At 39.9% G+C, this 130,070-nt stretch overlaps 5 protein-coding genes across 6 annotated transcripts in view; 1 reads left to right on the top strand and 4 right to left on the bottom strand.

The window, feature by feature from the left end:
• Nucleotides 1-17,247, bottom strand: part of huwe1 (HECT, UBA and WWE domain containing E3 ubiquitin protein ligase 1) — a gene marked incomplete in the record, with an annotated part of 38,028 nt that extends 20,781 nt beyond the window's left edge. Inside the window, 24 exon segments of the mRNA XM_036137516.1 lie at nt 694-751; nt 873-1,093; nt 1,177-1,268; nt 1,367-1,544; nt 1,802-1,908; nt 2,087-2,167; nt 2,299-2,400; nt 2,498-2,605; nt 4,053-4,158; nt 4,248-4,388; nt 4,475-4,602; nt 5,276-5,426; nt 5,606-5,706; nt 5,785-5,953; nt 6,036-6,086; nt 6,186-6,263; nt 6,397-6,459; nt 6,555-6,707; nt 6,806-7,012; nt 7,487-7,585; nt 8,411-8,480; nt 8,640-8,688; nt 14,481-14,549; nt 17,172-17,247. Of these exon segments, the coding sequence (XP_035993409.1) occupies nt 694-751; nt 873-1,093; nt 1,177-1,268; nt 1,367-1,544; nt 1,802-1,908; nt 2,087-2,167; nt 2,299-2,400; nt 2,498-2,605; nt 4,053-4,158; nt 4,248-4,388; nt 4,475-4,602; nt 5,276-5,426; nt 5,606-5,706; nt 5,785-5,953; nt 6,036-6,086; nt 6,186-6,263; nt 6,397-6,459; nt 6,555-6,707; nt 6,806-7,012; nt 7,487-7,585; nt 8,411-8,455 (2,439 nt within the window).
• Nucleotides 17,248-21,061: 3,814 nt separating this feature from the next.
• Nucleotides 21,062-33,516, bottom strand: phf8 (PHD finger protein 8). Its single transcript, XM_012866493.3, has 22 exons — nt 33,221-33,516; nt 32,407-32,642; nt 32,139-32,224; nt 31,170-31,296; nt 30,901-31,061; nt 29,628-29,769; nt 29,349-29,535; nt 29,072-29,234; nt 28,769-28,856; nt 27,614-27,720; nt 27,423-27,514; nt 26,725-26,814; nt 26,354-26,635; nt 25,687-25,769; nt 25,422-25,591; nt 25,239-25,324; nt 24,307-24,428; nt 23,532-23,863; nt 23,341-23,436; nt 23,151-23,260; nt 22,701-23,061; nt 21,062-22,602 (listed from the first exon to the last, which is right to left on the bottom strand). The coding sequence occupies exons 2-22, from the start codon at nt 32,502-32,504 to the stop codon at nt 22,514-22,516; spliced, it is 3,072 nt and encodes a 1,023-aa protein (XP_012721947.2). The 5' UTR covers nt 32,505-32,642; nt 33,221-33,516; the 3' UTR covers nt 21,062-22,513.
• A 3,891-nt stretch (nt 33,517-37,407) lies between these two features.
• si:dkey-151g10.3 (serine/threonine-protein kinase WNK3) lies at nt 37,408-93,812 on the bottom strand. The gene is made up of 25 exons (XM_021318484.2): nt 93,238-93,812; nt 82,419-83,571; nt 60,878-61,050; nt 59,432-59,652; nt 57,996-58,153; nt 57,752-57,840; nt 57,446-57,665; nt 56,940-57,264; nt 56,177-56,289; nt 55,866-56,066; nt 52,104-55,373; nt 50,801-50,844; nt 50,471-50,606; nt 49,187-49,303; nt 48,994-49,095; nt 48,855-48,900; nt 48,599-48,754; nt 46,575-48,508; nt 46,157-46,403; nt 42,166-42,251; nt 41,735-42,075; nt 41,387-41,622; nt 41,227-41,298; nt 40,674-40,831; nt 37,408-39,286 (listed from the first exon to the last, which is right to left on the bottom strand). The coding sequence occupies exons 2-25, from the start codon at nt 83,112-83,114 to the stop codon at nt 38,756-38,758; spliced, it is 9,672 nt and encodes a 3,223-aa protein (XP_021174159.2). The 5' UTR covers nt 83,115-83,571; nt 93,238-93,812; the 3' UTR covers nt 37,408-38,755.
• A 1,095-nt stretch (nt 93,813-94,907) lies between these two features.
• fam3a (FAM3 metabolism regulating signaling molecule A) lies at nt 94,908-107,282 on the bottom strand. Of its 2 annotated transcripts, none has more exons than XM_036137494.1 (10): nt 107,014-107,282; nt 103,694-103,723; nt 103,501-103,608; nt 103,161-103,184; nt 102,954-103,080; nt 101,071-101,129; nt 100,923-100,973; nt 100,732-100,816; nt 99,925-100,051; nt 94,908-96,244 (listed from the first exon to the last, which is right to left on the bottom strand). In XM_036137494.1, the coding sequence occupies exons 2-10, from the start codon at nt 103,704-103,706 to the stop codon at nt 96,146-96,148; spliced, it is 693 nt and encodes a 230-aa protein (XP_035993387.1). In that variant the 5' UTR covers nt 103,707-103,723; nt 107,014-107,282; the 3' UTR covers nt 94,908-96,145. The 2 variants fall into 2 exon arrangements, with proteins under 2 accessions (XP_035993387.1, XP_035993392.1); XM_036137499.1 differs by having other exon boundaries at nt 107,018-107,282.
• A 171-nt stretch (nt 107,283-107,453) lies between these two features.
• Nucleotides 107,454-118,689, top strand: idh3g (isocitrate dehydrogenase (NAD(+)) 3 non-catalytic subunit gamma). Its single transcript, XM_012866501.3, has 13 exons — nt 107,454-107,590; nt 107,764-107,811; nt 108,110-108,121; nt 111,986-112,083; nt 112,173-112,288; nt 112,379-112,439; nt 112,561-112,693; nt 115,243-115,376; nt 115,458-115,560; nt 115,663-115,809; nt 115,937-116,031; nt 116,112-116,172; nt 118,393-118,689. The coding sequence occupies exons 1-13, from the start codon at nt 107,507-107,509 to the stop codon at nt 118,492-118,494; spliced, it is 1,194 nt and encodes a 397-aa protein (XP_012721955.1). The 5' UTR covers nt 107,454-107,506; the 3' UTR covers nt 118,495-118,689.
• The last annotated feature ends 11,381 nt before the right edge of the window (nt 118,690-130,070 follow it).

The raw sequence follows: 130,070 nt of genomic DNA, 5'->3' as shown, positions 1-130,070 counted from the left end.
GCTCATAAGATGGTGACGTCACGTGCGTACCGCACCAACAGTGCTCGGTCTGTGGCTGATGACGTGTCACGAGCACACGAGCCTGCTCAAGAACGCATATTGAGAAACGGCCATCGACAACGCAGCGCATAGGCTACCGGAAAAAAATATTCGACCTAGTACAACAGATTGCCCGCATTTTTACTGTAACGTGACACACAAATATTTAAGACCCATGCAAAATTAATTTAAGACAATTTAATACTTTTCAAGGCCTTATTTTGAGGAAAATTGATTTACGACTTTTTAAGACTTTTTAAGGACCCGCGGCCACCCTGGACAGTGTACTATTCACGGTATCCAGGAGAGTGTTATTAAAACTGTGTAATATAGGAATGTGGTACAGGGTCCATTTTGTGGCTTCGGCAGTTCCACAGTCTGAAGCATATGTGCAAATGTGTAAATGTGCAGTTATGCGAGTGTGGTGCAGTGTGTAATATCTAAATATTACGTTAGTTCAGCTTACCTGCTTGCCCTTGACAATTGCAACAATACCTCTTAAAATTGTCTTTCGAGCATTTTAATCAATTGAAAGGGTTGAATTGCCAAATAAAAAAAAGATTTATACGTGCCAGTTTAACCAATTTCAGCAACTGTTTAAGTTTTCTAGCAAAAATCAATGATGTAATATAGATTCAAAGAACAAACACCCACCACGTTAAGAATATAGTCCATCAGTGGAATGGGTATCCGTTCTTCAGTCCCAACAACCCTGTAAAAAAATATATAACGCACTTAACATTTCTGCCCAACAACATCCAGCAATAATAAATTAGGACGAACGTCTTTAATGGGTCATTTTGTTCTATTGTGTGATGAACTCAGAGTCATACAGTTCAAGTGGCACTGACTGTCTGTTGCTCTCTGGCTCCCCCTGCTGCTGGCTGAACGTGTGGAGGGCCTCTTCTTCCTCTTCATCTTCACTTGAAGCTTCTTCAGCGGCATGACTGGAGCGCGCAGGTGGCACTGCCACGGTACCGTCTGCTTTTTGGATAGACGGTTTCTGGCAGATGTACTCTGGGGCTCGACCCAAGTTGCAGATCTCCTCCAGCAACTGCAGCGGTATTTTAGCTTCAATAACTTTGCAGAATTTAAATTGGCGAAGCTTGGAAGATTTTAGATGAAATGCATATATACCTTAATAATGGCAGTAGTGGCATCTGTCTTTAAAGTGGGCTGGTGCCTCATGAGCTCATCCACAGCACTTCCCAAGTTAGATGCAGTGTCACCTAAAGCAAGAAAAATGAAATAAAACATGCAGCAGGTCATGTACTCAAACGTTTCCCAAAAGAGGAAGTGTGAGAAACGCCACAGGCCGGAAACTCACCCAAAGGGTCGGAGCTACGCCGCCGACGCATGGCAGGCAGGTAGTCGGGGGACAAAAGCACTTTGAAGAGGCGCTCAAAAGGCTGGCACTGAACAAAAGAGTGCAGACCTCTGGCGTTCAGGCAGAGAGCGCTGAACACGTTGGGCAGAGAACCCAGCACCTCACGGGTAGCAGGAACCTGAGTACGCACGATACATTTACCTTTAGTATTTTATCCATCTGTACATCCGGCAAAGGTTTATTTTGATGTTTTATGAGCAAATGTTAAATTATGCGGAATCCCCAAAGAGCAGTCTGTTTCCACCGGTTCGGTTTCTACTAATACCTACAGCAAATAAGCAGTCCAGTCAGCACGGTAATACTAACGGCTGCATAAAAATACATCAGAATCCATTGAGGGGAAAACATCCTTAGATATATGGGTTGGAAACTCACATCTTTGATCAGAAGGGCATGCAGCATGACGTCAGTGAGACCGTTATCCTGCAGGGAGGAGAGCAGGGAGGGCTCCTGGAACACAAAAACCGTCACCACCTCTGTCGCTAAGGGCACAGGGGAGGAAAAAAAAAAAAAAAAAGAGAAATTATGATTCAAGACAGCAACAAAACCATTACCATAGCAGAAAAAGTCCCAATTTAACATTTCCTTGCACATAAATGTAGATATGCGACACATCTGAATTCAAGTAAGCTCACAAAGGAAGGGCTACGGTGTACTTACCCAAGAGGAAGAGTGAGGGGCCATAGTATTCCGCGTTACTGATGATGTGTTTAAGTGAGGTAGGCAAGGACCCGTCCATTACTAAACCAACACACACACAAAAAAAGTGCGATTAGCAGCAGCCGCATGAAAGTTGAACTTTATAAAAACCTTCCTGAGAAGGCAAAGAAATAAATACGGCGCACCATCTTTGCATGAGGTCAATAACTTACCATGACGAATGCCATCAGAGAAGGCAGGATCCTGGATGGCTTTCTTTAAGAAATTTAGCATCGACTTCAACAGAGCAGCCCTCTGTGGGATACACTGCATGCCTACAGAAATGTGATCATTGTGGTCAAACTGTAGCCACAGCTGGGGGTGGGGGGGGGGGGGGGGGGGGGTTCTGCATTTTATGTGCATGTTGCGTACCTGTACGAGGCGTGTTAGAGGAACTGCTCTGCGCTCGCTGGTCAACCTCTGGCCTGGAACCAGAAGACGTTGATGGTCCGGGGCTACTCTCCATGGCAACTTCTGACACTGTGAGGATTAATCATGTCAAAAAATTAACCAGGGAGTGTTTTAATTTGGCAATGCTGACATATGCAATTTAATGCTTACAAACAATAACTTTGCAGGTTTAAAAAAATACAAAGGAAAACAATCATTGCATTAATAATAATTGGGGGTGGGTAGCCTCGTGAGACCATCCTGATCTCGCGAGCTTTCAAGGTTTCACTCGCAGATCAGTCTGGCTACTCTCCGTTAAAGAAAATTTGGAGCCGTTCACCAAACGAACGTCCAATCAGCGTTGGCTTTGAGGCGGGTTGAGGTGTGACGCAACGGGAAGCGCGACAGTTCAGTCTAAAGAACATGGCGGCTTCAGCCCATGAAACTAGCGTTAGCGTGGCTATCGAGCAAGTTTTATCGGAATTAGAGAATATTTATTTGCTGAGCTAACGAGCCTTTACCTGCAGCAGCAAGAGTAGCTTGGCTTGTGGTTGTGTTTTCGTCGTCGCTCGTAACAGAGCTACGACGAAGCATGTTGACGAGTACGTCATATGCTTCGTTGATCTGATTGGTTTATTTGGCCCGTCTATCACCAACATAGGCCAATCAGCTAACCAGTATTTTCGCCCCTTCCCAAAATTACTTCAACGGAAGGTTTCCAGATGGATATGCGAAGCAAATCTATCTGGCGGCGTCAGGTTAGGGGGGTGGGGGGGGGTGTTTACACTAAAAACTACCCAGCTTTTTGCATCTCTCAAAAACTACCATGAGGTTTTAGTCTGCATCAACACGTTCACATCTGCTGTTTGCTGCAGATCCGCAGGAGACGCATTGCTGTTAGTCATCCCCTTTTTAAGAAATGTGCCAATGGATTGAGAGATGGTGGCTAGGGTTCCTCGCCATCGCATTTCAGCGTAATGGACCGTTACAGAAAGTTGTCCAAGTTACGCTGAAATTAGACCGTTGAGCTAATTTTTAATGAACATAGAAAAGCCAGTAAAGCTCTTAAACGTGTGTCAGCGCAGCTATAAACCTCCAAAACAATGTAAGCTACCGCTAGCTGTAGTTAGCTTGACGAACGGCCTCCTTCGAGCCGCTGTACGCAACCCTCCGCTCTATGAACGCATCCAGGGAAGCAGCGGAACGACGTACCAACTTGCATCACTAACTTGATGCAAATCTGGGCAACTAAAACTAAAGATCCGAGTAAAAATTTTTTTTTTATAAAAACGAGCCAAGATTGAGCCTAGTTTTCCCAAGTTGCCAAACCATCTGAAGGACGGATATTTCTGTGGGTTCCATTCTATCTTTTGCTCATCCCTGACTCATCGTTTAACTTTAGCCTCTGTCAGATGAAGAGTCCTCTCTTCTTCTATTTACCCTAAAAGTCTCAGTTGCAGGTTTTTTCTAATATAATTCTGAGTTCAGGTTCTAATGTAAAAGTGCAAGTAGAGTAAGTCCATGTGTCCAGACTCACTCTCCATGTCTGTGTCCATGTCCTCAGACTCCACAGTCGAACTGGGCCTCTGGATCTTTGGCTTGATGACGAAAGGGCACTCTTTCCGTGACAAGTCCACCTCATGCTATGTGGGAACAGCAGCTTAGTGAGTAATGACAGAATGTAGGTGCAGCTGCAGCAGAACTAAAGAATAACTCCATCAGTATAACTCACCTCTAGTCTGCAAATGAAAATGGAAAGGCCGCTGTGGGACTGAAAGGCAGCCATGTCAAGATTGGTGATGAGGTCCACAACCCGCACTGCTCGTGTCACAAAGGTGATCTGGTCCTGTTCATCACCCAAGAACTTGATCACCTGGGACACAAAAAACAAAATTGGGAATCAATTTGCTACAAAGTACAAACTTTGCTTTGGGAACACCAGTTATGATCTGAACGTACCTTCAGAAGGGCTTCCATCATGCCACAGGAAACGAGGGCTTCCCCTCCAGCGTCGTAGCTAGCCAGGTGGTACAGGAATGAGAAGAGCGCTGTGGCAAACTGGTGCGGGTATGGTTCCATGGAGGGATCTGAGGAAACAAAATTTAAAACAATTCAGAGCCAAATGTCCATGTCAGCCGTTTGATTTACTAGAGTTTGTCATGGAGACAAAGTCACAGCACAACAAATTTATTTTTCGGTGCATCGTTTCTGTAAACTGACACATAATTATGAAAGGAATAAAATGAAACATCTTTTAAACTATTCAGGAATTATATTCATCTCTACAGTAAAAAAGCAGCAAATATAAAGGACCATAACATTTCTGTAATGCAGAATTTAAGAAGTAATGTTGAATTACAACATGGAATATTGTAGAATAAATTAATTTGCTGCTACTCTATCTGGTGATGAAACTCAGCAGATAGATCTTTTTCACTCAAATTGCTACTTTTTGTTTTACAAAAAATATCTGACAAAGAATAAAAAAGCTTAAATTTAATTCAATCCCTGAAACTGAAATGAATATTTTATATATTACATTTTAAAGAGATCCATTTTGACATTTAGGTTTTCTAGTACTGTGTGTAATATACAGTGTGCAAAGTGTGGATAATGAATTAGCATAAACGCAGCGTTATCAAAGGAGCAAACAAATGTACTTGTATGAATACAAATAGAAATGCATCTCCTTAAAAAATGTATTAGCCTGCAAGTTAAAGAAACAAAGAAGTGAAAATACCAGATTTAAGAGAACCTCACCAATCATTGCTTGTATACAGTTGCGCACCAACACCGGCAAGAAGCCGTGATAGGACGCTGTGCCGGTGCAGTCGATGATGTTTGAAAGCTTGGGTGTCCTCTCCAGGTGGACTATTGATGTTAAAGTGCGCAGAGATGCTGCTTTGATATCCTGAAAAAAAAAAAGAAATCCAATAATGCTTAAGAAAAAGAAATATAAGCGAAAAAATAAATTCATACACCAAGGAACATCGATTTATCTTAAAGCAATCTTGGTATCTCTTCCTGTTTTATGAATATAATGTCTGTGGATAAAGAAAAAAAAAAAAAAAACTAGCGGTACTTTCTTACCACAAGCTGTTTGTCTGTGATCTGCAAGACGTCCACCAGCTCCTCTATCAAGCCATTATACAGAATACTGTTGGCCGACTCTTGGAGCGCATTTGAATACACTGAAAACAAACAGAATTATAATAAGGGAAAAGTAGGAGAAAAATGCACATTTTCTAAGAAACGATGCTTCTACTCACCCAATATAGAAATGGCATGTAGTCGGGCCTGCACTGCTTGCAACCTCTTTTTGTGATTTGAGAAACCGTGGGCCAGACGAATGTGCGTGAACAGAAGGGTCTGCTTGTCTTTAGGGATGTTGTACATCACGGTCAGCGACTCCATGATTTCAGATGGACTTTCTGAAATCTAACCAGACATAGCATACCCCGTGTGAAGGCAAAGTCTCATATCATCGTTATTAACAGCATCAACTCTATTACAACAGTACCTTGTCAAGCTGCTCGATGTGAATATAGTGTAGTGTGTTACTACTTGTCTGCTGAAAAACAAATAATGCAGAACGATTAGGTAAACGCTAAGCTTTTATATTACTAAAATATCTGCGGGCTTAATATAGATATGACTGCTTGTCCTTTACCTTTCTGTCCACTTTGACCTCTGGGCCTGGTTCAGCGTAAAACTCAAAATGCAGTGTGGTGGCACTTGGAGGGTACTTCTGTTCATAAAGCGACAACCAGCCGGGGAATGAGAATAAACAGTAAAGTGTTAAAATAACAACAGAAGCAAACTAATTAAAGTAAATTATGGAAGTAGATAGTAACTGAACGCCAGTTTGGATAAATTCCTACCGTCATAACGAGATCCCTGCAGCATTCAGCCAGGCCAAAGCCATTTTCCTTCCCTCCCCAGCTCTGTAGAAAACAAAAGCAGACCAAATAATGCAATGTTTCCTCGAAAATGACAGCTAGACCAAGGGTGATGAGAAAAAGAGTAGCCTTCTGTTAACCTCAGCCAGGTGTTGTAGGCGAGCCAGGAGAGGTGTTCTTTTATCAGATCCAAGTCTTGTGATATAGTTGGAGCGTTTGCTGAACACATACAGTAGGTTCAGCACAGACAGGACCACTTGCATGTCGCATGACGCTAACAAGGTCGTTAAGTGCTGCGAAGAAGCGAGAGCGGAGACAACATAGGGAAGTTAGCATATGGGGCCACTTTTTCAAAACAAAACACAGTAACGGTCTAAATGTACCAGCCCACCTCTATGGAACTGTAGAGATGCCTAGAGAAGCTGTACTCGATGAGCAGAGCTGTGAAGTTGAGCACTGCCAAAAGCAAAGCTTTGAGCTGTCCATTGTCTGGACGGTCACACACGAGCAGCCATGACATATTCTCCACTGTCTGGCCTGCATCGCACAGAATGCCATCAAAGCGATCCAGCAGATCCACCCAATGATAGAGCTCACACTGTCGACCAAAACAAAACAAAAATGTTAAGCATCTCACAACATTGTCCCATACGGTCTTTGAATTGCTGACAGCTAGTTTGATTAAACTGGTTATCTGGTTACATATCTCTGGATATGAACCAAATCTGTTAGTCTGGTAAAGTGCCTTGAGATTCTATCTGTTTTGAATTGGCACAAAATAAATATCCTGAAACTTAACTGATTCAGAATTCTTAGAGAAATACTGGTAGATATAAAAAAACATTGTAAACAAGAATTTTTGAGGATGTTTTAATAACTAAAAAATGTCATATAAAAATATGTTAGTTCTTAAAATCTGAACAAAAAAAAAACAAGAACAAAAATATAAAGATCCAAAGATGCTGTGTGAATACAGCTGAAAATGTATTTTAAAAACGACATTGTCCAAAGGCCATATATGACAAAATATTCCAGAAAAGCACCTCAGGTCAACAGTTTTGTTGGAAAGTACCTTGCCAATGTTCCAAGTCTTGATTTGCTGCAGTTCAACCAGTAGCTGCTCATCATGACATGCTTTTAGCTTCTCTATAAGGATCCTACAGTCAGCTGGCTGTTGGTTCAGAATTGGCAAAAAAAAAGTAAAGTCAACTTAGAAGAGAACTAATGCGTCTGAATGCTTCATTGTTTTACATTTATGCACACTAAACACTTCTCTCTGCACTCTTTACAAGCAGAAAAACAATATCTAATGTTTATTGCTACAGCATACATTAACATATTTACAGTCAATAAAAGACTGATAAAAGCAGATCACATTTAGTAATAAATAAATATTAAAAGGTGCATTTTCAGCAAAGAACATGTCCCATCTATTACATTTGAGTGATATGTTAGGTTAGGGGTTCTCTTGCAAATGCAAACACATAATTCCCTAATATATTTCAGAACTATTTCAGGGACTTGACTAAATATGGATTATATAAATGATATAGCAATAAAATTAAATTTTTACTTTATTATAGCTAACAACTACAGAAGTGGATTTAACAAACAGAACTGTTCCTTAGAACAAAAACACACAATAGTTTTGCCCCAATGTAATGGCAGAAGTACAAAGTTATTGCTGGAAAAAATGCATTGTCATTACTTAAGCAACTGTTACTATGAATTATATAGCTAAGCATTATACTAAGAATAAAAATTCTAAAACCACTGGATGATTCATTATTTGTGCTTTTTATGAAATCTCATGATATTGCAATGGAAGAACTGAAAAGAAAAGTAGAGTTTGTAGTAAAAGCATTTACAAAACATAAGGCTAGCAATGAGCTAGACCACAAACGTTCACTTGAAGTTAACTGAGCATTTAAAAAAGTATGAATTCATGAGGTGACACATCAGGAGGACCCTCCTAGTTTACTGTATGCACACTCACAGCTTCTGTAGGCGTTTTCTTTAACTTGCTTCTGTCAACCTTCATCGTGGAGAATTTCCGTCCGCTGCTCCTTTGAAGAATTACTAAAGTACATCAAAATCAACAAGCGATGCAACGACAGTGTTATAGTATACAAACAAAGTAAATATTAGCATTCACACACCTAAAACAAAAGCATAGATGGGCTACTGAGCATCAACTACTGGAGGAAAACATTTAGCATACTTACAGAAATTATTTGGCAAAATCCAATTCAGAGCATGTTCCAGTCAGGTTACCTGTAAAGAACATTGTCCCTCACATCAGTAAAAAAAAATGATATAGAGACTGTTCATGACAATAAAAAGGCACAGCTTATATAATTTAAAAAAAGAAACTAATTTCCAGCACAGTGCATAATGCAGGCACCAAGAGAGGAAAAAAAAAAACAGACAATTAGCTCTCAATTATTTGTCTAAAGGACAGAGTAAACGATCAGATTAAGGTGTTTTTAACCATACATTTACCATCACAAGACTTAGTCAATCAATATGGAGGTTAGAATTGCACTATTCCCCCGTTTATTGAGATATCTGATCATCACAAAGCAGACCCAGGCAGGACATTAGCAGTTAGCTTGTAAGCATCATGCGACACAAAGTTAATCAAATTAAATTAGGCCCCATCCATCAAACCAACCCCATTTAAAGAAAGTTAAGAGTCGAGTGAGATGTCACCTAAACATAACACCAACTTCACTGCGTGCTTGACCATGATCAACACTTCGAAATTACGCTTTTCAAAGTTATAGCCTCCTGGCTAACAAGCTAACCTCACCATAGCATGCCGTTCTTCGCTCAATGTTAACTTGTCACTGTTGAATCGTACGATTTTAACAATCAATCAAAACAGACGTGGCTAGCCACCAACACATCTAACAGAACTACAAATGTGTAAAGAGAACAATTTAGCGACTAACTCGATCAATAACGTTTCTACGGATATGTTAACCACTAAAAGCTAACAGCTAGCTACCGGTAAAACTACCAAACGTTTTCCCATTTAAATACTAACGTATAAAACGTGAAAGTCCAACTAATCACAAAATAAGGCGCAGATGTAATAAGCAACCAACTCGTGAAATGCATCCAAACAGGATTCGATCAATTTTAACATTTTGTGCCAGAGCTGTCAAACAGGACCTCGCAGATTCACCAACCTCTCCTGGCCGGACTCTTCGCGAATACAGCTCGGGGATCGGCAGGCCGCGAAAGATTCCCACAGCACACACTTCTACGCTGTGCCCCGCTTCAGTACAAAAAAAAAAAAAAACAAGCGACAAGCAGCCCTCCGCGAACAGCGACGGCGCCGTGGCTGTGTATAAAATACCTGAAAAGGCTGGAAGTATTTTCGTCAGGAATCGGTTTATCCGATTTTCCCAGCCGCACAGTCGCAGCACGCGCTAGCTAGCAGGCTAGCCGCCGTTGGTTGAGCACCGAGCCCAAACGCAAAATAAGTCGCTGAATCATTGTCGGACGCTTCTAACGTGACGCTGCGGCTTTGATTTTCATTTGCGGTCGAGCAAACTGGCGGCCGACTAGCTAGACTGATAAAAAAGTATATTCACCCGTCCAATATGTTACTGTATCCGCGCCTGTTTCCATAGTTCACAGCCATTAGCTGTTGGCACTGTCATGACCGGGTAGTGTGCAAAAAGTGAATAACGGTGCAACTGCTGGGAGTGTGTAGCCGCTGTTTTTCCCCCCCAGCGCGTTAATATCGCCCAGCGACCCTCGAATGCATCTTAGCAACATATCATGCACCGTGCATTCATCAAACGACCGAAAAAGAAGAATAAATAAATATATATATATTTTAAAGCAGTGCCATTTTCATTTGTCCCAATAAGCTGCCCAAACGAGAACATCATGTCTCTATGTTCTGTGATGATGCATCTCATCTCACTGCTGATTAAAAATAGCTGAGAAAAATACCAGAAACACAATCAAGAGCAACTAAAATTGAACATTACATATACCTGAAACATATCCTACGCTCTGACAGCATGTCGATTAAAACAGAAACACATTCTCATGTTCCCCCCATAATTGGAAGTTTTTGGGACTGGATCAAGTCAGTACCGACGAAAACCCCGGTGGACAGCTGTTATTAATTTATCCATATTTATTTTAATCGGTGACGAACCATAACGGCTGCTCTAAAGTAGGAAGCAAGTGTGCGTTTTCCTTTACAACGTTCACCCAAATAAATCTAAATAAACACACGCTTTAATCTAACTTTTTAATAATTCTTAGATCACATGTGTTGGTTTACAAATTATGACAGCTACTAATGGCTAAAAGTAATGAGTAATTTATGTGCTAATTTTCATTGTATCTTGTGAAAAGCTGTGACCAAAAATCACCACAATAGCTTAATTCCACTTTGTTTTTGTTTTTTTAGATAACAAAAAACATTTAACAAAAAAATCTTTAATAGTGTACTTACTTCCCTCTTAGTTAGAATAAATATTGATTAGTTGACTTGTAAGATTTTCTTTTTTTCAGCCAAAAGATCAAATATTTTAACTGTAGAATAGAACATTTTCACCATTAGAAAGGGTGACATAAAACACCACTGTGAAACAGAGAAACGTCAGCAGGAATGACAAATTATATTCTCGATATGTTCACGTTACCGGACATTTCTTAAAGTTCCAACCCACAACAGCAATTAAAAAGTTGTTTTTTGTGAGGATGGCATATTCACCCATCCAGCCATTGGGATAAAACGGCTAACAGGGAGTAACAAAGCTACTGTTATCTCTCAAACCATGAATAATTCAAATGGAAGCATTCGGAACTGCAATTAATCATTATTGATGAGATTTCTTTTCTTTTTTTTTTTTAAAATAGATATTTTTTTCACACTTACTAGACAAGTCATCTGAAATGTAGATTTTATTTTTCCACAGCTAACTTAATTAAAATGAGACATAAATATATTAAGTTAAATCAAACATATCCCTCTGCTATGTTGCAAAGTAACTAAATCGAACAAAAACAGCCAGGATTACTCATCTAATTTAAGGAGGCATAGGTTGGGTAACATTATTAGGAAATTCAAAGGTTTAAAAAATTCATTAAACAGCTAAAATATCCAATTATACCGTTTCTACTGTGGACGCCAGATAAAGTGCCACTGTGACCACTGTTTTCTCCAGCTTTATGAAGCATGGTGCTGCACACTACCAGCTTAGCCAGCTGAAAGAAGGCTGCTACATTTTCCCTCATCCTTAAAGTCTGAACAATTCTGTGATTTGGAAAATATGCTAGTTGCGAACCACATGGTCAAAATTTAACAACATTGGTAAAAATATATCTAAAACTGTCAATGTGTCACATGCATTTTAGCAGCAGTGGGGATAACTGTTGTGTTTTTATTCGAAATAAAAGCAGCTGGATCGTGATGCCTTTTGTTTTAGGTTTTAAAAACATGTTAATATCATGAAGCTGCTATATTTTTAGAACCTGGCTCTCGCCGAGCTCCACACATCCATCTGGAATCGCTGCCATTGGGACCGATTTCATTACCAAATAAAATGGACGAGCCAATCAGGATCGCCGGGCAGGATTTTTGTAGATGTGACATATCAGAGAAGCGACTGTTTGAATTCAGACAACAATGGCGGCTCAAAGCGAGGAAGCAAGCAGTAACGTTGATGCTGCCATTTCATCTGTGTTGGCCAATCTACCGAATATTAATTCTTTAAAAGAACACCAGAGAGGGGCTTTGTTAGTGGAAACAATGTTTTCGCCCTTCTTCTGACCGGGTTTGGTAAGTGTTTCTAGCACGGCAGTAAAGATGATGGACAAGTGGTTTATCCAATCATATGCAAGGATTTTTGATAAGGCCCCTCGTTCTGAAATACATCTTCAATGGAGCGATCCCAGATAGATGTGTGGAGCTCTGCGGAACAAAATCCATCTGCCGAGAGTCAGGTTAATAAAAATTAACATTACTGCTGTTAGAACACCATTTTTGGCCCAGTTGTAATATTGCACCGGGGATTACTGCATGACACTGGGGCTGGTGAAAACATATTCTCCTTGGCTGTTGGTAAATATAACTTTGAATGCTGGGGAAACCCAAAGGAGATACCCTCTCATTAATAGATATTACTGAACAAATTAGTTACTGTAAAGGCTCTCACATCAAACTGTTATTTGTGACACTGAGCTTTGATATGCTGACCTGCTCCGAGCAGACAGTCACACGGACCCGCGGCGTCCCAGACCCTCTCTGCCACACCGACAGGTGTGCGGTGTGTTCCTGCTGGAGAGGAATTGGCTCTAGGTGCTTAACTAGCTCAGAAATGCTACTATCTGGCCCCCCGCTTTGTCCCACAGACCGAAAGTGTGGGAAACGTAGGAATTTGTCACAAGAAATGCAGTCAATAGGTGTGCTCAACTATGAATAGTAAAACGTCCGCAGACTGTCCGCGCGGCGCCCAGTATGCCAGAGTATGTGGGAGGCTTAAGACTTAAGGAATTATCCAGAATTGAATTATCATCAATCATCAATAGATGATGAATTATCATCATCTAGAGAGAAGTAGACTCAGTTTATTTGGGAAAACTTTCGTATCCCATCATAACACCAGAGAGCACACGGGTGTGCAATCATTGTTTCATATTTAGACAGCCGATTGACAAAATTTAGCCCAGAGCAGCAGTTTTACCTGTTATTATAAATAATGACACTGCATCTAAAAGACAGTTAGCAGCCAGTTTTGTCAACATGATTGTATTTGTCCTCCTTTCATGGTTTCTTTTTTTTGCTAGTCTTGTGCAGAGATGCAAGAGGCGAGAAGCTTTGTGGGCGTGTCTGTATTGAGCGTTTAGGAGGCTGCTGCCTCTATGACCACGGCCCGCACGCTCAGTCAGATTCTCATGCTGAGAGGCAGCAGTCCTAATCAATACCGTGTTATTAGATGCATTTCACAATATGGGCAACGCAGCCAGCTTTGCAGACTCTGAGAAAAGTTAGACTAAGTCTTAGGGAACAGGGCCAAATAATGATGTTCAAACGTCCCATTTATTTGATGAGGAAGGGGATGGCAGAGTAAAACCCAAACTATGTAAAGATGTCAAGATATTTTGAGGCAAAAAATAAATAAATACATTTCCAACATCCAATGCTGGGAACACAGGAATATAGAGAATAAATTGATAAATACATTTATGCAATGTTCAGTTATTTTCATGTGTCTTAGCGGTATTAGGGTCCGATGGTTGAATATTACAAAATTCAAGGTTTAACTTTCAAGAATGTTTTGATAATTCTAAAAATAAAATGTCATCAACATTGTGTGATATTTCCATCTCAGATATCAAGGAGACAAAAAAAAAACAAATACATTCAGAGATAGCTAAATGAAATTGACTTGGAATCTGTCTCTGATTGGTTGGACTTTATTGTCCTAGGAAGTTAAGACGACAGGTGTTATGAACTGGCGCTATTTAAATAAATCAGAATCAGCTTTATTCGTCACGTTGGTGCACACAAACAGGAAATTTAACATGGACTCCACTTTGCTCTCAATAAAGTTTAAATATAAAATTTATTTTAAAAAAGGTGAAATAAAAACAAAAGTTGTTTTTGGTAAATATGTATATATCATGTGTTTTTACAAAAGAAAAAAATATATGGTTAAATCAGTGCAAATATGAATGGTTTCAATCTGGTTACTCATGCTGTTAAGTGTTCACCAGAGAGATAGCATGGGGGGAAGAAAACAAATGTCTAAAAGCGCTGTATAGTGCCAGCCTGAAGATAAAAGTCTAAACAGTTTGTGTGCAGGATGTGTGGGGTCTGCAGAGATCTTAGCTGGTTTTTTCACCAAACGAAATCTAATTGAAATAAATCTTGCACGGTTCGTAGATATTTGCTACCACTATTCTCTCTAAGCTGTAGTTTGTCAATATTAAGTATAAGGAGAGGCACTTCTAACAAGGGCTCGTGTTTGTGGGGCATCAATTAAAAAACAAATGCAGTGTAACCAAGCACAGAAGATGTTGGAGGTACATACCAGAAAATGCTTTGACTGAACAGCATCACCATTCCTCCATTGGATTGCTTTTGAGTTCCTTTAAACAATCTGAAAATAAAATCATATACGTTACATTGTGCACTCAAAGCACAATGTGGTAACTATGTATTAGTTACAAAAAAATTTAAATAAGGCTGATGGAAAACCTCCCAGAAATGTTAGCAACAGTGCCACGGCTAACCGCACCCGAAGGTGTAGTTATGCCAACCGATGTTGCTGGGCAGCAGAGGTAAATTAACACCGCACTTATCTTTTCGCCGTTCGGGTTATATCATACCTGGGCACAGCTTGTTGCAACCGGTCAACTTGACTGTAAACGTTCTAAAACTCTAATTTGATCTAATTGGTTGAAGACAATCATGCATTCACAGGCTCACACCCAAGGGCAATTTGGATTGGCCGATCAACATAGCGTGCATTTTTTCAGCCTGTGGGAGGTACCCAGAGGGAACCTATGCGTGCACAAAAGAACGTCCTATTAAAAACCTCTGTCTAATTTCAACTGTCACAATGAATATTTTAAGTACTAAATGTATTAAATACATCCACGTTAAAGGAGGTGCCCAATATCTTGAGTATATACCCCCCTAACTAAATGAATGTTTATTCTGTAAGAGTTTAGCAACAAGAGTGAAAACAAGACAAATTAATGGATTTTCAATAAAGATGCATAATATATCGGCATTAACATTAGTATCGGCCGACATTAGTCTTTTTTTTTTTTTTTAACATAATCGGTATCGGTCCAACAAGTAAAACTGGGCCGATATTTCCACCCAGTGTTTTATTTCCATCTCGTTGCCCTTTGTGTCTGTGTTTCAAGAGGGGGAGGGGGTTGGTCATGCGGTTTTACATTCAGTCATGTGACAGCATGATGCATCGTAGCCAGGATTGTGGGGATTTTAAATGAAAGTGAGAAAATAAGCAGAGTATAAGTCTAGACTGTAACCCATATTCAAACGTATGGGTTAGCATAGTTTTCAGTCGGTATAAACTTTTACTAAATTTGACCATCACAGAAACGTAAATGCCTGTACACACAACAGCAATAATAATAATATCAGATCCTGATATCGGCCGAAATTTTCAGATCGGAGCATCCCTTGTTTTCAACAAGTCAAGTTCTTGGGGGCGACAGTGTTAACACGCGAGTTGCTGGTTCAGACGCCCACTCCCGACCTTTCCCAGTCATCGTGTCCCTGGACAAGAGACTCCACCGACTTTGCCTGCTGTCGGTGGTGCCGATTGTCTAGCAGCCCCACTCCTGTGAGTCTGACCCAGGGAAGCTGTGGCTGCAATGTGGCTCACCACCGCCAGCGTGTGAATGCAGTGTGGAGATTCACAGATTCAACTGGAGCCCTGGAAAGAGTAAACATCTACGCAGGAACATCTGGTAACTACTGCTCATCTGCGAAGTCTGCCTTTACCAACTCGAGCGAGATCTTCCAACTGGATGGACCAGTTGGATCCAGACAACGTGAGTCAACGAGGAATTCGACATGTTCAAGAACAACCCCCCCCCCCTGGCCAATAGACTCAGGAGGCAGCTGGCGAGGCCGATTTCCAATGTTGGACATTTTGAGTTAAGAGAGTTTCATGTTGGCAACCAGCTATAGAATTATCCCAACGGCCGTACAGCCACACCTAGCAAACACCAACATAAGCGAGACATTTAAAAAAATAAATAAATAAATAAATCACTGCAAACAATATGCTAAATCGTTTCAGCATCTTCTGGCATCACGTGCTTCATGCACTGCTGTCACGTGATTGGCTGATGAGCCGTTTCCGTCTGAAGCAGGTGAACAGGTGTAGCTAATGAGAGACTTGTGAATTACATGAATGGCTCTGGCTTATCGCGACTTGTTCCGTCAAACTCTAAGCCCCAATGTAAACAGACACACTACGGTTCCTCTTCCCGGTGTAAACATTAAAAAAAATAAATAAATAAACGTTGCACCATTTGTTATTAGCAATTGACGTCACATACTAAGTTAAGACAATTAAACCCTACACGAAAAAACAAAAAAAAACTGCAAAAGTCCAGGAAGAGATGTTGACCCTGAGCAGAATGGCCACGATTCATAGTTGCCCTGGTGACGTTTGCCGATATTAAGTCGAGTCATTTTCGCGTTGCTAGCTACGCAGTTTAAACTGGCGTTGGCGCTAACGTTAGCGGGGTTAATGGCTAGTTACGCGACGTTGCCCCGGCTTCATTCAGCGTCAAGGGGCTAACGTTAGCAAAGAGCGAAAAGTCCCAAGTTCCGGAACAGATACACGTTTTAACGTCTGTCACTTATACTGGAATTCCCAACGAGAGTTGATGCCAAACGATTGCGTGCTCGGGCCTCGACTTTCAGAGCGGCTCACATACCTTTACACGACAAAAACTTCTGTGTTGGTGCGGCGGGTAGGTTTGAGAGCTTCGGGAAGCTAACAGGTTAGCACCGAGAGCTGCGCACAATGCTCCATCCGTCCGTCAGATCATGGCGGTATACATAGCAATGGATGCATCCTTTACCCTTTAGCACAGGCTAGTTTCTGCATTTAGACCCGATGACGTGCGATTCGTAAACAATGGTTGCAACAGAGTCGGGGGGGTGATGTCTGCCTAGTCATAGCAGAAACCCATGTCGGCACTGGTAGTATGGTATAAGGCTTTTTGCTTACCTCGAATGCGTGTTACATCTACTTCTCCATCTTGCACTAGAATGTGGTAGGATAGTTTGGATCTCGCGAGAATACCTGCTGCTGGCGCTAACCCAGGGCACTCCCTTGTGATTGTTGCCAAAGTTGTTGTCAATCGTTTAATTTGAATGAAGAAACGTTATTGATTTACCACCATTGCTAGTTTCAGGCTCATGATGTGAGTTAAAACCGAAAGCAAAGTATATATATATATATATAAAAAAAAAATCCCCAAACGAAAGATGTAAATGTAAAAGCATATGGAACCTACCGAGAATAGGAAAGACACTTTTACGGGATTTTAATTTAAGTTCAGTATAGTTCAGAAATACTCTATCAATTTGAAAGGGAAAGTGAATGTCGCAGTATCTCCTACTATCTAAGTTTATTTTAAGAGTATCATAGCTGTGGGGAGGGATGTACAGCAGCAGCAGCCTGAAGACAGTTAAAAAACAACTGAAAACCGTTTTGTCTCATCAAGCTTTTATGTCTTGATTTCATTGTGCTTTTTATGTATATTTTTGTGTTTTTTTTTTACATATACCTTTTTGTTTTTATTTATAACTTAAATGTTATTTTCCTGTACAGTGATTTGTGACTTTTGTGTGTGTGAAAGGCGTTTTATGAATAAACCTTACTACCTTACTCGTAAAGGGGATGCTCATGGCTTACAGTGTTCTTCGTTTTATCTAACATCCTTCTTTGCAAAGTCTTCTCCAAAGCAGTCCTAAGAGCTCAGCCTTTTAGTTTGGTCAGCTTTTTAGGTCACTGGCTTTGATGCCGCTACCTCATCAACACCTTCCCTGCAAAAGCTTCTTCAAAAGGTACAGTTTACGCTGTCCCTTCTGGTATGCACCTTCAATGTTGCATCTTTAGTCCTCTTTGCATTCTAGGTGAACACATACGTAGATATTTAGATATACTCCTCCACCACCTTCTCTTCTTCTCCTATGATGGGGAAAAAAACAACATTTTGCATGTTCTAGTGTCTTCTGAAATCACCCGAGTCACCTTAGTGTTTCTGTGGATGACAGGGGTCTGCCTTGTTTAGGAAATCCGAGGTGCACCGATGAAGAAGCAATGGTGTGAGTACAGTTCTCTGTGACGCTCCTTTGCTGCTGACCACCTGGTTGGACCCATGGCACTTCAGTCTCACAAACGATCAGTTGGCCAGGTTGCTTTGGGATCCAGGAAGCACACACTGTGTCTTTTCGGACAAAGGATCTGGCTGGATTGTGTTAAATCCACCTAGAGAAATCAAAGAACATGATCCTCACAGTGTTGCCTGCTTTGTTTAGAAGACAGTTGGACGGCTGAAACGGCTGTATGACAGCATCTTCTGCTCCAGGGTGATAAGTAAACAGCAGGCGGTCCTGACATGTACTGATTCGTTTACGCAGGTAGGCCAACAGATCCTGTCTCAGACCTTCATAACGTAGGATGTCTGGGTTACTGGTTTATAGTCATTGAGGATTGATGGTAGAGCTTTTGATGCTATCGCAATGAGGCAAGATGTCCTCTAAAGGTGTTTAAGAGGTGCTGCAGAATCCCATATAGCTGTTCACTGAGGCTTTCAGGATTTGGGGGCCTGACATACAAGTATTCAGCACTGCAGACCCTCTTTGGACCTCTCCAGCTGCTTCTTCACCTGACTTTTAGAGACAGACAGGTAAGATCTACAATGTGTTTACTTGAGAATATAGAGTACTTTATCTTAACAAAATCCAAATCCTTTAAAGAGTGTTTTGGTTATTAGATTCTTGTCAGAAACCATCAATGAAAAGCAAAGCAAAGAAAAAAAAAACGGATAGATTTTGGTTTTAAAAGACACAATATTAAAATTGAAGCAGGGTTTTGTGGTAAAAAAAAATTAGGCTAAAGTTTAAATTTGTTTTGATTTTCCTTCAGTATTTAAAAAATAAAAACAAATAAGAATAAAAAAAATTGTCCATTTTCTCACATCCTGACTTTTCCCCACGGCGTTACTGTGTAATGGCATTGCTGTTGACAACGGAGGCCCAATGTGATGTTTTTTTAAGGCATTTTCTCAACCAAACTCAACACAATTTTTGATTTGTTTCTCTATGTTCCTGCTCATTTTTGTTTTATTTTGTTTTGTTTTTTGTGTTGGAAAAAAAAGAAATTGCTCAAAAATTAAAGGAACACTTTCAAAATACACCACGTCTCAATTTGAGGAGAAAAAAAGCTCATGCTGGATGTCCATGCTGATATGGAAGGGGTGGTGTGTTTGGAACAAAAGAGATACCACATCCTTCGCTGTAAATGAGAAACGATCAACCCACAGAGCATGAAGGGCTTCATCCAAAGTCACAGAGAAAGTGAAACTGAAAAACTGATTTGGTAGGCTGGTCCAATTCGCTGAAATGTCTTTGCAGGGGAGAATGGAGGCCAGTCAATTCCTTCATGTTCTTGCCACATGATGTTCTGGATTATGATGCACCAGGAGGAATCCAGGGCCTACTGCACAATGGGTCTAAGGACTTCATCCCAATATCTAGTAGCAGTCAAGGCACCATCATTTATCCTGTACAGGTCTGTGTGTCCCTCCATGGGGATGGCTCCCCAGACCAACTCGGATCCACCACCGAACCGATCATCCTGGACAACGTCAGCGTAACGTTCACCACAGCGTCTCCAGACCCTTTCACGTCTGTCACATCAGCTAAAAGAGAACCTGCTGTCATCTGTGAAAACAACAGGGAGTAGAGCTTCACGTTGTCGGGTAGCGACCACAGGGCCAGCTAGAGGACATCAGGCCCTCAGGCCACCTTCACGAAGTCTGTTTGTAATGGTTTGGTCAGAGAGGTTCATGCTAGTGGCCTGCTGGAGGTCCCTTTGGGGCTCTGGCAGTCCTCATCCTGTTTCTCCTTCCTCAAAGGTGTATTAACCGGTCCGTCTGATGCGTTAAGGATCTCTAACGGCCCTGGCCAGCTCTCCTTGAGTAACTGTCTCCTGGAATCTCCTCCATGCTCTTGACACTCTGCTGGGAGACACAGCAAACCTTCTGGCAGTGGCTCATATTGATGTGAAAGCCTGGTGGAGTTGGACCGCCCGTGCACCCTCTGTAGGGTTCAGGTATTGCCTCATGCTACCAGTAGTGACACTGACCCTGGTCAAATGCAAAACTAATGAACAGCTGTCAAAAAAAAAAACGAGGAAGGAAAAATGTGCCTTCTATCAGCGAAACCATTCCTGTATTTGTGGATTTGTGGAAAACGACAGCTTTGAGGCGGACAGAAAACAGCAGCACCTAGAGTCCCATGATGCCAGGGTTTCAGAAATAGGTGCCTGTCAGGGAGACTTTGTTCCTCTTTGACAGTAATGTGGCAAATTACTTGTACTTGTATGGCGCTTTAATTAGTCCGACGACCCCAAAGCGCTTTACAGCCTGAGGCAGACTGACAGAAGCGAGGCTGCCATACATTGGCTCCACCGGGCCCTCTGACCACAACCAGCAGGCAATTTGTGTGAAGTGTCTTGCCCAAGAACACAATGACTAACTCCCTAACTCCTGCACTACTGTCGCCTATATATAAATGTAGAATTAGAATATAAATATAGAATACATTTTTTGAACAAATTAACATTACTATTCCTCCATTTAACACAAAATAACATTTGTATTCCAACTGAATATTTTGAGATGAAGCTATGTTGTACCTACCTCAGATTATAAACCTGTGGTTCTTTGCAACTTCCTTTCTTTATATTCTTTTTTCGGAAACTCCATCTTTCAGTAGATAAGCGACACAAAGTATTGTGTTGCGGGGTATTGACCTGATACTCGCTAACAAAAAGTCAATCTTCAATTTATCCACAATTAATAAAAAATCACTTTCGTGGAAGAACACTTATGAGTAGATGTGTTTATTACAACAAAATATTGTGTATAGCAGAAAAATACCTAAATCCCCCTTTTTTCAAATATCAGGAAAACTGAAATTTACAGTAGGCTTAAATATAGTAAACAAAAACACTTTGATTTGCCAAGAGAAAATTAAACTTTTGTATTTAAGAAAAAAGAAAAGTATTCCTCAAATTGTGTTAAAATGAATTTTGATCTTTTCCGAGTCGTAGTAAAACGCTTAATGATAAACGAAAGACACACAGAACTCACAAAGGGAATATAAACAATATAAAACTAAATGGATGAAAATGATCAAAAGCGTCTATTTAAGCACAACTCTAACATTACACTAACAAGACAACATGAACATGACAGGCAATGCATACAAATATAAAAAAGAACTATCATGTTTCCCCAACAATGTATCATGTACAAGTTGTTAAGAAAAAATGTGAAAGTTTTTGGAACTACAAAAGAACTTAAATTACAACATATATTTACATATAATTCACACCCTGCACCTTCACAATATTTTTACTCTCCAGTCTACACCTCCAACTTCGTGTGACAAGTAGATTCTGTGAAAACGTCTCTACATCCGACCAAAGAAAGCTGCCAAAACTTGGTGCGCAAATTACGGCAACATGCAGGAAACTACTCTCCTTTTTTTTTTTTTTTTCATTTAGCTGTATAAATTACAAATAATACAAATATTTACAATGTCAAATTAAAATCTAAAAAAAAACAAAACTAAACTAAAATAAGAGTGGAATAAAAAAAAAGCAAAAACAGATATTTGACATGATCGTATCAGATCATCAAAAGAGTGACAAAAACATGCTACATTAAAACAGGCTAAGAAGTTACGAAGTTCTGCCTTGGTAAATAAATAAAAGTAAAATAAATAAAACTAAGTGACGTTTGTCATAGAATGGGGATGGGTGAGCTTTAGAAATTAATTGTGGGGGTTTAATACACCTGCGTGTTTTACAGAGTAGACTAGAAAACGAGGGCGTTGTTTACAAGGAAAACTGCGATAAAACAGCTAAACTCAACTCTACATCTACTGTTTAGACTCTTTCCCTTTTAAAAATCTTGCTGAAATGCAACCTGTAAATATAACTACGGTAACTTGCCTTCAAATTATTAGAAAAATGTCTTATTGTCAGTATCAAATGCGTGGCAATAAAAAGAATTGACCACATAAAGAGAGCTTCCAGCACATTACAGTGATTTAACTTCAGATGTGCCTCTGAAGAAGACCTCGACACAGATATGGGTGGGTGGGTCTGGGCAGAAAGTCGGTGAAGGGCAAGATATGAAGACAGTGAATCACAGGCGAAAACAGTTCAACAAAAAGTACAAAATATAGATAACCATCTCTAGTTTCTTCAGACCAACTTCAGAGGCCTAATCTTCATTCTTAATGTCACGAGCCACAAACAACAAACGTCTCTCACAAGAGAAGTTTTCCGTTGCGGTGAATTTTGAGGATTTTCCCAAGTCTCTGTTTTGCGGTTGCAAGACCTTTCTTCGGCCGTTTACCTACAGAAAAGCAACGAAAAAGGTAAATAGTGAAAATTAGACATTAGGAAGAAGTGGAAATCATAGGTGCGAATGAGGTCGCGCAGGTCTGTGTCTACCTTGGCCGATTCCTGTTATTCCTTGGCTGGCTAAACCTGCAGGAGACAAACCAGCATGAGAGCTGCTGTTCTGAGGCGACATGGAAGGTCGTCGGGAAGAGAGGAATACACCGGGGGCCATGGCCCCACTGCCCCTCGGCCCTCCAGGGCCAAAAGGTCCCGGTCCTGCTGTGTATTCATGGTCTAGCAGACTAGCGGAGAAGTAATCCATCCTCCTGTCCGGGCTGCCATCTGCTGCTGACTCTGGAGCAGGTGTTGGGGAGGGTGGGCTGGCCTCCGCCTGCACAGGGGGAGGACTGACCACGGGAGCGGGAGGACGCTGCTTTTTGGTGTACTTCCTTTTGGCGGGTTTCTGCTGCTCCTGAATCACAGCCGGAGAGAAACGGGTCTTTTTACCTGTTCCGATATTATCGGGACGGGCGCGTTCGCGGAGGGGACGGCTTTACTCACTTGTTGCGCCAACTTGGCAGCGGCTGCTGCGAGGCCGGTTTCTACGGAGGCAACCCTAGCCCCTTCCCTGGCGGGTCGATCTTGTTTGGGAAGGGTGGGTATCACCCTTGCTGTAAGCAGAAGCATCTCAGTACCCATTTACCATCGTCTGACTAGTACATCTGCCATTCTAAAAAAAAAAAAGAGGTACCTTTAGGGCTCCAGGGCGTGTCATCCCAGTTTTTCTTCCTTTTCATCTTCGTTTTGCTAATATGATCTTCCTCGTCAGACTCCAAGGAAGGGTAGACTTCAAGAGAATGAATATATCTTTAACGTTGACAAAAAGCAACAGTTTGATTAGCATTTATTGGCGCTGCAGAGACGACACGTTACGGTGCTCACCATAATCTGAATCCTTAAAACAGGTCCCCAGTGTTTCTTGCTCATCTGGACTGTCTTCGTCACTGATGTGCCGGGCCGGCCGTTTAATCGGCCTTTTACCGGGCCGCTGGATCACCGCTTTTTTCTCAGCGTTCGCAGCCTTCTTGACTCCTCCCGTCACCCACACCGTTCTGCCACCCTTTTCCTTGACGGCTGCCAATCCCTCTGTCAGGCCCCCAGAGATTGATAAGGGAGACGAAGAGGAGGAAGAGGAGGACGAGGAAGGAGGGTTGGCCATGGAGAGCATACCCTGGATGGCGTCCCGGGTGCTGGGGGAGGCTGGTGCTTCCTCACTAAACGATAAATAAGAAACAGCTCCAATTATAACCGTCGCTTTCGTAAATTTTCCAACCACAGTTTTTTCTTCCACCCAACTTTCTATTGCTATGCTTGGACTCAGGATTAGGAATGACCTTTTATGTTTTGCCCCCCATTCTTGAGACGCTCAGTGACTGTCTGCTGGACAACTGCCAAGTCAGCAAGTCTTCCCATGCTTGCTAAGACATTGAGGTTACATTTCTGTATTAAACATCTTCATATACAGTAATATTCTAGTATCGAAATGGAAAGCGATGTTAGAAACATAGCATACGCCATGAGTCACAGTCTGACGCCACCATTTCCTGCAGGAAAGTAGTAGTTAACGGCATCTAAATACAACAAAAGCTACCCAGATTCATGCTGCACACATCGGCTAAAGGTTTTAATAGACCCATCAATGCTCAAGTGAACAAACCTGAGTGCTGCAGAGTCTAAGCCTGCCACTTGCTTGCTGGCCTTCAGCAAGTCAAGGATTCCTCCTGCGCCACCTTTTACCCCGTGAGCTGCCAGCGCCTCTTCATCGGTCGTGTAGTCCTCCTGAAGGAACACAGAAAAGAGCTGAACGGCGGCGCTTCACCAGGAAAATAAAACGCCGTTAGCGTCAGGAGAAGTCCAGCTGGTTTCCTTTACAAAAAATCATTCAAACACTCTTTATTTGTGAAAAATAAATGATGTTGTATAACTGCCCAATACAATTTAGCCCAAATAATCCTAAAAAAAGCTGAGTTACGGGTATTTTATACAAATGAAGGTAAACCAAACATTAATAAAATCTTAGAAGCTTTAGTGTTAAAAAATGTCAAGAAAAATCTTTTCATCTTTTGGACATATTGTACATATAATTGTAACTATGTCCTGATTATGGCTATGACATTTGGATTGACTAAAAGATCGTCACATGTGGGCAATGGCCCACGAGTGCCATCGAGGTTGAAGTTTTGAAACTGTCATAGCAATCGTACAATTTAAAGTCCTTTTAAAAGAGATGCTAGAGAAAGTGGAAAAAAATGGGTTTTATTTTCCAAATATTTCGATCATAAAGCAACAGCTCTATCCTCCACTACACTTTTACCTCCCTTACTCAAAATAAAATGCAGCTGTATAAAAATAAGTCAATAGCAAAGTCAAATATTACATATAAAATTAATATAACAGTAATAATCAATGTTTTCTATTATTTCGGCAACAGGAGGACTGACTGCTCCTTTTCTGCTGGACATTTTTGGTTTCTTTTGTGTGTAATTAGTGCAAAACTGCAGTATATTTACTGAAGGTAAGGATATCACGAAAAGCTCCTGCCGGTCCATCTCTAATCACAACGGGTGTGTCCGTTCAAAGAAAACTCACCTCGATGTCAAAGTCTACCTCTCCTGGCTCCCTGATGCGATTAGGGTCAGAACAGGGTTTAGCTCTGGGCAGCTTCCTCGGTAAACCTGAACGAACATTTCTGCACTGTTTAGTTTACCTCTGCTAGGTACCTTTGGCATCACAAAACAGAACTTTCTTCTGTGCTCTCAATCAAATACTTGCCACTTAGTTTCTTTTTCTTGTTGGGTCCAGCAGGCTTGCGTCGAGGAGGGGGAGTCTCATCGATCTGCAACTCGTCCTCGGACTCCAGGTCAGAAAGACTGGAGCCCTCTGTGACGAGGTGTTTGTAGCTTCCAGCGCTTCCCGCCCCGTTACTGCCGCCATCTTTCTTACTGAGTCAGGAAACAAACAACAGGCATAATATGACCCCCATACGATTCAGAGAGTGGAAAGCTACCAAAGCCTAGAGGACAGTGTCAATGCTTACCCTTGGATTTTTCCATTTGTCAAGACAAGTTTAAGCTTGTTTTTATTGATCTTCCCTTCTAACTCCTCTAATGGCAGCTCCAGCTGTAAAAACAGAAATGTGGAACAACAGGAAAACATTTAGGGTGTATTCACACCAGGAAAGTCCTTTGGTCTGCTGGTTTGGTCCGACCAAAGGAAGACTTCCTTTTTTTTCGTTTGGTGAGGTTTGCTTTCACATTGTATTTTTTGTCAGTGAACTATAACTTGTAAACAAAGCCAGATGTGCAATGATCGTTGCTCCCATTGGACAGAAATTATTAGGGCGGGACGTAGCACAGATCCGAGTACCACGGAAAGTCATCTCTGTTTTACATATTTCTGCTGTTATTACAGCTAATAAATCTTTGAGAGTCAGGAGCGGCTCATTCAACACAGGTTTGGAGTCATTTTATGTCTAATTTTGGAACGGCCTCCTGCAAACTGAGAGAGTCCCAGAGCACGCTGGGAGCAGCAACAGACGCCGATAGGTATGATCTGAGTACTACGGTCACTGCTACGGTGGCTTGTTAGGTCCAAAGACACGTATGTTTTGTGCAGTTGGTTCGGATCGAAGCTGTTTCGTATTCCCACCAGAAGCAAACCTCACCCGTCATGTGAGACATGTTAAATGATTAAAAAGAAATCACCTTGTTCTTGTGTTTGGACTTCCCAGGTTGAAATTTCTTGAGCGTGTGTTTCGCATGGATCTCAATGAGCTCCATTTCTCCTGCTTCCGCCTTGAGCAGCCCTTTCTGCATCTTCTTTTTGGTTCCAGTGGGCCCAAACCCCCCCAACACCTCCTTAGGCTTGGGCCCTTTCTTTTTTCCGGGGGGGCGCCCCGAGTTCTGAGCGGCGCTCAGCGGCGCTTTGGAGAGCGGCGCACCGGGAAACGGAGGACCTGTGCGACCGATGTTTTGCTGAAAAATATCCTAACAAAACAAAAGCACGGTTTATTACTAAGGCTGAAAAAAATTTGTGAATTAATTAAAAAATTTATTAATAAATTAAAAGAAATCACCTCAACCAGACGAATCTCTTTTGCCAGGTCTTTTATTAATGTCTGAATGTTGATGGTCTCTGGGATCTCCATTTCATGATCTGCTAAGGCCTGAGTGCAGAAGGTCATTATTAATCATCTTTTACAATATTTAATCAAGAACAATTCAATTCAATTTCATAAACTATGAGCGAGTCTTTGACATAAAAGACAGATATGTGGATAAAAACTGTAAAGCCATAGATGGCAAAAAAATATTACATTATGAAGCAAAACTACAGCACATTTTACGTTGTCATGGACTAATAACTGATGTCTTATTTCTACACCAAACAAGTAAATTAAGCAGATTAAATCATTCTAAAGTATGTTTGTTACTCACAGGCTGTAAGGCTGATTTAGACCCATTTTTAATTAACGGAGGCATTCAATTAAGACTGGTGTTCATGTTCTTTTCTACTCACTTTAAGAATTAAGCAGTAATTTTCAAACCAGGACAAACTTGTCTACATATTGTTATTCAACGCTGCCTTGAACAGAAATATTCAGTGAGAATAGTTTTAATTACTTTTATGCCATAGTTAACATAAACAATGCATCAGGAAATAGTTTAACAGCTATTCTCCATTTAAACACAGCAATTAAAGCTGTTTAGAAAAGAAATACCAAATTACAGAAGTAGAGATATACACTTCAGAAAGCAAAAACCATGATAGTACCTCTTTGCGAGTCCAGGTGCGGAAAGCATTGTTCAGGGCCTTTGCTCCGTGAACAAGGTAACTGGCGGGGTGTCTGCGATTCTCTCTCAACCCTGTTGGGAACAGACACGGCGTTTAACGCTTCACGTCACGCCGCTAAAGAAGTCCACATTAAAACTCAAAGCGGTTGAATCTGTTCCGACATCACTCACCTCTAAAGATATCGAGAAGGTGCTTGCCCACATACCAACACACGGTCTCAAAGTTGGGGAACTTGAACAGGTCGGCTGTGCTTAATCTCTTCTCTATTTCATACGCCCTAAAATGACCCCAAAGCACAAGTTGGACATTAGCGGTTATTGCAGTAATTCATCTGTGTAGATGATCAGCCGGTGGTTTCTTTGTAAAGCCAAAGTTGTTTAAAGGTTTCTAACATGCTGCGTGTGTGTGTGTGTGTGTGTTGGCACAGCAGAGAAATACAATTTGGATTTCTGGGAAGTTAGGTGAGGCTTTAGATCTCCTAAAGATTGCCGATGACTTGGTTGATGATTAAACTGGTGCTTAAAACTAGAGTCCAGCAGGAGAAAAACAAAAGAAAACAACATCCTGATTTGACCTCATTCCTGTTTAATACGTCAAAAAAAAACTCAATCCGGTGTGGTTTAAGGTAGGTATTAACATGTTCAGGATGTTAGCTGACACACACAAAAGCTTCAATCAGACTATTATTCAACTTGTTTAACTGTGTTGGGTTTGCAGGCGGCCTTGCTCACACTGAATTTAAAAAAAAAATTATTAAATTTCTTAAAAAAAAAAAAAAACGCCATGCCGGCATTTAACAAACAGAAATATCGTTCGGTTATCCGAACAGACCTAAAAGAAGAAAGGTTTAGTCTGAGTTTCAGGCATTGAAAATAAAAAGTTAGATGTTTTTTTATGCAGTGTATGTATATAGCTGGTTTTAAGTGCAACTGCTGGTATTATACCCATTTAGGCATGATATTGGGAAAAGCTGTGATAATATTAGCCTCTGTCCTACTTGTTTTGGCAATGAAACATCTTAGCTGTAGTTTCTCATTAACTTTACCACCTCGAAACATTCTGAAACATTTCATGGTGCATTAAACAACAAATGTCACCAATCATTAGGGGCATTGAGAGCCTGAATGCCGGGTGTTTAAATAATAATAAACATCTATTGCACTGCATGCGAGTCTTTGCGATTTGAATATTGCGATCAATGATGATGCATTTGCGATATATTGTGCAGCACTAGTTAGAAAGTAATAATCACTATCAAAATACTTCATTAAAAAATAAATACAATTATTTTCTATAATAATGAATAGAGCCATTGGAGAACTGACCGCAGCTGCATGTCAATGTTGAGACTGTGCAGAAAGTTTCCTCCGAACGCCAGGCAGTCCACGGGAGTCAGCACAGCATGAATCCATCCTGGGAAACAGATAACATTAATGTTAATTAAAATAAAGGTATCACATATTAACTCACATACATCTGTAAATTGGTCACCTATGATTTGTTTGTATGCAAGTTACTGACAATTAAATACATAAACAGTTGCAGAAATTTGCCACATTGAATATCAAATATTTAAAAGCACCGCAAAAAAAAGCCTTTTCTGATACATCAGAAGTTTCCAATAATACCTGTGGGTATGAACAGTGTGTTTCCTTGCTTGACAGAACACTTGTAACACATGTCAACCTGATCCCCAAAGAACATCTCGTTCTGGTTGGACGAGGAACTCCAGCGCTCGAAAAGCGCCAGGTTGGCTGGGGTGGGAGAAATTAGATAGAAGATTTTCTCGCCCTGAGAAAGCATCGAAAGACAAGTTTTAAAAAAATAGCGTTGATATAATTAGAACTGTCAAACAAATGGGTTAAACTTCCCAAACACGACGTAAAAAAAAAAATGTCCTCCCACCCTAAGTACGTGGTACCATACTGAAGTGCCACCGAAGTCGATATGAAAGTCTGTGTAGCTGTCCTTTACTCCCATCAGGCAGTACTTCTGCACATTTGGCCGCTCAAAAACAGACTCTTCAGGCCAGAGGTTTTCCACCCACGAAAGTTTTCTCACAATCTTGGGAGTCTCAACCAAATTTGAGAGCCTGTAACAATAAAAAAAATAACATTTAAATTAAAGAGTAGCTAATAGAAGCAGATCCTCTACTGATTTTATTTGTCATTTTCTTTCTGGTACCTCGTTTCAGAGAACTCCAGGCTGATCACATTGAGCACTCTGTCTCTGTTAGGGCTGTTGTAGTATTCGACAAAATCTCCCAGCCGCATCTTCAGGTCGCATTGGCGAGACACATCAATGACATCAATCTCTTTATCTGCGCCTGCAATTCAGCAGGTTTTTTAGAAAATGTAGAAAAGTAACACCAAACAGGAACAAAAATACAATGTCGATAACCAAGGCTAAAATTATACTGATTTATTCAGAATGTGAAACAAACTGTAGTTTCATTTCCCAAAAACAACTAAAAAAAAATGCAGTTTTATCTCTTTAGAGTCTAACTACTGTAATAATCTTCTGCCTAGTCTAAATCGGAACGGGCTTAGTCAAAAACTCCACCGTGTGACTTCTGACTCGCTCCAAATGAAGAATTCGTAGAAAAACAGTTTTAAAGTCACCGCTGCAGTTATTAGTTTTAGAGTGGGAAGCACTGCCTTTATGTTTACAGTGTTTGAATGCTTTCAGTAAGAAAAAAAATTACTTTTATGTCTGTTTTGTATTTCCATTTTATATATTGTAACTTGTATCAAAGGGGCTTTATTAAAAACTTACTCTACATTTATTTACATTTTGCTTTCAACGAGCCAGATTTTGTAGTATTGTGTAAGACGTTTTGAGCAGATCTATGACCTTTCGCCACATTTCAGTCACATCCTTTTAGCCCCAGCTTGACTGCAATGCATCTCATGTCATTTATTTAAAAAATGTTAGCAACATCAGGGACAAAAAAACAACTAAAAGATAATTTAAGAGATAAACTTCAAAACAACAGAAACTACATCTTAAAAGGCAACTTTTAAAGCAACAGGAAAGAAAAATTATTTCATGAAAGATCTGTCGTAGGATCTGTGATATGAGGCATTCACATATTTACTTCTTTCGAGCTCAAGTTGTTAATGCAAAACCAATGTTTTGGGACTTCAGATCTATAGAATAGGAAATATTTATTTAGGAAAATAAAAGGAATAAAAAGAAAAAAAATACATTTTCTGTGTAACGGTGAAATAACAAAGGGTTTATGTCTACACATGGTCAAAGAAGTGGAAAATAGAGTAATGTACACTGGGCAAATTAAATAAAGGAAAAAAAAAGCCTGAAGAACTGTTGTTCAGGGTTGCCATGCCAAATGACAACAACATATGAACCATTTGAGAGCGTTTTGTGTAAAAGTCTAGACATTTAAGAATACAGTGCTATGTACCTAACTAGAGTAGGTAATTTAGCAAAAATGTACCAATGTAGTGCTCCACGTCACTGACACAGAACGAGGACGGAGGAAGAGTCATGCCTAGGCCATCCCGCCTCAGCACCATGACGGGAACGCTGAAAGAGTGCTCTTCCAGAAAGTCAACCGTCAGCTGAGCCCCAGACGGCTTCAGCAAGATCTCATCAGCGCTGCATGCACAACAAAGCACAAGAAAACAGAAAAGTTTTACAAACATATTAATACGTGACAATTATCTGTCAACAGATAAACACACAAATATCAGACAAGGGTCTTACTTTGGGAACGTTCGGCTACGAAGCTCCCTGACAAACTGTGAACTCCCCGTCTTTACAGGCCTGCTGGGATCTCTTCCTACGCCTGTATTTCCATCTGTCTGCTTACTGCCTCCACGCCGTTTGCGCACTGAGAAAAGAACGTAGTAAATAGCAATAAACAGTCAGTGTACACTGGACCCCAGAGATGTATGCGTAAGTTTATGCAAGGGGTGATTTGAGATTCTCAGGGTAAATGTAACCTTGACTAAAAATACCCCAGTCAAACATTAATAATCACGGAAATTCTTGATCTCAGTGATTTAATCTAAAACAGAAAAGCAACAACTATTCCTACTGCTACTAAATTTATCTGCTGGTATACAACATTTACTTATTGCTGTTTTAATTCAGATGCATAGATTTAAGCAAAAACAGAATAACACGCAGTGACTGACGTGTAGTTTAGGGGTGGCTCACCCGTCACCCATCGTTAAGATAGTATTAAAAGCCCTCCTCCCCATTGCAGTGTGTATTTTTTAAAAACTGAATGTCTTTCCTTTTAGCGAGGGAAAAGTCTTAAACCTTTCTTTTTCAGCCAGACGCAGCAGCAGCGTGTAGCAACAAGTGGGGGATGAACATTGCTGCATTTGCATTAAAACACTTGAAATCAAGGAGAAAATTTTAAGCAGTTTTACAATCATAACTTTATTACACCTTAGTAAACCTTGATACTGGTAACTTCCCTATGTCTACAAAGAACAAAGGAAGATTGTTGCACCTTGTTCGCAAGGTGGATAAATCCAGTTACATGAATACAAATCCACTCAAGCACCTTTCTAGAGTCCCTCGTTTCTGCTCAATATACAGCGTGTATATATATATATATATATATATATATATATATATATATATATATATATATATATATATATATATATATATATATATATATATATATATGTGTGTGTGTGAAATACAAGAGAAACTTACTGACAGAAGGCCCATGGGTGACCTGACAGTTTGGGCAGTGGTACTGGTCAATCTCCGCTGCCTTGTCCTCTTCGACGCCCACACAGCTTCACAGAAAACATTACACAAATGGCAAAGAAAGTTGAATGGCTACTTTCATTATGAGCAGTTAAGAGTTCTTAGACATGCCTTAATACAGAAGTTATAAAACATGTGTAAACGCACCGTGAAACAACCCATTGTAAACTTTGAAACTTGTGATAACATATATGGGACAGATAACGCATACCTTCCATGAAACCAGTCTTGACAGATGTCACATTCGATCATGAAGCGTGTCACATCGTAGGGCAGCCGACACAAGCAATACACTGGCACTGACGCCATATTACGTCTGTGTAAAGAGCTATTTAATGTCAAATATTGTTCAAATAGTTGGAGCTATAAAGGGGTGGTTATTTATGTAGCTGTGTCACTTCATTTCCAGATCTCTGTTACTGACAGCCCTGTTTAGCCGGGAATAACCTGTTAAAACAAAAAGAAGAAAAAAAGGGCGGAAAAGAATTGTTAATGGTCGCTCCTGGGATATGCATAAATACAGATATGGTGCAAGCTACTTTGCGAGAAGGTTGAAGTAATGAAATAATGCACATTAGTTTAAGCTAGCTTAACTCCGAAACGTGTTTACATTTTTTCCCCAATCGCATGGCACGGCTTTTTAACAGTATAAAACTATTTTACAGAATGTAATTATAAATAATAGAATAACTGTCACTTATGTCGTTTACAGAATTTAATACGAGTCAGTTCGCTGACGAGAAGGCGTTAAAACGTGCAAAAATAACCAAACCCGTTGTCAGTAAGGGTAGCTAACTGTTTGTAAACACAGTGCAGTTCCGACTTGAGAAGCAAGTATGCTAACGCTAGTTCTACAAGAAAAAAGGATAAGCCACAATAGTTGTAATGGTGCAAACATTCAAAAAACAGTTAATTTTAACTCTCATTTGTAAAACGCGCGTTTCTTGAAGCTAATCAGACCATTTGGCTAGCGCAACCCAAACCTTGTCCGCTGGCTAAGCTTCCTCTATGCGCCCGCGACTCACCATACAGCAGCTCTGCAGCTGGGCCAGGCTCTGGAGAACGGCCGTGATCTCTACGCGACTCCGGGGCCAGCCGCGGCCTTATTATGCAACGTCAGTTATTCACACTTTTCTGCGATACATTTTTTGTTTAACAACTGAACAAAGCACAAAAATATTGATCGAGTCCAGAAGTTAGCATCGGACCAAAAACCTAAGAGCTGAAGTGACCAAAATGATAAAAATAAGAAGAAAACGACAGCGTCTTTAACTGCCTCAACGCCATTTCAAAGCGGATAACGTCAAACCGTTTTTCGTCGTTGTCAGCGCGTGAGGTAACAATAAAGTTGGGAACACTCAAATGATTGTGGCATAAAAAAATAAAATAATGAACCTAACCCACGGTGGTGTTTATATATATATATATATATATATATATATATATATATATATATATATATATATATATACCACAATTATTGTAAACAAATATAACATGTAGGTATAACTAATCTACGGTATATAATGATTAATCAAATTTGCACAGTATTCCACATTCCACATTATTATTTATACTGTGAATTACACAGTACTCACACCATAACAGCTTAATGTTGTGCTTATATCTATCTATCTATCTATCTATCTATCTATCTATCTATCTATCTATCTATCTATCTAAAAAAAAAATAAAAAAATATATATATATATATATATATATATATATATATATATTCTGTGGCGGCTGGTGAAAAAAAATCTTGGTGGAGCTGGCCAATAGATTTCCCTGCCTAACCCAGTACATGCATTTAAATTAAAAGTCGGAAAATTACTACGATTCCACAATAAGCATTTAATTAATAAAAAAAAAAAAATTGTTCACAAAGGATTATTTTGGTGTTTTTGTCTTATTAATTCTTTTCACAGACTCATGCCAGAGGGTTTGCATACATTGTACATGTACGTATATTATTACGAAACGAACATTTACATCTTGACTTAAATATATATCCTAATTTTTCATTTATATAATTTATATAATGATTTAAGTAGAACAATGCAAAATTAAGTTGTATTTACCAGAGATGAAGTGTAGACTGCAAATTCTGTCGTGGTATGATGGCTCCCACAGTCGACTGGGATTGTCTGCCTGCATCCTTTTCATTGAAATTATCCATTTCTTTCTTCTTTCTTCATCCTTCGGTAAACGAAAGAAACGTACATCCGACGATTTGGAATGCCTCTGTGTGCAACCAGGAGCACAACAAGTCGTAGGCATTGTTTAGATTCCAAAAATAAACTAAAAGCACGCTCTAATTCACCCGTTTTATCATGGTGATAGGCGAAAACAGTATAATAATTTTATACTACTACTACTACTACTACTACTACTACTAATAATAATAATAATAATATAATTTTATAATATAATTTATAATAAATATTAATTATATATAAACAGTACTATAAACAGTACTGTTTTTGCCTACCACCGTGACCCGGATGTAGCTCGTGACGTCACGTGTAAACTGGTCTATACACCTATCACTGTGTAGCAAGGGCAAAGATTCCAGTAGCCCCAAAGCCATTCATTTTGGCGATGCTGATTGGCCAAATATTTATAAATTTTCCCTAGCATTTACTAGAATCAGAACATGTGGTTGGTCTGGAGGGTTGATAAAGCAACAAGTCTTAATGTACTGTGGTGCTAAGCCCTTCACTAAACTTACAGAAGTATTTTAAAGTCTATTCTCTGTGCTACAGGGAGCCAGTGTAATGACTTTAGAACTGGGGTAATGTGCTCTATCTTCCTGGTTTTAGTGAGAACAAGGAACCAGAAATGCACAGCTGTAAGCATTCATTTCTTTCTGGGTTATATAAAGAATACTGACCTGTTTGCTGTCTTCCTTGGTCTGTTTGATGCTGTTCATCCAGTAAAATTTCCTAGCAAAGCTTTGAGGCCTTTATATTTTTTACAGTCAGAATTTTCTTCAGTTTTGACAAAAGAAAGAGCTGAAACAAAAACAATCTTGCAACCTGCATCATTGTGCTTAAGTTTAAATTTACATTGGGCTTAAAAAGGTGTGTGTGTGTGTGGCCTTTATGGCAAGAATGATGCATTGTGAATCCATATTTACCTCACATTTGAAGTAAAGACATAGGGAAACAAAAAGAGGTTTTGTAATATTTATTTTGATTAGTTATAAAACATAAATAAAATCAACAACTGAATTAGTTACAATTTACAGAGGCTGAATTATCAGCAACATATTGGTATTTCTTCTGACTTTTCTTTTCTCACCAATATACTTTTACCAGTCGTTCTTGGTCATGACATTTTGGGATTCCAAAGGTTGTTGCATCACTTAGTGTATTATAACAGACATGGAGGACATCAGGAAAGCTTGCGTCGATTAGTTTAGTCAGCATTATTGATCAGTAGTGAAGTAAAATGTCAGAAATGGCCAATTTTTTTCTACAAATATCAGGAAATCCCCGTTGTGATATCTTACAAGGGGCTATATATCAGGATAGGGAGGCCCCATGACACCGAGGTGAAAAGTAGGGTTTTCTCATTTTTAATAACTTTGGCTTTATAATGATGAGCATACATTTATTTATTTAGTTTTTTTTTTTTACAGTTTGTACATTCCCCTTTCAAAATACAAAAATAATCTTTATCTTTCGGATAACAATTTGGTTACACTCAAAAAAGACAAAGTAGGCTTCATCATCATGACCAAAATAATCTTGTTAGACACGTTAGTCTTAGACATCACAGCACAGTGTCTCACCTTCACTAATAATGCACTACATCTTTGTAAAAATTTAGGAAGTCTCAAAAAGCTAAAAATACAAGAAACCTTTGAATTTATACTCTATAGTATGCAGCTTCTCAACCACACCCTTTAGTATCAACTATTCCTACGTAACCATTTGTGTTTGATTTCTCTATCTGACAAATTTCAGTACCTTGTGCAATCTCATGTTTTCCAAACCTTACAACCTCTCTATAACCAGTAAAACAGAAATATGGTTTGGCTACAGTGTGAGCTAATTATATTAACACCTAACCATTAATACTCAGACATGCTTATGGATAAGTGTGATATTAAATCAACAAACGGTTTGGTAATGTATCAGCTGTTTATATAATAATCTGCATGTAGCCGCTTGTATATTTGAAGTGGGTTAAACAATTTTTTTGGGTTCTATGGGTTTCATTTGTCAATTGCCCACATTTGCATTTCTGATTGGCTCAGAGATTAAGGACAAAAACGAAATGGTTCACTGCTTAAATGCGGAATGGCAAACAAAATATGGTGCCTGGTGCCTTCATAAAGTATTCCTATCCCATTTTCTCACATTACAACCACAATTTTTTTTTTTTTTTTTACGTTTTTTGTTATAGACCAACACAAAGGAGTGCAAAAATTATTTTTTAGTATGTTCTTTTTCATAAAAATCTGAAAAGCGTGCCACAAATTTGTAATAAGCCTCCATTACTGTAACCTTGCTTGGAAGCTGGTTACAGTACTGGGGCCCATGCCCCAGTAGAAATGGTCCTGGCCCCTGTTGTGGCCCCTGTACTAAAGACATAACATTAAATACGCTTCTTCTAATTATTTGCAATGGCAAAGAAACCATAACTGATTGGTCACTTTGACCAATTTTATTTTTTACCTATACAGTTTTACTCCAAGAAGGATTTAAGATGTTTCATGTTTAGCTTTAGCCATATTGAGCTGGGGTTTTCAACTGCTAGATCAGGGGTCTGAAACCTGCAGTTCCAGAGCCACAAGTGGCTCACTTAATATTATTACACTGTTAAATATTGCCATTTTATTGTTTCTTTTTTGTTTGTTTGTTCTGTGCCCCTGTGAAAAAACACTGGCCCCACCTGGAAAATTTGGTCTAGAACCGCCACTGGTTCTATGAAATATTGATTCAGGCCAATGAATTTCTATGACTGCCCCACTTTTTTAGATTTTTTTGTGAAAAAACATTTCAAAAAGAACCTTCCCTCCTCTTTACAACTATGCACTTGTTTGCGTTGGTCTATCCGCCCAAAAAAAACACGTAAAATACGGCGATGTTTGTGGCTGTGGTGGGGAAAAGGTTCAAAGGGTATAAACACTTTTACAAGGCGCCGTAACAACTCAATGGAACTCAGGTTTTCACAACCATATTCAACATCAAACTTACAACCATTAAGACCTAATGTTTTTATTACTTTTTGCTACTCGAGGAGGCAAGCCTAGAACACAGGCAGAGTAAACATTTCCACACAGTGAGTGAGTAGAGTGACATCGGAGAGGCTGCTTTCAAGGAAAGAAAAAGGGGAGGACTAAGCCTCTCACCAATTACTTTCCTCAAACAGGCATAAACACTCACGCACCCACAATATAGCTTTTATCAAAGGCAACGCTGAAACGACTTATTCTCAGTACGGTTTACGCAGTTTTTAATAAATTTGACCTTTTCTTTTTTTTCCATCTACTTTTTCAGCATAACCTCAGTAAAACTTTATACGGAGAGCTCAGAATATCTCCTTGACACCATGTTAAGCTTCTCAGTCTCCAAACTACTCAGAGATCATGAGTGTACTGCAGGTGGAGGCAGTTTCTCCTCAAATGTAATCCCAATTAGTTGAGAGGTCATGCAGTATGGAGTGGAAAGTTTTCAGGGGTTCACTGAACACTGTTTCAATGAATCAACCTATAACACAATTCTGGACTGTTACTATTACACAGACAAAATGATTCAAAGGACATGCCGTACCAAACCACAACATTACATACGTGTTAGATTGCATCATGGGAGATGAGAATGGCCGCGCAGGTTGACCAAGCTTAATTGTGTAATTGGCTGTATAATTTCTCTTCATCATGTATTGTGCTGCAAACCAAGTAAAAAAAAAAAAAAAAAAAAAAATCATATAACAACGTATCTATGGATCTGGCAATAACCACTGTAGCTCTACAAAAAATGTTTTATGCTTTTCAGACAAATTGATTGATACAACACATGCTGATCAACTTAGATGACCGTTACTAATTGCACTTTTAAACGTGATAGTTCTTTCACTGTCAGCGCTCGCTAACTGAGCCAAAAATACTGCCGGAGTAAAATGATTTGTCCTTGTCGCCTCTGCTTTGAGAGGTTCCGGGTCCAGCAGAGTTGGTTTGCAAATAAGAAGAAGAGATTTTTTTTTTTTCTGTATCCAAGGACATCAAGTGATATGTTTTCAAATATTTAACAAACACTGGAGCCACACGCATAGAAAAACACCCATACGTTAAAGACGTTATACATCAATATCCAATCATTCATAAATCCAGCGGCTAAGTTTTATATTAACCTGTTATTTTTCCTTTCACATTTTCTTTCTTTCTTTCTTATCCAGCGCCATGCTGGACTACATGTATTCACTTCACTCACGGGTTCCCCACACATATAACACTTAATTATCACGCCAAGTGAATCTGTTTTGCGTTCCGACTCACTGGGTATCACCACGTCAAGGTACTTCGAATGTATCTCTCAATTCTCTTGGTTTCACTTTTGTCCCAAAGGAAGAGTAGAGGTGGGGGTTGCTGGGTGAATTTTGGCACTGGAAGGTAAAGCAGCAGTTGAGCAACACGAGGAACAGGTAGCACAGGAGCAAAACACACCGCCGCTAACTGCGGTGCTGTCAGCGGGTTCTGCGGGTCCATCGCCATGCAGCAGAGATGTGGCTGTGGACACCGGTAACGTGGGGACTTGGGAAGGCAGCAGAGGTTGGCTTTGAGGTGTCGGTTGGGGCATCAAGATGGCGGGTTGCGTCTGTGGCTGTATGGAGGCTTGCATCCGAGGCTGTGGCATTTGCTGGCACAAAGGGGATTGCTGATAGGTCATCTGCTGAAGGGGGGGAGGCTGATGGAGATGTAAACTCTGGTGCATCTGCGGTACTTGAGCCATGTGTGATTGTGGGGATGGAGGAACTTGCGACGGCAGGGTGGTCAGGGTTCCTCCACCTGGGTAAAGACAGGGAGCTAAGGGTGCCTGGGGGTTCAGTTGGGCTGCTGGAAACCAACCTGGTTGAACCACCTGTAATAATTAGATCAATGAATACTGAGAGCGCTTTTTTCTGTTTGTTTCAGGTTAACAAAAAGCATTTATATCCATTTAAATATGACACATTTTGTCACATTGCAAGCAGAAACATCAATGACATTTATTGTGGCTTTTTGTAACAGGTAGTGCATAACTGTGAAGTGGAGGGAAAACGGCTTCAACGTTAAGACTGTAGAAATCTACATTTGAAAAAAAAAAAGTGCTGAATCTGGATCCATGGCCTTTTAGTCTAAATAAACATCAGTGCCACCAACTGTCTTCAGAAGTGACCCAACTAGTGAATAGTTTGGCTATATGTGTAATTTAGCCTCAGTTTAAATACAGCCGTTCTTTGACTGGGAGAATGACTGCATTTATGCAACGCTTTTCCAGCTGTACTGACCACTCAAAACGCTTTACACTAGAGCCACATTCTCCCAATAGCGCTCACTAATGCGCGCATTCATACAGTTGACAGCTGATGCTCAGATAGATTGGCAACTTGGGGTTAGGCGCCTTGCCCAGGGGCACATCAACATGTGACAGGAGGAAGCTGGAATCAAACCAACCATCTACGACTCCACTTACTGAATTTGTGGAGAAGTTTCAGGCAGGACAAGGTTGTTCAACAGTATCTCAGCTTTTTCCACCTCATAGAGCACTGTTGAATTGTTTATCCAGAAATGATGTATGGGACGACGGCGGCCCTACTAAGACATGGCCATCCACCTGAACTGACAGACCGGTCAAGGAGAGCATTAATCATAGAGCCAGACAAGTCGGCCATGGTAACTCTGCTCGGGCTAAAAAGATTCATAGCTCAGAAGAAAGAATCTGTCAGCAGGATACGCAATGGTTGTACACTCCAAAGATATACCGTTTCTGGAATAGTGTACTTAAGAAAGCCATATTAAGTCCTGTTAAAAGTTTGCTACAAGCCATATTGATGTGTAAGCAAGCATGTGGAAGAAAAGTGCTGTGGTCAAATGAGATAAAGACCCTTTTGTTGTCAGAATGATGCCATAGGGGACATCCCCTAAAAGAGCCGCAGCTGTAATTTGAAAAGGTGGGTTAAAAACTATTCACAAAAGAAGCTTCAGCACATACGCCTGGCAATTTTTTTAGAGGTTTGTTTGTAAATAATTCTCAAAACCATGTTTCAGTTTCCATCCACATCACAATTATGCATTACATTGCATTGATTCATCCAAATAAAATGTGCAGAAATACGTGGTTTGAAAAGTCCAGACAGTTTAAATACTTCTGCAAGCTACTGCAAAACATTTCAAGAATAACTACATTTTCTAAAACAAAATCTTATTTTAAATATTTCCAAACATGCTTTGCTCTGTTTTATGTCTCTTATTGTGTTCAGTCATACCTCTGCGGACTGACTCCAGCCTCCCTGCACCTGCTGAATCTGCTTGATTTGATTCAGTGAAGGCTTGACCGGAGCAGGACCCAATGTCTCCTTAGTCAAATTGTCAACAAGCTTGTGCAGTTCATCTGTGAATGTGCTTTTCCTCGATGGGCTGTGATCTGTGGAGGGATGAAACGATTAATGATTCAATTTACAGACATAATTTATGTAAAGGGTTGCTTTACATTTTATGTTTTTTTTAATTTTTTTATTTCATGGATGGATTAATATATTAAAAGACACATGGATGGATGAACAGATGTATGAATTGATGGATTGATAAATGAAAGGACAAACTCATGAATGGATGAATGAATTATGAATGGATGGATAAATAAACAGATGAACAGATAAAGAGGTGAAGTGTGATGGGAGGATATATCTTTTAAACATTAAGGCAGGTCAATAAATACAACTTTCTTTACAAAGTTCATTTCCTTTTTCCATTGTTAATGAAAAATATCAGAATCTGTTTTCTGGAAAATCTTAATGAATCACAAAAATTTGAACCTACCTTTTCTATCAGGCACTGCAGGGTGGAGCCTACCCTGTTCACCCCCTGAAAACCTACTTGACTGCTGAACCCCTGGAACAGACAACCAAGCCTTTAGATACACTGAGAACAACAGTACACTTTGCAAACATTGGGCAAATGTGGCTCACAATTGTCTAACCAGAGTGCGGAACTCCATTGTTGTCCATGTGAGAGTGAGGCCGGGACCGAAACTTAGCTTTGGCCAGCCTGGGCCTGCGTGGGGAAAGGACAGGCGGCGCAGCCGGAAGCGGAGGAGTTCGACACAGAGAGGCAGGTAAACTTTGTCTTTGGTCTTTGATAGAACGAAGCTGTCTGTAGAGCTCTTGAAGTTCTCTGTTCTGCTGGGCTTGAAGCGAAACAACCTCTTTGATGTGCCTACAGAGACAAGGATGTTCAAAAATACTAAGACAAAAATATGCTAATGCATTTAATGCAGAGTAAGACCATTCTGTTAAACAACTAACAAGAGTCTCTGCTTCTGACTTACTTTTCTCTGAGCCTCTGTAGTTCTCTTCTTAGCCCTTCATCCTCCAGCTCACTCGCATCATCGTCATCATCACTGCTGCCAAGTGGGGAGTGGCTGTGGCCAAAACCCCGAGACGGGTGGCTCTTTGATGGGGTCATCTTCCCATCTTCTTTATCCCATTCCTTTGTCTGGGTTTTCCTCCTATCTCGTCCCACATTAGGGGACACCTGCGAGCTGTCGGTCTGTCTGTCCTCTTTCTTTGTCACGGTCTGTATTACAGAGAAACGTCCCACTTTCCTATGAGTGCTACCATGACCCGACGGCAGATCCTTTTGAGGAGAGGTCTGTGGAACTGGATTCACCTAATAACAAAACGTTGTGAGTTATTTGGTGCCTGCATAGCTTTCAGACTAAAAAGAGTAGAAGCTAAGGTCAGGATGCACGACTCCTACCTGAAATCGTTCTTTGCACAACTGAGGTGAACTTAATGGTGTCTCCTTCTTATCACCTTCAAGGGCCTGACTGCACGAATGTTCCTCTGATAAAGAGACAGGGGTGAAAAACAAAAAAGGAGAGGCAAAGAAACACAGACAAAGACGCAGAAACACATAAATAAAAAGTGATGAACAGGCCAAATAAACGCAGAAAAATAAAAATCACAATGAGACACACAAACGCAGATTAGAAACATGAACAAAAAGGTTTGAGTTAGCAACTTGCAAACATTGCAGATTTTCATCTTGTGGTATCTGTATGTGTTGTGGATCTTATTTAATAAGTTATGAAAATCAGCCTGAGCAACAAAACTAAGCCTCTGTGGATGTAAATGGATTTAAATTAAAAAAAAACCTGGGCTGGCTAAGATGAGTGGAAAAATGAAAAAATCTTAAATTTAAGACAAAACTGTTGCCAAAGCGTTGGAAAAATCTGAATGTGAAGAACAAACCTTCAGATTCATATATGTTCTTCTCTTACAATCATGCACAAACATTTTGAACAGGGCCCAGATTTGCGGTGTCCTGTAAAAGTATTCTGATACCATGAACTTGTTCGCATTACAACTAAAAACTTCCAATATATTTTATTGGCATTTTATGTGATAAACCAATGCAAATTAATGGATAACTGTGAAACTAAGGGAAAAAGTCACAAGCTTTTCAAAATGTTTTACAAATAAAAATTAAAAAATGTCTACAAGCTTTGCACGTTTAGAGAAAAAAAATGCCAAATGTGACTTCTTATAACCATTTTTTAACAATGGCTTGGTTTATTCCAATAAAATACAAAGAAGATAATTGTTGTAATGTGATTAAATGTAAAAAAGTTTAACAAGTATCAAGATTTTTGATACTTTTTAGATGTGTATGGCATTACAGCAAATATGTAAACATAGGTAATCATCACATAATTAAGCTGAATATTAAAATGGTTAAATACACCAACCAGCAAAAAGTTACAGTAATTAAAATATCATAAAACAAAGCGCTTCTTAAGTTTGTCACAAGTGTTACTTACAGATAATGGTCCGTTATTAGTCACTGGTGTGGAACATAACAAAGGTGCTCATGCATGTGCTCTTGTAGCAGAGGTTTTAAGCTACTACTAAACAAGCAACACATAAACATGCAAGATGGATGGAGTTTGTTAACAACATGCTGCAGCTTAGAAACATTAAAAAGGCTACAGGAACAATAACTGTCAGACCCCAGATAAAGTACACAATCTGTAACACTGTTTCTAAAAAAAATATAGGATACTGTGTAAAATGTAAATTAAAACAAAACGAACAACTCTGAAAACCATTAAACCCTGTGTTTTATGTTTTATTTTGAAAAGGAGAGAAAGACATGAGTAAAAAGCTGACACTAAAAATATCAGTATTTAAATTTCCACTGGTTTTCTGGTTTCTTTGTCTTAGAATTACATTAATTTAGCATAAGAGAGGTCTGGATGCTGGTAGGTCGGTTTAGCATCATGTTTCCTTTACGACGGAGCTAAGCTGATGGAGTAAGTCTATTTACGGTTTGGATAAGTATTGTCATTTTTTAAATTGAAAAGCCATAATCAGAATAGAAAATTATAATGTTCCAAAACCTGTAGGTATCATCTTTTCAAAAACAAGTATGCATTTACAGACACCTGGTGACTAGCTGCTGAAAGGTTTTTCTGCTCTGTGCTGAAAACAAAGTGTATCATGAAAAAAAACTGTACTTCACCCTAAAAAATGGATTTCAGAATCGTTCTGGAGCTCATTTAGTTTTTCTAGCATTGCTTGTTTTATATTGAAGTTCTGAAAGAGGGTCGTAACCATGATTAGTTTTAAACCATCTCCAGCATGAATTTAAAGCTGACTTTGGGTTACACGAATTAAAGGGGCAATGAGTAACACGGACACCTAGTGTTACGGATCGGTCCGTTGTTGCTGTGAAACTCCACAGAATAAGTGTATAATGTTAAATTGTGTTCTATTTCTGGTCCGCTTCTCTTACTGGCTTTTATGTTAGCAGGCTGCTGCTCTTTCGCCAAAATAAAATACCAAATGCTGTGCTTTGTTTTGTGAACCCTGGAAACTCTCATATGATTGGCCTTGGAATCAGGAAGGAAACCCGAGCTACACTCTAGGTTTGAAAGGAACCAAACGTGACTAAGACATTGTTGATGGAGAGGACAAATTGTTCATAGGGAACGATACTTCCATCCCAGGTGACACAAGAAAAGGATTTAGGTTGATTTTACAGTCAATATCTTACTTTTTTCTCCTTTAACTAAGTGCAAGACACTGAAGTTGAGCCAAGTTCCAAAATCTGCATCCTTTTCTGTTGCAACTTAATGTAATTGGTTCAACACAATGTGTTTTCCCCTCTTCTTTTTTATTCTTTTTCTGCTTGTAATGTCCAACCATAGATCTAATCAAATTCTGTCAAAAGTACATACTCTCAAAACCACCAAATTCTGTTTTAATTACATTTTACATCCCAACCTTCTTTAGATCCAGGGTTTAACGCACAAAATACTGTAATAGTTGCATATTCCACAAACCTAAACTGTAGTCTCACTAATCAATGCTACAAGCCCATAAAGAAAGTGCACATGGGTTCTGAAATAAAAACACACATTAAGTGACTTGTAAAAGTATTCAAACTTTTTATTAACGTTTTTTTTATAAACTAATGTAAAGTAGTTTGTATTTAAGTGGTGAAAGGAAAAGGATATATGGTTTTCTAAAGTCTTTACAGAAACTGAAAAATATTGTGTGCCTTCTTTTTTTTAAGTGGATATTTTGTATGGCTTTAGATCTGGAAGTCTTCTGGTGTATCTCTACTGCTTTTGAAGGAGACAGACACTGTTAGCTAATAGCTCAACCATTGTTAGATGGAGAGCTTCTGTGAACATAATTTTTCAGGTGTTAGTACAGGATTTCAATAGCATCTAGATCGGGACATCACATGTGAATATGCTTTGACCAAAACCATTCTATTCTACCTCTGGCTGTATGTTTATAGTTGTTTTCCAGCAGCCTCTAATAGGGTTTGTTCCAGGATTGGCTTGTACTTAGCACTGCCCTACTACAATGACCCTGCAGAAAAAAAGCATTCCCACATCACGATCCTGCCTCACTGTGCGTTACTGTGGAAGTTGTGTTTTCAGAGTGATGCACACGGTTATTTTTCCACCATATCATTGCACACCACACATTCCAGATTTTGCTTTGTAAAAAACCCCCTAAAACCTCAGTATATCCTCTTCCATTTCAGTAACTCACTACTTTACATTGGCCTTTCACATTAAATCCCAATCAAATACATTAAAGTTTGTTGTTGTAATGACACAAAATGGAGAGGAGGTATGAATACTTTTCCGAGGTGCTGTAAGTTTAGCTGCTTAGCATCTTATCTGTGTAAGGACATGATGCGCTGTCTAGACTGAGTCAGAAGGTGAGGTGGATGCTGCTGGGAGTGCCTGGGGACTTGGGGCAATGAAGCAGGATGTCATGTGAAAAGACAAGTCCTGGGCGCAAGTCACAGCTGGGCTTTGCTCCACAGCTCATCTGCACTTGGAGCGTATTAGGCTTCCGATGCCAACCTCCTCCTAAAAACTGTGCCACCCTTCTCTACACTCCACTGTTCTGGCCTCAGAGTGCTCCATGCAAAAAGAAAGATTTTGAAGAAAAATAAAATGTAGTGAAAATTATTTGAACATAAAAAAAAAAAATGCAAACTATAATGTATGCAGTGATGTCAACACTGACATTAGATGGGGACTATATACAAAAAAGGGGAAAGACAAATTTACTTTTACACAAACATATGTTACCATAAATTTTAATTAATCCTCAGGGGTTAAAACAAATGTTTATGCTAAATTAAAATTAGTATTACATGTTAGCTCTAACAACCCATTCTCTCTTTTTTTGTGCTCTTTCGCTCCCTAAAAGGACGCTACCTTGTGGGACTCTGGGCTTCTTGAACAAGCTGGCGGAGTGGCGCAGTTTGCATGCCCAGTTTTTGAATTTTCGAGTCCAGGATTTCTTGCTAACCGGATTTCTGATACTAGGACATGTCAGGTTTAGGCCAAAATATCCACCTCCTGCATTGTGCTGCTGCTGTCCGTGCTGGAGGGAGATCGGTTGCTGATTGAGAGGCCATGATGGATCTCCGACGACACTGGTGTCAGAGTGTGGCTGTGCAGCCTAGAACAGTTAGGACAATTAAGACTGGCAGCATGAATGGGTGACATAAAGAGTGGAGAGATACTTAAACATGTAAATATTACAAGTAATCACAGACACTTAAAGGGGAGTCACATTTACACAATAAATTATGATCAACTCATTTAATAGTTATTTTTTGGGTTTACTTACAGGTACGGTTGGTTCTCCTGATACTAATGAGTGCTGGGATCCAGCAGCTCCATCCTGAATGGCAGGAAGGAGACAGGTGGGCTTGGTGGATGAGGCAGAAGCTGAGGGGAGAGAGGGGACAGGTTGCTCCTCTACTGGGCCAGACAGAACAGGGTCTCCCGCTTCCAAAGAAGCTTCATATCTTCCACCCATTTCTGGGTCAGGAGAGGTAGAGGAGGAACGGGTGGTGGTAGAGGAGGTAGTTGAGGATGGGGTGTGGGAGGAGGTGTCTGAGGAAGTGGCAGGTGGGTAAAAGGACAAGCGCTGGTGTCCCTGAGGCTCAGATGATTCGTCGCCTCCGCCTGACATGGGGGCAGCTGATGCTGGAACAGAGGCAACACCGGCTGGCGACGCCCCGCCGCTGTACTCCTGATACAGCAGGTTTCTCAGCTTTTCGTCCAAAGTCTTAATACGGTTATCGACAAATTCAATTTTTGGTGGACCTTCGCTGTCCGACTCAGCAACGGAGGACGGCTGACCAGGCGATGGCGTCATCGCGATGGAAAGGCTGGGCAGGTGGGCTTCAGCTGAGGCAAGATGAAGAGGCGGCAAGGAGGAGTCAGACGAAGGGTGAAAGGGGGCAGAAAAGCTTCCTGTGTCCTCTGTGACACTCTTCTCTCCTATAGACACCTCTGATTCTGACACTTGCAAAGAAGACTGCTTCTGACTCGCGAGCTGCGGCTGCTTCTGAGATGCCTCCGCGGTTTTAAGCCCCTCATATTGCTGCTCGGAGTGCTGAAGCAGTGTCTGCGGCTGAACAGGCCCAGCAGCCACGTGGCTTGGTTGTGTAATCTGATGTTGGGGTACAGGGGTAACATTTAGCTGCGCCTGCTGCTGGAGAAATTGTTGACTTATGGATACGGGCATCATTTGGCCTTGAGCTGGAACGCCCACAAACAGCTGATGCTGCTGTTGCTGCAGTGGAGGTTGCATTATTTGCTGCTGCTGTATCATCTGTTGCATGGTCACCTGTTGATGCTGTGGCTCCTGCTGTTGTGGGACTACAGGAGCCTGAGGTGCCAAAACCTGCTGTGGTAGCTGGTGAAACAGAGACTCCTGAAGCAACTGCGGGGCATACTGCAACGGTTGCTGTTGTGGTGGCTGGGGTTGCTGTAGGGGCAATGGTTGCAGAATCTGAAGTGCCTGCACAGCTGGTTGAGGCAACTCTGTTTGGCCTGATGGAGGCAACACAGAGCCCTCAGGAGCCTGTGGTTGAACAGCCATTTGTCTCTGCAGCAGTTGCGGTTCCTGCTGCAGCGGTTGTTCTCTCTGCTGCAAACTTTGATCTTGGTTGCCTTGGTACTGCGAAAGCTGTTGTTTTGGTGTCAGCTGCTGTGTCTGTTGTTCAAACTGCATCGGCAACAGCTCTGGATGTGTTGTTGCTGGTAGCTGAGACAGCAGTGGGACCGGAGCGGACATTTGGGAGAACACCTGCTGCTCCTCAACGAGAAGTTGACTTGCCGCAACCGGAGGAGCGGAATGGAAAGAGGCTGGAGACTTTTCGACTGCCGGTGGCCTTGATGCAGTGCCCAGTGTATCTTCTATGCTCCGACCTACAGTGGAGCAAACGCTGGTCACTGCAGGAGTTAGGTTACTGGAAACCATGGCGGTGGTTGAGGCAGACACAACAGAAGGAGAAGCTGGCAGAATTGGGATGTTAGCAACAGTTGGTATTGCTGTAGTTAAAAGAGAATTGGGAATCTGGTCAGCTGAAGCAGAAATGGGCGGGGCAGAGGCGGAGACGGTTTCAGAGGCTATGGTCTCAGCTGTAGTAGTGGAGTGGGTCATAGAGTCAGGGGCTGAGACAGCTGAGGCTGATGAAGCAGAAGAAAGGGTGTTGTGGGGGGAGGAAACCTTTTCAGCAAAGGAGTCAGGAGTTTGGGATAGATATTTTTCTGCAGCCAGAGGAAAACACACGTTTAGTTTCTGTTCCTCTCTCAGCCACGTTAATAAACCACAATAACACTTACCTAATTCGTTCTCACCTTCATCTTTCTGAGGAGACTGGGGAATTTTTGCCTCAGCAGTTGGCGGTGGTGTGACAGCGCCCTGGCTAGACATGGAGTCTCTATGACGAATGGTCTGGTTGATAAAGAAGCGCCAGCGTCCCACTGGAGATGACTGAGGGACCGAGTCCACAACTAAACCAAAAAAATATATTTTCTAGTTATAAGAACTCCGTTTTTTCTTCTTTCTATCTGTCACTTAGAACATAAAGGGAATATATATCAACAAACTTACCAGAGCTAGAGGGAGTGCTCACTTGTAACTGGTCAGTTGATCCAGTCTGGCAGAGGAAACAAAACATAGAAACATTTTTATTACTCATTCAAGACTGGTAAACAGCAGTGGCCAAGGTGTCGGTTCTACATCAACGTACCTGTGTATGTGTCTGAAGGATTTCTTGGGCTTTTTTCACAATTGATCTTAGTTCCTCCACAAATTTCTCTTTCTCCGAATCCAGGACAAAGTCCTCCTCTACCTAAATGGACAACCAGACAGCAGTTACAAAATCTGTGTATAGGTGTTTAACTATGAGTTTTTAACATTACCAAAGTACTCAGAGTTTTTACCATGTAATCTGCAATATCCTCAGGAGCATCTCCTTCAATATCAAATTTGAATGTCACCATCTTATTGCTATGGGTCTCTAGCTGACATTCAACCAAGTTGTCTCCCTTCCCGGACACCTGTGAATGTTATAAGAGACAAATCATAATATACTGGGAATACAAAAACTTTACATAGTGCTATGAAAATCATATTTTACATTTTTTGTCACACCTAAATACAAAAATAAATTTGGAAAAGATTATTTAATTTTTTTCATTCAAAAGTCATGGTTTGATCACTAATGGCAATTCACCCAGTTGCTGAAACAGAAAAAGCAGCCCCAGACCATCATACTACCACCACCATGTTAGACTGTTTGTATGTTTCTTCTCTGAAAAGCTGTGTTAATGTTACACCACATGAAATGGGATGCACATCTACCAAAAATGTTTAAATGTTATCTCATCAGGCCACATGAAATTTTCCCAGAAGTCTTGGGAATCAAGATGTTCCTTAGCAAACAAAAGGGGCTTTTGTTCTGTTTTTGTCAGCAGTGGTTTTTACCTCTGAACTCTCACATAGATGCAATTTTTGCCCAATCTATCTTCTTACTGTTTATAAAGAACACTAACTTTAACTGAAGCCAACGAGGGCTGCATTGCTTTAGATGTTGTTCTGGGTTCCTTTGTGACCTACTGGATGAGTTTTGGAGTATTTTGGTTGGCCAGCCACTCCTGGGAAGATTCACCACTGTTCCATGTTTTCTCCACTTGTGAATAATGACTCTTAAGGTCACAAAGCCTCAGAAAAGGTGTTGTAACCGTTTCTAGATTAATGGATGTCAGTGACTTTATTCTTAACAGTTCTTCAATTTCTTTTAATCGTGGCATGTTGCAATTTAAGTTCTTTAGGAAAACCTCACATTGTCAGAAAGGTTCTATTTAAATGATTTATTGATTACCGGTTTTCAGGTCAGACAGTAATAAAGTGTGGGTGTGGTTGGGGATATTGAAACAAAAATTTGGTATATCTCAATTAATTCATTTCTGAATAAGGCTGCATTGGTATGGTTATCATACTTCTGATAATAAAATAATTATTTGAAAACTGCTTTGTGTATTTTTACTATCTTTGTCTAATGTTACAATTTGATTAACAGAAACACTTAAGTGTCACAACAAAAAAAGAAGACATTTAGAAGTGGGAAGTCACTTTTTCAGGGCACTCCTTTATCTTTTGATAAAAATGGAGATTCCAAAATAGGATGGTAACTGATTTCATAAACATGTTTTTGGTCTTTTCACCTGGAGCATGCTCAGCTGAAACTGGTGAGAAGCTTTCTCAAGCTTCTGAGAGGAGGTTTTTTTCTGAGACTTTGACTTGTCAGATTTTCCATTTGCTAAATGATGCAGGATGTCTTCTCCATTGGCTGAAACAGACCTGTGGATGGCAGACGCCATGGATGGTAAATATCTGAAATAACTCAAGAACGTTTTAGTTTTCACATGTAAAATGAAATTAAACCACACGAGTAATTAAATAAGGGGAGATATTCAAAAGCAAAAGTTGACTATAATATAAAAAAAACATCTAAAGCAGATATTTTTTGTATTGTGATTTATAAGAAAACATACCCTGTTGAAGACTGACATTCTGTGCTTGTCAGGTATGGTCCATCCTGCAGAGTATTCATAGACACAAAGTGCATATAGAGAAAACACATGTACAACACACAAATATTAATTGCCATAAAAGTTACAAATAAAGCAATATTATATTTATGGGTAATATGACATTAAATTAAATTCTCTTCAAAATTATGCAAACTGTTCAAGTATAAGCACATAATTTTAGATTATAAAAAAAGATTCAAGTAAAACTATTTTTATACAATATGTTTTTTTTTCCATTTCTACATTCCAAAAAGTTGTTTATTCTTGGTCCTAAGACAAGGAACAAATAACTAATGAGTAAAAGTACCAAATATTTCTAGAATAAACCTGTTGGGATACTTGTGCATAAAATACAACCAGTTCCCTTTAATAAAAACAAATACAATAATGTTTAATTTTAAGTCTTTAAATACAGACAAGAAGAATGTCTGACTGCATAGTAGGTTAATAAACATGGGCTAAAAGGTTTCTCACACTACCAGCGCTTCAAGCTGCACAAAGTCAAACCCTGAAAGTAAAGGCCAACGAGGACGCTACTAATTTAAAGAAAAGCACAAAAATGCTGGACTAACAGCAACATCTCTCACAGCCAACTGTCTTTATTATACAGTAATTAATGGAGAAACAATGCTAACAAATTGTTCTTTAGTGACAATGCATACGTTTCTTTGTACTACTACGAGTGAATAAATACAGCAAAACAAAAAATCTACCACCATAAACAATAAAACCTGAAAGAGCTTTGATGTTGATGTTGAGCTGCTTGCCTGCCGTGGAGCAAATTCTTTTTTTAAAAGCTAATTTTGGACATGAAGATCTTGCCTAAATCCAGGTGAACCACAGGAGAGAGCTAACATCTTCGCCCGGATGCCAAACTAAATAAAATCCCTACAAATCCCTATCTTTTTGCTAAAATATATCAAAAGAATAATATCAAGGCTGGAATTTATGTCAAACATCCTGCAGCTAAATACTAGAACAGCATTCCAGTGTACAACTTGCTCATACTGATGTCGTTGTATTGCAATAAGAATATAATCCGATTAAAGAAGCTCATTTGTGTGTGTTTATTAGGATATTTAAAATGCAGTTCTAACAGCATGCCTGCCCCCTAAACTGTTATATCAACTTTTTCTGGAATCACAATATGTTAGTATGAATCAAAGAGGTCACAATATTATTTTTTGGTATTTTGTAAGAAGGAATCTTAATTATTATTGGTTAAGCACGTCAGAAAATCGTTTCAGCTTCATATTTCATGTACCTGAGCGCCGCCCGGCAGGGAAATGTCACAGTCTTGCAGCGAGGCTTGGGGAAGTTTGGGAGCATTAGAGTCAAGCAATTGTAGAGCAGAGACAGGTTGAGGAGAGGTGGGTACAAAGTTGGGCTGCCCTGGTAAAGATACCTGGGCTACTGGCGAAGACGTAGGAAGCTCTGCAGCGGGGGCAGGTTGCTGGGAAAGTACAGGCGGTAATGTCGCGGAGGGGCATGAAGGGCTGAGGGGCAGTTGTTGTGCAGGACACTTAGCATTAGACAAAAGAGATTCTTCAGAAACTGGTGTCTTGCGGTCTGTCTGAGTGTGCGAGCTAGCTTGCGCTTGAAGCTGTGTCTGTGTTTGACAGTGAGTCAGGGCATGAATGCAGGTTTGTGTATGTGTGTGAGCCGGCAGCAGGTGTTTGGCATGGTGCTGTGGAGATGGAGGGGCACCTGCTGCTAAGTGACTATACAAGGGGAGGGTCTTATTGGGGGACTGAGGCACAGAAACATTACTGGGTGCCGACTGCGCAGGGGGCTGTATCACCACATGTGAAGCGGGGGGCGGCTGAGAAGGAGACTGATTTTTGTCAAGTGTTGCTAAAGCCTGTTGCTGAGGAGGCGGTTGCTGGGTGGGAGCTTGGATGGGCTGGAGCTGTGTGGTAGAACTTCCCGGGGGAAGGTTTTTCTTTTGCTGCTGCAGTGACTCAGCAGACTGAGGCATAAATGGCTGAATGATAGAGGAGTCCGCAGAGCTTCCAGGGAAGTGCTGCTGGGCCGCAGCGACTGGATATGGTGCTGTTTGTCCCGGAGCTGCACCTTGTCCAGTCTGCGCTGGAGGAGGAGCAACAAGATGGCCAAGTTCAGCTGATGGAGTGAGACTCTCTGCTGCTGTCACGGCACTCTCAGTCGAGGCCTGAGACAGAATCATCTGCTGATACTGCACTACTGGCTGCTGACGCAACTGATGTTGTGAAATATGAGTCATATTATGCGGCACAGACGGGATGGCCTGGTGGGGAGGTTGTGAGATATACTGTGGGCTCGCTAGGCCAGGGTGAGGATGGCCCTGACAAGGTGGTCGGCCTTGAGCTTCTTGTTGGAGCTTGGGCTGGATGGGACTTTGTACTGCAGCATTGTGCTGAACACGAGTGTCATGTTGTGCTGGGCTTGGAAGAGAGGAAACTGCGCTTGAAGGATGAGCAGCGGCATGGTTTTGTTGGCCCATCATCAGAATATCTTTGTCTGGGACTTGGCCATGTGAAGGCTGGGGCTGCAGAATAGCTGTGTGATGAGGTTGAGTCTGGATTAATGGCTGAGCAGCTACCTGTGTAGGAGCTACAGGTCCAGGAAAACTAGCCTGCAAAGGAATGTGCTGGGTCTGCAAGACTTGCTTTTGTCCTTGGATCACAGCTGTTGGAGTAGCCACACTGACCACAGCTGTAGCTGGAGGGGCTTTGGACACCGATTGGACTAAAAACTGGGCTGCAAGCTGATTCTGATTTTGGGGCTGGAACTGACTGTGTTCTTGCTGTCCTAGGAAAACAGGAGCAGTCTGGACAGGAGTCGGGGTAGTCTGGATAGTCACAGGGACCTGCACTTGAGAGATTACTTGAGTTTGGTGCTGGACTTCCTCAGTGCTCGCAGGGACACCAATTAAAAGATGGGTTTCCATGGAGGTGGAGTGTTGCGGCTGAGCAACAAAAGCTTTCTGCGGCTGGATGAGTGCTGCTTGCTGCTCCACAGTTTCCTGTTTATCTGACTGCTGCGCAGACTGAAGAGTGGCAATTTGTGGATTACACGTTTGCTGCAAGGTAGCAGGTCGTGGCTGCATCTGCAACTCGCTGCTGCTTTGAGGTTTAGGCACGAGTTCTTGCTTTTCAACTTGCTGTAGATGCTGAATGATGGCAGCTGGTTGCTGCTGCTGCTGTAGCTCTTGGTGTTGATAGTTCATTTGAGCCTGTTGCTGCAAAACTGCACTTTGTTTATCTAAGGGGACTTGTTGAAGCTGCTCTTCAAGCTGCTTTTGCAACAGAGCTTGCTGCTGCAGATGCTCTAAGTTCTGCTCAAGCTGTACTTGTTGCCACTCCTGCTGCTGCAGCTGCGCTGCCTGTTGTAACTGGGACTGCTTTAAAATGAACTGGTTTAGCAAATGCTGTTGCATCAATGCTTGTTGGTGCTCCATCTGATGGAATAAGTTTTGCTGCTGTACTTGTTCATTTTTCTGTTGTGTTTGCTGGGACTGATGCTGCAGTATAGCGTTTTGCTGTTGCTGTCCACTTTGTTCCTGTGTGTCTTGTTCAGTTTGGGTTCTGTCTTCCTGCTGCTGCCCTGTTGGCTGATATAACTGATGCTTCTGCTGTTGCTGTGAGGGAATATGTGGCAGTTGTTGCACTTGTGCTTGTGTAGATTGATCTTGATGCATAAGACTTTGCTGTTGCTGCTCATATTTTGGATGCACAAGAGCTTGCTGCTGATCCACGACTGGTTTGTGTTGCAGCGCATTCAGTTGTTGGAGCTGCGCCTGGTGCTCCTGTTGTTGGAGCAGAGTCATCTGTTGCTGCTGATCAAGCTTCTGGGCATACAATGGGTGTCTTTCAAGAAGCAACAGGTGTTGCTGCTGAAGTAGCTGCTGCTGCTGTTGCAAAAGAGATTGCTGCTGCTGAAGCTGTTGGTGCAGTTGTTGTGATTGTCTGACTGTTTGCTCGCAGGTATTTCCTGCTGGTTGCCCTTTATAGGCCTGAGGTTGCTCCCCTGGCTGTGGCACTGACAAAGCTTGAGACTCCATATTTGTCTGTGCGGTCATCACTTGCTGTTGAGGAGATGCCTCGACGTTTTGGACCGGCCGCTGTGCAAAGTTCTGCTGCTCAGGCTCGTGGGGATGTTGGTGGACAGCTGCAGCTGAAGGGGTGTGAAGATGTTCTTCTGGTGGTAGCGGAGTTGCACTAACTTGTTGCTGTTCAACTGTTGTGGGCTGCTGTGGTTGCTGCTGATGGATGGAGGCCGGTTGTGGAATAATGGACAGCTGTGGACTAAAGACAGGCTGTGTTTGCTGGGGAGCAGAGTGAGGAGCAATGTCAGTCTGCAGCATGGGAGAGGCAGGTAGCTGAGTGTGGGGGATAACGGTCCCTGCAAGCACAGCAGGGTCACTGACTGACATGGATGTGGGGAAAACACTAATGGGAGCTTGGGGAGAAACAGGAAGTATGTTTGACTGCGAGGGAGCCATGGATCCATGAGCAGTGAGCGTTTGAAATGCATCTGATGTAAATGTGTGCGACTAATCAGGGATAATGAAAGAACAAGGTTGAAAGTAGGAAAGGGAGGGGGGGGGAGGGGGAGAAAGCAGTACAAAAATTGGGTTAGGAAGAAGCTATGACAGGGAAAATAAACAAACACATTCAACTTCAGAGAACAGTGTTTCCCACAGAGTTTTATGCTGGATAGGGAGCTTGGATCATAAACTGCAATAGCACTTTGGGGAAGCGTAGCATAAATTAGTACATTAGTAGGCTATAAATTTCCTAACTTTCTTGCATCACGCCATCTCTGTTCACTAACATCCTGTGGGAAGCACTGGTCACTGTTGCAAAACACAGCAATTTCAGAGTTAAGAGCCCATTAGGGTTGTTATTAAATATTTAGTAATTATTCAAGAAAAGAGCCAAAGGGCATAGAGTAGTGAGACCTTTCATTTACTTCCTTTAGCAGCAATGCTCTGACCCTTTGTAAATGTTGATTTTATTTAAATAGATATTCTCATCCTTTTCACCTGAAAGTATTGCTGCGCTACACTCGGGGATACCTGTGGAACAACAACACCGGGTTGAAGAAACGCCTGGCCGACAGGTCCCACTTCAGTCTTGGGGATGCACACGCTGGACATACCAACACCCTGAACAAGAGGCAGAGTTGGAACGCTTCCAGTCTCGCCAGCGCAGAGCATTTGAGTTTCAGCCAACGCACCAGTGATCTGTACCACAAGAAGATGAGTGAGCACCAGCTCTTTCATCCATACAACAATTTAAAAACCAAACTGATTTCTATTACTGTTAATAAGCTTAAGCATAGACCTACACATACCAGAGGTTGAGGAGTTATCTGGGAGTGGCAGTGAGTTTCCCCCTGCAGTGAGAGAGCCAGGCTCTGCCCACTGGCATAGGATTCGCAGCTGGCAGACCCAACACTTTCAATTTCTGAGTAAAAAAAATAACAGTAAAAAACTTAAACAGTGTAATTACAAATGCTTTATCAAGTTCTAAAACTCACAAAGTTCAAGTTTTATTAATTCTTTGCACTGATCTTGCACAATGTCACTATCACTTTATTTGGATCTATAGTTATACATACACACACACACACACACACACACACACACACACACACACACACACACATATATATATATATATATATATATATATATATATATATATATATATATATATATATATACTTTAATAATACTTTACTTTAATACTTTAATAATTTCCCTGTGGGAATTATTAAAGTATGTCTGATTCTGATTCTGGTATAAAGGTTACATCAATTACAGTACGCTAAAAAAGTATTTATACTCCTTGAAGATTCATTCATGTTACAACCTTTATTGGGATGTAAACGTGTTCTTTCCATTTTCAGATGATAGATTGAACAGTGCTTTGCGAATTCACTTTACTTTTGTCCAAGTAAAGTGAATTGAATGCAAATGCACGCTTTACACAAATGCTGCAAGCCTTTTATCATTTCAGTCATGTGCTTCTTTGTGATGTTTTTTTGTTTTGGTAGCAATGTGACAAAAAGTGAAACACGTCAAGATTATGAATACTTTAGCAATGCACTCTACCTGGAAGGCTAAGAGTGGTCAGACCAAGGATATGTTGCTGCCTGACATGCTGGTCTACTTCAGGCAGCTCTCCAGACTCCAGAAGCCCACCTCCAGCTCCACTTTCACCACCTCCTGTTTGTCCAGCTGCCCCAACCATTAGTGAAGATGGACATGAAGGGTAGAAGACATAAGAGGTGATGGTAGAGTCTCTTCTGTGATCAAAGCCTTGATGAATGAGCTGCTGCTGCCGACGCTCTCTTGACTTTTTGATCAGATTCACTCGGTCCCGGATGGATTTTCCCACAACTTTCGCATCACTCTCGTGGAAGAAGCCTGACTTCACCTGTGAAAAGTGAGACATAAAAGGATTACTTAAAGGGTAGTTTTTAGTTTCTGGTAAGCAGTTCCTAAATTAGCTGAGTACTAAATCCTTTTGACTGCTACTTAAGTTTTGTCGGATCAAATTGAGGAGAATTTCTTCCGCCCCATTAGATCATCACTCAGAAAGTGTTTGTATATCTCACCATTTCTAAAGCCACTTCCTCAGCACTGTCATTTTCCAGGTCATAGGAGAACTCAATGGCCTCGTTGTCCTTGTGTTTCCCCTTCAGCTTTTTTGGGTCTTCAACCCAAATCCGGAGAGCCAGGCAATCCTGAGTGCCTGTGTCCTCTTCTGCCAGCTCCACTCTGACTCCAGTGTCTTCTGCAAAGAATGCGTGATTCAGGAGGTCCCTGATAGAGAGTCTGACAAGGAGGAAACAAACAAGAGTGTGATCAATAAATTTTTTTTTTCCAAGGGCTTACGGGTATGGAAGCAAAAAGCTCTTTACCTCTGGCTTTTGTTCTGACGAATGCAGCCTTCAATGATCTCCTTGATTTCTGGGTCATTTACTTTATCAAAGCTGGCTGGTTTAATACCCTGCAGAAACATGAGTGGCCCAAACAAAGTTGGAGATTTTAAACTACATATTTTAAAGAGTTTCTTTTATGCTCAGATGTCTTAGATATTATTCAAAAATAACACTTTATTTATCATTAGGAGTGCTCAGGGTTATTTCCATCAAAGGCACTCACACTTGTGACTTTGCGATAGATCTGAGCAGCGTTTTGGCATTCAGAGTAAGGGTATTCTGAAGTAGCCATCTCCAGCATACACATCCCAAAGGCATAAACATCCACAGATTCATCATAGTGCTCCTCATACATCTCTGGAGCCATGAACTCTGGGGTTCCTGTTAAAACAAGAAAGCAGCTTTAAATAAAAAAACAGGCCACAAAGATAAATACTAAATACAATTAACCAGTGGTCTCCAACATGCTGTACTTAGGAGGCAACATCCTGCAAGGTTGAAATGCATCCCAGCTCTAACACGCCTGAATCAAGTGGTTGAATTACCTCCCAAGCATCAGGACAAGTTCTCCGGAGGCCTGATAATATACCAATTCATTTTATTCAGGTGTTTTAAAACAGCAATGCATCTAAGGGTGGCCGGACAGTGGTTCTTAAGCACTGGAGTTGGAGGTCCCTGCCATAACCCTCTTACAGAAAACAGCTGTGAGAGTTATCAATGGAAGTGGATATAGAGATCATACAAACAGTCAAACCAGATTTACTAAAAGGGAAAGTAAACATAATTTAAAAGGAACTGAGATCTTCAGAAAAACATAGATGCAGAATTGTGCTGATGGAAAGATGTATTTTAGTTAAGCGTGTTAGTTTGTTAAATGATCTTGACGGTGAGGTGAAGCAGTCTAAGCTTTTTTATTTTTAAAAGGAATGTGATAATTATTATGATGAAGGGTTATATTAGTGATTAAGATGATGTTTTGTTATGTGTCTTGGTATTTGTTACCAATGGACCTCTGATTTGGTGATTTCTATTTTTATTTTATGTGAGTAGGGGCAAACATTATAAGTTTATACTTCCTTTTGCTCGTTTCATTCATAATTTCATTTTTTACCTTTTTTCAAGGATTGTTGTTTTGTTTTATTATGAAGGAAATTAAAAAAGAATACATAAATAAATGCACTAAGGTTTTGTGATATTAGGAAAGCATCATATTATAGTTAAATATTGTGACAACAATATTAGTTGGTATTAAAATACAATTTGCAATAAATTCCCATTTCCGTTACTCCTCTCTCTCATCTGCCGTTATAGTTTGACCAACAATCTCTGTGACCTGCAGCATCTTCGGCACTGTTTGCTTTAGATGTAGGAATCTAATCAATTAGACTCAATCAAACAGCCTGAAAATATTACTGGAAATGCAAAGTGAGATACTCTGACCAAGTTGTCCAGCCATCACTATTTGGCTCTTTTTAAGCACATTTAAATCCTTATCCTTGTACATTTCCCCTGTTTTTAGGATATCTTTCAGGACACAATATTCACTTTTACCTAATGTATCCCATCCACTACTAGATGCCAAGTAGAAAAGATAATCAGTGTAAACACATTACGTTTCAGTGGTCATAATGTTATGCCCGATCAGCGTGTACATCTTACCTATGACACTTTTTGCAAAGGAGGTCCTCATGAGGGTGGCAAGTCCCAGGTCACCTATCTTAACTGATCCTGTGGGGCCTGTTATGAAAATGTTGTCACACTTGAGGTCCCGGTGGATGATCGGTGGAGTCCTGGTGTGAAGGAAGTGAAGGCCCTTCAGAATTTGTCTGCACCAACTTCTCAGGACTTTGGGTTTCATCACCTTGAAGCGCTTAAGGTAGCTGTGCAAACAGAATACATGCTGTCACCCCAAAGAACAAGGAGATCAATAACCAAGACACTGAAGACAAGGGAACAAAAGAATCCAAATATCACTGAAATTGTATTTATTTTCCTTAATGTTTATGTCTTAGTCATAACTGTTAGAGCACTTACTGTAAAGCAACTTACAGTAAATAACTTAAAACTACATTGCTGTTAAGTTATTTTGAGATGATCAGATTTGCTGCAATTACAAAGACCTCTAAAAATTCCCTTTTAATATCAAGTATGACAACCCAGGAGACAATAATCATGTTTTATGTGCTATAACTTATTGGACTTCTGTGTCTTAAGATAAGATAAGATAAGATAAGATAAGATAAGATAAGACTTCATTGATCTCACAATGGAGAAATTCATATGTTACATCAGCGCTTGCAAAATAATTAAGAAATATAGAACAAAATTAAGTAAGAAGCAGAGATATACAGATAAGATAAAATAAATCAACAAACATAAAGAAATTAGTATATGCAGATACATGCATATACATATACATATGTACATGTACACAAGGTGGCCTTGCTAGAATAGCAATCATTGGCTTGCAAATATTGCACGAGTTGTCATAAAGTAGAATTGAGTAGTCTAACAGCAGTGGGGATGAAGGACCCACGGTAACCCCGTTCAGTCTCTTCCTCTCTCGCTCTGTGTTGCCTGGGGCTCAGCAGACAACACTATAACGGATAGCAGAGGCTATCACAGAATCATAAAATGTTCTTAATCATGTTTTATGTGTGCAATAGTTTTTTAGTTAAGCTTTTTTATTATGTTTTATATGTGCAATAGCTCTGTCGATATAAGTTAATCAATCTTGCCTAAAAGGTGCAACAGGTATGGGTAATGAATTTGTTCAACCTTGTTCAATTTTAGTGCTAGTGTGGGCTTCACCTATTCTGTTAGGCTGTGTGTGAGCTGTGTTCTCCACCTTGTGTTTTCATTGTTTTGCTGTGCTTTGTAATTACATTTTAGGTAAACTCTTATAATATAGATAATGCCTTTTGTGTACATGTTACATGTTAGCATCAACCTCCCAAGGAAGAACCAGATGGAAATGAACCTTGGACTACAATCTGGCCTAATATATTTTCCCTTTGGGATTATTAAAGTACCGCATTAATATGCACTGGTTCTGTTTTAAATGAATAAATCTGAGTCTGAAGATCAGAGAGTTGACGAACTAACGTTTTGAGCGTTCCAGATGTCATGAGCTCAGTGACCAGTACAATGCACTTCTTTCCACGGAGCACAGACTCCCAGGAATCATAAAAGCGGACTATGTTGGGGTGTTGAAGTCCCTTCAACATCTCTGCCTCCTCCTTGAAGCGCTGCTGCTCCGCCTTGGTCAGCTTACGGTCCTGCGGTAAAAAGTACACGCAAAGATAAATCGTCTGAGTATTCACACTTATTTACATGACCTCGTTCATAACAGCAAGTAAACTGTGCCATTGATTTTCTTTAGCCACAAATTACTTTGAAAAAAATCCGATTCATGAATTCATAACATCATAAGGCTACCTGAAAAATGTGGTTGAAGGTGTGCAATAACTCCTGATGCCACTAGATGTTGCTAGCGGTGCAGAAATGCAGCAAAGCCTAGGCAACACCCAAGCTTTAGCTTTAAAAAACAAATTTTTACTGCAGCTGCACCACATTGACAATGTGGTACAAAGAACCAGCGCTGCAGAAATCCATTTCACGGTCATGCAACATTCTAGAAAACGGAGACAGCCGCTGACTAATCTTTCGTCAATCACCAGCACAAAGACTATTTAGAGTGAACATATTCTTCCCTAATGATCAGTTTATTGTTACATAATCCATCCCTGATTGAATCCTATCTTAGCCTCTTGTTTGAACACTTGTTAGTAAGGAGCAATACCATGGTAAAACCCAAATAAAACCCTTGCAAATGAAAAATGCATTTACCAAAATGTGTACTATGTAATTGCAATGATACAATGGAAACTATAATATTGACAAGCCAGTGTTTTACAGTGGATGAAATCATGGATGTCCCCTTAAGGGCATTTTTTTAAACTTTGCATGAACGAGCATTATTTTATGCTATATGTGAGCAAACAAGCTATGCATATCTGTGGTTTTGCCCGTTGGTAGGACACACTTCTGAAGGATTTCATGGTTTAAAATGGGTACCTGTTGATAAATACAAGCAAATGGCAGAAAACCTAACAACAATACAATGGGTCCAACTTTAAAGCAAGCGAGGCTGTCTGATTGTCCTGTCACAGTCAAACAAGCCGTGAATAGCAGTCATCATAAGACCGGCTTTCCACTGATCAATTCCATTGATGTTGAGCTTTTTTTCCGCTTTCAACAAAACCAATCAGAGCGGCAGAGCCCTGCAGGTGTTTGGGTGCAAATATGCAAGAAATAAAATGAACTGAAATGAACAATCATGTATTGCAATCTTTGAAGGGCGAATCTATCTATATTATTTTTGTTCTCATCGCGGCAGACCCTGGGTTGTTTGCATTTGGATTTTTTTTCCCTTCCCTCCCTGTGCGTTCAGTGTGCTTTTCTGGAAATACTAGCAGGGAAGGCAATTCCTTCCCCCTCCCCTTGAACAGGGGACCGAAGTGTGTCGGAAAGAACGCTTGCCGCTATGTAGCACTATTATGTCTAACAATAAGTCACACTTTCCCCTAAACAGTAACTACGTAGTGGTACCAATAAAGAAAATGCCCATGGTACCTAGCAGACAGTAATCATAACTTTTTGTGCGCCTTGTGCCATTAAACCACGACCTTTAATGTATTTTGGGGGGATCTCCTGTCATAGATCATCATAAAGTAATCCACAAGTCTCCCTTGAATGTGTATTATACCCAATTTAAGTGAAACAGTTACCTTCAGAAGTAAATACAGTCCACCTGTGTGTGATTTAATGTCAGTATAAATCCAGCTGTTTTATAAAGGCCTCATGGTTTCATTAGAGAAGTTTAGTGAGCAAATGGCATAATGAAGACCAAGGAACCAAGTAGACGAGTCAGGGAGAAAGCTGTGGAGAAGTTTACATCACTGTTAGGTTATAAAACAATATCCTAAGCTTTTAACATCTCATAGTGCTGTGTTCAATCTATTGTGATAATGGAGAGAGTACGGCAAAACAGCTAAGCCAGCAGAACATAGCAGGGAGAGTATTAATCAGAGAAACAGTCAAGACGTCCATAGTAGTTTTCATGGCCAGCATTCCCCCATTGTGGGACAAAAGTAGTCCTGGGGGAAAAGTGATCCACAACTAAACAAAAGAAAAACCCATGTATGATTGTGAATTCCTTATTCTTTCCAACTCATAATCAGTCTCAAGTTTAATCGTAACGTATGAATGTTTTGTCTTAAATCGTAATGCCGCATATTCCTACCTTCCCAAAAATGTTTTGTCTGTTTTTCAAGTGAGTAGCGAAGCCCATTTTCTGTCTAAATCTTGTCTAGCTCAAGTGCAAACAAAAGTGTGTTGGAGAACAATATGTGCCTTATTTTGACAGGAAGTGCTGTCTCTGTTTGAGCGTCTCTGTCCTCTGTCTCACTCCGCATACGGAGCATCACCCTGCTTCACTGTCTGGCACAGAATCAGACAGGCAGCCTGCCGGTGTGTCTCTGTCTGCAGCCTCCTCAGCGTCTACTCTGCCTTGTTGAGTGGCACATCAGACAGCCTCGGGGTCAGCAAAGGCCACGCCGAGTTCATTTAGTGTTTTTATGAACTTGTTAATTTGCGTCTAGACATATTCACACAAACCTACCCTTCACACTCCAACTCACAGATGAGCAAACAAACAGTTTCAGAAAAACGGTGTGTTTGTTTGATGCAATCCTCTATTCATATATTAATATGACAAAACACAACCAATTCTTTATAAGAAACAATGTTTACATACACTCATACTGGGCATGAATGTCATTTTTGGCTTTTAATGATTCATTTTAACTGTTCCTTTCTCATAATTCACAAGCAAACTATTGCAAGTTTTCATAATTATAAATACTGGCTGAAATATGTAAATGAACCCAATCTAATTTTGGATAAACGCATTTTAGCAAACTGCTAAGAAACCACATGTTTTTTTTTTTTTGTTGTTGTTGCCATGAGCAAGGTGCTGTATGATACTGGTTATTTGACCAGTCCTTTTATCAGAAAGCTTATTTAACTTGGTTGGTTTCCTGGCATGTAGCCCAGTTTTAACTGCATTAAATACATTTTCAATAGGATTGAGGTCAGGGCTTTGGGGAGGCTATTAGGGAAGCTTAATGTTAGCCTTCGAAAATTAGTTCTGACGTGTTTGACATTTTTGTTCAACTGGAACACCAAAGCATGTCCAAGTTTAAATCATCTGGGATTATCTGCACCACTCTGCTCCTGGATCAGTGATGTTCTCATCAACAGGCCCCAGATGGTGAGGATAGGGAAACTTACATCTGCCTCACTGATCCTCACCACCGGAACGCCACAAGGTTGTGTCCTCAGCCTTGCCCTCTTCACACACACGACTGCTCTGCTAACCACCCTATAAATATGGTTGTTAAGATTGCGGACAACACCACTGCATGATTAGACCCGACTATAGAGAGGAGGTCCAGAATTTGACACAGTGGTGCTCCAGGAATAATCCACCAGCAAGACCAAGGAGGTCATGGTGGACTACAGGATTTCCAGGTACACTGAACACGCTCCTCTCTGCATACAGGGGGAGGTGGTGGAGCTTTGGACAGTATGAAGTTCCTGAGCATTCACATTTCCTCTGACGTCTCCTGGACTGTGAACATAGCGCACCTAGAGAATAATGGCCTAACAACAGCTCTTCTTTCTCAGGAAACTGAAACGGACTGGACTCAGCTGCTCATAAACTTTTATTGAGCTACAATCGAAAGCATCTTGTGTCTCATTGTGACGGTGTGGGAGCTGCATGGCACAGGAGAGGAAGGATCTAGCATCTGGTGATGTCGGCACAGGGGACTGTGGATGCCATCTGCAAGATCTAGACACGTTTTATGCTGCACAGGTCCAGAGAAGGGCCAGACCAAGACGTATTGCCACAGATCCCACCCAGGGAATTGCACTGTTTGTCCCTCTTCCATCAGATTCATGAACATTAAATCGAAAGCTAATAGCCTTAAAAAACAGTCTCTTTTCCAAAGCTGTAAGGGCTATTGTCCCCTACTGAGAATCAAATTAAGCACAAAGCCCAGTTATTGTCTGTTACATGATGCAAACATACTACTGGTTCCACATGTTCTTGATTTTATTGAAAATCAATTAGTCTCTCACATGCTAATGTCTATTTGCACACTTTTAGCTTTTCATAGAGTGTTTGTTTGAGCATCAATGCAAATTGCACAGTTCTTTAACTTGAACATTCTAGTTTTGATAACGATTTGTTGCACATTTTTATCTACTCTGGGAATGGTTGTCTGATACATTAATGCAAAGTAATTTACATCATCTGTAAAGTGACTACGGTCTGTCTTTTTTGACTCAAACATTTAAATCTTACCAGATGCTAAGGACTATTCGCACACTTTAGTCTCCCAGTAAGTAAGTGCATTCAAATTGAACATAATGTCTTGTTTTGTGTCTGTGTATTATGCGTAAATCTGTGCGAGTTTTGAGCCTGTGTCTCACCATAATTTTATTATGGTCACACAATGACAAGAAATATTCTTGATTCTTAATCTGACCCAAAGTGGCAGCCGCAGATGAAAGAATATAATGTTAGGAACAACCAAAGATCCTCCAAGGCTGAAGCTGATTGTGAATGAGAAGATGCTGAACACCAGTGCCGCCGTCCACAGTGAAGTCAGTTTGAACATCAACATGGACTGAGAAGGTGTCAACGAAGAAATAAGCCCTTGCACCGAAGTTAATGGCATTAAATTAAGTGGCTCACGCAGATAAGCCAAATTTCTTTTTGAGAAAAAGTGTTATTGTCATCCTGCTCTTTACCAATATTATTGCCATCACAAGATTTTCTAATATGGTGCATCCCTAATTTATTACATATTAAAGTTTATCATTTTATTTCTATATTAGCACAATTTATATTATTTATATTTTACTGCCATTTATGTTGTTCATAATCATGGAAAGTACAGTTTTACTTCTTTCACTTATGTTTAATTTGCATTCTTTTTTCTTTTTTTTCCTTTTCTTTTTTTCCCTATTTTTTCTCTTTTTTTTCTTTTCTTATTTTTTTCCTTTTTTTTCTTTTTTCCCCTTTTTTTTCCTTGTTTAATGTTTAATTTGCATTATATTATTTTTATGTATATTATTTCTAAAATATTTGAACTACACAGAATATATGACATATTAGAATGTGATCAAACTTTTAAATTCTTTACCTTGTATTCCTTTTTTACACCACCTGGCAGTTTAAAGGGTTGTGGACACTTGGGAGCCACTGCACACTAATATACTGTAATGCAATCAAAGACTCTCGTGTACAAAGCTAATCAGATTTTCTTTTTAATTAAACCAACCGTAATCAATTGTTAAATGTGTAGAAAGGTCCCATTATCAGCTGCCTTCCAACGCAACCATAATGTTCTGCAGATCTGCCGAGGTTTGGTAAGCTGACCAGTTATGAAAACACGATGAAAGAATTAAAACTCTACAAGCATTCAATTAAGTGAACGTAATGTGAATGCTTTAAGCAACAATATGCTCTGAATCAGGGGGGCCCAATACGTTCATCATGATCTACTGGTCGATCACGAAGGAAGTGTGGGTAGATAGCAGAAGATCAAAAAGTAGGGCATGGATGATAAGCTATAATCCATCTATTACATTTGTCTTGATCGACATACAAGCAAGCCAATCTGATGTCACTCGGGTCGGCCACCTACGCAAGCTCATTAAACCGTGATAACTTGTTCTGTTTCTGTGAACGTAGCTAGCCTAGAAATAATTTACAATGAAATTTAAGAAAAGGTATAAAAATGAGTGCCGTAGCTGGCCCAAATAAGAAGCCTAAAGCCTACCACTTCCTATAGGAATGGGAAGAGGACTTTTTTCCCCACTATGTCCCATTCTAAGTGCGTTTGCTGCATATGTCAGTGTGCCATTGCTATTTCAAAGAAAAGAAATGTGGTGCGGCAATTTTGGACTGCTCATAAAAACCAGGGCATTGACTTTCTCCCGAAATGCGAGCTGAGAAAGAGAAAGGTGAAAGAACTAAAATCCCAGTTGTCCGGACAGCAGTCATTTTTCTCACATCTGACCACAAAAGTGAAGGCAGCCACCAAAGCATCATTTTGGGAGAGTCACTTAATTGTTAAGCAAAAGAAGTCCTTTCAAGACGGAGTGATGATAAAAGAGGCATTTGTTGAAGCTGCTGATTCCTTGTTCTGGGACTTGGAAACAAATCAGAAATATTATCTTCAATCAAACCTCTCCAGCTATCGAGTAATACAGTTACAACGTTTTTTACGCTGCGAGTAGACGAGTCAACAGATGTGAGTGAGACAGCCCAGTAGTGCATTTTTATTTGGATGGTGTTTTCTGACATGAATGCAAGAGAGGAGCTGTTGAAAGTACTGCCCACAAAAGAACTTACGAGAGGAGAGGACATTTTCCAGTCTTTCAAAACCTTTATTGAAAAACCCCCCAGCTCCCATTGTGCAATTCGTGTCCATCACCACGGATGGAGTGCCTGCGATGGTTGGCCGCTCAAATGGTTTTGTTGCTGAGTGTAGGGAGGACCATCCTTTCCTAGACTTCCTCAATTATCACTGCATAATACATCAACAAGAGTTATGCGCTAAAATGCTCAACATGAAAGAGATTATGGATGTGGCAACAAAGATCGTTTGCTCTATTCGAGCTAGATCTCTTCAAAGATGTCGGAAGAAGTCGGGCTGCGGCCTTATTTGAGTTGTTGATGTCTCAGACGAGGGAAATTCCTGCAAAGATTTCGAGAGCTCTGTCCGGAGATTAAGGAGTTTTTACTTGTAGCCAAACATGCAGTATACGGACAATTAAATGATAACCAGTGGCTTCTAAGCTTTTTAACCGCTCTTACCAACACGTTGAACGACCTTAATGTAGAGCTGCAAGGAAAACACAAAACTGTGATCAATGTGATCAGCTCAGTTTTTGTGTTAATATTTTTATTAGGAGGAAGAGAGACATTACAAACATAATTTAAACTGTAAATGACAAGGAATGCCATGTCGAACATACATATAAATGAATAGTAAAATAGTAAAAGGCATACAATTTAGCTCCTGTGTTGTTGTTTTTTTCCCTTCGTTACAAAACTGAACAGGATACAATGTGTACAAAACTTAATAAAGAAATAAAAAAAGGGAAAAGAAATAAAATAAAGTAAAATAAATAAATAAATAGAATAAAAATAAGTAAATAAACAAAATTAAAATTAAGGGTGGGTGTGGGGTTACCTGACTCCGCCAGATAGATTTGCTCCGCTTATCCATCTGGAAACCTTCCGTTGAAGTAATTTTGGGAAGGGGCGAAAATACTGGTTAGGTGATTGGCCTATGTTGGTGATAGACGGGCCAAATAAACCAATCAGATTCGTCGTCGCTCTGTTACGAGCGACGACGAAAACACAACCACAAGCCAAGCTACTCTTGCTGCTGCAGGTAAAGGCTCGTTAGCTCAGCAAAGAAATACTCTGTAATTCCGATAAAACTTGCTCGATAGCCACACTAACACTAGTTTCATCGGCTGAAGCCGCCATGTTCTTTAGACTGAACTGTCGCGCTTCCCGTTGCGTCACACCTCAACCCGCCTCAAAGCCAACGCTGATTGGACGTTCGTTTGGTGAACGGCTCCAGATTTTCTTTAACGGAGAGAAGCCAGACTGATCTGCGAGTGAAACCTTGAAAGCTCGCGAGATCAGGATGGTCTCACGAGGCTAGGTGTGGGGTAGGGTGCATCACCTAATCTGGGAGAGGGGACTGAAGAGAATGAAAGAGTGTCATGAAAGGGCGTCATAAGTTATAGAATTTAGCAGAGTTGCCTTTCAATGAATATCTTATCTTTTCCAATTTTAGAAAAGACATGGTGTCTATAAGCCACTGGCCGCAAGAGGGTGGAACTGTTAACTTCCAATGAAAAAGAAGACGCCGTTTTGCCAGTAAGAAAGTAAATGCTAAAATATCCAACTGGTTAGAAGTAAACTGTTTGTATTCTTCCGGAAGCCCAAATATAGCAACATGGGGAGAAGGTTTGATGACTACTGAGAGTATTTTTGACATTGTATCAAAGTAGATTAGCCAAAAACTATGGAGTGATGGACAGGAATAAAACATATGAGTTAAATTACAGGAAGGTGCATGACATTTGTCACAATTGTCAGAGACAGAGGAAAGGAATTGAGACAGACTTGAGAGTTTTGGAGAGATGAACCCTAAAGAGAACTTTAAACTGTATGAGAGAGAGTCGAGCACAGATTGTGATCAGCTCAGTTAATGCTTTCAAAAGAAAGATGCAACATCTATTCTCAAAGTTGCAGCGACATGATTTGGCAAATTTCCAGAATGTTGCGTCGGAGCTGGAGATGCAACATTCAAGACGCCTGAGCAACTTGACAGTGCACAGTACACAGAGCATATTGAGTACTGTCTGTCATAGTTTGACAGACGCTTTCAAAACTTTGCTTTATTGGAGCCAGTTGCTATTTTCATGTGCTATTCTTTTCGGAAGGATGCTAAGGTGGATTCAGTTGCATTAAAAATTGCAACGCTGTTTCAACTGAACTCCTCCTGTGTTGAGAATGAAGTTTTGACTCTGCAAGCTGACATTGAGCTGAAGTCCAGGGCTCTTGGACAGTTCTGGAACTTACTAATAAAGGGAAAATACCCCAACATGAGGAAATGTGCCACTTCCTTGACTGCATTATTTGGTTCCACCTATTTATGTGAATCAGGCTTTTCCCACATGAAGATTATTAAGTCAAAATACTGCTCTACCATGTCTGAAGATCCCCTGGAAGTGTGCTTGAGATTGGCTATCAGCAGCTACTGTCCGGACCATGTGGCCTTTGGCTGATGTCATTCAGTGCAAGTCATCAGAGTAAGGTAAGGACAAGCAATGTACACACAGATGTATTGTGCAATGTGGGTTCATGTAGTTATGAAAGACACACCAATATGTATTCTAATTCAAATTCAATAAAAATACTTTATCCCCACAGGAGAAAAGGGAAAACAAGAGAATACACAATATTGAATTGTCATAATAAAATAATGATATAGAATAATAACTCTATGTTTTGTATTTTCACCGTAAGTCAGGGGTCGCCAACCCTTTTCAAAGTGAGAGCTACCTCAGTGGTACTGTGTCATACAAAGGGCTACTGGTACTGACCTTTGAATTAGAAAAGTCAGCGCTCAATAAACCAATAAACATATTTGCAATACTCATTTTTTTTTTTAGATATTGTCATTTTTAAATCTATATAAATGCGAGTGTGTTTACAAAAGTCGACCAACAGAGTAAAATAACATTTTAGAGGCATTTCACTGGAGGATTGTGCTAGTTTTAGAACAGGCTTGAGGGCACATCATGTGGTCCTTGGTGCTACCTGGTGCCCGCGAGCAGCAAGGTGTTGACCGCTGCTGTAAGTAGATCATTTTAGTTGGACATCTTATAAGTAGCTCCCAAGCTGAAAAAGTATGGACACCCCTGCTTTAAATAATAATAATAATAATAATAATAATAATAATAATAATAATAATAATAAAACATGTTCTTTAATACATAAACTCAATATGTTTTTTTGATTTAATAATAGAAAAAGTACAATACATGCAGCCCTTAAATTGCAATGTACAACTGGTAAAGGTTTCAACATGCTGCATAGTAGCTACACCTGATCTTTCAGACAAGTTAAAGAAGACTTCTTTTTCACCTTTACAATTTAAACCAGAGCATACCATGCTTAGTAGAGGATATTTTTAAAATGATTACCCTAAAGCAAGATGTGGAAGGAAAAAAAATGGCCAGAGGACGTGTGATGCAGTCTAAACAGAAGGAGAGTGTTTGTTGTAAAGAGCTCTTCCTCCTGTCAGCGTTACCAACGGTGTGTGAGATTCAGTTTGTGTGAAGAACTTGGGGTATTTTCAACAATATATATCTGGGGTAGTTAAAGTATGTGCAAGAGTAAGAAGTATCTTCGCTAGATGTAATTTTCTGTGGAAGAATGTGTTCCTAGCAGTGTAGTTTTCTTCTTAAAATAATACTTAGGTAAGCAGGTGGAAATTTAGATCTGATGCTGCATAAAAGATGGGAGAAAAAATTAGACGCAACCCATTTTCTTGAGATTAATACTAAAAGGTGTAAGCCATGAACTCCTTATGTCAACCCTGCTAGACAACTGTGTCAAGTGCCTCTGGGCAGGTGTAGTTAGAACACAGCTGTGAGCCTTTAGAGTGCTACCATTGCTTATTTGTTATGCAAGTAGAACTGTGACAGCTTCCTTATAACCCCTGTAGCCATTTGGTCAATGAAAACACATAAATATTGACACGGCATTTTTAAAAATGTCATTAACCTAAAATGCATTTCACAAAGTACCATTGCAAGCAATTTGTGGTAGATTGAAATATGTAAAAAGGTTTATGCAAAGCACTGAATGTGTAGCAAAGTATAGTATCTTACAAGGAATGGAGAATTAGAACATATCTAGTCCATCTGTATAAATATGTTATGTTATTTTAAAAAAACCTGAACATATTTATTTCAGGAAATGCGGAAACGGTCAAGCAGGACGAATAGCTTCCCTAATCTGAACCTGGGCGGTGTTACATTGTTGGACTTAAGTGTAAGGCACGTAATCTCCATAACGAACGCCATGTGCTGGTTCACATGGCAAGATTTCAAAATAATTGGTCGATTATTAAAGCCTTAAAGACACCACACGTAATGATAAAAAAAATTGTAGATATCACAGGGTTGCTCGTACAGCGTGTGGTGTCTGGTCAAATGGCAAACACAACACATGACACACAAACAGACTCAGGATCATTCAGATGTCAGACGGGAAATCATGCGAAAGCCTCTCAAGATCAAACAGACAATGTTCCCCGAGGCATTCTGATGGGCGTGTTGCAAGAGTATGGGGAGTCTGAGTGGCTCTTAAGGGCCATCCAAACCTTGCATGACTAAAGCAAGAGCCAAGTTTGCATCCTCAGCACAAAGTCGAGTCTGTTCCCAGTGCACTTTGGACTCCACTAGGGCCGATTCTTGACACCGATCCTGTTTGTAATGTTCGTGGACAGAATCTCAAGAAAAAGTCTTGGAAAAGAGTGTCCCAGGTTTGGGAACCCCAGAATCTCCTTTGCTTTTTACAGATGATATGGTTCTGTTGGCATCTTCAGGCAACGACCTTCAGTGTGCACTGGAGCGGTTTGCTGCTGATTGTGAAGCAGCCAGGATGAGAGTCAGCTAAGGCCATGATTTTAAACTGGAAAAGAGAGGATTGCCCCTCTGGGTCAGGGGGGTGGACAGACAAATTGGGGCTTTTTGCTGTAATATCGAGTAAAGAGCAGAGCTAAAAAATAGTTACGTTTCTAATTAGTAGGGATGTTATGAGATGAGCCGAGGCTTTGAAGCGTCTGTCGAGTAATGGAAGGGGCGTTTCCGAGAAGCACGTGTCGAGGCTCGCTTCATTTAGGTGTGGAGCCAAAATTGATGATGGCCAAAGCCTCCCTACCCAGCCGTGCCATGTGACTGCTTCGGAAAGCTTGCCTGTGAGTTTTGACGGGCATTTAAGCGCCTCAGTATTGAGTCAAAATGTGGGTGTTTGTTGGAGAGTTCCTGTAAGTTCAGGTTTTGGTAGCTTGGATAGTAGAGTTTGGATATCATTTTGGTACTTTGGAGATTTTAGGTGAAAGAAGGGACGGTAGCTTACAGAGATGGAGGAAAGGGGAGGGATTCCACCTATGTAGTAACATTTTTGACTGATTTCTCCCAATAAGGAGGGGTAAATCTAGGTAAATTAGCTTTTCAAGAACTGTATTTTTCACCGTTTCTTCATTTATTTATAGGTGAGGTACGCTAGCTGGCCTACAAACTGACATCCCTTTATTATCATCAGAGGAGTTCATCATTGTAGGAGGGTGCCTTTCTTTGCTGTCTCCATTTTGACGACCCTGCTGAGCTGTCTGCAGAGGAAATATTTCTACAGACAGACCACCTCATCAGGCAACTACGGGCAAAACTTACGATTTCGCAGTCCATGAGCATCCTATCCCTAGCTACCCTCCTTGACCCTAGATTCAAAGTCATAGGTTTTATGAGCCAGACTAAAGCCACCGAAGCAATTAAGCGACTGACCTCAGAGTGTGTGATCGTTATGGGTTCTAGACAGAGCTCAGAGGAAATCGGCCAGGCTTCCACCTCTCCTGATATCACTGGAGGTAATCTATCATTTTTACTTTTGAGATCACTCATTTCTATTATAACACTTGCTAACATGTTATTCTGTTTTTTCTTAGGTAGGGCTGCGCTTTATGGCTTACAAATAAAGTCTCCGATTTTTTTTATACCTAATCCGATTCATCGATTTTTTTATTCTTTTTTTTCGTTTCCATAAACAAATTATTTTAAAAGCTTTATTCCAAGCATTTCATCAAGGAGTTGGCCTGAATTTAAAGTGCAACTAAATACAAGCTGTGAATTGTGCTTGTAAAAAAAGATGGCGGCCTGCCGTTGTAAACAATGAAAATGTAACAAAATGTTTGCTGCTAGTTGTATTACACAATGAGCTAAGAACAAGCTTCACTTCAATTGTGTAAATTCAAACGAACTTAAAAATTAGTAAAAAAAAATAAAAAAATAAAAAATAAAAAAAAAAATACCGTGAGTAAATTAAAGCGGCTCGTATTATGGTTAAAAAAAAGTTTCCCCTTTTCAATATTTTGACAATATATTTTCCTAACATAATATTCAACCCAATGAGTGCATTTGCAAAACAAAATCCCAGTTTTCCAAAAATTAAATCTTAAAAAAAAAAATTGTAAATTTGAATTAATTGATTAATTGGATTTATTGCCCAGCCCTAGTCTTAGGTAATAAACTGTGGTATCGTTTGGACACAGGTGCAACGGAGGAAAGAAAAACGCAAAACGTAACTGCTGATGCCACAGTTGAAGTCCAGCTCTACCTTTCAGAGCCCAATATTAGCAGAATGGAAAATTCCTTGCAGTACTGGGAGAGGCAAAAACTACTGTGCCCCAATTTACACTAAATTGTTCTTGCATTTTTGTGCATGCCAGCATCATCAGTTCCCCGTTAACAACTGTTTTCAAAGGGGAGAGTAGTGTCTATAAAACAAGAAAAATTAATCATTATAACTTATTAATTATAATTTCCAAGGGCCTTAAAGGATACAAATACAGGCAAGCGCCACAGATTATATTGCTGACTGTGATTACGCACTCGGCCAGTAGGTGGTTTCATGTGCAAATGAAGCTTCGTGAAATGAACCCCTTGCTGAAGTGGTTCAACGCCTCATGAGGCCTCATCTCACCATCACTTTTTTAGTCAACCAGAAAAAGATTTGTCAGATCTGCTGGGTTTGGAGCAGGACCCAAACGCAGACAAAAACTGGGAAGCTGCATGATGAAAGAATAATTCATTAAATAAAGAAGCGTATAATTTACTATATCATTAATATTTGGATTGTGCTGTTGTTTTTTTTTCATGACCCCCCAAAAAAATCTTGTAACTTTGTTATCATGTAGTCCCTCTACAGCAGACTGTAGCAGTAACAGAAACTTTTTTTTTTTTTGGGACCAGACATCTGGCAGAGCAGAAGGTCAACCTACAGGTTATAAACAAGCCTCATAAAACACTGGGGTAAATGGACAGGATATGGCTTCCGGGGCACTTTTGGTAAATGTTAAGAGGTTCAGGTCATGAATACGAAAGCATGCGGGCCCTAAAACATCTATTTTAGCAAACACTGCATCAGTGTCGTACATCAGGGAGATTACTTTCAGGTTAGTCTCTTGTTTGGAGAAGTCACAGACGGATAACCAAGGCTTAGCGCATCATAGGGTCAACAAAAGGGGGAGGTTCAATCCTCAAGTAGGTATTTGTACATTTTTGTACATTAAGGAGGGTGACAATTGTGCGTTGCCATGCAGTATAGGCGTTGCAATAGAGTATAGATGTAAGTGTGTGAGCTAAGGCGAGAATTTAACTTCATATTCAAAAATTGGCCCCTGTACCATCAATATGCAAAGAGTCTTGTTAGCATCCATCAAGAACATTGCATCTCAGTTATATCAAGTTTAAAATCACAAACCAGAAACAAAGTATGCATTGAAACAATTCATCTGTTGTATAATACCAAAGGGACCACTACTTCACATAAAATTTGACTTAGAGGGCTCCTACTTTGTCATCTTAAACACTAGTTAGGGCATTGTAAGTACTTTGAATTTATTGATTCAAGAGAAGGATGTACAGCTAATGGAGCCGTTATGTGGTTCATGCTGTATGCAATAGTTAGCAATTGAATCTCTGTTGCAGGTCAAGTAATAAAAGGCCTTAGTGAAAGAACATAGCCCCAGGGACACTCGCCAACTGTCAGTGACCCGGATGGACCTGTGTCTGCCCAGTTGGATTGGATCAATTAAAATCTGGTCTGTTCAGTTCAGCTACAATCTATTTGAATTAGCTTCCTTTATTGTTAGTCACACATCAATGAGGTATTTCATTTATTTGACCTAACCTAACTATTCCTTGATCACCAAAAGCAAAATGAATCCACGACTTCTCATTTCTTCACCATTTGTCACACCAAGCAAAAGGATAAATGTTATATATAAATATTATACACCCAGTCGCTTAGCAAGCTTTCAAAAGTATGGGTGTGTGTCGACTGGGAAGGGATGGTGGCTTTTGGTATCACACAACAGGAACTCTTAATGCTTCTGTCTTATAAGCTATTACATGGGATATTCTGGTACCACTGAAATGGAAAGCTTAACATCTATATGGGTAAGGACTCTGTTACAATGACTTGGTTCTGGTTGGTTGGACTTATGGAACTGTGGGCAAGTAACAGCCTCATCTGAGTTATCTGACCCTCACTAAACCAAATAATCTGCAGCTTTATTATCTCTGACTTCTTCCACACGCTTTCCTTTCTGCCTGCCGTCCAGTTGTCTGCCTTTTCCTTTGACAACACCTCTGTCCTCTTCACTTTTGACCATATTACATAAATTAAAAAAGGAATTTGATATAGGCCTAAATACACACTAGACACAAATGAGCAGCTTGAACAGGAAAAGGTTCTCCCCATGACCCACACACATGCACCTATTGTAGCTGAAAGAAACATGTTTTTAGTTTATGCCTACATTTATTTCATTGCTTACCTCTGAACCGTCTTATCTCTTATCTTAAACAGGCATGGTTCATAGGCAAAGGAATGGGCTAAAATAAAATCCTCATAATTTTGTAAATATAAACAATATCCAATTCAACAAGGCATTAATGTTACATCAAGATTTTTTCTTTGCTTTCAAACTTCACTTCTAGGTTTTATCTTGAAAAAGGAATGAATTTTCTTATCTGCATTAATCTTTTTTGCATGGCACTAATACTGTCTGGTAAAAAGATAGTGGTAAACTTAATCGTAACAAGGGTTTGGCTGACTGGACTGTGAAACTACAAAAGTGTGCTTACTCCACAAAAACAACATTTAGGCTTTACATAAAACCTTGAAGGTGAATATATGTCGCTCTTACTGCCAAGTGTGTGCTCTCGACGTACCAGATTCTGTTGGGAATATGAACCTTGGCATTTGGACTACATGATAAAGAAAATCTTGTGAATTCATTAATATTGGTGTGATATATGCCTATTTTCCCCTTTCCTCTTGTTCTCATCTGTACTTCCTACACTCTAAGACATTTAGCATTTGGAGCAATGTCCTCTGAGGACGGTGTCAGCTTCTGCTGCCATGAGACTTTGTCCAACTGCCTAAATATTACATTAGGATGTAAAATGCAAGTTCATAACGTGCCAACAATTATTGCTCTCTAAACAGTCCTTTGTGATATAAATATTGCACACACTAACATCACAATGAGGATATATTTGTGATGTATTGCGCAGCTTGACACCAGAATTAAACATCATCCTAGCTAGTTCTCCTCATCAGTAAACAAACACATAAAGATAGACAGCAGCCAATCAACAGTCAGCCTCACTCAAAGCTGGTCTCGTGTTTTAAGGAACGACAGGAGTGGGAGGGGCAGGGTGGTCAGGCAGCCTCAGTCGGTCCAGAGAAACTGAGTGGCTTCAGTAAGCCATCTGTTTAAAACTGCTTGAAAAGTGTGAATGTTAAGACACTCGCATCTCAGATTGGTGCAGAAATAATGTGCATGACCTATATATGAAGGCCTAAGTCTTCGACACGGCTGACCTGGGTTCAATTCCGGCCTGAGGTCCTTTACCGTATGTTATCCCCCCTCTCTCAAACCCTCTTTCCTGTCAGCCTACTGTGTGAAAAACGAGCCGCTAGTGTCGTAAAACCGCAGAAAAAGAGTAAAAATACACAAACTATTCTTTAAAAACTAGCCCTGTATTTAACACAAAGCAGATATTTAGTAACCATAACTAAAAACAGCAAGACATTAAGAAGCCTTTTAAGTTTTTTTGGTTGTTCTTTGAAGGCATCAGATGTTTCTTAGAAACCATTTGAGAACATTAGAGAACCATTAGAGAACAAACCAAATAACATAGCGGATTGGTCAGGGATGAAGTTGTAGAGAAGTTCAAAGATGGACTGATATTAAGCAGCACCCCAAGTTTTTAATAACTCACACAGCACAATTCATCACCAAAAAATGGCAAGACTATGGCAGCATCACAACTCTACCAGGACACGGCCATCAATATAAACTCACAGGCTGGATAAGGAGAACAATAACCAGAGAAGCAGCCAAGAGGCCTTCACTAGCTTTGGGTTTCCCAGCACAGGTGGGTGAATATGTCAGCAGAACAACTATTATTTGTGCACTTCAAAAATCTGGCCTTTATGTGGGTTGCAAGAAGTAAAGTAATTGTTAAAAGACAACAAAAAAAATCATGTTTGCAGTGGTGTTGCGCCGATGGCATTTTTTGGCCCCGATACCCGATACCTGGCTGTGCAGTATTGGCCGATATCGATACCATCTGTTTGAAATTGATGTGTGTGTGTGTATATATGAAGAACTGCATACTACTTAGGGTAGTAGAACTTTTTATTGCCTCCCTGGAATGGGTGACAATAGTTGAATAAACTTTTGGCTCTCAAAGGCCAAAATAGTGCAACATTCGTGAAATTATAACATGTATAATAGTAGTGCAACAGTAAGACAGTAAAATGACATTAATAATTGAATAAACTCTTTTAAACCCTGAGTTTTGGCTCTCAAATGCCAAAATAGTGCAACTTTCATGAACCTGTATAACATGTATATTACTAGTCGGGAGAGAGAAGGCTGCGTTCAAGTGACAAACAAACATCAAAATGGTATCGGTGCCCTTTTTGTTGGTACTCGCCGATGCCGATACCACCATTTTAGTGCTGGATCGGGACCCCGTCTGATACTGGTATTGGTATTGGTACAACACTAATTTGCAGTTTGTCACAAAGCAGGTCAGGGACACAGCAAACATGTAGACTGAACCTGAACTATCTGGCCTAAATGCACACTGCACATTACCCTGGAAGCAACCGTGAAACACGTTGGTGGCTGCATCATCCTATGGGAAGACCTTTCCTTAGTAAGAAAAGGGAAGCTTTTTAGTCCTGATAGGATGTTGTCCTGCACAAAGCACATAACCTAGTGTCACTATTCGGAACAACAAAAAGGGGGTCTGTATTTAACACACAGAAGAAGCAATGCGGTGTCGACAGTCATAGAAGCAATAGAAAACTAGTTCATGGTGCAACTAATGTTATAAGTTGTATTTTGCCTTATACCCTGTATGTCCCCTTTCTTATGCCTCCCTGGGCAGATTTTTGATAGAATAAAAAAAAAAAAGATATGGTTCTTCAATTCAGGGGGCTGAATACAAATGCAAGCCAAAATTAAAAGATTTCTTTTTGTAATTTTTTTAAACCATCCATCGCTCTCCTGCCTGAAAGTTATTCAATACTTTCTCTTGGTATATCACATAAAATTAAATTAAAATCCAGTGAAGTTTGTGGTTGTAATATGACAAAATGTAAAAAACAAAAAACAAAAAAAAAACTTCTAAGATATTTGGCAAACTGTAATGTTTGCTGTGCACTGCAAACATTACAGTTTGCCAAATATCTAAGCTGGCATTCATTAAACCTCTGTCCTGATAGTTGCCCCGGTCCTTTGAGAGTGGTTGGGTTAAGCTTAGCCGGACCAGTCTGGGATGGCTGGGTTGAACCAGTCTGGTTTCTGCCGCCCGAGTTATGCTGTCTGTGCAAGGTTTTTGTTCCAGCCTGACAGGCACCCACTGTAATTAACTCCCTGGATCACTCTGCATGCTCACTCAAACAGACAAAAAGTGAACGGGGAAGGGAGGGGGGGTCAGGGACAGTGATAGGCAACCTAATTCAATTTGTCAGACAGACAGCAAGAGCTCCCACACAGAAAGCTACATACGTGCGCAAAATGCGTACAAACACCTCCAGCAAACAGAAAGGTGCAAATATATAGCTCTGGCCTTTAAGGTGTGAAGCTTCCTAGGGAAAGTGAAATAGTGAGAATGGTCTTTCCAGCTGCCTTTGGACAGCTAATACCCTACCTTGCCTAGATTTATGGTCAAAGAGGAAGGAGATTACGCTGCTGCTAGGCTGAAGTCTCACAGGAAACTAAACAACATCAGCTAAAGTGCTGGTTAGTCATGTGCATCCTTTAAGCTTCACTGCATTTAAACTGGAGCCATTGCACATATACTGGGCAGTGTTATGTTATTATGGCAGAAGTTGATTACATATTTTGTTATTGTCAGCGGTTTCACAGGAATGTTTCAACTGAAAAGTAACAATGCTACTGGTGCTACAGGGTCCTCTTTTCTTTTCAAAATTCGCTCAGATCATCCGCAAAATCTTTGATGCATCTCTAGATTTTTATTCGGAGGGACAAATTAAATAATAGCATGCCTCTAATAACAGAGACAGACTATAATTGGTATCAAAGTCATGTAATATTATTGTGGTCACTTTGCTCCACTTTAATGCCTCTGTACATTCAAGCTGTTTACAGGCTTTTGGAGGGTAGAGTAAATAGGACACATCACGTGTTCTGAGGCTAGAATGTTGCTCTGAATGGGAACTGGATCCATCTACAGGCGTGCGACCGTGTGCAACATGTGTGGAAAGTGCGCATGAGCCCGTGTTCAGTGTCTCTCTGAATGCGAGAACTTAGCCTTAGCTACCGCCTTCTGGGAGGGATGCCATGGTAATCCCCTGCTTGGCTCATCATCTCCCCAACTTAACTTGCACACTCACTTGTCCGCTCACCATCTCCTCTGGTTTCTGTCTTCTTTATACTCCGCCACTTTTTATTTCACTTTTAGCTTTTGCTCTACGCATAAAAAATATGGATTTATGCTTGGAGTATGTCTTTACCTGTCCAGGCAAGGGGTACCCTGCCTCTTGCCCGTTGTTCTCAGGAGACAGGTACCCAAACCCTCCATGAACACGCCATGGATGGACGGTAGGATAGATGTTTCCGTCTTTTTGGGCATCCTATTTGGTACCAAATGGCTACATGCTCGCATTTCACTCTGAACTAAAACACGTTAAACCCAAAGAAATATAAAGTGAGAGTACACGGTGTTAATGAAAGTATACAACCACAATACAAATAAAGTGAATAAGCAGTCCAAGGAGGCTGGTTTGTTGTTGGTCTGATGTAACATTTTAATCTCAAATGAGATGTTTTCATAAGCTGTAGGCGTCAAATATTTCTAAACAACAGAGGTAGAAGCTTTAAAACGTCAGTCTGATGTACCTGAGCTAAGTATTGTGTTTTACTTAGTCAGTTGAGCTACTGATATAAATACATTTCTAATTCACTGAACGTGACTCTCATATAATCTGGCCTCTATATGACAAGAGGCATGTTGTAGAAGCAGCGGCTTGCTACTGACATGAGGCGGATTCAGTAGGTGTTGGGGGTAATACCAGAAAAGGTCAAACAGGGGCACGCCTGCTGCTTGTTAGTCCAATAGACAGAGGCTGATCTTAAGGATTAGCCAAGGCTCTTGTTTTGGAATTAGCTCCCAACCAAACACATGACTGACTTTGCCCACAAAGCAACAGTCAAATCGAAGCGCTTACCATAACACTGCTTTCTATTGTGAGGCTAAGATGAAAAGTCCATCTCACACCAAATGTTTAATTCATACAGTTTACTATGCTTTGTATTAATTATAGGAATAGCTAAATATTGTTGGGTATAGAATGTAAAGTCTAGAGGAGTCCACTCAAGCTGCATTTCATTATTTTCCTCCCACTGCAAGGTTCAGGCATGACAAAGAGTTTCATTCAGCCACTATTAGACCCTCAGGAGCTTGCAAACGTATAAATAGCTCTAGAACCTTTTCCACATTTTGGAAACTATGAACATTATTGTACTAAACTGGGATTTTATGCGATGGACCAACACAGAGCATAGCGTATATTTCTGCCTTGGAGGAAAGCTTAAAAAGGTTCTTTAATCTCAGTATAAATACAGCTGTTCTGTGCGGGTCTCACCGGATTGAATCAGAATCAGAATCAGAAACAGACATACTTTAATATGTTTTGATAGTGAAAACATTACTGAACAAACATCATCACAAAGATGGAGGAACACACCAGACAGCCTAGGGATAACTTTCCACAAAAGACTGAAAGCAGGGATAGATTTTAAGAATATACCAAGCTTTGAGCATGTCACATATAAATGCACACCTCGCATGGATAAGGTCTACATGCAAGCTCAGTGCAGAAAGACTCTAACCTGACCCTAGCCAAATGAATTTCGCTCCGCCTAGCACCACTCCTCCATCTGGAACAGATCCATAGGAATGGCGTTTCAGAAGGCTGGGCCTTATCAAAAATCCTTATCCATATGATTGGATAAGCCACTTGTCTGTCATCTTTGTCGACGTGCTATTTAAACCACTCACACCGAAGCCAACCCGTGACGCTGATGAGAACGTCGCAGGAAAAAACAAAACTTGCCAAATCCGATCAGGAGAAGGGCGAAAACATGGTTTCCACCAACAAAAACCTTCAGAGCCGTTCTCTAATGAAACAATATTAGGTAGATTGGACAACAAGGAAGAAATAGCAGCATCAATGTTAACGCTTGCTTCCTCGATGCAAGCCGCCATTGTTGTCTGAATCAAAACAGTCTCACGGTCGCTTCTTCACTACGTCACATCTATGAAACTCCAGCCCTGCGTCCTGATTGGCTGGAAAATAAAATTGGTTGAAGAAATCACTTTCTATGGGAGAGGTCCCAGATGGATGTGAGTGAAGCTAGGCGGAATGAAATTCATCTGGCTTGTCAGGTTAGAAAGACTCCAGACTGGGATTTGAAGCTATGTTTCTCCATTTTCATTTTTGTTGGTGAGTAAAGCCGGGCGGCCCGCCAGGCTTATAATACGCTGGGACAGTAGGCTTGACATTCATCTTGCACGTGGCTGTGCCTGCTGATGAAGGCTCACCAGTTGAATATTGAGTATTATCAAGAAAATACTTTTGCCTTACCTGTAGTTCACACCAGGCCACTTCCACCCAGGTCTCTGTGTCTAGGCCTTTGTACACCGTCTTAAAGGCTCCTCTGCCCAGTTCAATGTCAAACTTAAGAAACCTTCCGCCGGGAGATGTGGCTACCGCCTTCATCTCTGCCTCCTCCTCCTGCTCACGGTCCCTCTCTCGCACACTCGGGGTGGGTGCGGACGATGGAACATCTTTTCCAGGCTCTTGGCCCTGAGAGGGGTCACGCCCCAAGGCTACGCAGGAAGAGGCAGCTCCTTGTTGATGGCCACTGTCAAAGACTGAATCTGTGGAGCACAGCTCCAGGGGGGGAGCGCTGTGAGGAGCGTCGGGAGGCATCACTGCCTCATCATCTGCCTCCCAGATCTCCACGCTCTTCCTGAAGAAGCGCTTTTCCCGTTTCAGACGTCTTTGACCAGTATCGACAGGTACTGAAGGCAAAGAGGCTAGATGTGGGGTCTGTCCAGGCTTCTGGAAGGCATCTTCTTCTTTTCCTCCTCCTCTATCATCTCCTCCTTTCTCTGTGTCCATTTGAGCCTGGGAGGAGGGGAGGCCCAGAGAGGAGTTAGGTGTCCTCTCCCTCTGTTGGTCTGTCCTGACCTCTCGCTCCTTGTCCTCCTCCTTCTTTCCATCAGCTTTCTCAGAAGAGTCCTCAGTGCCTGTGGGCTCTCCTGGGTCTGTAGCCATGGAGAACGATCTTTCCCAACCCTTCTAGACCTCCTCCTCCTCCTCCTCCACACCTTTGCTTCTCCGTCAGTCTCCGTCTCTCTGTCTTTCTGTGGTCAAACAGGCACCACTTTTGGTCTGAAAGGTGTTTTATCCGTGATTCACGTTATAGTTGGTTTAAATTCTTGACTCACTCTGCTTCTTGTTTACTCTTTCCTTCTTTATCTCTTTTCTCTGCTGCTATATAGTAATTGAAAAGGATGACAGCACATGAGCTCAAGAACAGCTTTTGTCTTCAATGTCCTTATTATTAGGTTTCCTACATATTTTTAAGAATCCACTTGCATAGCAGAACTCAAAGAAACCCTCAGGTCTGTGAGTGCAGCTCACTAATCCAGGGTTCTTCACACCTCCTGGGAAAGATGAAGAGCTTTATTAGCTGTTTTTTAAATTTATATCAGAAGATCTTCAAGTGAATCTGCAAGACAAAAACAAAACAAGGTATTAATATTCAGCTATGCACTGGATAGAATTTCTAACCTGCTAACATATCTGGGTATCTAAAGTAAAGGTAAGAGGCAAGCCTTCCACTACCAGTCAAAGTTTGGACTCACCTTTGTCATTCAATGGCTTTTCCTTATTTCTATGACTTTATACATTGCCGATACTTAGTGGAGACATCAAAACTATGACTGAAAAGTATATAGAATTATGTCTTAAACACAAAATTGTGAAAAAACTGCCAACATCTTGTATGTTTTAGCTTTTTCAAAATAGCTCTCGGTTGTTTTGACCATTGCTTTGGTCAGTCTCTGTCTTCTCTCAGTGAGCTTCATGCGATTAATCACCTGAAAGGTTTTCCAACTGTCTTGAAGGAGTTCCCAGAGGTAGTAATAAAAATAAACACAAACCACTGAATGAAAAGGTGAGTCCAAACTTTTGACTGGTAGTGTACTTCCAGTTACCATGTATGAATTTAATCTTAAGCATTTATGAATGTGCCTTATTTGTAGGCCTTTCACCAAAATGATCTGAGGTATAAATGAACAGTGACTGCACAGTAATTAAAAACATAAATCTTAACCTTCATAAAGTTTTAACGAGCAAGCTTAATCAATCATACAGCCCTTGTTTATCAGCTTTTTGTGACTTAAACTGTGTTCAACAGCTCCATTAGTCAACAGAGAGCTGCAGTCAGTGCACTGCAATTGCAACCATTAAAAATGGATGACGATCTAGGGGCCAGTTGGGTGTAAATAATTCATAAAAGGAGTGACTGTTGAACTGTACTGGAGTGACGACAGGACATCTGCAGTAGAGATCTGATAAACAAACAACTAACTACTCATAACCATGACTCCACAGGCCTCAGCCAAGAGAAATCATCAGCGCATCTTCGCTCAAACAGCTAGGCATGTTGACCAAAGATGGTCAACTTGCTGCTTTAACAGTAGCTATGTTTGCAAGCACAGAATTTCACAATCGGATTAAAATGTATTCGGATTAAATAATCGGACTGTACCATTTAAATGGACACACAAACAATGAATCCAATCATAATGTGTGTATATGCACCCGGCTTTATTCAGAACAGAACCACTCTGACATGCGCAGTTAGCAAATTCGCCTAAACCAAACACAGAAGAAGAAGTACTTCAGTCTTTGCTAAATAACAAAAAATAGTCAACAAAGCAGTATTATAAGAGTTTGTTTGTCTTCTGGCACCCAGGCTGGACTTGCACGATGTTCTAATTACAGTTGAAACGTTACAGAGTAAGCAACAATTTTAAGCTCTTATTTTTTTGAATGGAAAGGTTGTATCAGGAGCCATGACAGTTTTGCTTCTCGACGTATTTCCGCTACTCACCAATGCAGAAATACGTCACGTTTACGTCGGGCACACATGCGCACTCTGGCTAGTACTCGGAATATTCTGAATAATTTGAGCCTGACAATTGTTTAAATACACGTTGATCGGATTATCAATCGGCATACACCTGCCCTCTCATTCGATTACAATTTCATTCCGATTGAGATAAATCTGATGATAATATTCCGATTTTTGGGCTTACATGACGCTTTTTCACTCCGATCGGCCATTTATTCTGATTACTTTTGTCCATGTAAACGTAGCTGTTGATTTTGGTTGAGAAGAACAGCCATGGCGTGTAAACTATAGCACTCTTGTTTAGGTTACTGTTTTAAAACTACAGTTGGCAAGGCAAGTGTAGTGTGTCTGATAAGCAGCTGACTGCAAAATAGCTTACTGAGCTGACACCTCAACTAATTAACCAACAAATAGCAACTTGTTATATTTGTGATCCTCAATAAAGAGCAGAACAGCAAAAAGGGATTATAAATTGTACAACAGGCACTACTACTGCTATAGAGTAGGTGTTTATTCTGCATCACTTTCTAAGTCTATGTGCTAAAATAAAAATGTCAGTCACTTTTATAACTGTAATAGTCGGTGTTACATTAGGATTAGTAGTAAAAATAGAAAACATGGTGGTGTACATTTTGGTTTAAAATATTAGTATAAACACAATGACACTGTGAAACAATATTTTTACCCAATGTTATAAACCCTGCAGCTCTCACATACCATGCAGGTCGCACATTTCCACCATTGCTACATAATTAATGAAACTGTCTGCTACTCAGTATCACAGAAAATACCCAACCACAACATTCCTTAATCCCATGCCTCTCTATGCAGATGCTATGCCATGCATTTCAAGCTGTTACGGATGTCATTGCGTCGACTTGTTAGATGCTTCAAACTGAATGTGAAACTGACAGCATGACCTACATTATGAATAATTTTGCAACTACGGGCAATCACTTGATTACTTGGGAGCACTGGTGGACCAATAAGCTTTTATTGTCAGATGATCAGCTGATTCTTAAATATAAAAAGGAATCCCTCTCCCGATGCAATAAAAGCATAGACCTGACATGATTTGATGTTCCCCAAAATCCACCTGAAATCCTCAACTACACCAAACATGTCTTTCAATGCGCCAACACGCATGACAAGACAGTGAAGGGTGCGACAACCTCTTTGTTGGCTGCTGTTTCATGAGGGTGTCAGCATGCCCAACATTACCCTGGAGACAGTTTCCAGGGGACAGAGGTAGACAATCACTTACAGGTCCATTAAAGAGCTTATTCACCATTCTAAACATAACGAAAGCAAGCAAACTACGGTAAAGAGACAGCTCCTGCATGGAAGAATGTGGTTAGACTGGGAGTGAAACTGAGCAGTAAAAACAGAGAGCAAAAAAGGTGGTAAGAAGATCAGGGAATGAACACACTTGCTATTAGTTTAAAACCCAACCAATTTTATTTTACAGATTATCACTTGAGACTTTCTAGTCCTTCTCTTTGCACCTGAGTAGAACATCGCTGGCACATCAAAACTTTCAAGGCATACAGGACTATGAAGACATCAACCGGAGGACCCCCCCCCACGTCAGTCCAGACCTTACTCCATCCTGTCTACTAGAAAACCTCATTATTGTCTTTTCTCTTTCACAACGCGGTCATTTACACTAACATCAGGCCTATTGTGTCCTACCTCAAAGTGAACATGTCTGACAAGCAATGTCAGTAACTGTCAGTCGAAGGAAAATCACGGTATGTTGCGCCCAGACCGACTGCTGGGACACTGAAAAGCAAGAATTCCAGCTGAGCAGCATTCCAAGGACAAAGACACGTGCTGTAAAAGACAAAGACGAGTCCCTGATTCAACCCGGTGCCGCAACGCCACACATCTACATGTCAAACTATTATTATTGGGTTTGACACCAGCAATAAATGATGCATCAATATTTCCAAAATAGATCCCACAGCTTGTTTGCTTTTATTGTTAAAGGGACATTTTTTCAATTCAAAAACATGCCATATTATTAATAATTGTGCAGATTAGACCCACAGAAGCGCTCATTTGAGCATCTGGGATGCAGCATTGTGTCACTAAAAGAGCTTTCCAGTCCTGGAGCAGCTCCATGCATGGGGTAGGGGAGATTGTCATTTATCTGTATCATTTATAGAAAAGTTTAACTACAAGGAAAAATAAAATTCATCACGGTTTGAGAACAAATAGTTTATAGTACAAAATAGAAGTAGGAAGAGAAAGAATAGCAATGCATAAGTACAAAACACTGGTATGAATTGTGGGAAGGAAGGAGAAAATTGACTCAGAGATCCTATGGGGGTGGCTAGCCAGCTATTCTCAGAAAAAAGAAAATCGGTACATCTGACAGTGACTAAAAGTAAAGGAAAACAACAAAGTTATGGCAACCCATAGGGGACATACTGTAAAAATACAGTTAGTCTCTGGAGGTATATCCTAACAGTAAGTAAACGACCCGAAGGAGGAACAATACACAATAAAGGAAAAAGGAAGCTGGCATTTAAACAGGAGCTTATTTGCCTACGTCCGCAGGGTAAGGAGTTCCCATGAAAAGCCACATACCGAACCGAGTTTTCACAGCACATCAAACACGTTCAACTGCATCCCTCTCTCTGTCTCACACCCTCACGGTCTCCCTCCCAAATACACACACATGCACACGCAGACACAAATACTGAACCGCACCAGCCTGTCAGAACAAACTTTGTTGTTTTACACGCGCCCTCTTTTATTCGCAGAGGAAAAACACACACATATGCATGAAAACTGTCACTCGTCCGTCCTGTCCCCCCGTCCCCCCTTTCACTGCATGAATGCCGAGAGGAATTTCCTGACACCAGTCAAATGACCAAGCAACTGCTCATGTGGGCAAATGTGGTCAACTAAAGATGAAGATAATAAAAGCAGCGCTGCGGCTGAAGCTGTGACATCTCGCCCAGGCAAGCAAATTGACCGCCGCAGCATGCAGCGTACGTCTGGCTGACATGTCAGAATCATTCTCTCCTCGCATCTCTGTCGGCGCTCCAGTTCGTGAGAGCTGAACTTTTGCACTGAGTCTGCCTTTGGGCATCCTGGGACTCTCGGAGAAAACACCTGCAGCTGCCTAATAATCCCTGAAATGCGCAGCTAAAATCATCATGACATGTTTGCCTACTGAGTGCCAAAGATATGATCCTCTCTATACACACTGGAAAAATAGAATAAAAATAGGAAAATTCTTCTTGAAATGAAAGTATTTTTCCTTGATTTGAGCAGGTAAATAGGACTATTTGCCAATGGAATAAGATTTTTGCACTTAAAATAGGAACAATTCATCTCCATCATCTTATTTCAAGTGCAGAATATCTAGTTATCTTATTTTAGGGGTAAAAATACTCATTCCATTGGCGGATAATCTTATTTACCTGCTCAAATCAAGGGCAAATACATTCATTTTAAGAAAATTTGACTTATTTTGCAGTTCTCTTTTTGCAGTGCAACTGTAAAAACACATTAGGCCGATGCCGTTTATCTTTACTATAGCAGGCTGGCATTTGCTCTCTCAATAGGAAACAAAAGAAGAGGCACCACCTGAATATAAAAATATCCTTGTTATTTGCATCTATAGCAAGGCTTTTTTGTTGTTGTTGTTGTTTTTGCTCATGATCAGGCACTAAAAAAACAACAACTTCAAGTCGATTAGAGAAGTATCAATCAAACCAAACCTGGCTCCTTGGAAACCAATATAAAGAAGACAGCAGCGTGGATTCTTTAAGTCTTCCAAACAAAAACAGACTCTGACGTGGCTAATTAAAACGGAATAAAATACTGCGGTCGCGTTGTTCTTTCGCAGCGACCTCAGCTTACCAGGCAGCGGCTGAAAAATTAGAAGGGTCGATAGAATGAGAGCCGGAGGACTGTGTGTGTGTGCCAGCCATGTTTTTGTGACCGGCGGTGGGAGTGGGGGGGGGGGCATGCGGATGAAAAGAGTGAATAAAATGTGGTGGTGGTGGTGGGGGGCAGGAAGGGACTGCAGTTTGTGGGAGCAGGCGGACAGTAGAGTTTCTAAAAAGAGAGGGAAAGAGAGATGGCGCGAGGGAGGGAGGGGGAGGCTCAGTAGCTGATGGGGTTTGAAAAATGTGTGAGTGAAAGAGAATGAGAGAGAGATAAAGAGGAGGGGGGGGAGAAGAGACAAAAAAGTGGGTTGTTGGAGGGGTGGTTTGTCTGATAAAGTATGTGCCAATGTTTGCTGTGCACGACTGCAGCGAGCGGCTAAATCTCTGCTCCGACAGAAGCAACTACAGTTGTGTGCGGAGAACGGAGAAGAGGAAGAACGCTTTTAAACGATGGAAGTAAAAAGAAAACAAAAAAAAAAAACCAGGAGCTGATTACATTAGCATAGGAATAGTTTCCGCTCGTACGTCTCGCGCCACGGGCTGAGGGGGGGGAGCAGGTGCCGTCCAAGCTTTCTAATGTAATAAAACTGCGACGGAAAGAAAATTGACGGCAAAATATCGAACAATGAGTGAAATAAAAAAACACTCCGCTTCTTCTAATTAGCTGCATAGTTTTACAGTTTAAACATTAGATACAAGAGGAGATGGTGGTCTCTTGCATTTTCATGTCATGTTTTGTTTTTGTTCAGTTTGATAGAAAAATATTCCACTGACCAATTGGAATGCAAAACACTGACTCTTTGTTTTCTTTAGAGCGTCTTATAGAAAAACCTTGAAAAACACGAGAGCTGAAAGGTTTAGATCCGCACATTTATTAGCCTGATTTTGCACCTTAGTTTTCCTCACAAAGAGCAACAGCAACCTTGTTATAATTAGGGATGTCAATGTAATTTTATACATTCTCCTTTTTTTAGGGTACTGAAAATACATTTTGAAAGCTTTGAGAGTCATTTTCCATTTCAGAGCTCAAACACTTAACTGAGGAAACAAATGGCATTTGAAGCACTATGTAGTACATGTTGCAACCTTAATGGAGCATAACAGGACTATAATTGTCAGGGTTTTGATGGCCATAGATACTTTTTATAATGCTTATGTTTGTATTCTCTCTATACATATATATGTATACATATATACACCATACACACATAGATAATGATGCACATAAATATGCATATATATAATATATGATATAGGCAATAGATAGAGAGAGAGAGAGAGAGAGTAGAAGGACGAAGAGATACGAGAGAGAGAGATAAGAGAGAAGAGAGAATAGATAGAAAAAGGAGGATAAGAGAGGAGTGAAAGAGGAGTAGAGAGAACACACAGACAGACAATAGAGAGAGCGATAATAAGAGAGAGAATTATGATATAGAGAGATAGAGAGAGAGAGAAGAGATGAGAGACACAGACAGAGATAAGAGATAAGATAGAGATATAGTATACAGACAGAGACAGATATATAAGAAACACACACAATAAGAAGATAATAGATAGATATATATATATATATATATATATAGATATATATATATATATATCTATCATATAATATATATATACACACACACACACATGTAATACAACACACACATATATATATATATATTATAATATATATATAATATATATATATTATATAATATAGAATAATACATGTATACATGTATATAGGTATATAGATTAAAACATTGTGTTGGCCTGAGAGGCCCAGTATTTGAATGGTTTAAATCTTATTTAGAAAACAGAACTTTCTCAGTTCATTTTGACCAATGCTGTTCTGGGGCCAGACTTTTAAAGTGCGCCGTTCCCCAAGGCTCAATTTTAGGTCTCATTTTGTTTATTTTATATTTATTGCCTCTTGGTCAGATTTTCCATAAATCTAACGTTTTTTTCATTGCATTTTGCTTATTGAAACTTTAAGGTCATTTGTAAATGTATGCCTGGATTTGCTTCTCAATGGTTATTACATTCTGTTTGCAACACTGTCTGAGGCCTTATCACCTGTAAGCTGCAGCGCTTTGCACATAATTCTGTAGCTTATCAGCAGACAGAGTGAGCATGGTCAAGCTGCACCAGGGGGTCGGCTACATTTAACACGTCCGCCTGTCTGGAAACTGAAAAACAGCAGCCCCCGTCTAATTGCGTTTAGATAACTTAGTGAGTGGTAGAACAGCAATTTGTTTTGGCTGAGGTCAAATCAAAGCCAAATTCATACCTGCTTTGCAACTCCAACTTCTCCATGCGTGCTTAATTCGATGCTCGAACCTGTCTCCGTCCCCTCCCAATTCTGCTCTAGTCTCACAGAGATTTACAGCAAGAGATGGAGGCTGAGTAATGTGAGAAGACAGAGGAAGCACAAGGTCTGAATGCTGCTGGCCGACATTCAAACGGGCTCTGAATGAAGCGGCAACTTCACTGATGATGTTGGGTCCCTGCAGCTCAGCTGTTGATCACACCGATGGATAAATACAAAGAGCGCAGTTCCTGAGAGAGGCCGCATTTAACAGGCATGACTCACAGCATCTCTGTACGCAAGCCTTGAAGACCTCAGCAGCTTTCTGATGCAAGCACATCAGCAATGATAAAATCCCAATTTAATTTAAAGTGGCCTGCAAAAGTTTTCATACCCGTTCATATTCTGCTATATAACAACCATAAACTTCGATTTATTTCACCAACACGGAGTAGTGCATGACTAAATATAGTTCGATCTAAACCCTTCTGACATTGCTCTCGTTAGGTTAAGAGTCGTCGTTCTGCTGGAAGGCCAACCTTGCAGTCTATAATGGGGTTTTTCTTTCAGAAATGCAGTTTTCACCTCCATCCTTCTTATCGCTAACTCTAACCAGCTTTCTTGGCCCTGGTGGGGGGCGGGGGGAAATCCCACGGCATGATGCTGCCACCACCGTGTTTCACAGAGGGAATGCTTTCCTGTTCCCTATAGATGAAAAGCAGCCCAGCAGGCTCTACTTCGAGTTGTTCATAACATTTAATAACTTACACTGAACATGTTTCCGCAGAATTGTATCTCGGCTCCACAGTTTGGGTCAGCATCGATATGATCTCACAAATCCACCTAAAAATCTGTCTATAATAGAATTGGCCAGAGAAAAAACTTACAAAAAGACCAGCGGGATAAACGTCTGAGCAAGTCGTTCATCAGCACATGTTGCTGCTTCCGTGTCTGCGAGAAATATCAAATGCCAGCCGCTGGAATCAAACAACACAATTGATTGTTCTCGTCCTATTAGGGAAACCCAAGGCTCACAGAAAAAGAAGGAAAAAAAAAACAACAACAACAAGGACTTTTGTGTAATCCAGGTCAAGCATGTGAGACTCGAGTGTAGGTAGCAGCACACACACACACACACACACACACACACACACACACACACACACACACACACACACTGTACTGTTCACTGAGATAGAGCAGAACAGAGAGAGAGAGAGGGAGAAAGATGTGTGTTATCTAACCCCTCTCGGTTGTTCTGTTCGCCTTTCTTCCCCTCAGTGAGCAAAACCACCCAGATGAAGGTGAAAGAAAAGCTTTCTAATCAGCCAGGATTAAATAATACCTGAGCAGCGTTAAATAGTCCGGCACATGCCGAACTGAAGCCCTTTCACTCCTTAACGAAGCCCCCGGCGTGGATAAATGATGAGGATGACAGCGATTCAGCAGCTTAGAGGAATTAGGGAGGAGAGGATTTGCTTTATTCATACAAAACAGGCTAAAACTACACGCAAAAAATTTCCAAAAACGCAAAAAACTACACATTCACGCTTCAAACATGTATGCTTTTTGTTTAATATTTCTACGGGTGTCATGCGGCAGGGAGAAGCTCGGGCGCGCGGATCCTTATGTTTATTTATAGGGTCCAGCAGCACACGGCAGAGGGATGTCTGGACCCGGAGGTAAACACGAAACACTGCTATTGGCTAACAGCGAGCTCAGCTGACTCCAGAAAACGGCGTACATGAGAGGTAAAGTGCGGGGAGAAGGCAGGGCGACAGGCAGCACCACTAATCAAAAACCAACAACACACCTGTCCTGGTCCCCCATGTCAGAGGTGCGACCGCGCGTCAAACCCTACAGCAGCTCCCGGTTTATGATGAGGGCCCGTCTCCTACGGCAGGGTCTGCGCTACGCTGAGCATTTCACACGGAATACGCAAGTTTAACCCCTGTGCCCAAATCAGACGGCACCGTATAGCAGTGTCATAATAACAAACATCTACGGCGTTATAACAAATAATAATAATAGGATACATAAATAAAAACAACTCACCTAAACGTAGCGTCCGTCCTGCGTGGTTTAATTTAAAAAGCACATCATTTAGCCTGGATTTGTATTGCCTATATACAACCGTCCGGATGACCAAAACAAGATTTTGCATCACGTTTTTTTTTTTTTATCTAAATATTTTCATACTGGAAAACAACACATTTTTAAGAAAAAAAAAAAAATTGGGGCTCCGAGTCTGTCATTTTCCCCCGGCTGCTTGCTGGAAAAGCCCTCCCTCGAACCGGAGCCGTCGAGCTTCGGTGTCCGCGTGTGGCAGAGCGGCTGCGAGCGAGCAGCTGGCGTACGTGTTCCAGCTCAGACGATGCTGCTTAGCGTCGGTTCACACATGTCTATCACCGCCCCATCCATCCACACCGGCTGCTCGGTTTGTCGGCTTCGAGCCGTGTGCGCTCGGTCGGTGACGGTAATCCGGAGAAAGTCGGTAACTTGTGTTCATCAACGCTGACAGGAGGAATCCCAACGGTCAGCAGCAGGTTCGCGTGCGTACTGGCAGAGAGCGCGCGCTGGCACGGGGATCATCATCATCATCAACATAACGCCTTAAAAGGTGAGCTTCGCTGCTGCCGCCACTAGAGGGCAGTGCGCCACCTGTTTATGATGCCTATGTGTTTTTACCATTTCCTCAGCACAATTTTAAAAACGCTCTTAAAAAAAAAAAAAAAAAAAACAACGCCAGCATACCATCACCCCAATGAACAAAATAGTCCGATTATTTAGAAAGAAAAAATAGTATTTGGACTTTACAGAGTTAGGTGCACAGTGGATCAGAAGCTGAATCAGCTTTTTGTGCACACAAGCAATGGATTTCACTTCAGTTACACACTCTCAGTGTGCAGACATTTAAATATAGTTACATATTCTAAAGCACATGTATTGCCTACAGATTTGTTATGGTGTCCAATATAGATGGACATTCGTTTTACACAAGTTGGAAGGAAACTAGACAATATGCCCGTCTTTGTTTGTCAATAGAATAGCTGAGTAATATGTCTGCCAAGTGTTCATCGGAGTGACAGCCTGGGGAAGAAATGGTATTTGAGGCAGCTGTTTTTTTTTTGTAAGCAGAACTCTGTAACGTCTGTGTGAAGGTAAAAGTTTGAACAGATGGTGCCCTGGGATGTGTGGGGTCTGCAGACATGATTTATCTTTAGCGATGAACTCCAAGTCTTTGAGAATGGAAGGCCTCCTCGCCATTACCCTAATCATCAATCCTCTAGAGATTCTCTATCAAATTTAATCTGGAGCTGTGACTGTGTCACTCAAAAAACGTTAGCATTACTTCTAATGACAGAAACATTGTAAACATAAATGCCAGGGGGTTTGATTAATTATGGGTTTATCTGCGTGTGTGTTTGAGCAAAAGGATCTTTAATACACTGTACATTTTGGAGGCAAAAATATTAACTAAAAACACTATAGCAAGAAGAAGAACAACATGACAACTGAAAACTGTATACAATTATACACAAATAAGTACAGGCGACTCAGGAATAACCTCAACAACATGTACTATAACTCAAATTATGTGCTCACGTTCTCTGTTCTGAAATTGCATAATAAAACATTGACATCACATTTTTCCTCACATCAAAAGCTGTATCGTATTGACACAAAACAGATTGTTTCTTAAGTCATGATTCTGGGACATTAAGTGTGGTTATTTTTCTTTTTAATCAGAAATATTCCAAAGTCACTGCACAGCTTTCCTCCCCACCAGAACAGATGCTTAGAAAAGCAAATGCCTTGAGCAGAATAAACTGGATGACCCCCGTCACATTTGAACCTTTGTCGCCCCCTGGTGGAAATCTAATCCTGATTGAAGGGAATAAAAAAAAGACAAATTTGGATTTTTTCCCCCGTTGTTGATATCACAGTGCAACACAAACTTTAATGTTTTTTTTATACAAATGTATTTGCACAAATTTAACTTAACGAACTGCAGACAAAGTATTTTAAAATGTACTTCTAGTCAAACAATTAAACAAGTTCATTAGTCACATTTTCTCTCTACTATGCTTGCACGACGCCAAGAGAATACATTCATTTAGAAAAAAAAAAAAAAAAAAAAAACACTCGACCACCTGCAAAAGCTTGAAAAGCACTCAGTGGGAAATATTTGTGGACCTGAGACTATGAAAGCATTCAAGGCGAACGTAAAAATCTAAACTTGAGTTGCGTGTAGAAAAATTAGAAATAAATAGTCTTCATCTGTTTATATATGTCTGTTAAGGCCAAAGAAATCTGTAAACATGTAGGCAACCACTGGTGCATCAAGTTCCATAGATAGTATGGCAGTTATCGCCAGGCAGAACAGCTTTATTAGAATATGTCTTATATTACGATACTGCATTTAAATATGCAAACATTAAATCTATCCACAGACCCTATGCTAATGACACAGAACCCCCACGTTCTTTCTGATTAGGAACCAGATCTAATTTATCCTAATGTGCAAATGTTCAACCGAGTTCACTTGCTCAAACTCAGAATACACATCCTACAGGTAAATTAGATTTCTCTATAACGGCATTGGACATTTAAATCAAGATATATTATTCACTCATCAAAGGTACGCTTTGGTCATCAACCAGTTATATCAAGATTTCCTTACCTTGACATAATTTTCACTGTTTCTGGAACATTTCTTCAGCTCAAAAGCAGCTTAGGCAAGCTTAGTGTGTGGAATCCTCTACAAACTGGTTCCAGCTCAAAAATAATCTGTACATTCAGTTCACTCCTTTTTCCAAAGCAGGGGAAACACAATATTATTTATGGAACCTGTGAAGAGTTTTAGGTATTTAGACGCTCCGTGGCCTTCTAACAGTCACTTTGTTTCCCCGCTGAGACGTCAGGCGTCGCCGTGACGTCTGAGAGACTAGTCGAAGCAGAATTAACCTTCGAGGGGCGGCCGTAAGGGAATACATCCGTCCATCTCCAGGGACTCGGGCCAGCCTTCGTACTTGTTGCTTCCCTTACTGTTCTTCATGCGCTAATGGAAACAAAAACAGGCAAACAGAACTGATGTCAACATGACAGGATGGGATCAGCATCTCCGGCCCCTACAGCAGCAGCAGCTAATAACGCATAATGCTTTCTACTTTGCTGAACCTGACTGAGCTTTCCAAGTAATCTGGGATTCAGCAGTTTGTAGTACTTTATCCTGCTTGAGGAAAGATAACTTCAGAAGGCAGTTTTAAAACACACAATATTAGACTCTTTAGTTTCTGCCTTTTTTCCTGATCTTTACAGGGATATTAATTCATCTAACATTTTTAGCTTTTAGGTGACATTTTTTTTATATCATGATCGCCAAATAGCGATATTTTTGCTAACGAATAATCATCACCAGCTGCAGATGAAATCCACCGTCTTTAATAGGGATGCACCGAAATGAAAATATGGGCTGATAGCGATATCTGATATTAATATAGCGGTTATGTCGGTTAAAAAACAAGCATTTACGTTTTTGTGCTGGTCAAATTTAGTACAATTTTGTTCCGACTGAAACTATGCTGACGTTGTGAATTTGGGCTATAGTCTAGATCAGGGATGGGCAACTGGCGGCCCGGGGGCCGCACACGGCCCTCGTCATCACTCAGTGCGGCCCGCGAATGGATCAATAATAATAATAAAAATAAATAAATAAATAAAAAAGTAATTATATATTTGACCGATAGAGGGCGCACCGTACCCAAACAATAGCGGGCACGGGCCGCTTTGCAACAGCGAGGAAGAAAGTCAAGAGCCATGGCCACTAGCAGTGGCATAAAGGGAAAACTTGACAGAGAAAGTCACATTTTTCAGTCAAAATGGGAAGAAGTACGACAAAGGTGTTTTCGTTCCCTAGAGGTACGGCTGATTTATTTGTTGTGGTCTCTTGCAATCCACACACAACAATAAACCGTGAGAGCCGACGTGAGTTTTGAAACTGCAAAGCATCTACACAGCACCGCGTTCACAGACCAGTGTGATGCATTCGCGAGCGTCAGAAAGCTATGGTGCATTCAGGAGCATGGGACATTAGATTTTTCAGAATAAAAAGCTAACAGATGTGCATAATTAAAAAATAACAGAAATACAATTATAGAGCATTCAGTATTGTAAGAAAGCCCACGCTGTTTCTGGATAGACACGTTATTGTTTGAGTTAAGTTCTGTTCCGTTTTATGCCTCTTTACTTGTAAAGTTGAAATGTCCCATGCTCCTGAATGCATTGATATGGAGGAGTTTAAATTCCCTTTTTACTATTTTTTTTTAAAGCAAACGGTTTGTCTTTTGCTTAAGGACATATTAAAATGCATTTATATGCAGAAAATAGTTATATGTTGGTGCAGTAAACATACAGATATAAATTCATCTAAAATTTGTTCTTATTAAGAATAATTTGTAGCGTCTTTCATATCCAATTATTTGAAGTGCGTGGTCATGTGGCCCTCCAATGGTCGTGCTGAAAAAAATGTGGCCCTCTTTATCATGGAAGTTGCCCATCCCTGGTCTAGATTCAGACACTGCTTGTCACACGTCTTCTTTCGACCTCACTGCTGACATTGCATCTCCAGGGTTTCCCCCAGCATAATATAATACTTATATTTTACTCGCCCCCTCTGGCTCAGTTTTACTTATCGAATCCATACCGATATGATAAAAAAACAACGACTAACATCAACCGATAACGATGTTAATGCCGATACATCGTGCATCCCTATTCTCTGATATTGTTTAGTATTGTATAAAACTGGTCTTTCATTGCCAATGATTTCTACACAGCTTTATTTTAAAGCTGGATAATGATCTTGCTGCAAACTATTTAATTTGTTAGGCATTAATAATTTAAACCATACTTCTGTTACTGTGCTGGTGAGAAATGCACTTATACTTAGGTTATCAAAACAATTGAAATCTTGATATAATCGATTGTAAAAAAGAAAATAATTATTTCAAAGATACTTATTATCTCCAACTACTTTGTTTAGCTTTAGAGGCATTGGGGCTAATGTGGCCAATAATACTATAGGTTAAGATGGAGCTAGACTAAAGTGGAAAATTAAAGCAGAAAAAAAAGAAGGAACTCGTAGCAACGTACCCTGCTGTTGTTGTTGATCACTGAAGAAAATAAAATGCAAATTTAGAAGAAAGACGGAAATATTACAGCTGCTGCTGAATATATTTGCATGGACCAAACCCCTGTTTACGCTATAAAAGTTCTTCTTTGTGTGCGTGAGATCCCTGTCAGTTTTTAAACACCTTGTTTTAGTATGGATTGATTCTTTATTTGACCCTCAGTAGTAACATTACTTACTAACTTTACTCAGTAGTAACATTTACATGAATCAACAGCTAAATGGAAGCAACTCTAATAAAATAATTGCATGACTAATCAAAGTTGCATATTTCCATAAAGGATATTAACACTAATAGTATTAGTGTTAATATTTAATTGGTCTACTCATTTTTGCCAAACTAGAAAGTGACACTTCAGTTATATATTTCTCTAAACAGGGGCTGAGTTGTCCCCAACTTATTGATTTTGCCCTGATTAACAAAGTCAAGTTTGTTATATTGTACATTTTGTTTTGCTCTTTATACAAGAAATAACCCTGTGCCTTCAAAAAAGATTGCTGCAGTATTGAAAATTGTATAGAGTATTTTTCTCAGTATTGGTGAAGAGTTAAAAATTGTAGTATTGTAAAAACTCTATGTACACTAATTATGAAAACCTTACTAATCTGGGGCTGTTAAAGGCATATTCAAACAATTTTTACAAAGTGTGATAATAAAACAAAACTTCAATTTTTAACCTCTATTCTACACAGAATCAAAATTAGACTTAGAGGTATAACTATATGTTGTACCCCCTCTAATATTTGGATAAAGCACAATATGTTTTTGAGGACATTATCACAGTCCTAGAAGGACTACGCTTTTAAGCATAGTCCATACATTTTAAAAACGGTGGAGGTAAATGGCAATCAAAAATGCTTAATGTTAGCTTGGTTTATCCCTCTAAAACCTGTTTTTAATGTGTTTAGGATCATTGTTCCCTAGGTCCAGGTTTGTATTGTATAAAAGTCGATTTTAAGGTGAAGTTGAACAATTTCAAGGTATGCCTCCAAGCCATTTCTGATAAGACAAGTAATCTAATATTCAGACAGTATAAGCCAAAAGCTTGTTCGTGGTTATGAAAAGAATACAGGTTCTTTGCAGCTTGCTAAATGCCATTTATCCCAAAGACTATAAATAGACAGACTTTGTCTCTGTGTAATTTAAGAAAAAAATCATAACCTATTCAAACCAAAATAGACTTTTTTTTTTTTATCATGAAAGTTGTATAATTATCCCACTGAGAAAATACAGTCTGTGCAAACGTGTTATTAAAGAAATCCTCCAAGTATTAGTATTATGATGAGTGATTAGACTTCTAATCGGGCAGTGTATATACTTTGTAATGCCACAACCTCAACAATGGAGGTGGAACCAGTCAGAAACAACCTAAAACAAAGTGAATAGAGAACTAAATTAGGCGCCCTCAGGTTTCATTGGTAAATTAACTTCCATTGTTTTCCATAGAGTAAACTAATGACAATTGTAATACACAGATGGAGTATAAAAGGGAGGCATAGGAGGCTGTTGCCAACATCCAGGGCAGCAGACTACTAGTATTGGATCATACCTGCTCAAAGGGGCTCTTATTCTCTATCCCCTTGGCTCCCACAAACACCCAGCTGTCTCTAAAGGCCAGCTCCTTCACAGCTGTGCTGCCAAGCTCCTCAAACAGGCGCCTAGACTCATCATTCATTCTGCAAAAGCAAAAAGGAAAAGAACCATGTCGGTTTATCAGTTATAAACTGGTACACAGTTTAATATACTTATATTCAAAGAAACAGCCGTGTTGCTTTCTTTTTAAATGCAGAAATGAAATGTTTGATTCTGTGATGTTTTACAGCCCTGAATCAACAGAAATCAGACAGTTTATTTACAATAAGATACAGTTTGGTTACCAGCAGTAATGGAGGACCTACCAATGCAATATTTTGTTTTGTCGATAAGCATCTCATGCCAGTTAATATCAAATCAGCAATTATAAAACAGCTTTTTTTTGCGTTTTCTTTCTTGTTGACGCTTTCTCTGTAGAAGTTTTTTATCCAATTGTCCGATGGTTCAAGTTTAACAAATTTGCTTAAATGTAAATCGACACTTTTAACGGTGCAGGTTTTGGTTATTAAGAAGCCAACATTATCACACACTGCATCCTTCATTTTTTATATCTGATCTCAGATTTGGTCAACAAGACTGACTTAATTAAAAATCTGGATGACAATAAACAAACGTATAAAATTAGCTACTCGTTCAGTTTTATCATTCAGTGCTTAATGAAACATGTTCTACATAATACTCCCATTTACTTGGATAACAAAGAGATGCTTAAATGGAAATAAGCCGAATGCACATATTAATCTAATTGCACGCTGATGCTTACTTTGTAGCAGCATCGTCAAAGGAAGCAACAAACACCAGGGTTCCTTCATGAAGGGGCCGTAGGAACTTCAATAAGTTAGACACGTCTAAAAAAAAAAGCATTAGATGAAGTGTGAGTTTTACTTTATGAGTTCTGTGTGCCGCCATTGCTGGAATACAGCTGAAGCACTATTTTCTGCTGGGTTTTGTTACCTCCTGCCCACATATCGAAGGTTCTTGTCTCCAATAGCTCGCCTGTCACCCCTGAACCAAAGAAACAGCCAAAGCTTTAAAACTTCCCTGCAATTACCAGTACGAACGCATACAGCAAAGTCCATCATTAGTTGAAGAGGAGTCTCACCGTTCACCAAAGCTATATTAAGTCCCCTGCCGACGTTGTTCTTCACGCTGCTCAACAACCTAAGAGACAGAGACACAACCCTTTAACAAAACCCTCACCATTTATTGCAGAAGGGTTCATCTCCCTTAAACCTTTCCACACTAAAACCACAAATTTGAATATATTTTATTAAGAAATGTATATGATAGACTAGCACAAAGTTCAGCATAATTGTGAAGTTACTTGCTTCTCAATGCATGTGATGGGCATATGTATCCACCCTCCTTTACACATTTATACACCTAAAGTCAGTGCAACCAAATGCCTTCAGATGTCAAACAATAAATAAATAAATAAATAAATAGAGTCCACCTGTGTGTAATTTAATGTCAGTATAAATGCAGACGTTCTGTGGAGGTCTCAGAGGTTTGTTAGAGAACATTAGTGAAGTAAAAGCATTATGAAAAGCAAGAAACACAACAAACAGACAGAGATAAAGATTTGAAAATATTTAAAGTAGAGTTAGGCTATGAACACAAAGCAACATTCAAATCAACCCTCAAAATACAATACAGTCCTACTGTGGGAATAATTTAGTTCAGGAGGGAGAGAAAATTGGGCCAGAGTTCATTCAAGGATGCACGGAGCTAAATGCTTGACCATTTAGCTCCGTGGATTTATTATAGAAACAATTTTTTTTTATTGTGAATGTAATGTGACATGCTTCTTTTATGCATTTATTTTCTTATTATGGATTTTTCATAGCAGTATTTTTATGTGTGAATGTAATGTTACAGCTATGGTTTTAGATTATGCAGCAGCCCAAGCCAAATTTCCTTCAGGACAATAAAGTTTTTTCATCCATCCATCTATCTAACCCTGGAAGAAAACCTGTTAGAGGCAGCAGGACAACTACCCTAAACATATAGCCAGAGCTTGAATAAAATAGTTTGGATCAGTGGTGAAACATTTTGCCAAGTTGGAAGTACTTGCAGGTCACAAAGGTTAGATTTCCAAATAAAAAAGCGAAAACTACTTTTACATGCTCAAAAATAAACATGGAATAAATTATTTGGGTTAAAATGCTTAACTTGTGGTTGTGCTAGAAATGCACCAATTTATCAGCACATGATTGGAATCGTCTGATTTTTCCACATCTTTCACCTATTAAATAAAAATGCATATCCTTTATGAAATTTAAGAGTCAATTGTCAAAAGCTATTCTCAGCAACAAGGACATGATATAAGCCACAGAACGACGTCCAGATCTAATCCAATTGGGAATCTGTGGCAAGTCTTGAAAACTGGTACTTGTAGATGTGTTCTGTTCAGCGTGACTGAGTTTCAGCTATTTTGCTAAGGAGAACAGACAAAAACAGTCTGGATGTGCTACGCCTGGAGCCGCTGCAATCCTAAACCGGTTTTTACAAAGTTTTGACTCAGAGGGGTGAGGTTTCTGCTTGTAAACCATTTTTTAAAATCCTGTCAAACTTTCCTTTCACTTTATCATCACATACTACTTTGTGTTTGTCTATCACTTAAAATCACAATAAAATAAGATAAAGTGAGCGTTATTAATGTGGAAAAATGAGAAAATGTCTACGAGGTATCAATAGTTTAGCAGGGGACCGTATTCATTTCTGCACCTATTTACACTACGTTAGAGTAACAAAGCAGCAGCATAAACCAGGAGGCCAACATGACACAAAATAATACAGCACCACCAGACTGAGACAATACTTGCATCAAGCTCCACCAGACATACTTGGAGGCCTTGTTAGGAGAGCACAGAAGAAGGGGAAAAAACAGAATATAGGGTGAAAAAAAAAGAATAAAAAAGGGGGAAGCGGGGGTGAACAAAGATGTAAATGAGGAAATGAGAAGTTCAGAGGCTTAAATCTCACATCTTGTCCTCCAAGCAGATTTTGGGGCCAATGACATTTGCAGCTCCAGACACCAGACGGAAAGCCAAATGCTTTGGAGGGCAGGGGGCTGAAAGTCCACATTTGTATTTCCGTGGACGCAGTTCAGCTAAAATAGATGACATATTAGCCAGCTATTATTAAGCAAACTAACAGAGCCTTGGTGTGTGATTTCTCTTTTCTACTTACACTGGGTTGGTTCCTCTTTAGTGCCTGGAAAAAAAATAAATAAAAAAATCAATCTTCTGAATAAATTAACAAATACCATTGCAGAAACACTTGACTAGATTTTACTATACGTTGACCCTGATCCTACATGTACTTGTAATATTCTTCAGAGGAGCTAATAAACAGTTTTTTAACCAGAATCTCTCTTCAGTGACCAAAACTTCTCAAACTGGAGACCAGAAGCATGTAACTTATAAGAAATTTAAATCATTTTGCAAATAAATCTTGGGATTTAACACAAGAAAAGCTTTCAATGTTTGAAACTTTTGACATTTTTCCCCCCTAAACCCAGAAGTCTTACCAGAGAAGATGTTTCGCACAGATAGACTGTTCTCTCCTCCGAACAACGCGCTTGCGAGCAGCCAGGTGAAGCCCACCAGGAGCAGCACCACCACACCTCGCAGGGGGCCTGTCAGCAGAAGCACCACATGCAGCCTCAGGCATAAGACTCTTTAGACAAGACCCCCACAACCAAAGGGACACGTCCAACTCACCTGTCAGTCTCATGATTCACCGTCTCAGACCTGTAAACAGGACAAACAAGAAGTTAGACGCTGCTCAGGCGAAGGAGTTTAATACAAACCCTTTCAATAATACAGAAAATACGGGAAGAATTCATTTATTTCAGTGACTCCATCACAAAGAGAAACACATTTAGATTAATTACGCACAGCACGATGCTTTCAATCCTTTATTTCTGTTAGTTAGGATGATTTTGCGATTACAGGTAATGAGAAACTGACATATAAGATTAGATTACATAAAAAAAAAACATTTTAATGTGGAGATGTGGGCTTAATGAAAAGTATGCTTAATACATCCTTCCAAGGTTGGTATTTTCAAAAGGTGCTTTTAATCTGTCTAACAAGCCTCGTTTCCTAATTTATTGAACATCATGTTTCATTTCCGCATGTTCGCTGAAATTTGTTTTTCCCCTTCTGCTGCAAAACCTTTGAAGATTTCCCTACACGTTATTCCTGTTTGCAATTTCCTTCCAGAATGTCGCTCATTGGAAAACCTTACAATGGAATGTCCTTGGTTTCCTGCTTTCTGAGGAAGCCTTGGGTGGATTTTACTCACATTGACCAACGTTATCTGAGTGAAAGCTTCTCATAAATCTGCACACCTGACCTTCATGTACATTGTCACTGCATTTTCTACCATCTATAGTAGTGCTGAGTTTTTCCAGTCTCTACACTTAAAAAGTTAGACTCCAACACTTTGCAGCTGTCATCAAGGTCTTCTTTTGGGCTCTGTCAAAACAAACCATCTTTTATTCAGTCATACAGGGTGAACTGGGACAAAAAAAAGTCTCAACTCTGCCACATTGGGCAAACCCTCAGCTCTCGCATTCGATTTGGACGGCGCAAGATTTTCCGTGAAGCAGCTTCCATGCGGCCTGAACTGAGTTATTCTCCCTCTGAAACAGGACAATTTGCCCTGCAGCAGCCACTCTGCAATGCATTTTCTGGTGGAGCAGGCCCAGGATCAACTTGACAGATAACCACTTTAACCATTTCCTCTGTCGTTTCAATAACAAAAGAATTTTTTGTTATTGAAGCATTCTCAATAATAAAGGGAAACATCTTTATTTGGACTACAGCATTTAAACCCACCTTGGGCCTGCTGAGCAGCTCATTGCACATTTCTACTGGTATTTTGATGACATATTTTAGGTGATGAGCTTCAAATTTGAAAAGAAGAAATATGTTGGCAAAATTAAAAGTGTTCTTCAAACCTAAATCTACAAGGGTATGAATAATTTTTGGCTTAACAGCTGATCAAGAGAGAATTGGCCAGTTTTTTCCTTACCTTACCTGGTACCACCCTAATGCACAATTGGTATTTGTATATAAGCCACCCTGAATGTACATAGTCATCTCAAATCTTTGCTTTATTTCCTTTGTATTTTTCTTTTTTTTCTTCTTCTTTGATAAACTGTATATAAATGTGGACCCACTGTCTATACCTTATGTACCTTTTCCTCCTTTTTGGCACCTTCTTTTAATCACTAAGCCGATGTGTGACAAGTGAATTTCTCCAGTGTGAGATCAATAAAGCTTACCTTATCTTATCTTAATGAACAATACTTTCAACGTACAGGAAGAGGCAAGAATGTGACCTTTAAAATGCAATAATGTGTGGATAAGCAAACACCAGTCGACAAGGTTAATCTGGAGGCCTCTGAATGTTTGATTTTCGTGTTTATCCCTCTAATTCAAATTACGACTAAATGTGTTTTAAAGGCTTGTCGGAACAGGATTGAAAAGTTTACATCTAGTTACGTCTACTTTACGGACACTTTACAACACTGACTTGTTTTGAAAACCATAAAATCTGATTTTACTCTACAGTTTACATCAGTTCAATTTAGGATCTGTGTAAAAGAAAAACAGGTTGAAGACTGAACAGATGCGATCTTTTCCAAGTAACAATGGTAATTTTAACTTTCAAAGTACACTATTATGCCAAAAGGTAGACGCTGCCTTGACTCGCATATGAACTTAAGTGACGTCCTATGCTTAAACCGTCATAGGGTTGAATATGACATTGGGCCACCCTTTGCAGCTATAATAAGGCTGTCCACAGGGTTCTGGAGTGTGTTTAATAACAAAAGAATTTGGTCAGAAAAAAATTTCTGACCAGTCTTCCAGAACCATATTTGTGAGGTCAGACACTGACGAGACGGCCTGGTGCTCAGTCTCCTCTCTACTTCATCCTAAAAGGTGTTCTATAAGATTAATGTCAGGACTCTGTGGAGGACAGTCAAAGTCATCCACACAAAACTCTCATCCATTCAAAGCATTCTGAGTTCTTTTCACTGAAACTAACCCAGTAACTCTACATCCTCCGCTCCCTTCCAGACTGCCTATGAGTCTGTGAATAGCAAAGCCTACTACATATGCGGCTACTCCGTCTAGCTCCGTCTAGATGTGCGATCTTCGTCAGTACAAGCAGAACGTACATCTATTGGGAGAGGATTACCACGTTTCAGATCAAATGTTGAAATGACAAATCTGCTTCCTTATTTGGTGCTTAACGAGTGGTCTGAATCCGATACTTGAATAAAACAGTTTATTTTATCGTCAATTTAAAGAAGCATATTTAATTTGTGGTTAAATATCTCTATTTACACAATTCTTTTTTCCTGGCCCAGGTCCTGAAAAGTGACAACGACCAGAATCCTCCCTCCACCAAACTTTACACTTGGCACAATAAAGTCTGACAAGTGTCGTTCTCATGGCAGCCGTCAAACCCAGGCTCATTGATCACATTACCAGATGGAGACGTGCGATTCATCAACTTAGAGAAGGCGCCTTCCACGGCTCTTGAGTATGAAGAGCCAGGATCACGACCGGACTTGTTGTATAGGTGGCATCCTATCACAGTACAGGATTTCATAGACCTCCTGAGAGCAACTCATTCTTTCACAGGTAGTTTGTAGAAAGAGTCTGCATGCTTTTACCTGTGGCCTGGAAAGTGATTGCAACACCTGATTTTGGTTATTTGGATGGGCGAGCAAATACTTTTGGCGATATAATGTAAATTGATTTGATGATATTCTAATTTACAGAGATGTTGCTGTAGATTCTTATCTTCATATACACATTATTAAACTACGGGTGTGTGGGAAGTTGTTTAGATTTTGTTTGGCGTGTTTGTTTGCCAGCCCTCAATTCAAACTATGGTAGCATATGTAAATCTGCAAAAGTAAACATATGAAAATAAACCAAAAACAAATAGAAATGGACGCGTAAGTCATTCAAAACATCTCAAAGCCTTCATACGTACAGTTAAAACTATAAAAACTTACCCACTTTATCTACTCCTAAGGTGAGCGTTGACTTAGCTTGTCTCCTTTCCTACGGCGTATGGGCGTACCAATGAATCTGCTCCTGCCCTTTGCGCCGGACTTTTAATGCTTTCTGCGCAGTTTCTTCATTGAGAACGATAAACACATCCTAGAGAAAAAGAAACTTAGGTACGAAGTTCCAGTCAGCGTTTTATGCACGGCGCTGTCGGCGAGAATGGGGGAAAATGTTGTCATACGGTGTGTATTACTTCCGGATATGTCAAACGCCAGTCGACGCAATCAGAGCATGCGCAAAACTGTTCACGTTCACGAATATGTTTTTTTTTAGACCTGTATTTTTCTTTTTAAACTTTCTGAAAACGAGTAAAAATAAAATTAAACTGGATTTTGTTTTTTTTAATATACCCTAAATATAAATAAGCGAGTGGACACCAACCCGACCCGCATTACCCCCGCCCCCCTCAACGCACGCGACTAATGCCTCACAATCAAGATGGCTGCCCACAGTGCTGTGCTCTCGGTATCTAAAATCATAAATCCTCTCTGGGGTCGACACTTGAAAGGAAAAACGGTTAAAGTAAGACTGAAAAAAAACTTGTTTTGCTGCATTATTCTATAATTGTATCCCAAGGCTGTAGCTTAAGCTTGTTTCTTCCTACCAAACACAAGGTCAAATAGCTAAGACGTCAGTACCAACCTGTGATTACGATTCTGGTCTTCTGTAAAATGTCATATTGCTTTATTTTTTAGGTATTTGGGACAACTTTGGCAATTCACCGGAATAAAGCATCTCATGCTGTGAGTATCTGAGACTGTGTCAATGTCCGACCTAGCAAAAGAAAACAGAACAATTAACTCCTTTAGTACTGTCTCGGTATAAAGTATCCAAAACTATGGTGCTATTGTATGATTTATGTTATGGTTTCGAAATATATAAATCATGCTGTAAGTCATTATTTTCTCTGGGATCATTAAAGTGTCAGAATAAATGTCCTATGTTGATGTTCTTGTTGGATTTATTTGGGTTTTGATTTGTTGTTGCACGTTGCAATCAGACTGATTGTCCTTCTTCCTTGTCTTTCTTCTTCCTTAACAGGGAGACAACATTGTAAGTAGATGACTTTTAATTTAACGTGCTTTGGGTTGAAATGCTTAACTTGCAATTGGCTTGTAAACTGGTGCACTTATTTGAGTTTAATAAAATCTGACACATTTTAAGGCAATATGCTTTGATGCATAAATGGGGATACTATTATTATTCCTTAATGTTTAGTCGGATTCCAAACTGCTGCCTATATAAATAAACCTACAGCACCCTTTTTGTTATATTTCATGTGTGGTAATCTTTAGAAAAAGAGAAAAATAAAATGGCAGATCAGACCTCAAATCAGTGGTTGTTATTACCTGGGAAAACCCTGATCAGTGTTTAGCAAGTATATTCTTTATAGAGAAGTACTGTAAATGTAAAAACATTTAAGGTGTTTAAGGGACTTACTATCAGATTTCATCCACTAGATCAGTTTAGGTGTGAGCTTCTTTTCCAAGTAATTCACAGTTCTAATGGAAAACCAGTTGTGCTTGTTTCTACTTTTGTATTTCTATTGTTCGTAAAATGTTTAACACCGATGTTAACAGTTTAACCTTTTCTCTGTCTTCCTTTGTTCCTGCTTTACATGTGCATGGTTTTTGTTTTTAAAAATAATTGCAACCTTTATTGTATTTTTAGCCCACTATAGCATGACGGTTGACTTCCATATACATGACGATTGCTTGAAATTCTCAATTCACATTAGTCAGCAGTGGTTAAAAACTAGAGGGATGAAAAGCAAAACATAGAATGGATCTGTTTAAGCTACAAAAGAACCCATTAGTTTCATAAATACTTACAGGTTTTTATGAATCCTGTGGTTAATTATGATGTTTGCTTTGGTTTTAAATAGGTATCTTTTGTGGCTATCGGTGGCCAATATGGGGAAAAATATACACGCCACGTTTTTGTTTCAGAGAAAACTAGGGCTGAGCGATAAAGGCTTAAAAATAAAATCTCAGATTAATTTTTTTCTTCCCCTTTGTTTCCTAAAAACAAATTGCTGAAACTATTTTTGAAGACTCTCATCTTGGAGTTGACATGAATTCAAAATGCAACTTATTACGAGATTTAAAACATGCTTATAAAATAAGATGGCTGTAGATAATGAAAATATAACAACCTCTTTGCTGCTAGTTGTATGACACGTCTAAGAACAGGCCTCACTTCACATGTGTAACTTTACATGTGCATAAAAAAAGTAAATGAATAAATTAAAATGCCTCACAAAAAAAGAAAAATCTAAATTTTCCAAAATTTAAATCTTCATGAGTTGCAAATTTGAATTCATTTATAAAAATTGATTTATCACCCAGCTGAAACACAGCTGAAAGACTTTTAAAGGTTGGGAAATTTGCCCCGCTCTTCTTTGCATAATTGTCAGGAAACGGGGACAGGTGGACCCAGTATTTAGGCCGGACAAAAAGAATGATATTTTAAAGGGATTTATTAAAAACACAATACAATCAGGTGGAAACAAAAGGGGCATCAAGGCAAGAATGGGACAACAAAGCTCAAAAACCAAAGTAGTCCAAAACTGATAAATAGTAAGACTAAATAATCAAAAAGAGGGGACAGGCAAGCTCTAATATATAAAAATCAGATCCAGTCAGGCAACGGGCAGACAGTCAGAAAAAACAGGACAATCGGGGGTCAGGCTGGCTCAGAACTCCAAAGGCTAATTGGGTCAAGTCTACAGGCAAACAAAACAGAGTACGGGGAATGCTGGACAAGACTTACCAATAGGCATGGAAAGTCAATGATCTGACTGAGTGCAGGAGACAGAGGCAGGTATAAGTAGAGGAGTGAGCAGGTGAACGGAGTGAAACTAATTACCAGAATGGGTAGAGCTGATCAGGGAGGAAAAAGTGGCTGGAAGTAAACTGAAGCTGATTGGATGGTGACTGGTGAAGGGGAGTGACAGGCAAACAGACCAGATGTTACTGACATGTGAAACTGATTGACTGGCAGGTGAAAAACAGATAAACTAAAACAGTTTCAGGATAAATCCAAACTAAAACAGAAACTAAACCTATGACAGGATTGGTTAAATGAAGAGAATCACTAAACCAAAACATAAACTTAACCTAGACTGATCCAGAACCAAAATAACCATAAAGACCAAACCTAAGCTAGAAAACCAAACTAAGACTAAACAGAACAGAAGCAAACAATAAAAACCATAGTTAATACTAAGATAGGAGAAAAAGAACTAATTTATCAAATAACAAACATAAACCATAACAAAACCCAAATTATGACAATAATAGTTCAAACTAAGGCAGATTGGAAAAAACAAGAGAATCTGTGAACAGCAAGTTTTGATTTAGGTCTGCACCTTAACTGGGCCATATGCTTTGATCTAAACCATTCTAATCTAGCTCTGCCTATATGTTTAGGTTTGCTGTCCAGCTACAAGATTCACCTCCACCCCAGTCCCATGTCTTGGTTAGCCTCCAACAAGTTTTCTTTCAGGATTTCCCCAAATTTAGTTCTGTCTATGTACCCATCGACTCTGAACGGCAGAAGAAAAGCCCTCCACCTAAACTTATTGGCAAGGGAAGAAGAGCATTAATCGCAGAAACACGCCTAGAGTAACACGGGAGGAGCTGCATTCATCCACAGCTCATGGGGGAGAATTTATGATCAGGACAATTGTGCACTCCATGCCTTTATGGAAAAGTGGCTAGAAGAAAGCGATTTTTCACAGAACAGTCTAAGAAATCTTGTTTTACAGTTTATAACAAGCTGCAAAAGATTTCAGGTCATGGTAAGAGGTTCATCTTTTACCAGAGTCTCAACCCTAAACATGCTCTAGAGCACAGGTGTCAAACTCAAGGCTCGCGGGCCAAATCCGGCCCGTCAAGGTAAATTATCCGGCCCTAGAGAGCCAAAAAAAAAGGCATATATCCTTTTAAAGTGTATAAAGTGGCTAAAACTGTACCTCCTGTAAGTGTAACTCACCCTAATATCAACTTTTTTTGCAGATAAACTGTATAATCTGGGCCTAAGGGTGCTACTTTTATGTTACTGTGCATTTTTTATACTACTGTGTGAACTGGAATGAAATTATGAAATGAAAAGTATCGTCTCTACACATGCAAGCGGCCCTTTTAATGACTTCATGATGCCAAAGTGGCCCCATATAGAAATTAGTTTGACACCCCTGCTCTAGAGGTTCAATGAAATGGTTAAAATCAAAGCATATTCATGTGTTACAATGGCCCAGTCAAAGCCCAGACCTAAATCCAGTTGAGAATCTGCTTTTAGTCTTGAAGGTTGATATTAACAGATTCTCTGCTGTCAAAAATAGCCAACATTTAATACCTGAGACCTGACGTTCAATCAGCGTCGGAATGTTTAGCCAAAAACAAAAACTGTATTTTAATTTAAAGGTTAAATTACAGCACTCTGGGAAAGTCCAGTCCTGCTACAATGACTTTTGTTTATGAAGCTAAAGGCAAAGGAGGAAAATAAAACTGATGTCTCTCACGAACAAGCAAAGAGCAGGACCTGCTTTTTAGACAATATCAGAATCCTTTCAGAAGATCCTCAATGTATTTTAATCCTTCACAATCTAGTACTGCCATATCTCTCACACCTATTTGTAATATAATCATATAAAAACTGGCATTTAAAATCCCTACTTCTTTTTTAATGATTAACTGATATACCAAGTTCAAATTTCATAACTTAACAAGTAGAGATTTACTAAAATGCAGAATCTGTTAAGTGTGTTAAAGTAGTTCAAGCCTAGAAGTTTTGCACTTCAAATAATAAAGTATAACTACCATTTGTTCAGCTAATTTGTTACATATTAGTAAAGATAACTACAAATAAACTGCATTTGTTAATGCTAAAACGTTTTATATTATTTCATTGCAGCCCCTTCCTGCAAAGTATGGAGGCAGACACACTGTGACCCTCATTCCTGGGGATGGAATCGGTCCTGAGCTTCTGAGTCACGTCAAAGAGGTTTTCAGGTTTGTTCATGTGGAGCAAAATCCTCATAAACTCAACTATAAAAAGATGGCGACTCCCTTCATCTTGTGGTTGGTAATCATGCCTGTAGGTACAGCTGTGTACCTGTGGACTTCGAGGTCGTGCATGTTAACTCTGCGATGGAGGCCGAGGATGATATCAATAATGCCATTACTGCTATCCGCAGAAACGGAGTTGCTCTTAAAGGTAGGCTAAACTGCTTCTATTAGCCATAAAAAGGTGAGGGGGGTTTATCATAAGGCCATGATACAACAGTCTAACTTACTCTCCTGATAGGTAACATAGAAACCAAACATACCATGCCGCCATCTGTGAAATCCAGAAATAACCTCTTACGGTACGTGTCAATAAAGTATTTAGCTCCCTTGATAAATGCCCCGGTTTGTCAGACGGTTCACCTTTCTAACTTAATTTGGTCCCATGTGAGCACTTGGTCAGTCATTTTTCTCCATCAACAGGACAAGCTTAGATCTGTATGCCAACGTGATGCACTGCCAGTCCCTCCCCGGAGTCCAAACTCGGCACAAGAACATCGACATCCTGATCGTCAGGGAGAACACAGAAGGAGAATACAGCAGTCTGGAGCATGAGGTCAGACTGGGGGGAAAATAAGACAGTCCTCTGCTGCACATGTCTTAAAGTCCTTGTCTTTGTCCTACCAGTTTTTGTGTTGTTGTTTTTTTTTGTTACATAAATGAAATCTACATAGCCTTAAAAATGCAGAAACAGGCTGCAGCAGAAAAAAATTTGTTCTGCTCAACTCAACTCTTTGACCAGCCGTCAAGGAGAATCAATACGGACTTCATTAAACTGCCTGAACTGGTGCCACTGGACTCAGTCAGCAGTAGATTAGGTTGGTTGTTCAAACGTAGTTAAGATGTTATGAGAAGGTGGACAACATTAGGGTAATGAAAGAATTCTCATTATTCAGTGTAGTAATATGTTGTCATGTAAGATATCAATTTAATAAGATTTTTAGCTCCTGCATCTGTATTGAGTTCAAGGGAATGATTCCTGTTTTCCTTCTGCTCTTTTTTTTTTAATTTGGTTTGATCTTTTTCTGTTTTGTTGGAAAGCTGAATTCAATTTTGATTTCTACCAGACCTTTTGGATCAAGAAACCATTAAGTAGTATCTGTCTGACAACATGAAGTAGGATAAAAGATCTCAAACACCAAACCTTCCTGCCCCCCAACTAAAGAAACTCAGAAAACAAAGTGGTTAACAGCTGTCACACTGAAAATGGCTACAAAGGGATTTCTAAGGTTGTGGAACGTCAGAGAACCGCAGTGAGAGCATTTGTCCACAAAGGAGGAAAGATAGAACGTAGGCGAGAAGCAGGTCAGGAGCAGCTAGACCACCAAAATTACTCTAAGCACATCGCCTCATCCAGGAAGTAACAGAAGGACCAGGAACAACATCTACAGCTCAGCAGGCCTCTGTCACCTCTGTTAAAGTCAGTTTTTCTATGATAAAGAGTTATGTGAAATATGTCACAACAAAAACTAACAGAATAACTCAATCAGAATAACTAAACATGGTGGTGGTAGTGTTATGGTCTGTGGCTGCTTTGGTTTGTAAGCAAAGAAGAATGGGACAAAACTTCTCTACAACAATGTCTGCTTTAAAGAAGTATTTGATGATCTTAAGTGTGACAAAATAAAAGCAAAACAGAAGAAGTCTAAGAGAGGAAGCACTTTTTCACAGCACTGCACCCTGGGTGGTATCAATTTATTCATACCTTCCCCAAATTTCTAGATTTTAGATTATTCTAAATTCATACTACCCGTTTAAAAAAAATCCTGTTTTCAATTTAGGGGCATTTTGAAGGTTACCAAAGAAATTACCTTGCTTTGTTAGGTTGAAAATTCAGTTTTTACTGTCATATTTGTTGTTGCACTGCAAAAAGAGAACTAAAAATAAGTAAAATGTTCTTAAAATGTATGTATTTCTCCTTGATTTGAGCAGGTAAATACTATTATTTGCCAATGGAATGAGTATTTTTACCCCTAAAATAAGACAGTTAGATATACTGCACTTGAAATAAGATGAAATGTTCCTATTTTAAGCATAAAAATCTCATTCCATTGGCAAATAATCTTATTTACCTGCTCAAATCAAAGAAAAATACTCTCATTTCAAGAAATATTTTCTTTTTTGTAGTTCTATTTTTGCAGTATGTTTTACATGGATAGTTAAATAAGTTTTTAATTATTACACTCCAGTTCAGCTAAAAAGTAAGGCATTTAAAAGGCCGATTCAAATCCAGTGCCATATAATCCACTGTTAACCCAATTTGATCCAATATTGTAATCCAATTTAGATCCAATTAAAAACAATTTGAATCCACGTAGTAAACAGTAGTCATTCATAGAACCCACCAGATTAGATAAACTCTTCAGTCTACGTAATCCCCCACCCTGAACAACCAGGAGGACGACTCCCTTTGAACAGGAATCCATATCAACCTGAATACAGGTTGGAGTTCAGAGTAGAAAGAGGGGAAGGAAAACATCTTCAGGCTTTTCATCAAACTGAAGCATATTTCCTAGCTTAGATACAAGTGATAGAAATGATCTTTCAAGGGTTAAAGAAGGTGTTAGATTACTGCCATCTTCATCTTAATGCCATTAAGCTCCATTTCCAGTCAGCTCTACTTTCGCTTGTTCTTCCCTAGTGAATCCTGCTCCTTTCACCAAACAGACAATTTTCCCTAATGTTTACCGTTTCTAGGGTCTTACTTGGTGCAGAGCAGAAAAGGGGAAAGAAGTTGCACCAAGGGCTGCACAATACATCACAATGTATTGTTTTTTATTGTAATATCAGTGTCTGCAATGTGCGTATCACGAAGCACAGCTTGGCGTACCAAGAACTGTCTGCTAGAGATTTAAGCAGCATGGATTCAGGCTTTTATCACTCCAAAGCAGTATTAACGTCAGAAGATGATTACGCAAATCATAACTGTATTTTTAAGTTGCTACCCCACCCTAGTTTGAATAGTGATTCTGTACTAGGCCTCAGTTTTCAGTGAATTATCTTGAATTCCCTCAGATGTTTTTGTTGTTAAAGGTTTAAGTTGAACTCATTGTTAGAACCTTTTGAAGTTTGTAATACAATTTGTTTTTGTCTGTTTTGTTTTAGAGTGCATCAGGGGTAGTGGAGTGTCTCAAGATCATCACCAGGACCAATTCCCTCAGGATCGCTGAGTATGCGTTTCAGCTGGCTCGGGAGAAAGGTCGCCGCAGGGTCACTGCGGTGCATAAAGCCAACATCATGTAAGTGACTTTGACTCCATGAAGTGCGGACCCTTTGTTGTTGCGTTTCTATCGAGGGGCATGTGTTGTCCTCCGCTGCAGGAAGCTTGGCGATGGCTTGTTTCTCCAGTGCTGCCGGGAAGTGGCCTCTGGATACCCGGACATCACTTTTGACAGCATGATTGTGGACAACACCACCATGCAGGTGACAATCTTAACGCGTCTGGATTAGGTTGGGGGAGTTTTTAAGAAAAACATAGTTATTTTTCTTTTCTTCCCCTGCTGTTCTTTTTCTCTGTGCTTCCAGCTCGTGTCCAAACCCCAGCAGTTTGACGTGATGGTGATGCCTAATCTGTACGGGAACGTCGTTAGCAACGTGTGTGCTGGCCTGGTGGGAGGGCCTGGCCTTGTGCCTGGCGCCAATTATGGTCGGGACTACGCCGTGTTTGAAACAGTAAGGGGCTGTGAAACAGCAGCATCTCTCTTACTTTAAAAATATAAAAAAATGCCGTGGGATGTTGTTTTTTTTTTAATACAGAGGGTTAAGTTCACGTTCTCTCTCTGACTGTTCTTGATCTCAGGCTACAAGGAACACGGGGAAGAGCATTGCAGGGAAGAACATCGCTAACCCCACCGCTATGCTGCTAGCTAGCTGCATGATGCTGGACCACCTCAAGTAATTTTCTTTCCTCCCGTTTGAGTCGAGAGGTAATGTAGCCGCTACATAAGTTAAATCATTTTCTCCTGTTTCTCCAGGCTTTATGACCACGCCACCCCGATAAGGAATGCAGTCTTCACCACGATGAATGAAACCAGGGTGAGTCTACTAATGCGCAGCATGCTTTCAGCTCACCTCTCATGCTGATGGAAAGTTCGCAGCCCATTGTTGTGACAGGTTTACAAGCCCTTGTGGCCAGTCTGGCATGCTTCCTCGAGAGCAGCACAATGCATTCACACAGAGACGCTTTGATCGTTAGAAAGTTCCCTTCAGGCTCTACACTCAGCGGGATCTCAGTTTACACATTGTGGCAGATATTGTACTGAGTTTTTTTTTTTTTTTTTTTTTTGGTTGCAAATTGGATAGAGATTACCCCTGCTCTGCCTCAAACTGATGGATTATAAAACACTTAACATAAGGCAGTCATTGAGATATAGTCGTGGCCAGATGTTTCTAAACACACATCAGAGGGATTAATTTGATGCATTTAGGGCTTTTAAGACCTTGTCCAGAGTGAAGTAATTATACAAAATGCAACCTCCGTCTTTTCCTTTTTTTTGTTTTGAGTAGATAAGCTTGAATTTATTGTTTTATCTCCTTTGATTCACATAAGAAGTCAATTGAAAAAAAAAAAAACCCTGCAAAAACAAGTTATTTGTTTTGTCATTTTATACTGGAGATTCATATAAACAATAAAAAAGACAATGAAACAGAACAATATTTTTCTGTCCTGGAGGATTTCATTGAAATGGTATCTTCCCTTGTGTTGCCGGTTAGAGTTTTGCTGTGGGGCTCTTTTGCAGCGAGTGCTGCTGGTGTGAGTGACCCACAAGGTGCATAGAATAATGAAAGAGAAGTGACTCCTAATTACCTTCACCTCAAACCAACAGCTAGACTGTAGAGACAGACACATAGCTGAGTTTCTGCAGATAACGATCTCAAACCACATCAGAACTTGTTTTGGGATGAATCAAGCAGGCCAACTTTGGACTTCTAGAATCAACCATAACAACGGCTCATAAAAATATGCCAGAAGTTTTTTGGTGGCTGCAAAATGTGTGAGGTCGAGGTGGAACTTTGCTCAGAGATATTGAACTAAATATTAATAGGGTGGCGCACGTGCATACATGCACGGAGCAAGTCGAGTAACTACTCCCCTGTTTCCTGTTTTTGTACGCTAAATTTAGAAAGTCTCTGTTAATTTCTCATCGTACTTGCTAGAAAAACTAGCAAATCAAAAATAGATTATAGAAATAATTGCTACAATTTGTTGCCCCACCCTCACTCTACCTTAATTTAGTTCAGTTGAGTTTATTTGAAAATAAACGTTGCTTCATTTCAAACTGGCATGTCCAGTCAGACAGCCGTGAAAAGTAGAAGTGATTTTAATCTGAAACTATTTTTGAATATTCTAAAACTCACCGTAAATTAGGTAAAATATACTCTCTTTTAGTAAGTGTATTGGGATGGAGCCATGTTCTTGTACTGTGGGAGGAAGCCGGAGTACCTGGGGAGAACCCATGCATGCAGAGGGAGAACATGCAAACTCCATACAGAAAGACCTCAGGTCAAACCAGGGATTCTAACCCAGGACTTTCCTGCTGCAAGGCAACAGTGCTACCAGCTGCAGCAGAGACATGGGAATACGTGCAGGAGTCATGCAGTTCATGTTTGTCGTAGTGAAGTTCCTGTTAGTAGAAACAACATCCAGGTGACTATTTTCTGACTAAACCAAACTGTAAACTTTTAAAATAGACTTAATTAATTAGCATTATGTCAGAGAAAGACTTAAACTGACAAAAATAAAACCTAAATCTTTTTATCGGGGATCAAGATCAGACTCTTCTGCCAGGCCTCTGAGGCTTCACTCTGGTGACGGCTTGGTAGGAATGAAATAATAAAAACGTCACATTACTTTCACAAATTGGAAGGATGAACACATCATATACACTATCCTGGAGCATTTTTGTTTTATTTGTTTTGTATGGTGTTTATTTGGCTTTACTTTCTAATTATATAATATTATCAGGCACCCGTGGATGTATAATTTGACATTGTGCGATTAAACAACTTTCACAATAGATTCAAACATTTGTGCCACAGTTTATTTTTAACTAATTGAAGGATGAATAACAGTTCAAATCCATAATTAAAAGCTTAGCTTTGAAGAAATCACTCTCCATGATGAGTGTACAAAAACGTCTGACTGACACTGTATAATTTAGGCCAAGAATTCTATTCTGATAAGCATCTTCTGATGTTTTTTTTTAAATTGTAAATTGGATCATGTGTCTTTACATCATGTTCTTTTCGTTGCAGTTGCACACAGCGGATCTGGGGGGTCAGGGCACCACATCAGAGGTGGTCCAGTCCATCATGAGGGTCATCCAGAGTAAAGGGCAGCTCACTTCAGAGATGTAAAACAATCTCTGTCGACACTGTTTGAATAACAGTGTCAAAATATCATTGGTGTGACTCTGAGTAGGTTTGTGTAGGAGGACAGAGTCTACAGCATGAGAAAAGGATGTCCAAGCATTTCTGTTCATATTACCAACCTGTTACCAACAGAAATTCCAGTCTCACTCCTGTTGGAAAATAAATTTTACTGTACTGACATTTTGTGTTGAGATGTTTCATCAGTTTTAGAAGTGTATCCTCATAAATAACTAATTAGAGGGCCTTATTTATTGTTTGACACCAACCACACATTGGCTGCAGTAATGTTGATTTATGATTTGACTGCCGTGTCCATTCACAAGTATAGAACGGACACGGCAGTAGTATAAATATATTTTTCATGTTAACGTTACGTAGCAGCTTTTTCAAATCAACTGAAATGTTTATTTCAGTTGATTTTCATGTAAGGTCTTAATTTTTTTTTTTGTCTAAACAGATTGCTTATATAATGAAATGCTTTCTGTGAACAAAAAAGCTGTTCCAGATGTACGCGCTAACACACCGGACCAGAGTACACAAAATAACTTCTGTGACAGATGTTTTTGCTGGTACCGTGACAATATTTGCTAAATTTAATTGGATCAAAACTCCAAGCAGAGTGTCATTGTTACTGTATAATGTGCTGCCTATCAATAAAGGAATGTATCTTAAATGCATCGTTTACAAAGACGTTTGAATATATAGCAGAATTCCAAGCCGATTTAAGTTTGAAGAACTGTACCTTGCAAAAGTATTACCCCTTGAACTTTTTCACATTTCAGAAAAAGGAAGTTCACTGAAATCTTATGTGAAAAAAACCTAACACAAGCCAGAACATACTTATGTTCAGGGAAAATGGGGAATTGCTTTGAATTTTTCTTTCTCAAATCCTAAAAAGATGTTGGCTGGGTGTGATTTCAGCCCCCTTTCCCCTAATACACCAAAATAAAATCTTTATTCTCTGCATAAATCCAGACGTTTTGTGAAGTCCTCAAAAATGTATGTCCGAGAACATTAGTTAATGAACAGCGTCATGAGGACCGAGGAACAAAGAAGCTTAAAGCAGGTTTAGGTTATAAAACAATACCAGAAGTCTTTGAAGGCCTCACAGAGCACCGTTCAGTCCCATATTAGCTTTGGAGGAACTGTAGAGATACACGGCTCAGGTGGAAAAATGCTGACAGAAGAACTAATAGTCGTGTTTCACAAATATGGCCTTTGTGGTCTTAGGAGCAGCAAAATGAAACCCTAAAGAAGTTTTCCTAGTAAGCCATTTAGGGCACATAGGAACCATGTCGAAGCTGATCTGGACCGTTTAGACCAAATGCATGCTTTTATTTTATTTCTTTTTTTGGCCTCTGCAAAATGTCGTGGTGGAAAATGAACAGCACAACACAGAACAAATCCTCCCCGTTGTAAAACATGGTGGCGGGAGCATACTGCTGTGGGATGCTTCTGCAGGGGCGATTGAGTTACAGTTGATGGGAAGATGGATGCAGCTAAATACATGGCAACGCTGTAAGGAAACCTGCTGGAGATGGGGAAAAGTTTTGAGCCTGGGGTGGAAGTTTGCCTTCCAGTAGGACAACAACATTAAACATGCAACTAAACCATCACAGGAATGGTTGAGATCAAACCATTTTTATCTGTCAGAGTGGCTCAGTCCAAATCCAGACTTGGATCCAATTAAAAATACTAGGCAAAAACTTCAAAATTCAAGATGCTCTCAATTCAACCTAATAAGCATTGTTCCTGCATGTTTTTAAGGAGCTGGTAAAACTCTATTTATGAAAAAAGCTGGTGGAGAGGAGACATGTCCCACAAGACTTGCAGCCAAAATTCCAGTAATTGACTAAAAATCGAAACCGGATTGTTATTTTTGTCAACATTTTAGAAAATCTTGCATAAAGTCTTTTTTTCTCTTCACCTTATAGGTATGCACTACTTTGTGTTGATCAATCGCATAAAATTCAAGAGCAAAATGTGGAAAAATCCAAGCGGTATGTTAACTTTTGCATTGCGCAATAACTTTAAATGGCTATAGAATAAAGTTTGTTGGAAACATAAATGTGGATGCAGCAATCCATTAAGACTTCTCCCGTGGATATGTTTACACAATCTAAAACATAAAAAAAAGATCATTTTTTTCACAAGGGAGCAGTGTTAAAAGAGACAATTTCTTGCCAAATCAGGCTGTTTGTTTTCAAAAGATCTCTCAAACATCGCACTTTTCACCAAATCATATTTCTTCGCCTTAGCTCACTGATCCGGCTGCTTGTTTTAAAATTTCATGCCTCATTAACATCTGACCCGCAGTGTTTGGATGGCGGCCTGCTGATTTTCCATTTCATCACTAGGTGGCAACAGGTGGCAACTTTCTGCAGCTGCTGTGGTGTGAAAGCTCACATGGATGCACAAAACACTAAAAATAGGTTATTTGACTAATTCACTCTGTGTGATTTAACTGTATTGCCATACAATGTAGACAGATAATTGTGATACAGACTGTTAGCAATGCATACAATCAAGCGTTTGCCCTGACCATGACAAATCCAAAAGATGGAGCTTTTACTTGTTATGGTCTAACTGCTTTACACATGGAAAAATATATGACATCCATTGGTACTATCACCTTCTGGTGAAATCATCCACTTTTTTTTAGTCCCGTTACCCCTGATAAGAGCAGAGGTTTTTGTTGGAATCGAGGCTCCGACCACACGTATAATGAGATAAATTGCCAAGCAGATAGATGTGATAGCGGTGCATCAAGCAGCGCTGACATCTTGGTGACGTGCTGCACAAATCATCACGGTCCACCTCTTTTTCTGTGATAAGTCCCCAGGTCACGAGGGCACATCTGAGCGCAATGATGCCGACCGATTTATCATCCGGCCACTTGTGTGGGAAAGTTGCAAACTTTTCCCTCCGCTTAAACTTTTGCACATGAAGCAGAGAAATCCTCAGAGGTTAAGCCTTTTCTTTTTCAGAGTGCGTTGTTTTGGGGGAATCGGCAACGTGATCCGGACCTGCAGTGTGTGAAATGTGAACGAAATGGCTGCAGATGAGCACTTCACCTTGCCAGCTGTCTGTCTTTAACGGTTTGACTGCCCGTTCATTCATGTCAATTATTTACTCTGCAGAGACAGCCGACTGGACGAGGGATGGTTCCACTCTATTTCACTTTGAGTCAACCTGTTTTATTATACTTTCTGCATTAGCTCTCCTGTTCCAAAGCAGCTTTTTTCAATCAGTGTATTCCACTTTGGCTGTTTACCTCAGCATAGTTCACATCACATCACTTCCCATCACTGCTGATAGATAGACCTCCTCCACTTTATTTTTCCCCCTCTGAGCTGCTGCTGCTGCTGTGTCCCCTCTGAGCCTCAGCTGGAGCCAAGCCCTGCGGCAGATGGACGCGGGTTCAGAGAAAGAAAGAGATGTTGCAACAAACCACCGGCCAGTCGACCTTTATGGGTCACCGTTCAATAGTTGCAAAAAGAAAAGAAAAAGAAAGACTTGTTTAAATTTTCATTGTGGTTTATGTTGCAAGAGCTGCCATTAAAAGATCAACACCTTTTTCCTCAAGGTTTGAGCATTTTCTGCCAGTCCAAAATGTTTCTGTTTACAATGAATGATCGCTTTTGGGAAATTCAGCTCAGCCTTTTGTTTTTGCCTTTTTTTTTTTTATTAACAAAACAAAACATATTTTGCTTCAGCCAGCAGCGCTTTCAAAACTGTGCTGGAGGTTTCAAGCCAAACCTACGTAAACTCTAAACTGTTAGAGAGATGTTAAATGACTTGATTTTTTAGATTCTGCAAATATTTATGTTTTTTCTTTAGTTCAAAGTTGTGGAGTCCCTTCAGCAAATATCTTAAGACTTTTCCTTTATTTGCAGCACCTTGAAAATGTATTCATATTCTTTCACCTTTACAAGCTCAAAGTTTAAAATATTTTAGTGAGATTTTATGTGGCAGACCAACACAAACTACAGCAGTGACTTAAGGTGAAAGTGAAAGAAAACATGTTTTTCAAATGTTTACAAAAATAAATCTGAAATGATTGCTTTGCACTTGTTTATTCAAAACCCCTTACTGTAATACCTCTAAATAAAATCCACTGCAACCAGTTGTATTTAGTGTTTTAGACATGATTCACCTATCCTTAGTAAATGGATATGTACCACAGGGTTTTGAAGTAGCTGTTATTAAACCTTTACTTAAGAAACCATCTCTTGATCAAGATGAGTTAGTAAATTACAGACCTATATCTAATCTTCTTCTTTTGAGAAAGTAGTTGCTAATCAAGTATTTGAGCACTTACAAAGTAATGACCTACTTGAGGAGTTTCAGTCAGGCTTCAGAGCTCATCATAGGACTTAAACAGCTCTGGTGAAGGTCACTAATGATATTCTCATATCCTCAGATAATCATGTATAAAGCCCTTAATTATTAAGCTCCATCATATATCAGAGCTCTGATTAGTCCGTATGTTCCTAACAGAGCACTTCGCTCTCAGACTGCAGGTCTGCTGGTGGTTCCTAGAGTCTCTAAAAGTAGAATGGGAGGCAGATCCTTTAGCTATCAGGCTCCTCTCCTGTGGAACCAACTCCCAGTTTAGGTCCATGAGGTAGACACCCTGTCTACTTTTAAGACTAATCTTAAAACTTTCCTTTTTGACAGAGCTTATAGTTAGAGTGGCTCATGTTACCCTGAGCTACCTCTATAGTTATGCTGCTATAGGCTTAGACTGCTGGAGGACATCAAGGTCTATTTTTCCCACTCTGCTGAGTTCTCCTACTGTTCTCCAATTTGTATTGCTTGTTGTTATTTCATCTTTTACCTTTTTGTTCTCTGTCATTTTTTCTTCTTCATAGTTCGTACACCTGGTTTAGCGTTCTGTTAGCTGTGACACCATCCAGGGAGGGCAGATCATTCGCTATTACCATATAAAATAGAAAGGATTCCTGGATCAATGTGTGCTTCTGTGCTTGTTTGTCTCTCTTGTTGTGTCTCTGCTCTGTCTTCTGTAACCTCCAGTCGGTCGAGGCAGAGGACTGTTCACACTAAGCCTGGTTCTGCTGAAGGTTTTCCTTCTTGTTAAAGGGGAGTTTTTCTTTCCACTGTCGCTTCTTGCTTGCTCAGTATGAGGGATTGCTGCAAAGCCATCGACAATACAGACGACTCTCCCTGTGGCTCTATGCTGTTTTATGAAGAGTGAATGCGGCTTGTCAAGACTTGATGTAATCTACTGGGTTTCCTTAGATAGGAAACTTTTTGACCAATCTGTATAACCTGATTGAATTTCACATTGGGAAGTGCCTTGTGATGATATGTATCATGAATAGGCGCTATGTAAATAAAATTGAATTGAATTAAATAGTTACCTAATTATAATTGCAAGTCAAGCACTTTTCACATCTGCCCCTTATGAAAAACAACCATTGTTGGAAGAAAGCCATAAGAACACCAGTCTGTATCTCGGCTCAAAAGATGTACGCGACTCAGGAAAGATGTGGAAGGTGCTGTGGTCAGACGAGACCAACACTGGACAATTTGGTCTGCAGGCAAAACACTTTATGTGCTGGATTCAGGAAAACACCTTTTGACATAGTGGTGGCTGTGAAGCTGTGGGAATACCTTTCTTCAGCAGGGGCTGAATAGATGGCAAATCAGGAAACAACCTGTCAGAGACCTAAACACTCAGCCAAAGCTACAGGGGAGTGGTTTAAGAATGGGTTAGAATGACCCAGTCAAAGTCCAGCACTAAATCACATTGAAATCCTCAGACCAGACGTGAAAATTGATGTTAACATATTATCTCATTTAAATCTGATTGTGCTTGAGCTATTTTACCAAGATGAATGGGGATACTACTACAGCTGTAATTATAGAAAAAAGTGCTTCTACAAGCTGACGACTCAAGTAGGTTAAATATAAATGCACACAGCACTTTCCAGATTATTGTTTAAAAAAGAACTTGCTCTATTGCATATGATCTTAATAATATATATTCACATTTATGGTTGTAAAGTGACAAAATGTACCTCATTCTCATTACCACAGTCTAAAAAGTTGTTTACATTATTGTTCCAACTTTTACTCCTCTTATATAAATGTGAGTTAGACAAGTTGAAAGCAGAAATAAGGTGCGATGTTGAATACAAGTTATGTAATAGTTTTTCTAACTCCCACATTAGTCTGAGTGACTTCCTATTTACTTTCTACCAAACACCAATCCCAGATTTGGTACTGAATTTGGACGGACTACACTTGCTTTTTTTTTTTTTTGCTTTTTAATTTTTCCCAAAAATAACACTCTCTCATGAGCTATTATCCCAACATGATCCAAAATCCAATGCATGTTGCAATTTCCTTTGCATTGCGTATAAAATGAATTGCTCTTGTGATAATCAGTGCTGTTGGAGTTGCAGGGGATTTTAATCCATCAGCTTGCCTTTGATCAGTCATCGTGAAGCCCAGCTGTAACCAGTCAGAAACTTTGCTTTCCCCTCCCTGTCAGTGCTTTCTCAGAAATACTATGCCTTGGCCGCATTAAGTTACATGAGCAGTCAGGTATTTCTTCTTACTTGTGCCATCCTGAGTGATTATGTTGGGCCGTACGTTTGCCTCAAGGCTGTCTCTTCACAGTAGCTGCCAGTGTTTTCTTCTGCAGTGACAGCTCTAACCAGAAACATACAGACATGCTATTCTAGTGGTTTGTGGTGATATTTGCTGGGGACAAAATGAATGTGCGGAGGAAACGGAAAATGACGACTCAACCAAGAGTAAAGGAAACATGCTTGCTTGGGTTTGAAGGATCAAAAGGATCCTGTTTAGCTCACAGTGTCCAGCGGCTTCACTATGACTTACCCCTTTAACATTTTACCTTTTTGTAACATTATAACCATCAACCTGAATGTATTTTATTAGGAGTTTATTTGATAGACCAAAACAAAACTATGTATGACCGTGAAGGTGAAGGAAAGAAAGAGTCTGAAATCTTTCTTCTTTCCAAAATATCTCAAGCTCAGTCAGGTTTGACGTAGAGTCTGAGGCTGACTGTAACACTGGATTGAATTGATCTTTTTTATTTCTTGTAAAGTGCCTTGAGACAATATGTGTTATGAATTGGGGCTATTTAGATAAAACGAGTTGAAGTGAATTTAACTAAATCCTTCTATTGTAGCTCTGGCAGCAATCCTGTCAGCTTCCAGCAGACAGGATTGCTAGACTGTCATGTTTTTGGCTTCATCCATCTCTCCTTCAACTTTTGACCAGCTTCCCTGTCTCTGCTAAGAAGAGAAAGGGAGAGTCTCTTGGTAGCGCTGGATTTTATTAAGAGGCGTCAGAGTAAAGCTGGCTGAATACAACAGCACACCAAACATTAGTTTTTTTTATGTTATTGTTTTTTTGTTTGTTGTAAAAACATATGCAAACCATAGATAATTTTCTTTGAATTACAATCAACTACATGAATGTTGTGTCATGACAAAACACGGAAAGATTCAAGGGATTTGAGTGTTTAGAATTTTTTTGATTTACTTGGGGCAAGCAGATGTTAAAAAAATACTTAAATCAATCATCAGTCTCCTGCAAACCTTGCCCTCAAGGCCTACATCCACAGCTGCATTTTTAGCAGCTATTTCCATTTCAAGGGCATAAAGACCCCCCTCTTGTGAGGTTCATGGTGCCTGTTATTGCACTACAAATAGATACCCTCTTTAAATGGCTGAAATGGGTCAGCAAGGACTTTACTTTAACATCAGTCGGTGTTAGGTTTATATTTTATTGTTGTGGCTCCGGTGGCCTTCATCTGAAAGTTGCCTGACAAGAAGTGGGTGAAGAGAGAAGGGGATTGACGTGGCAAAGATCTCCAAGTGCAAAGAGGCCTCCTTACCTGGGTTGTGTGTTTCTGCCCCCGTGCCACCGCCGCGCCCATCAGTTGATGTCTAAGTTGGGATCTCTCACTGTGTGCTAGTAGTCAAAACAAAAAAACTCACATGTTTGTGTTGCGCAACTCCATTGCTTTCACTGTTACTCGCAAACAAGATTTTGAAAATCCATACTGTCTCTGTCTCGTCCCCGGGGATGTAATCCAAGGCTCCAGGCACAGCCGGGCGATTGTGCAGGCTCTCGGGTATGTGGTTGACATCTGTATGTAGTTTTACTGCAGCCATGCTCTCACTCCTTCCACCTGTTACCTGAGTCCCTCCTCAACGCTGCTCTGCCCCGGCATCCTGACCTGTCATCACTTCAGCGAGGCTAAATGTCGGGAATGTGTGTCGGCTGCTTTATTGCATTGTGTCTGAATAAGATTCAGCTCGCCTTCCCCAAAGCCCTTCACAAACTATTTTTTCCTCTCTCAGGCACTAACCCCCCCACCCCCAACAAAGTGAGATGGAGTGGAAGACTGAGAGAGCTATTTCTGTTTCTATGTTTATGATAATAAACAGAGGCCCTTGTGCTGCTTGCTGTCTACAATCTGAAGAAAACAGTTTGGTTCATTATGGCAAACTGGCCCAATGCTGGCGGAAGAGGAAACAAAAGAAGCGAAGTAAGGACAGTGATTGATTGGATATTGATGCACTATTTGTTCCAGCCGAATGCCTTCCTCGTTTCTTGGCTTTACTTACCTGCTTTTTTCCCCCTGTTTGTTGGTCTGTGGCCAGTAAATGTGTTTCTGCCTGTGCCATTACTGTGAGTTCAGGGTGTTTTAATGGAGTTGTATCAGAGCAAACATGCTGCACTCATGACAACCTGCATTACACTGCCCTGATGTCATGAAAACCCGAATCTTTTGAACTTTTAGCATCTTGGCACGTTGTCAACTTGGCAGTTGCCCATATTTCAACTCTGTGCACACAAGTTAAAATACTTATATGTGCTTGGTTACTAAAATAAAGGGTGTTTCTTTTCAGAGGCTAATTTAAATTCAGTGTGGTTAAAAATGTTTCCTGTTTTAGGTCAGGTAGGATTAACAACATTATTTTATTTCTTAAATTTGAGAATAGTGAGAGTGAGATTTTTTTTAATTGTTTTATTAAAATGTTGTTTGTATTCAGAGGTTTACATATATTTACTCAGTGTTTGGTGGAATTGCCTTTTAAAATGTTTGTCTTGAGTCAGACATTTTGGCTCCCCTCACACAAGCTTTTAGCAATAGTTTGCCTGTAATTTTGGCCATTCTTCCTGACAGAACTGATGTAAATGGATCAGGCTACTAAGCTTACACACGTTTTCAGCTCTGCTCACAAATATTCTATGAAACTGAGATCAGGACATTGTGATGACCACACCAAAGAATTTGTTGTGCTTAGGTCCCAAGTAACCAGTTTGGCTGTGATTGACTTTCTGACTGATGTCCTGGGATTATACTTCAATATTTCCACATAATATGATAAGCTAAGATAAGATAAGATAGGCTTTATTGATCTCACAGTGGAGAAATTCACTTGTCAGACATCGGCTTAATAAACAGAAGAAGGTGCCAAAAAGGAGGAAAAAGGAGCATAAGGTATATACAGTGTGTCTACATATATACAGTGTGTCAAAAAAAATAAAAATAAAATAAAAGTACAAGGGAAATAAAGCAGATTTTTAGGATGACTTATGGACACTCAGGTGACTTATATGCAAATGGAGTGACGTTGTACATTAAGTGGTACCAGGTAAAGAGCAACAGTGAGTTAGTGAGATAACTATACAGCTGAAGTCGCTTATTAAACAGGATTATTTAACAGTATATAGTGTTCTTTCTTCATGGTGCCAACCATTTTTTAAAGATTCTTTTGTGGCACTAATGGCCTTTATTGAACAGTAATTTGACATGAAAGAGGATTAAGACTTGTAATAAATGGCCCGAGACCAGGACAACTGCATTGAGGATTATAGCCACTGCAGATGGTGTGTCTGCTCTACCAACTGAGCCAGCCCCTGTGCCCCCAATCATGCCATCTATTTTTGAAGTGCACCAGTCCCTCCTTCAGCTTAAACAAAACCCACAACATGATACTGCTGCGACCGTACTTCCTAGGTGGGATGGTACTCTCACGATGGCATACTTCTCCATGTTTTCCTCCACATGTAACAGTGGTCGTTATGGCCAAACATTTCAATCAGAGTTTTTATCAGACCACAGAACATGTCTCAACAAAATAAAGTTTTTGTCTCTGAGCGCAACTGTCTATTTGTTTTGACTTTTGATTTACACCAAATTCCTCTCTGAGTGGTGTTTCAACCAGTTTCTTGGTAGAGGATTCGTTTTACTGTAGATAACATTTCACACTGAAAGATATCCTTCTCTGGGACACAGACCCACATCTCCTCCCTGAACATCATGGTGTCTGAACATTTCCATGGTGTTCAGAATTATGTACAATTGTTTGCACAAAGCCCTGTGATGGACTTGCGACCTTTCCAGGGTTTTACCCTGCCTCTTGCTCAATGACCACTGGAAATAAGCATCACTGAAATAGAAGAAAGTAAGTGAAAATTCTTGATCAAAATTCTCTCACATTATTGTGATATTTAGCAAATCAAAATAATTTTAGTAATCTTAAATTGCCTAAAACAGATTTGTTTTTAGGTCTTTTAATGTCAGACAGATAAGAAAAAAGTGTCATTTTATATGATGCATATGGTTTTAACTGTAAATAATAATTTAACAAGAGATAAACAGGTAAGAACACTAAAAATGGTCAATTCTCTCCTTTAATTTATATTAACCCCTGTTTCCATACATTGTAGTTCTGATCCTTGTTTGGATCAGACAACTTTTTATTATGAGCTCGGATCATATTACTTAATAAATAATATTTTAAAAGCACATTTCCCTGCAATGAACTGCAGCAGAGTGAGAAGATTGGGTGAAATTACTTAAAAATGTCAACAGTAAAAGTGGGTAGAAAACATGGCAATAGCAAATAAAACTTGATGGATGGACATTACAAAACGTCCTGTAGTGGATGGCTCTTTCATATCCAGAAAAGTCAATTATAAAAAAAAAGAAACTGGAGGTGGTGACTAGTGCCCCCAAAAAGCTCATAATGACAAATACAACAAAAAAGAAGAAAAGAAAAAAAACAACATAAAGTAAATCAAGGCAAATCAAAGATGACCAAATAAATGTAAAAAAACAAAACAAAACAAACACCCTCACCCCAAACTCTGTACTATTATGAATATATAAATCTTTTTTTCAACGAAATCAGGGTTTATTTTTTGGCTTTACTGTATGTTGTATTTCTGATTGCAAAATTCTAAAAATGCTTTTTGCTTGTAGTAATATGATCAGGTTTTTCTGTGTGCTGTTGTATTTTTCTCTCTTGTTAAGCCTAGTGCTGCGGTTGCACCTCATCTGGAACAATATTTTTACATGATCAATCTCATTAACACAAATATACAAATGTTAGGTTCAAAAGCTTTGTAATTTTGTGCTCAATTTGACAAATTATTTGCTTTTTAAAATGAAAAAATATCAACTAATTGCAGAAAAAACAAAAGTGGGGCAGGGAGCAGGGTTTTGAAGTTCCCTCCATGTATGATTTGCGTAACCCTGGACC

This window comes from Fundulus heteroclitus, chromosome 1 (genome assembly GCF_011125445.2).
Source record: "Fundulus heteroclitus isolate FHET01 chromosome 1, MU-UCD_Fhet_4.1, whole genome shotgun sequence".
Classification (NCBI taxonomy): Eukaryota; Metazoa; Chordata; class Actinopteri; order Cyprinodontiformes; family Fundulidae; genus Fundulus; species Fundulus heteroclitus.
The sequence above is the reverse complement of the archived record's forward strand: the minus strand, read 5'-3'. Positions and strand labels throughout refer to the sequence as shown.

Excerpts from the sequence above, each read along its gene's own strand:
- phf8 (XM_012866493.3), bottom strand. The coding sequence starts at position 32,504 with ATGGCGTCAGTGCCAGTGTATTGCTTGTGTCGGCTGCCCTACGATGTG. Across the intron at positions 29,536-29,627 it reads CTGGAGTTCTCTGAAACGAG|GCTCTCAAATTTGGTTGAGA; the intron begins GTACCAGAAAGA and ends TTATTGTTACAG. Across the intron at positions 28,857-29,071 it reads CACACTGTTCATACCCACAG|GATGGATTCATGCTGTGCTG; the intron begins GTATTATTGGAA and ends TCTGTTTCCCAG.
- si:dkey-151g10.3 (XM_021318484.2), bottom strand. The coding sequence starts at position 83,114 with ATGGCTACAGACCCAGGAGAGCCCACAGGCACTGAGGACTCTTCTGAG. Across the intron at positions 50,845-52,103 it reads CCCTGCCGGGCGGCGCTCAG|GATGGACCATACCTGACAAG; the intron begins GTACATGAAATA and ends AATACTCTGCAG. Across the intron at positions 41,623-41,734 it reads CTACAGAGGCTCAGAGAAAA|GCACATCAAAGAGGTTGTTT; the intron begins GTAAGTCAGAAG and ends TTGTCTCTGTAG.
- idh3g (XM_012866501.3), top strand. The coding sequence starts at position 107,507 with ATGGCTGCCCACAGTGCTGTGCTCTCGGTATCTAAAATCATAAATCCT. Across the intron at positions 107,591-107,763 it reads TGAAAGGAAAAACGGTTAAA|GTATTTGGGACAACTTTGGC; the intron begins GTAAGACTGAAA and ends TTTATTTTTTAG. Across the intron at positions 116,032-116,111 it reads ATGATGCTGGACCACCTCAA|GCTTTATGACCACGCCACCC; the intron begins GTAATTTTCTTT and ends CTGTTTCTCCAG.
- fam3a (XM_036137494.1), bottom strand. Across the intron at positions 100,974-101,070 it reads TAATATAGCTTTGGTGAACG|GGGTGACAGGCGAGCTATTG; the intron begins GTGAGACTCCTC and ends TCTTTGGTTCAG. Across the intron at positions 96,245-99,924 it reads ATAAGAGCCCCTTTGAGCAG|CGCATGAAGAACAGTAAGGG; the intron begins GTATGATCCAAT and ends TGTTTCCATTAG.